Source organism: Drosophila montana, unplaced genomic scaffold (genome assembly GCF_035044405.1).
Source record: "Drosophila montana isolate Dmon_TW-CO22-7 unplaced genomic scaffold, ASM3504440v1 contig_2632_1, whole genome shotgun sequence".
In the NCBI taxonomy this organism is placed as follows: domain Eukaryota; kingdom Metazoa; phylum Arthropoda; class Insecta; order Diptera; family Drosophilidae; genus Drosophila; species Drosophila montana.
In genome coordinates this window covers 1-126,364 of record NW_026997497.1, presented here as the reverse complement: position 1 = coordinate 126,364, position 126,364 = coordinate 1, and the positions used below count along the sequence as shown (strand labels likewise).

At 38.2% G+C, this 126,364-nt stretch overlaps 1 protein-coding gene across 1 annotated transcript; it reads right to left on the bottom strand.

The window, feature by feature from the left end:
* Positions 1 to 31,929: 31,929 nt before the first annotated feature.
* LOC135429318 (acetylcholine receptor subunit alpha-like) lies at positions 31,930 to 117,430 on the bottom strand. Its single transcript, XM_064683585.1, has 6 exons — positions 117,419 to 117,430; positions 116,527 to 116,663; positions 116,322 to 116,465; positions 92,443 to 92,568; positions 32,351 to 32,597; positions 31,930 to 32,288 (listed from the first exon to the last, which is right to left on the bottom strand). The coding sequence occupies exons 1-6, from the start codon at positions 117,428 to 117,430 to the stop codon at positions 32,091 to 32,093; spliced, it is 864 nt and encodes a 287-aa protein (XP_064539655.1). The 3' UTR covers positions 31,930 to 32,090.
* Between the last annotated feature and the right edge of the window lie 8,934 nt (positions 117,431 to 126,364).

Below are 126,364 nucleotides of genomic sequence, written 5' to 3'. Positions count from 1 at the left end.
TGGACATGTGACTAGATCGTTGTGACTGCCAAACATCGAGGATTGGCCTTCCCTGAAGCTGAGGTTAGTAGCAGAATACAAGCCACAGACGCTAAACTATAAATTATTAGAGAATTTCCGTGAAACACCCTACAAGGGAAATCTGCGAGCATTCTGCAATGAGGCAGAGAAACGACGTCAAATATTAATATCTAAGTTACATCTAGAAGGTAACAATAGTAATCTTAAAATTTATCTGCAGGCAATTAAAGATTCTATTAGAACACTAATTTGAAAATTACCACCTACACTATTCGCAATATTGGTGCATCATGATATTCCAGACTTGAGATCTTTAGTTAACATAGCACAAAATGAGGGCATCTATGAAGAACATGCAAGCTTCGGTGTAAGCAAATGTAATGAAGATAAAATTAAATGTAAAGATAAAGATAAATGTAAGATAAATCAAACTAATCAAGCTAGCTACCAACCAAGATATCTACAATATTCTCAACCATTACAGCTCAATTTTAACCCACAGCAGTACTCACCCAGACCGACTTATGGACCACAAATGATTAACAAACAACCTTTGGAATACGGACAAAACCAATTTGGTCCCAATAGAATTGTGAACTCACAGCCTGCGTTTAATAGAAATTCATTTCCCCAAACACCACAACAAGCCCACATGCCCAACAACCCCAACTTTCAACCAACTAAAAGACTTAGACGATCGGACAGTGAACAAACTAAAATGTCTATTGACGATGTTAGAATACAGGATGCTCAAGAATACAACCACAACGAAGAGAACTACGACCAACAGTTGTACGAACAGGAGTACTATGACTACAATCAGCACCAAGACCAAAATCAATACGAGGCACCAGGTGAACAAAATCCAAATGACTTAGTATTCTACGAAAATTTTCCATTAATAGCCTCGGACAATAAGTACCTAGAAATAGGACACAAAGGTTACAAATACAAATGCCTAATTGATACAGGGTCAACAATTAACATGATGCGGGAAAATATTTTTTCCCTTCCAATTCAGCATACAAAATGAGATGTTCTTCCATCAAATGGTCCCATAACAATAAATAAATCAGTTATCTACCCAGTAATAACATAATCAAAACCCCTCAACGATTCTATTTGCATGATTTCTCTAACAATTACGACATGTTAATTGGCAGAAGATTGCTCAATACTGCACAAACTATTATAAATTAAAAAAATCGCACAGTTACACTTTTTGACAGAACATACCAATTGATTAATTCAGGTCCAGAAGACGATCAATCTTTTTATATATATAAAAAATTCAAATCAAATAAAAAATCAGTTTCCCTACAAAGCTAAAATTTAAATTTTGAACAATTTCGATTGGATCATCTCAACCAAGAGGAAAGCTCTAATCTAAAACAATTATTAAATAAATTCAAGAATCTTCAATATCTTGAAGGAGATCATTTAACATTTACAATCACAGTGAAACACGTACTAAATACAACACACAATTGCTTCAGGTAAAATAAAATACAGAGTAGTTATTGATTACAGAAAGCTAAATGAAGTTACCATACTGGAAAGATATCCCATTCATTCCCAACATGGAAGAAATACTCGGTAAATTAGGAAGATGTCAATATTTTACAACAATCGATTTGGCAAAAGGCCAATAAAATGATTCACACGAGTACGTCAGTGCGGGTTTGCATAGGACTTTAGAATGATTTTATTCATTGTCAATGGATTGTACTTAGCCTCTGGATACATGTATATACTTATGCTGTTATTGGTTAACAGCTACAAAGAGAGGGAGAGTGAGTAGCTAGCATATGCCTGTATTAGTGAGCATATATATTGCTCATGGAATGCGCTCAGACGGAGCGCGAGATATGCAGCGTAAGCATAAACGGTCAGCTAATGAGGCTAGTGAACCGCGCTGAGTAATATGAGCCAGAGCCAATACATAAAGTGGATCTGGGCTTGTTTACTGTATAATTGTTATTGTATGCAAGAAAGTGCCGCATACTTTATATTTAAATATAGGGTGTTTGGTTAGGGCATATACACACTACACCTTTCTTTTTAGAGGAATAACGTAATATAATGTAGCTATTTTTAATTTATTATAAGTTTTTTTTAAGTTTTTTTTAAAGTGGAGTGATTTAAAAGTATACATTGTTGGTATATATTATTAATGTTATTATTTTTTTTTGTGTTTCTAATGTAGAGTATATACAAATTGTTTTTTTATTTATTATTTTTTTTGTGCATTCTTATATATATATTAGTTGTCTAGGAAAAATATTATGTCTCTTTTCTTTTTCTTATCATATTTCGTTCATTTTATTAAGTTTAGTATTTTTTTTTTTCAAAAGAAATTCATTCCTTTCTCTTTTATATCTTGTTGTTATTTATTAAATTATGTCAGTATCGTTTCCTAATAATACCTTATCTTCTTCTTTTAATTTAAAGTTGATAATCATATTATCATAATATTCTTTATTTTTTGTCTTATGTCTTATGTTTTTCTAACAATATCCCAGCTCTTTTATATGCCTGTTCTAGTCTAAACTTTGTTTCCTTAGCGTAATCATCTATATTGTATATAGGGTTAATATTATCTTTTTTATTAAAATATTTTGGCAAGTTGCTATGTTTGCCGAAAACTAACTCATAAGGACAATAATTGTGTGCCATAAAGGGGGTCGTGTTGAAACAGTAAACAAAATATTTGAGCCATACATGCCAATCAGTTTTATCAACCGATATGTAAGAACGTATGTACTCGTTGAAAGTTCTACGACTTCTCTCTATTGCTCCAACTGTCTGGTGGTGGTGTGCCGTAGACGTTAAATTGTCTATCTTTAAGTATTTGCACAGGTCGTTAATGACACAATTTTTGTATTCAGTTCCCATATCCGAAATGAACGTCTTCATTGGACCGAACTTCAGTATAAAATATACAAATATTGCTTTTGCAACTGTCTTAGCTGATTTGTTTGGTTTTAGAATAGCTACAAGATATTTAGTTAAATTGCATATCAATGTAATTACATATTCGTTACCATTTTCGGATTTTGGTAGTGGACCTATAGTATCCACTATCACTCTGTCGAACGCATTTATCGGCGTTTCGGTAAGGGTCAAAGGTGTTTTTGTGAGGGTCGTCGTTTTTGACTTTTGGCATTTAGTACATCTACGTATATATTTGGTTATATGACATGTCATATTTTTCCAGTAGTAGTGTCTCTTTATTTTAGCTAGCGTTCTTGAAATGCCAGTATGACCTCCTTGTATAGGATCGTCATGATATTTAAACAGTATCACTTCTTGATATTTTTCATTTTCTATTATGGTCACCGGCTTGAGTAGCGCTACTCGTAATGATTTTAATATTTTGCTGCCCATATTTTTAAAAGATTCAATAGAAATTAATTCAAATATCTTTTCGCTCGGTGCCAGTTTAAGTTGGCTGATCTCATGTATACCGGCTTCTTTTTCAAGCCTTTGGAAAAACCGACCTAAGTCAAATGTTCCATTGATGTACAGATCGCTAACATTAATTCTTGCTTTAATTTTTTTTCCATGTTTGAAGAAAAATATTATTTTTAATATCAGCAAGCCACTACTTTTCATACTTCATCATTACAAATGACTTCATATACGTTGGGCTTAGAAGCGTTGTCAAGAGTTTGCATAGGCAAATCTACTTGATCTTTTCCTGCGCAGGAGTTTTTCTGTTTACTTTGCTGCCTGGTAGTGACTTTCAGGACTTTAACTTGTAAATCTTTTAATTCTTTGATGGTTATTCTTGATAACGCATCAGTTGTGCTCTTGTTACTTTCACCTTTTGTAAATGATCTAGATGCGTATGCAACTGGAAGTTGGTGGCCATTGTGGTTTTGAGTTAAAACAGCACCACACGCTTGCTTACTCGCCTGTTGTTATGCAAAATTCTTTGCTGAAGTCTGGATATTGTAACAGAGTTGGTTCTATAAGCTGAGATTTTAAGTGTAAAAATGTCATCGGTCCATTCGAATGGAATATTTTTCTTACATAATCTAGTTATGTGCCTTGAATAGTCTGCAAAATTTTTAATAAATCGTCTGTAGTAATTACAGAATGCAATGAAACGTCTTGCGCTGTCCGCATCAGGGGGAACTGGATAATTTTGAATGACATCGTATTTTTTGTCATCCGGCAAGATTCCTTCATCTGTGCATTTGTGTCCCAAAAATGTGACTTCATGCATAAAAAATTAAATTTTTCAGGATGTAGTTTCAGGTTGTATTTCCTGCATTTGTCAAAAACATCAGTAAGGTTTTTAAGCATATGCTTTTCGGAACAACCAATGACTATTATATCATCCATATAAAGGAATGCTTGAGACGGTTTTAGTCCAGAAAATGCTATAGTTATCATTCTCTGGAAATAATTAGGCGCTATCTTTAAACCAAATGGTAGTCGCGTGAAGCGATGCTCGTTGAAAAGGACGTTATATCTCTTGAACTTTTTTCAAGTTCAATTTGATGAAAAACCGACATTAAGTCGAGGCATTAAAAATATTTTGCTCTACCTAGTTGATCTAAAATATCATCAATTCTAGGGAGTGGAAACTTATCAGATAACAGCTTTTTATTAATCTGACGATAGTCAATTACTAATCGCCATTTTTTCTTTTCGGAATCTGAAAGAGATTTTTTCGGAACTAGCAAAAGTGGGCCTGATACAGGAGGTTCGACTACTTTGTCGTCAATTAACTTTTGTACTTTCTTGAATTTGGCTGAAGATTTCTATAATTTTTTATGTAAGCTGGGTCATCATCCTTCAGTCTCAATTTTTGTTTGTAAAAATTATTTGTTGATATAGATTCGGTTTTAAGTCCGAATATGTCCGTATATTTATTGCACAACTTTGATAGCTGTAATTTGAATTGTGGTGGAAAATTTTTATATAATTGGGATATGACAGTTTGTTCTCTGGTTTTCGTGTTTGTTTGAACCACATTGTAGTTCGAAAGTGATTCATATTCTAAGTCATTTATATCGACTAATTGATCAGTATTGGTTGTATTTAGAACAAATGTGTTTTGAGAAGTAATAATATTGAGTTATTACCAGAACTGTATGTTATCGGAACGTAAATCGGAAAATTTAAGTTATTAGGTCTAATTATATGCAGATCTACTACATGGAAATTGTGTGGAATTATGTATTGATCTGTCTGTATCTCATTTGAGGTTAAGCCTTTAGATTTTTTAACTTCTTGGCTTATGCCTTGAATATTGATTCTGTTATCATTTTGAATGTCAATGAAAAAATCAGAATTTTCTTTTAAAATTGAAATGTTTGCACCTGTATCTATTAAAAAAACGAGCTTTTTTTCCTGTTGCCACATGATTAAATGATACAAATATATTAAGATTGAGATTGATGGCGTGAACCTTGTTGTTCTCTAGTGTTGCGTATCTAAAGGTCGTTCGGAGTTTTCCGAAGTGTGTTGCGTAACCCGGACGTTATTGTTATGGCCTCGATTCGAGTTGCCACGGCCTCTAGAGTTTCCTCTATTTTGGCCTTGTGCGCTATTATAATTTCTGTTATAACTTTGATTATTTATTTCTGGAACCGTTGTTCTGATAATTACCTCTGCCACGATAATTACCTCGGTTTCCTCTATTATTTCCATATTGTCGCTGATGGAAGTACAATACAGAACTTGTCTGGCCTGTTGCTTCCCTAAAACTGTTGACAAATTTTGAAATGGCATCATTCATAGTGTTGAATGTGCCTGCTTTCATGTTAAGTTTTACCTTATTAATTGCGCAATTTTGCGTCATGGCCTTTACAGCCAATGTCAAGCTGTATTTGTTGGCTAGATCCGGGCTTAAACTATCACTGATATACGCACCTTCAAGAGACTGGGTCAATTTTTCCACCTCTTGGGTGTACTGATTAGCCGTTTTGCTTTTTTGCTGCAGATTAAGGAGTTTTGCAGATATGACGTCTACAGATTCTCCTTTTACAGCTTTGGATAATTGATTAATATTGGCTAGAATTGTCTGCTCATTACTTATCAAATTTCTAGCGTAGCCTTTAAGTTTTGTCTTGATAATCCTTACAGCAGTTAGTTCATGAGTGCCTTTTAAGGAATCTATTAGATTCAATGCATCCAAAAAACGTTGTAGGTTTTCGGCCTTTCCATCGAACTCTGGTAAGAGTGACGAGGCTAATTTTAAAAACTCTACAACTGTCTGAGCCATGTTTACTAATTTTATGTCTTCTATTTGGTCGTTTTCCGTTGAGTTTGTCAAGAGTGACTTATCAAACGTTACCGGCGTGTTTAATGCCGATGGTAAATAAAGCTTGAGATTGTACTTTTCATTTAAGCTTACCAGATTATCCCTTAGACGTTGTAAAATGTCTGAAGTCTGGACTTTCTTTTTTCAGCTATTTGGTGACATTCCATGTGGCACTTCTTTATTTTTATATTATTTATGCAATCGGACCATTACTATTGCTGCTGGTCCCACAATTGGGTGTTCTTCAGTGATTATTTTGACTGAGACATATGGCAACGTACTAAGTACTATTCCCTTTTCTTTTTTCTGGCAATGTCTTAACGGACTTGTGTTAGTGCCGTAAGTTTCTAAATATTCTTGTACGAATTTATAGACTGTAATGAATTCGCTATGAATTCGCAGTACGCTTAGGGCGCGAATACGAAAATCTGGCTCATCTCTATATGTGAGCCTAATAATGGTTTCTATATCTGTCGTAGTTTTAATAAAATGTAATAAAATGTTCGAAATATTATTTTTTGTTCTAAATCATTAGCCCTACTCATCTAGCGTTCCTCAGTGATTTTTTATGCAGAAGATATATCTTCAGAAGGAGGGTCACCGATGCTATTACAATGAGTATAATTAACAGTATGTTTGTTAATTGTAAATGGGGCGTGGTATCTACAACTTCTACCACGTTTACTACATTGGCAGTGTTATCATCTGCCTTGGGTTCATTTCCACCCATTTTAACAATGACTCTTGACTTTGACTAGGGTAATGTTTGCAAGACTATTCCCTTCTCTATTTCAGAACATGAAAAAAGTTTTCATGAATAATGGTTGGTTTGTATTTTTATTCGGAGAATAACAAAACATACTTTTTTTTGCGAAAAGTTACATTGTTATATTTTTTTTTCTTGATTTCGTTTTTTTTTTTTGATTTGGATTTTTCCTTTTTGTTGGTTTTTTTTTAATATTAACTATTTTGTTGATGGCTCTGGCGACCTTTCCATATTTAAAATATTTGTTGGCTGGCTCGAGGTCCGTGTTTGTAAAGACAAACAATGAAAACAATTTTATTTAATACTTTGCTTCCGATATATTTCGGTTGCACATCGGCAAACCGTCTTCAGGGCACTAACACCAAGATACAAAAAACAATTAACAATTAGAATACAATAAATGTCTGTATAAGTGAGCGCAATTTTCTGTGTCTGTCTTGTAGTTTAGTCGTTTGTTGGTTCCAATGTGTGTCGCTTGTTGTAGTGTTGTTCTTGTTGTAAGATTGTTGTTTCATCAAAATTTGGTGTGTGGTTGCTTTTCATACAATGGGTCAAAGGTGCTGTTTTCTGTATATAATTTTGATGTCTTAATTTAAAGTCCGATTTATGTTGACTAATCCTTGTTTTTAGCTTCGATTTTGTTGTACCTATGTAGACACTATTGCACTTGTTGTTGTGTTCCCCGCCATATGGTATTTGGTAAACGACGTTGCTTTTGTCGATCATCGGGATTTTCGACTTTATCTTTTTGTAATGTATTCGTCGGTTTGTGTGCTACTTTTATATCTTGTTTGTTATAACAGTCTGAGTTTGTGAGGCGTTCTGATGGTCCTGGTACATATATTAGGGATTCATATGTTTTGATTATATTTTGTGGGAAGCCATTTTTTGTCGAGTTTTTTGATTTCATGTTCAATTTCTTTGTGGTATATTGTGTCCGATATGTTAATCATTCTATTCATACAACCAAGTGCTGGGAGGTACCGCTGTTGTTATAGTCATCTTATTTCTTTCGTCCTTTGAAATAAGACCCATCCTGAATAATTGTGCCACGAAGTTGTTATTCTTTGTCTGTAGTCTTGATGTCGGATCCTGTCTCAGTGTTCTATACGCGCATAAGTCGTCTAAAATATTTTTCATTTTATTTTTATAATCATCCACATCCATTGCTACTGTTTTGTTGCCCTTATCCGACAATAGAATTTTAATATTTATATTTTCTTTCAATAATTTTCGTGTCTGTTCCACTGTGTCCAGTATTGCTCGATCCCTAGTGTTTTGGTTGTTCTTGGTTTTATGCTCTTTGACTAACAAAGAGAATTTTGTGCGCGCCGATTTGCTGATTGGGAGAGCGAACTTCGGGCCTTTTGCGAGTAACGCTTTTACGTTTGGCGGGAATTCTATTTTTGTTTTGTTTACGAACCACTCTTTATGAGTGTTGTTGTCCGCTAAGGCTAGGTTCCGTTGATCTCGTAACTTATCGTGTTTCGTTTCTTGTCTTTCCTTAAGTGTTGTTGTTATTTTGTTTTCTATATTTCTCTCGCTCTCAAAAAACGCTTTTGCGTCATCTGTGGTCATCAGTTGTTCTATGTTTGTTTTTGCTTTTTCCATATGTTTTGTTTGTTCTTGTAATAGGTTGTGTTTGTGTTTTATAATTAAGTTTAATATTTTGGTATGGTAAAAATGTGTGTGTCTAGTCAATGCTCTTGTTATGTCAGGGTGGGTTTTATTGTCAGTGGTCTGTATGGTCAAATGCTGTGTCAAGTTTTTGATTAAGTTAGGTATTAAATTTGATTTTCTACATTTTAACAAAAATTTTAAACTAGATTTAAGTTTAGTTAATTTTACCAGTGTTAGTTGGAATTTATTAATTGTTCTTTTGGAATCCTTGTATTTAGTTTTTATTTTTGCGTAGCTCATGTTGGCTGCTATGCATACGGCGTGCCTTACGTTGATATTTATTGATGGCTCTGGCGACCTTTCCATATTTAAAATATTTGTTGGCTGGCTCGAGGTCCGTGTTTGTAAAGACAAACAATGAAAGCAATTTTATTTAATACTTTGCTTCCGATATATTTCGGTTGCACATCGGCAAACCGTCTTCTGGGCACTAACACAACGCGCAATTTTCTGTGTCTGTCTTGTAGTTTAGTCGTTTGTTGGTTGGTTGGTTGGTTGGTGTGTTAATTATGTGTAGCATTTCCAATGTGTGTCGCTTGTTGTAGTGTTGTTCTTGTTGTAAGATTGTTGTTTCATCAAAATTTGGTGTGTGGTTGCTTTTCATACAATGGGTCATAAGTGCTGTTTTCTGTATATTATTTTGATGTCTTAATTTAAAGTCCGATTTATGTTGACTAATCCTTGTCTTTAGCTTCGATTTTGTTGTACCTATGTAGACACTATTGCACTTGTTGTTGTTTTCCCCGCCACATGGTAAACGACGTTGCTTTTGTCGATCACCGGGATTTTCGACTTTATCTTGTTGAAGAATTTTTGTAATGTATTCGTCGGTTTGTGTGCTACTTTTATATCTTGTTTGTTATAACAGTCTGAGTTTGTGAGGCGTTCTGATGGTCGTGGTACATATATTAGGGATTTATATATTTTAGCAGGTTCTGTTGGCTTTTTTCTTTCGATTTGTCGTCTTTTTAATAATGTTTTGATTATATTTTGTGGGAAGTCATTTTTGGTCAAGAGTTTTTTGATTTCATGTTCTTTGTGTGTCTTTGTGGTATATAGTGTCCGATATGTTAATCATTCTATTCATACAGCCTAGTGCTGTATTGATTATCATACTCTTTGGGTGGTTTGAAATGAGGTTGAGTATTCGTCCGGAGGCTATGGGTTTCTTTGTTAGTCAAAGAGCATAAAACCAAAAACAACCAAAACACTAGGGCAATACTGGACACAGTGGAACAGACACGAAAATTATTGAAAGAAAATATAAATATTAAAATTCTATCGTCGGATAAGGATGATGAGGATGAGGATGATTATAAAAATAAAATGACAAATATTTTAGACGACTTATGCGCGTATAGAACACTGAGACAGGATCCGACATCAAGACTACAGACAAAGAATAACAACTTCGTGGCACAATTATTCAGGATGGGTCTTATTTCAAAGGGCGAAAGAAATAAGATGACTACAACAACAGCGGTACCTCCAAGGATATATGGACTACCAAAAATACACAAGGAAGGAACACCACTGACCCCAATATGTTCCTCCATCGGATCTCCATCTTACGGGCTGTGCAAATACATAATACAAATATTAAAAAATCTGACAATGGACTCTAGGTACAACATGAAGAACGCGGTAGATTTTAATGACAGAGTTAACAATTCCCATATTAGAGAAGAAGAAACATTAGTATCATTTGACACAATAAGACAAAAATCGACCAAATTAGAAGAGCACACGAGTATACCAAAACAACTATTTATGGACATAGTTAGATTCTGCATTCAAGAAAACAGATATTTTAAATACGAAGACAAAATAGACACTTAACTAAAAGGAATGCCAATGGGATCACCGGGCTCCCCAGTAATCGCAGATATAGTAATGGAGGAACTGTTAGACAAGATTACAGAAAAATTAAAAATAAAACCAAGACTCTTGACCAAAAGAATTGAATTCTTTTCACATGCAGATCAAATTTACCATGGCATTAGAAAAGGACGGGAAATTACCATTTTTAGACCCTATTGTAAGCAGAATGGACAAAATACTCAAAATAAAGTGGTATAAGAAACCCATAGCCTCCGGACGAATACTCTACTTCAATTCAAACCACCCAAAGAGTATGATGATCAATACAGCACTAGGCTGTATGAATAGAATGATTAACATATCGGACACAATATACCACAAAGACACACAAAGAACATGAAATCAAGAAACACTTGACAAAAAATGACTTCCCACAAAATATAATCAAAACATTATTAAAAAGACGACAAACTGAAAGAAAAAAGCCAACAAAACCTGCTAAAATATATAAACCCCTAATATATGTACCACGACTATCAGAACGCCTCACAAACTCAGCTTGTTATAACAAACAAGATATAAAAGTAGCACACAAACCGACGAATACATTACGAAAATTCTTCAACAAGATAAAGTCGAAAATCCCGAAGTTCCACCGCCGTGTTAATTCCATCGACGTAAGTTGCTGCCGCTGTTGTTGTTGACGTTCTTGTTCTTCCGCTCCGTTGTAGAATTTATATTGTTGTTAATTAATAATTTTAGTTCCACCGCCGTGTTAATTATGTATATGTTATCCTTTGTTCTACTTCCTCCAGGCAGGGAATCATGACCATGTCACCGTCGCCATGTAATAAAATGATTCACACGAGCACGTCAGTGCGGGTTTGCATAGGACTTAAGAATGATTTTATTCATTGTCAATGGATTGTACTTAGCCTATGGATACTTATGCTGTTATTGGATAACAGCTACAAAGAGAGGGAGAGTGAGTAGCTAGCATATGCCTGTATTAGTGAGCATATATATTGCTCATGGAATGCGCTCAGACGGAGCGTGGGATATGCAGCGTAAGCATAAACAGTCAGCTAGTGTGGCTAGTGAACCGCGCTGCGTAATATGAGCCAGAGCCAATACATAAAGTGGCTCTGGGCTTGTTTACTGTATAATTGTTATTGTATGCAACAAAGTGCCGCATACTTTATATTTAAATACAGGGTTTTTGGTTAGGGCATATACACACTACACCATACCAAAAACTGTATTTTCTACCAAGAATGGTCACTACGAATACGTTCGTATGCCATATGGTTTGAGAAACGCACCCGCTACATTTCAAAGATGTATGAACAATATACTTCGACCACTGCTTAATAAACATCGCCTAGTTTACCTAGACGATATAATTATTTCTTCTACATCTCTCGATGAACACTTAAACTCATTACAATTAGTTTTAAAAAAATTATCCGAAGAAAATTTAAAATTGCAATTAGACAAGTGCGAGATCTTAAAAAGGGAAGCAAACTTCCTTGGTCATATCGTGACTCCCGATGGAATTAAACCAAATCCTCTCAAAGTTAAAGCGATAGTTTCTTACCCAATTTCAACAAAATTAAAAGAAATAAGAGCATTCCTTCGATTAACAGGTTACTACCGTAAATTCATCCCAAACTACGCTGATGTGTCAAAACCCATGACATGTTATTTGAAAAAAGGAGCTAAATTAGACACAAAAAACTACGATTATGTACAGGCACTCGAGAAACTTAAGGCTTTAATAACAAGTGAACCAATTTTAAAATTCCCTGATTTCGGAAAAAAGTTTGTATTAACCACAGATGCTAGTAATTTGGCACTTGGGGCCGTCCTTTCTCAAAATGGTCATCCTGTATCATTCATTAGCAGAACACTGAATGATCATGAATTAAATTACAGTGCTATCGAAAAAGAATTACTCTCTATAGTTTGGGCCACTAAAACGTTCCGTCATTACTTACTTGGAAGACATTTCCAGATAGCCAGTGACCATCAAAACCTCAGGTGGTTGCATACTTTAAAAGAACCGAATGCTAAATTACAAAGGTGGAGAATTAAATTGGCCCAATTTGATTTTGAAATTGAATATATTAAAGGCAAACAAAATTCATTTGCTGATGCGTTGTCCAGAATTAAACTGGAAGAAAATCATTTCGGTGGAGACATAGTGCAGACGAAGACAGTATTGACCTCATTCAATTAACAGAAAAGCCAATAAATAACTACATTTATCCAAAAAACAAATAATATTTATTAAATCAGGTCAAGACAGGATAGAACAATCGACCATTTTCGGCAATTCAATAACTACAATCCATTAGGATAAAATGACCCCGGAAAAGGCTAAACAGTTCTTGTTTGATTATTTCATTCATAAAAAGATCACCATGTACATCGCGAGTGATGCAGACTTTAAAGTTATCCAAACAGCTCACAAAGTAATTATGAATACCTCTTACACTAAAGTGACCCGTAGTCTCATCCTATTAAAAAACGTAAGCTCATATGCCGAATTCACAGAAATTATACTCCAAAAACTTCTACACCCTGGCATCCAAAAGATGACCAAATTATTTAAAGAAAATCATTATTTTCCAAAAAGCCAACTGTTAATCCAAAATATAATAAATGAGTGCAATGTGTGTAACCTAGCTAAAACAGAGCACAGAGTCACAAAAACGCCTTTTAAAATTACACCCAAACCTGAACCATGTCGAGATAAATTCGTGGTGGATATCTATTCATCTGAAGGTAAACACTACGTCAGTTGCATAGACATCTATTCAAAATTTGCCACACTTGAACAAATAAAAATGTTAAAACGCACTTATGCGTATTTTTAATCAGCTTGGTAAACCCATACTCTTAAAGACAGACAGAGATGGCGCATTCTCCAGTTTGGCTCTCAAGCAATGGCTTGAGAGTGAAAGAATTGAGTTACAGCTCAATACGGCTAGAACATGCATAGCAGACATAGAAAGACTACATAAAACAATAAATGAAAAAATTCGCATAATCAAATCATCAGATGATGACGAAATTGAATTAGGCAAGATAGAAACAATTCTTTACATTTACAACCACAAAACCAAACATGACACCACTGGACAGACACCTGCACACATATTTCTTTATGATGGACAGCCAACGCTAGATACTCAAACAAAAAAAGAGAAAAAAATGGACAAAATAAATAATAACCGACAAGAATACAACATTAACACTAGATACAGAAGGGGTCCCATTCAGAAAGGAAAATTGGATAACCCGTTTAAAGCAAACAAAAACGTAGAACAGACAGATTCTGATCATTGTAAAATAACTAATAGAAATAGAGTCACCCACTACTACAACACACAGTTTAAGAAACGAAAGAAATTTAGTCAAATCTCAATACCACAGGTCTATTAAATACAATAGTGATGTTAGTTCTATTAATCCCCACAAATTAAAATAATTAATTTGACAACAATTAACAGTACAACTAACTGCAATAGAATACCGGAATAACCCTACACTAAGAAAATAGACAGAAACAAGGACTGTTTAACATAATAGGCTCAGCATAAAAATATCTTTTTGGCACACTCGACGAAAATCATCGAGTGGAATTCCAAAAAAATTTAGAGACCGTTGCACAAAATTCGATTCGATTCATGAGCTAAATGACGTAATAACTTTATACCAATACAAACAACAGAAATGATTGTAACTAGAAACTTAAGTCAAATTGTCAAAAAAAAAAATAAATAGATTTCACACCTCTATACGCACCTCTTGAATTAACAAAAATAAATATCACAACATCATTGTTCATATAATTTTCCAAAATAACTAATTATATTATACTTATACCAACCATATGTAAAATTAAATCCAATTAAACTTTTGTAAAATGATGCAAACCAAGGTGCAAAACCACAAAATGTAATGTTAACCAAACAACACTACCTGTATTGTACCAATAAGTCCCTGCTTAGGCATAGACTTCCCTATAAGGGAAGGGGAGTGGCATATTCGCACGTATGCACAGGTATAGTGAGAAATATAAGAAGGCAGCATAATTGCATCTGCGAATCTGCAAGCGCTTATCGCTTGCAAAACCATAAATACAGTTAAGCAAAGCAATAAAACATTATTCAGATAATTGCAGCTGCATCCATACAGATAAGCAAAGCAATTAACAACTTACTTAGATAATTGCAGCTGCACTTGTACAGTTACACAAAGCAATAGACACCTCACTCAGATAATTGCAGCTGCGCGTCTTTACGTAGTAATAAGCTTCTCAAAATAAAATAAGTTCTACTGAATTTTTAGTCTTAAGCTGATCATCAATAAAACACCACGCCCAAAATTTTCTCGCATTGTTATTTAAAGAATTATTTCGGCGTTGGCCTTAGTGATAATATCACGGGTCATTTATTCGACTCAAACAAACGATTTCACTATATATATATCGATAGTAGCTTAAATTAAAGTCAAACATAACATTTCTTCCCCTTCTAAGGCACTGGTGAGAATATCATTCTTCATTTATATACTCGAGTCGAGCGACGTACACTTTGCTCTGTTCGCATTGGTGTTTCTATAGGGTTTGACGATCCCCGTAAAATTGTCGATCCCCTTGGTGCTGACATCAGTACATCTTGATTTAGTGAACTATTATTTTCAGTTGTGCACGAAGCTTTCGGTGTTCTGAAGCTATCATTTTCGACGGCCTGACTGCCCTGTCTATTGTCAGTCGTTAAATCTGATCCAATGCTGTACTACCTCGGTCTCTGATCTGCTATGTTATAAGCAAGTGGTGAATTTCTAGTTTTGCTGATGTTCACTGCTGTGTAGTAAGGTATATTTTCTGGATTCTTGATTACGCATCATTTGCACAGAAATCGCATGCTCTTGCCTTCTAAATAGAATTTGTTTGATTCTGTTGTAAGCTAATTCCGTCTCTTCTGACCATTAGAATTGCCGTCCTTTGAGTATATAGCGCAGCGGTATTTCCAAAGTTGACAGATTTGGTATGAAATTTGAGTAGTAGCTTTCCCAAGAAACAGCTGCACGTGTTCGATTGTAGATGGTTTCGGTGCTTTTAAGATGGCATCAATATGCTTAGTTGATTTATGTAAGTTATCACCCAGCCCGCAAGGCAATTCTTATTGCAATCATAAACAACATTTCACTATAAGTCGCTATCCCAATTACTTAGCCCTTTCAGACTTATTAGACCCGTTTCAATCACTACGTCCACTTAACGCGCAGCTGCGGCTCTGCTAACATAAATATCCAGATTCCCGGCTCTAACATAAACATAACAGCGCAACCACTTAACATAAAGATTCATATTCTCATGCGCAATTCATAACGTAAACTAAAGATTCATATTCTCATGCGCAATTCATAACGTAAACTAAAGACCCAGTCTCTAGAGCGCAATTGCTAACGTAAACATGACTCAAAGCGTCTAGCTTACGCAAGCCGCCCCCGCGAGCTTTTAAACTTTAAGGAAAGAAGCTTTAGCATAAACACAGCTGATTCGCAGCATAAGATCACCGCGAGCTTTTGAGCTTTAAGAGAATAAGCTTTATCATAACCATAGCTGACTTGCAGCATAAGTTCACAATTGTACTTTAGTTCTAATCTTGGATTCAAATAAATCGGAAGCCTTCAGCCTCCCACTTAAAAAAATATTTTTTCCAATTAGTAGCCACTAATCGGTTAATTGGCGCCCAACGTGGGGCTCGCGATTATAAACACAAAAAAAGGATAATTAAAAGAAACAAAATCCTTAGTGATTCGCGAGTGAGCAAAAGTGCCGATTTACCAGTCCAAGATTGTCTCAAAAGAGCATTAAAAATTTTCTAAGAACGAAAATATCGAGTGCCTCTAAAAGAAACATTAAAAATTTCCGACGAACGGAAATACCCTGTTTCTGAAAACTTGAAGAGTAGTGAAAATACCCTGAGCTGGAAATATTGATTGTTCACAAGACTTAAAAGTGAAACCAAATTTTCCCATTCAAGTTAAATGAAAACATTCCAAAAAATTAATCGATCAAAGAAGCGAAACAAATATTTTCGCCAACAAAAATTTTTTTCACCAATCAAAAACTTTTAACCAAATAAAAAATATCACGTCAACCTGAGACCCCCATAAAAGAAGACCCTAAAACCCAGAAGGAAGGAAGGAAGAAGGAAGACTTGAACGATATATGTATAATCACCCATAAAGAAAGACCTTTTACGTGAGCCATCATCATTTACTTTAAAAAGAAAATTTTTTACTTAAGTAATGAGAGTTTAAATTTGTGTAAGCATTTGTTAGAATAATAAGTGTTATAAACTGGATAACCATATAGAAAGTTTAATTGAAGATTTTCAAAATTTAAAAATGGCTAATAATAATAACTTGACAGCTGATTTGGTAGCTCAGTTGATTGCAACTCAGACCAGAGCGCTTCAAGAGCAAATTGCAGAATTGAAGTTACAAATCACTCTCTCATCTAATAATGAACAAGAATATAAGATTACTGAAATAAATGACCTAATTCGTTGCGATGAATCTTTTGATGTTATCAAGTCCATACCAGAATTCTCAGGCAGCTATAATGCATATGTTAGTTGGCGCGAAGCCGCTTGCTGTGCCATGCGAATGTATAAAGAAGGAAGTAGAAAGTACGTAGGTGCTTTAACAATATTAAGAAATAAAATAACAGGTAAAGCTAAATGACACCTTGACTAATCACGGTACCGTTCTTAATTTTGAAGCTATACTTGCAAGGTTGGATTTCGCCTACAGTGATAGACGACCAATCTATATAATAGAACAGGAGTTAAGTATTTTACGACAGGGTAACTTATCCGTTCTCGAATACTACAATTTAGTTAATAAAAAACTAACCCTTTTGATAAACAAAACTATTATGACGTATGGTGACAAAGCCCACATCATTACAGAAATGAATAAGAAAAACAGAGACAACGCTTTAAGAATTTTCATCACAGGTCTTAACGGTTCTTTATCAGAAGTTTTGTTCTCCCTTAAACCTGAAAATTTGCCTAATGCTTTGGCAAAAGCCCAGGAACTGGAAGCGAATTACCAAAGGGCTAACTTCGCTTACCACCATTTCGCAAATACCCATCAACGTAACAATCTAAACCCAGGGCATAACAATCAGCAAAAGAAAGCTGAATCCCCAAAACAACCTAATAAAAGATATGACAATCACTTAAGGTTTAATCAAGTTCCACAAAATCAAATTTTTGCGCAAAGCAACAAGACTCCTCAACCTCCACCGGAGCCCATGGATGTAGACAAATCCATACAACTACAGAATACACCTTATCCGTATCCCCAAAATCGAAATTCGGCTCAACCAAAGAAACGGGAATACGCCCTCCCCCTTCGGTTCAGCAACCTAACAAACTCATGCGTATCAATAACCTCGAGGAAGACCATTTTTTAGAAGAAGAGGGGGAGAACTCCCCTACATTTTCAGAATAGACAAAAAAATAAATAAAATTTTAAAAATATTAATTGACACCGGTGCCACCGCTTGTTATATAAAAGAGGGTATATACGATAACGCAGAAGAATTAGTTATAAAAAAAAGAATTAAAACTGTAAATGGCTACAGTATCATAACTCATTTTCATAACATAAACATATTTGGCAAACGCCACAGATTTTATGAAATTAATAATCTAGACGCAGATCTATTAGTCGGTTATAATCTACTGAAGGAGATTAAGGCAGTAATCGACTTGTCAAAGGGAACTTTGTTTTATAATAACAAAAAGGAAAATATTAATTTTACAAAACATGTCCAAGAAACGGTTGGCCATTTAAAAAGTTTAGACGAAGCCTATAACGTTGCTTCGTATTTGAACTACCAAAGTGGGAAATGTAAATCATTTTCTTTATTTAATGTATCCGATACAGAATCATCGTCTTTAAGTGACGCTGATAGTCCACGCATCGAAAAAACTAAAGTTGACGATATTCTTAATGAAGGAAAGCTAAAGAAATTAAAACTCAAAAAGAGCAGACGTCGAAAGATGTCGGCATCCTCTACAACAAGTTCTTCTTTATGCAAAATAAATCATTCCATTAATGAAATGGATGATTTGAATATCCTTGAGCAACAAGTCGTTCAACAAATAGAAACAAAGCATTCTCAGATTCAAACATGTCTCCCTTTTAGAACAGATATTAGAGGAGAGATAAGAACATTAAACGAAAATGCAATTTACAGTAAACAATATCCTTATCCTCATTCAGCTAACAATTTTGTTAGTCAGGAAATAAACAGGATGTTAAATGAAAATATAATAAGGCCCAGCAGAAGTCCTTATAATGCCCCGGTATGGGTAGTAGGGAAAAAAGGTTTTAATGAAGATGGAACGCCTAAGAATCGATTGGTAATAGATTTTAAGAAACTGAATAACGATACAATCCCCGATAGGTATCCAATGCCTGATCCTTCAGTCATTCTATCCAACCTAGGCAAAGCCAAAATGTTTTCGACAATTGACTTAGAATCGGGATTTCATCAGATTCTAATGAAAGAAGAAGACATCGAAAAAACAGCTTTTTCCATTAACAATGGAAAATATGAATTTCTTCGTTTGCCATTTGGGCTTGCGAACGCGCCAAGCATCTTTCAGAGAGCAATGGACAATATATTACGTGAAAAAATCGGAAAAACTTGTCACATTTATATGGACGACATAATAGTTTTTTCAAATACTCCGGAACAACATTTTGATGATTTACAAGAAATCATTGAAATTCTATTCAAAGCAAACATGAAAATATCCTTGGAAAAATCAAAATTCTTTAGAAAAGAAATAGAATTTTTAGGATACATAGTATCATACAATATCATTAAAACTGATCCGAAAAAAATAGAATCAATCATGAAATACCCTCCTCCTAATAATTTAAGGGAATTACGAGGTTTTCTTGGCTTAACAGGCTACTACAGGAAGTTTGTAAAAAACTACGCGACTATAGCAAAACCACTCACTAAATTGTTACAGGGACATAACGGTATGGTTTCAAAACATATGTCCAAAAAAACAGAAATATCTCTAGACGAAGAAGCAATCTCTGCGTTTGAAAACTTAAAGTCACACTTGATTGCAAACATCGAACTAACTCAGCCAGATTATACAAAAAAGTTCGTCCTCACCACAGACGCTTCCGACATCGCCATAGGCGCCGTCCTTTCACAGGAAAACAAACCAATCACCTTTGTTTCAAAAACCTTAAACAAAACAGAAAGAAATTACGCCACAAATGAAAGGGAACTATACGCCATTGTATGGGCATTAAAAAACCTTAGGAACTACTTGTATGGTGTTACAAATTTAGAAATCCAAACAGACCATCAACCACTTTCTTTTGCAGTTTCTGCACGAAACCCTAACTCAAAAATGAAAAGATGGCATGCTTTCATAGAAGAATTTTCCCCTAAAATATTTTACAAACCAGGATCTACCAATGTCGTCGCTGACGCGTTATCAAGGGTAATGATCAATCATATTTCCAATGAAAGTAATCTCGTGTCCGAAGAAGAACCGTCGTCCGATAATGAAACTATCCATTCAGCCGACAGTAGTTATAAAAACGTAATTGAAGAAACACACAAACCATTGAACCAATTTAAACAACAATTACTTGTTTCAAAAAACAACATAACAATTCATGAAAAATATGAAGTTTTCAACAAAACAAGACATATTATAGAATACGACACAGTACACAATTTAATAATCATACTTAAAGAATTTCTTCAACCAAACCTGACTACAGGAATTCATTGCAGTCTCGAAGATTTATACGAAATCCAAAACTCATTAAAAAACACTTTTAACAACAAATTTTTATTTACTAAAAAGTTTGTCCTAGACATCGAAAACAAAAATGACCAAGAAATTATAATAGAAGAAACACATGCTCGTGCTCATAGAGGTTTGGACGAAAATCTTAAGCAAATTCTCAAATACTATTATTGGCCAACACTATATAAAACCCTTAAGCAACACATACGCTACTGCGAAATTTGTAATAAAAATAAATATAACAGAAACCCTAAGCAAATTCCTATTTCTAAAGCCCCTATTCCGGAGAGAGAAGGTGAACAATTACATATTGACATTTTTTATGCTCAAAAATTAACATTCTTGACATGCCTAGACGCATATTCTAAATTTTTAGTGATTAAGGAAATCAATGACAAATCAGATATGGCAAACAAAGTGTTGGAACTTATCCAAACTTTTCCTTTCGCTAAATCCATAATGATGGACAACGAACCTACGTTTTCCTCGACACAATTCAAATCGTCAATGTCTCGTTCAGGTATAGCGATTTATCATGCAGACCCCAGACACAGTTTAAGCAACGGTCAGGTAGAAAGAGTTCATTCAACAATTATCGAAATTTCTCGTTGTATTCAAGAAGAATACAATATAATGGATCATTCCGAAGTCGTATACCGAGCAGTTAAAGAGTATAACAACACAATTCAATCGACAACTCAACAAAAACCATGTGACATATTATTTAACAAAATAGAACACCCAAAATTGTCAGAAAAATTAAAATCAGCCCAAGCCAAAATGTTAGAGTACCATAACAAAAAGAGGTCACCAAAAAATTACCAAGTAGGTGAAATAATTTATGAAAAAAAACATGGCGAACGAAACAAACTACAACCTAGATTTAAAAAAGCAGGTAGTTAAAGAAGACTTAGGAAATAAAGTCAAAATAAACAATAGGGATCGTATTATTCACAAAGACAATATCAAATTCTAACCTATTTTATGTTTTTTTTAATGTATTTTTAGAATGCACATTTTATGTATCTTATCTGTTTTACTGCCGTTTTGCGGTGCAGACATTATTAATTATTCAAATGATGACTATGTCCTACTTGAGGATACAGATAATCTTTTTTTATACGAAGCATACGGAGAAGTTTTTCACGTTACTAATCTAAGTTTTTATAACGATATTTTTGAAAAAGAATTAAATTTTTTTAAAAACAAAAACAATACAATTGATTGGGAAGTAACCTTGGAATTGAATTTAATCAAAACACTCCTTTCTGAACTTACACCTCACAAAATTGCCAAACGTAGTATCAATGAACTAGGTACAATTTTTAAATGGATCACAGGAACACCAGACCATGATGACATGATAACTATTCAAACTAAAATCAATGAACTTGTTCAAAACAATAATAAGCAAAATCAAATCAATTCTGCAATTTTCAAAGAAGTCACTAAAATCACAAATCTTTTAAGAGATATTAAATTTAATCAGGAATTATTTATGAAAAAATATCGACTTAAGTTGTTATCACTTGACCTACAAAATCTGCTGGATACTATTCACATTTTCCAAAGCCAGAATATTGAATCCAAAAATCTTAAATAAACAAGACATGATAAATATATTTAATCACGAAACACTCAATATCACTCTAATCGATCTTTTAGACATTTCCTCTTTTTCGATCGTTTCATACCAAGGTTTAATCATAGTTTTTATAAAATACCCTACAATTAATTACAATTGTAAGTTATACCACGCTAAAGCCATATCCCAAACAGATGGAAAATTTTTCGTTAACGACAAAATTGCTAAATGTAATAACACGTTTTACCTCATTGATAACTTTAAAAGAGAAATTTATAATAGTTTTGCCCACATTAATTTTGAACCAAACTGTTTTGTAAATCTCCTTAATAAAAAATTTACAAGTTGTATAAAATTATCCGAAAAAAATAAACCAATAGAATTTATAACAGACGGCGCTATTTTAGTATCAGGCACAAACTGTATTAACGAAACCTGGCTTACAGGCATTTACCTTGTTACATTTAAAACCATAGTAACCATAAACAATGTTACCTACACCAATGTAAAAGAAAAAATTCTTAATTATGTAAAACACAATAAATTCACAAACTACTTAGTTAGTGAATATCAAGTTACTAATAATACTGAACTTCAATTAGAAAATACAAATATACTATCAAAAATTGTTATAAAATTAGAAAGTAATCATTCAAAAATAACCTTTTTATTATTTATACTAATTTTTATTTTTACTATGGTAAAGCTTCTTAAACGCTGCCCTTTAATAAATTTAAATCCCCTCAAAATACTGAAATTGAAATCGTCAAGTAATCAAAAGTACCATAACACTCAAACTACAGAAACAGAGCTTGACATATTAAACCAATTAAACGAACAAATTGAATCTTTAAAAAGAAATCATTAAGAATCGGGGACGATTCTTTTTAAGAAAGGGAGGAGTTATCACCCAGCCCGCAAGGCAATTCTTATTGCAATCATAAACAACATTTCAGTATAAGTCGCTATCCCAATTACTTAGCCCTTTCAGACTTATTAGACCCGTTTCAATCACTACGTCCACTTAACGCGCAGCTGCGGCTCTGCTAACATAAATATCCAGATTCCCGGCTCTAACATAAACATAACAGCGCAACCACTTAACATAAAGATTCATATTCTCATGCGCAATTCATAACGTAAACTAAAGATTCATATTCTCATGCGCAATTCATAACGTAAACTAAAGACCCAGTCTCTAGAGCGCAATTGCTAACGTAAACATGACTCAAAGCGTCTAGCTTACGCAAGCCGCCCCCGCGAGCTTTTAAACTTTAAGGAAAGAAGCTTTAGCATAAACACAGCTGATTCGCAGCATAAGATCACCGCGAGCTTTTGAGCTTTAAGAGAATAAGCTTTATCATAACCATAGCTGACTTGCAGCATAAGTTCACAATTGTACTTTAGTTCTAATCTTGGATTCAAATAAATCGGAAGCCTTCAGCCTCCCACTTAAAAAAATATTTTTTCCAATTAGTAGCCACTAATCGGTTAATTTGTATGCCTTCTGCGTCAATCTTGTGTCCCAGAAACCCAACCGAAGATGCGGCGAATACACATTTTGATTGGTGCAATTTAATCCCAGGCTCTGTAATTTTTCTAATGTTGCTTCTAAGGTTCTTAGCAACTCATCAACATCTTTTGCAAATATTAGAATATCGTCAAAGAAGTTACGTACGTTAGGAATATTTTTCAATGTGGCCTCCATTGTTCTCTGCCAAATTGTGTGTTGCCGTATTTAATGTCAGTACGTGTGCGAATTCGTCATCAATGCACAAATGTGAATATGCATCAGTCAAATCCAAGTGTGCGAACAATGTGCATACTTTCATTTGGTTGAATATATCCTCTGTCCTCGGAATCGGATGCTCATCAATGATCATTTGAGCATTTACAGTCGGTTTGTAATTGCCTGTGATTCATATACCTCCCGTTTTCTTCGTTACCACATGTGTTGTGGATGCCCATTCTGAGTAATCAACTCGTTTGTAGAAGCCTGCAGCAATTTTTGCGTCGATCTCCTTGGGATAAGCAACACACAGAGCGAATGGTACATCTCTTGCGCGAGCAAAAATTGGTTTCGCGTCCGACTTTAGGTGCACCTGAATAGCTGGTCCTTTGAAGGCTCCTGCTGCAGAGTCAAATATCGAATCAAATTTTGTTAGAATTTGCTCTAGTTGTGCCCTCTTACTCGTAGTCAGTCCCGCCGCTTGTACTGCTATTGTATTCACCGCGCTTCCTTTTGTCGAGTCACTTTTCTTTAATCGTATTAAAGGTTTAATATTCCGAAGGGTCTTTTCAGTTATTATGCTGCACGGGGCACCTGTGTCCAGTTCTATTGGTATTTTTATTCCATCAATCTTCATTGTTATGATTGTTGGTTGGTATTAGATTGTTCTATAAATTATATTTCTTCCGGGGCGTCTGGATCGGTTGACTCGGAGATCTGTTTCGTATTGGCTTTATTGCAATATGCAGCCTCGTATGCGTCTGCAAAGGTTGTTGGCTGTTTTGCGATTACCTCATCGCAAGTGCTGCGATTTTGCATGCCAAAAAGCATTTGTTCTGTTGGCATTCTGTCTAAAAACGAGATGTACTTGCAAAATGATACTGCCTGTTTTAAGCGTAGAACAAGCGCTGCTAGTGACTCCTCTGGTTCCTGGCGTAGTTGGCGGAATTCGAAAGTCTCTGCGTAAATGTTTCGATTGCCATCAAAGTGATTAATTAGCACTTCCTTAATCTCGCAGAATTGTAGTGTCTCTGGTTGCCTCGGACTTATCAGGATAAGTAGCGCTTAATTCAGTTCAGCTCCCATAAGCACCCTTGCATAATGGCGGTGGTCAGCATCAGGAATTTTACTGAGTTGCAATGCCCATTCGAATCGTTGGAAGTAGTCTTGCACTGTAGAGTGTTCTCCGTCCTTGAAGTTTGGCATTGCAAACGGCGGTACTTTCGTAGAGATTGCTGCCCCACTTGCATTTTGACCCGCTTGATGCACTGCTGACTGAATGGCTCTAGTCAGTGAACTGATTACGTCTCGTAGTTGGTCGTTAATAATGCTTATTTTGACCACTTCTGACACCACTTTTGTGTTCTTAGTTCATCTTTATTTAACTTAGGTAATTTGCAATAGTTGTGTGTTAAGCTATTTCATCATAAAGAGATGATAGAGATCACAATTCAATCGGGCGAAAACTTACATGCCAAGAAGTTATATATATATATCGATAGTAGCTTAAATTAAAGTCAAACATAACAAGAAGAAATGAGCATGTTTCTATTGACCTTAGACAGTTTCCAGTTATACCTTCAGTAGGCATAACTATTTACAAAAGTCAGGCAGCAATGTGTATCAAAGTTCTGGTATGCAGCCTGCTGCAATACTTCCGGGTTGTTTATTACAGGATTTTATTTCTAATAAACTTTCCAAATTTGATGAAAATATCTAAAATGAGATAGAGAAATTGCGGAGTGCGATTGCATCTTGATTGCGAAGTGATACCCAATGCCTAAGAGGTGAATCGTCATTTATATAAAATATGCAATTTCAAAAAAACTTTATTTCTAATTGCTTAAATGGTTGGAAAATATCTGGGTCAGTCATTTTTGAGTATGCCATATTTCGTTCTAAGTCTGCATTTCTGTATAAGAGACCGTTATATCTGCATAGTATGTTCAAAATGGAATTTGGGGATCTATTTCAGGGAAAGTTGCATTATTTTAGGTGAATTTTTTATGCTTGAGCAAAATCGATCGATGTAAAGGCCTTTATGATGAATTGCTCAGGAAGAAATTTAGTTGTCTAATAGATTTAAAACCGGCCCCTACCAATTGTGACTCGCACATTGTCTCGTGTATACAGGAGGACACCCGAGACAGTGTATAGTTACCACAGTGGTGTCTCTCTAAGTGTTCAAGATAGGTTAAATTAAGTTTCAATATATAGGTCTATTTAATTAAAGTCTGCTTAATTTAAATTATGGAATTATTTTATGAAGATTAGTCGGGAACACCCGACTAGAGCCTCTTACTTTTTTAATATTATCCTTCAAAAACAGCTCGCGCTACGTGTAACAGCTCTACTCGACAGTTATTCCAACAATTCATTTTTATACCCTTGCAGAGGGTATTATAATTTTGTCGTGAAATGTGTAACGCATAGAAGGAGACATCTCCGACCCCATAAAGTATATATATTCTTGATCAGTATCAACAGCCGAGTTGATATAGCCATGTCCGTCTGTCTGTTTCTATGCGAACTAGTCTCTCAGTTTTAAAGCTATCTTTATGAAACTTTGCAGAATTCCCTCGCAGTTCATATGTCAAAACCAGCTGGATCGGACCACTATATCATATAGCTGCCATAGGAACGATCGGTCGAAAAGTAGGTTCTTGTATGAAAAACATTTTTGTTTATAAAGTTATCGTGACTAAACTTGGTATTTATTAGTTTTACTACGCTCCCCATATATATGCAAAATCCTATTAGGATCGGACAACTATATCACATAGCTGCCATAGAAACGATCGGTCGAAAATTAAGTTTTTGTATGGAAAATTTTTAATTTTTTTCAAGATATCTTGACCAAACTCGGTATTTATTAGTTTTACTAAGCTCCCCATAAATATGCAAAATTCTTTTAAGATCGGGCAACTATATCATATAGCTGCCATAGGAACGATCGGTCGAAAATTAAGTTTTTGTATGGTAAATTTTATGTTTTTCAAGATATCTTGACCGAACTCGGTATTTATTAGTTTTACTACGCTCCACATATATATGCAAAATCCTATTAAGATCGGATAACTATATCATATAGCTGCCATAGGAAAGATCAATCGAAAATTAAGTTTTTGTATGGAAAATTTGTATGTGTTTCAAGATATCTTGACCAAACTCGGTATTTATTAGTTTTACTACGTTCCCCATATATATGCAAAATCCTATTAAGATCGGACAACTATATCATATAGCTGCCATAGGAACGATCGGTCGAAAGTTATGCTGTTGTATGGAATTTTTTTTGTTTTCCAAGATATCTTGACCAAACTCGGCATTTATTAGTTTTACTATGCTCCCTCCACTTATTCAAAATCTTATTCACATCGGGCTACTATATCACTATATAGCTGCCATAGGAACGATCGGTCGAAAATTAAGTTGTTGTATGGAAACCTGTTTTGTTTTTCAAGATATCTTAACCATACTCGGAATTAACTATTTTCCCTGTGCTTCTTAGATACGGGCAAAGCACTATGAGCATTTTGAAAAGGTTGGGTCTGCAAGGGTATCAAATCTTCGGTGTGCCGAAGATAGCACATCTTTCTCGTTGATGATAGAATAAGTTAGAGGCTTTTGTTGGAAGTTCCCCACTAGAGGATACCCTGAACCCTATTCTACCTTCACCTAATTCAGCTTGTGCTACGAGTTCGTTTGCTTTAGCAGTGAAAAAAAAATTAAAAACAAATTGGTCCCTCAATAGGACTCGAACCCGTAATACACCTCACAAATTACAATCGCCTCTACTCGACAACTACACAAACGTTCTGCCTACGAACCAATCTCTTTCCGTGTTGTTGTCCGCTAGATTAGGATTCCGTTTGGCTCGTAGCTTTTAATGTTTCGTTTCTTGCCTTTTCTTGAGTGTCGTTGTTACTTTGTGTTCTATGTTTCTCTTGCTCTCAAGAAACGCTTTTGAGTCATCTGTGGTCATCAGTTGATCTATGTTTGTTTTTGCTATTTCCATATGTTTGGTTTGCTTTTGTAATAAGTGGTGTTTGTGTTTTATAAATAAGTTCAATACCTTGGTATGGGAAAAAGTGTGTGTCTAGCTAATAGTCTGTTTAGGACAGGGTGGATTTCGTTGTCAGCAGATAGTATAGACAATTGCAGTACTTCTTGCATTTTAACAAAAATATTGATGTAAATTTAAGTTTAACTAATTTTAACAATGTTACCTGGAATTTGTTAATTGTTTTTCTGGAGTCTTTATACTTAGTTCCTATTGTTGCATTACTTGTTTTCACTGTCATGCTTACGGCGTGCCCTCCGTTGGTATTTAATAAGTTTTATTAAAGCCGGCTCGAGGTCTGGGGTTTATTAAAAACAAAAATGAAACACAATTTTGTTTTAATTATTATTTTGCGATGTATTTCGGAAGCACATCGCCAACCGTTTTCAAGCCACTGACATAAAAAAAAACATTTCTCATTAAAAAAAAATAAATTAAACAATTTATAAAACATCTAACGTACAATATGTAACACGTCTGTGCTTTTTGACGTGGAGATTGAAACGATTTGTCGTTTCAATAAGTGTCTATACAAGTGAGTTCTGTCTCTTTTATAGTTTAGTAGTTTTTTTGTTTTTTTTGAAATAGAAGTACATAACATTCTGAAGTGAAAACTGAAATCTTTTCACAAACACACTAAATTTACAACGGAACTAAAAAGACGGAAAATGCCAATTTTAGACTCTATAGTATAACTTGACAATTCACTAAAAATTAAGTGGTATAAGAAACTTATAGCCTGTGGAAGAATACTCATCTTTAACTCAAACCACCTAAGAAGTATGATAATAAATATAGCACTAAGCTGTATGTCAACGTATCAAACACAATATACCACAAAGAAAGGACAAGAAATTTAAACTCTTCAACTCATTATCAAAAATGACTCTCCACAGAATGTAATTAAAAATGTATTAACAAGACAACAAATCAGAATACAAAAGCCTGCAGAACCTACCAAATTTTAAAAATCTCTAGCATATGTACCACGATACCAATACTTTGGTGTAAGTGTCCTGAAGACGGTTACCAATGTGCAGCCGAAATATATCGGAATATAAAAATTAAAACAAAATTGTGTTTAATTTTAGTTTTTAATAAGCCCCGGACCTCGAGACAGCTTAACTAAAATTTAATAAATAAATAAAATAAACAAAAAATTAATAAATAAATAAATAATTAAAGCATGGTCAGCTTAGATTGTGTAGGTTATATTAGAATAAAAGCGCTATTGCGCTGGTCTACATTGTCCGAGTAAAGTTCCAGCATACTCAAAATCTTTCTGCTCAATTATGGAAATCCGATAATCTTACAATGTTAGCGCTTTCCAGCTGTACCCGCCAGAGGAGCTAATGTAAAAATCCATAGATAGCTAACCAGCACCATTGCGACATATTTCTAACCTTCTTGAATCTTTTATATTAAACTAGCGGAAATTTACCTTTTCCGTGGAACATATTGTGTTAAAAAATATAAAATGGAAAATTGTGGAAAATTGAAATCTATCCATCTTGATATCTACTTCAATTTATAATTATGTTTTAAATGCATCGAATAAAGAACCAAGTGTTGGAATGAACGGTTTCCGCCCATGTTAGTCTTGCGGTGACAATCTTGAAGCTGAAGACTAAACTAGCATTTGCCACCCAAAAACGTATTATATAAATTCTCACAAAGATCTTTGAAAATGATTTCGACGCCGATCATTTGCTAAGCAAAAAGCTTACAACCGTATTTCGCTAACTTCCCACTCTTGTGGGTGGAATTTCCTGAATCGTGGACACACGTATTCATTAAGTTCTTATATAGAGGTTTGAAAATAAGTTTGAAGCAAATCGGAAAAAACTTATAACTCAGCCCAAAATATCTTTAAATCGCATTATCCACCGAGGAAGCTTGGATTCTATAAAAAGGGCGAAATACGCCTCAAATGATTAAATTCATTGTTTATTGTTCAGATTCAATTGAGGGGGGTTTGACACTTGACAAAAAAATGCATTCGTCCTTGGTGAAGGTGGGGGTCCAAGATTTGGCGGGTGACGTTTGGTGTTAAAATTTATTACCAAATATCTACACGAAAAATCATTTAAGACGTGTTTCACACTTTTTGCAGACTCCAAGCTTCTTTTGTAAAAATGCGTATACTTAATATTTTAATATCTTAAATTTTAAGCACAAAATGTTCCACGGGCACGGACGTGCAATACCCACTAGTATATTTATATAAGTGCTTAATCATTAAAAAAAAAAATAAAGTCACAACATTCGAATAATTTTAATTTTCAACTTTATTAAGTAACAAATACGTACTTTAAACTAATATTTTACCTTATATATTTTAATGTTAACTTTCTATTTCACATTTTGTATTTTAATCTACAGTATACAACCCATGCATACATTGCGCATGTATTATAGAATTATATATACTGTAGTATAAATTAGGTCTTGGTTACAGTTTGCTGTAAGGATTTGAAAAAAATCTTTTATCTAACTAACAGTGCTATGATTAGATGCTGTATATATTAGTACTTATTATTTTTATTTTAGTTTGGGGAAATAGGTACGAACATAACTCCATATGTACCAATGAATAGTTATAATATATACTGACTAATAATTATATATTCTGTGCCTAAAGGGATTCACAAAAGTTTTAATTGCCTGACATATGTGTGCATGTACTTATAAAATATAAATGGTTAAAAATTGTAAAATGAAGTTGTGAACATGTATACAACAGCCATAAGGGGACATATACATATACACATATGCACAAAATTCAATGACTTATGCAAGCCCTAAAATTATAAATGTGTATTTATAACTATTGAACTACATACAATTGTTACACAATGCACATAAAAGTTACTCAAAATGTATTTTACAAAGTATTGGGCCAAAATATAATATCCCTTACTGGACCTTACATGTGCAGCGCACAAGGTGCGGTTTCTTTGTATTTATTAGAGCCCTGCAGAAATACATTATACATGCAGATGAATGCCAGCAGCGGCTTCAAAAATACTCAACGAAGTTATTCATTTGATACCAAACATGTTTGTCCAAACAAGTAAAACTAATCGCGAAGCTTTAACCATGCTCGTTAGCCTCGTATAATAAACAAGATTAACAAAATGAGATTATGTTAATAGCAAATCATCTAAAAAATGACCATTCTTTCGAAATATCATGCCAATTGCAAGTATAGTCATTGCTTCCAAATTTAAAGCAGTAATTGTCTTCATTGGTCTCCCCTTAGTTATTGCTTGTCTTGTCTGTACTGTTTATTAAAGTTTAATCATGTGTACGGTTCTAGCAAGGATCATGAATCTTAGTAATATTCGGTCAAGTAAGTTAACACGAAAAAACACAATGTCTCGATTGCTATTTCTTATGGATTTACGCTGGGCCCTAGGTATGCTATATAAATATTTATATTGACCTTATTGCACCCAAAAATTATTTATGAATGCACATCCCACAGTGTATGAAAATCTTCATCTTTCTAGTCATCAATCCCACCATCTGAAATTATTATAATCTATATCTTCTACAGTTAATAAACAAGAGTTAAAAAATTTAGAATAATGACGACTGATGCTAAAGATCGTTTCAAAAGGTGTGTGAAAAATCATATATCTTAATAGTTTGGCGCGTTTGGACTGAAAACGGACTACTACATATAAGTACAAGCAAAATAATGATGGTTCTAAAGTGGATGCAGTGGATTAATTTATATACGAGCTAGAACAAATTAGAATAAGTAAAAAGACTAAATAGTTAATAATATTAAAAAAGAAGACTTATTTTTGCTGTCCCATTTGGCATGGACGATGTCGTTAATGGTGGCGCGTGCATTAGTACTGAAAATAACTTTGTCGTCAATTTCCTTTAAACTTAAATCAAAGGGAGGTACTTGCAATGTTGAAAGAGTTGAAACTAGTTCTAAACAATATTTTTTATCTATTTTTTGGCTTACATTTTGACATTGACTTATTCATCATATTCTCTGTATGAAGCAAACGTTTAAAAACTGTACAATAATGTAAATAAAGTACGATCATATTGAAAAAAAAAAATTAAATAACGATTCTCTGTTTTTCTTTTATGGCTTGATGCGATATTTTAGCTATTACGGAATGAAAGAAAAAAATTAAATATATTTAATTTTGCTATTAAGATGATGAAACTTTTGCAAAAAACTTAATAAACCATGTAAATACGGTCAGGTCAAGATTATGTAGGTTATATTAGCATAAAAACGCTATTGCGCTGGTCTACATCGTCCGGCTGAAGTTCCTGCAAATTCCAAATCTTTCTGTTCGATTATAGGAATCCGATCATCGTACAAAGTTGGCGCTTGTAAAATTATTCCAGCTGTGCCTGCCAGAACAGCTAATGTAAAAATCCATAGAAAGAGTCTATCCAGCACCATTGCGACATATTTCCAATCCTCTTTAACCTTTTAAATAAAATTAATATAAGTTTTACAATAAAAAATATATTTATTATTTAATTACTTACTTTTGTAGAGTCCTCCTGCATTTTGGTATGCTCTGCTATAAATCGTACACAGAAGCAGCTCCGATGAACTCGAGGTGGGCATTTCGAATGAGAAAAGGCGGGGTTGTTTAATATTGGGCTCTTCATTCCTGAATTTCCAGAATCTACATCAGGAACAGCTGTTAAATCGTCTGAACTAGAATGCGTAATTTGTGGCAATGGTCCATGAACTTGACAGCTGCCACCAAAAGGTCCCGTGCTGGTTAAACTATATTTTTTTTTAAATAAAATAAAAAAAGATATTTTTATAATTACGATCAATAAAGGCTTTGGGTAGGAATTTTTCATCGACAATAATTTAGCTTAAGTTTCATCAACATGTTTTAGATTAGTTTATTTTCCAGTTTTTTACCCAAATTGACGAATACGGAAAATTTCCTTATTTAAGATATTGTGAAAGCGTATGTTTTTTAAAATCTGAACTACAATACAACAATTAAATAAAACCAAACTAAAAAAAATTTTCATTTTCTTATTTCTGTTCGAACTTTGATGGAACTTAACTATATTGCGTATTTTATTTAATATAAGCAATTAAAAGTTGCCGATAAGGTAGCGACAGCACAATTGAAAATTGTCGTGTAGCAACCATATGTGCGTCAAATTGGCGCGGTCACTTAGCGTCGATTTTTGGTATGTATAAAAAGAGCGACCGATATTTTAATTATTCACTTATTTTCACAGATTGTCAGTTTCGTTCGTTTGTATGCTAGATTTGTAATAGGTTGGCAGGGTCTAATATAACGGCACTTTTCTGTATCCAAGAAAACGGAGCAAATTCCATACGGCGCCAACTAGCTTTTATATTATTTTTTCAGAAATTTTGAATAAAATAGAGAGTTGATTTTAAGGTTTATTATTATTATTTATTGTTAACAAATTTAAATATATATATACATATATGTTTATTAAACATCGTCTTCATATATATAATATGTCATGCTTTGTGTGGATTGCTGCTGTATACAGGGCTGCTGCGGCTGCATCCACGTCTGCTGCGGCTGTATCCATACCTGCTGCGGCTGAGGCATATGCGGCTGTGGCATCTGCGGCAGCTGAGGTACACGCCACTGCTTTTTTTATTACATTTATTTGCCTTTGTTGCGCCCTTATCAATTTCTGTTGCTGCTCTACTTTATTAGTGAGAGCAGCAATGTCAAGGGCTGCCAATGCTTATAAATTTTTATTTTTAGGCGGATCGGCCATTATAAAGCCCTCACTGTTGTAACTCATTTTGTAGTTACAATTTCAAATATTGCCACCATTTGAAATATGTTGAAATATTGCCACCATAACACCATAACTTAACATAGGGTATAATTACCGTGCATTTGAGGCCATTATCGGATAAATTGATAAATATAGGTTGAAATATTGACGCCATTTTACATTATGAAATATAATATTGCCAGCCAGTTCTTTTGCATTAACATAGGGTATAATGAGAAAAATACAAAAATGCGATTGTCTAAACAACTGTACCGACGATTTAATGAAATAAAAGGCAAAATGATTGATAAATCGTGCTCTATATGCACAACTACCGTGCATTTGAGGCCATTATCGGAGAAATCGATAAATATAGGTTGAAATATTGACGCCATTTTACATTATGAAATATAATATTGCCAGCTAGTTTTTTTTGCATTAACATAGGGTATAATGAGAAAAATACAAAAATGCGATTGTCTAAGTAACTGTACCGACGATTTTAATGAAATAAAAGGCAAAATGATTGATAAATCGTGCTCTATTAAGTATAACCACAGCCACTAACCAAATGACATATAGACTGGACAAACCGTACATTTGGTGGTGACAAGCGTTTTATTTCCGGCTGGTCCAAAGTCGCCTTCGTTTTTGTTCGGGTTCGAGACATGCCCGCATGCTCTCACAGCAAGAGAGTAAGAATACATATGACCTGTGACGTAGAACGGCATCGCTGTCTTTTTACTCGCTCACTCTACAGGAAACTGCTTTGGTTTACTCTCATCCATATGATTTGTGCGATAGAACGGCATCGCTGTTTTTTATCTCGCTCCCACTACAGGAAACTGCTTTGGCTTACTCTCAGTGCTCTTTCAATTAGTCTATGTACCGTTTAAATGTTTGTGTGTGTATGTGTCCGCACAAGCAAAAATGCCCACAAATTTAATTTTTGTCAAAAGCCGGTGGCATTTCTTCCTTTTTGAGGGGACGAGTAATATGAAATAATGAAAGGGTTTGCCAAGTCGATGCGAAATTCTTTTATTTTAGCTCGTTTTTGTTCGAAATGGTACCTAAGCGTTGGCATGTGTGCATTTAAAAGTTTTTGGACTTGCTATTCACACATACTTGCATATTTTGTATATGAATAGAAGCATTTATGCGCATGTGTGCCTGTTCTTGCCTGCCTGTCCGATGAAAATTTGATAATATTTTGGAGTTTCTGAATTTCGAGCTCTACACACACACACACAGAAATAAATATGTGTGAATGGGCAGATCATGGGCACAAAAGAAAATATAATTTTTGGCACGCGCACCCTTCTTTTTATGATATTGGGTTTGAATTGATGAATAAATGTTGACTCCTCATTACCTGCAGATCAAATTCATATATAAAAAAGATAAATATTTTAAGACAATAAAATTATTAATAATACCATAAATATATAAACGCTCCTTTTATGTATTTGGTATATATGAAAATTTTTAAAATGTTATTTTGTGCACAAATTTCCGCTGGTCATAAAATTATTTAAGTGATCAGTCCGGTGCAGGTGCTTGCCGAAAGTTTACCATTTCGACCTAACGGGCTGCTGCAGGGTACGCGCCAGACGCGGACACATACACACACATGTGACGCGGGGTCACAATAGACCCACCGACATTATAAAATAGAAACACATAATAATCATAGGCCAAGAGCAAATAATGGAGTATAACAAAATCTGAATAAAAATTACTTATCATTTAAGAGTACGTGCATTAAATTCAGAGGCCGATTGCAAATGAAATCAAATCACTTGCAACTCTGATTGTTAACGTCGTTAGGAGTAGAAGAGAGCGAATTGTAGAGTATGAAAAAGTAGTATGAAAAAAGGGCGAAAAAGGGTCGTGAGCTGCTGAAGCTGATTAGTAAGATCACTTGGAATTCAGCGAAAGTAAGTATGAGGCGTGCGAGTGCGACGACGGACGACAAGACTTAGGGGAAACGCGAAGGTTAGGAAAAAAAAGAAGTGACACATTGTTTTGTACAAGTTGGCGGCATAGGCCGTATAGCGATTGTGTGTGTTTTGCAGGCTTTTTATTCTGCGGCGGAGTGATCCCAGCAGCACCCATCAAGCTGACCTACCCTAACATAACTGCAGCGGAGTGAGCCCGGCTGTTCCCTTCCCTCTTCCCAAAGTTATAAATCCCTCTGTGGCGGAGTCTTCCCGACAGTTCTCTTGCGCTGTAAGTGAGCGCAGCGTGGAAAGTGTGTAAAGTGCGAAGTGACAACCGCGTCAGCATAAGTGAACGTTGCCTTATGAAAGGTGGAGTTTTTCTTTTAAATGCAACAACAACCAAAAAAAAAGAGAAAACAGAAAAAATAAATTAACAAGCTAAAAGCTAGATTAACAACCTTTTTTGTTTTTTTTTGATGTTCAAAAAAAAAGGGATAAAGTGAGAGTGGCCAATGAGAGTGAACATGGTACCACGGTGAAAGAGTAAATGAGTGCAGCGAAAAGGTACTGTAGAGTGAGGCTAGTACGCAGCGTCACTTTTTAGGGTGGTCAACTAAAGTGCGCAGTGACTTTTGTTTTGCGGCTCGGTACGAAATAAAATCAAATAAAAATAATAAAAATAAAATTAATAAAAATAAAAATATAATTAATTTAAAATAAAAAAATAAAATTAATTAAAAATATAGATAATAAAAATAAAATAAATTAAAAATAAAATTAATTAAAAATAAAGATAAAAAAAATAAAAAATAATAAAATAAAATAAATTAAGAATAAAAATAAAATAAAAATAAAAGGGTAGCTTACGGAGACAGAAATACAACCCAGATAAGGAAACGAAACTCGGACCTCTGTCATAAGTTCAACAAAGATAGAGGTGACGTACGAAAGGATGGATACGATACGAAAGTGTCAGAATCCAGGGGTGGGCGTGCGTTGGGTCTACTGCGGGTTGAGCGACCTAGGGCGGGTCGAAGACTTGCGTCGCCGGCAGCGAGCTTCGTTGCTGGAGGTTCGTACTCGGCCAAAGTATGGGCTCGGCTAGTAGAGTTAGAAGCCAAATACACCCGGACCCCCGAGCAGAAAGCCCAGCCCGAACCCGACACCGTCCAATGGGATCGGCGGTCGAAATCCGAATCGGATTCCGGCCCACGTCTGTGCATTCCTGGCCTGCTCGAAGTCCCGGTGATCCCGAGCCATAAGATCCGTGATGCGGGTGATAGGTTAAAAGAATCGGTGAAATCTCGTGTTGCTGAGGCTGCCCAATCAACACCAACGCGCTTACCATTGGAATTGAGGGGGCACTGCATCGTACCCGAACAAGTCAGGAAGTGGGGTATACGATTCGATGACTGATCCATTGTCCTTCGTGGAGGCCATCGAGGATCGAGCCCTGTCATACGACATCGACCCAGACAGGTTACCCAGGGCGATGAATGAGGTCATGATCGGCGAAGCAGCTCGCTGGTTCATGACGAGCGGGCTAAGGGGCGTGTCATGGGATAAATTCAAGGAGGGATTCCTAGATTTCTTTTTGCCCCCGCGATACTTTGAATTGTTAGAAGACGAAATCCGGGTTCCTCGTCAACGAGATGGCGATGGATTCAAACAGTATGTGGTGGACATAAGGGTATTGATGCACCACGCTGGCTACAGCCCGGAGAGGGAACTAAGTAGGATATACGAAAACGCAGCCCCAGTTTATAAATTGTATGTGTGGAGACACGATTTCTCATCGTTGTACATACAGCTAGCCGTCGAATACGAAGGGATAAAACAGCAGGGTCAACAGTACCCATCTTGTTCGCGTTCTCGACTGGGGAATAGCATGAGCACGTATCTAGGCGACGGGCAAACGCAGACAACGACCGGCATAAACAACCCGTTCAGGGTAGCCTCATCGCCAGTCGGCGGGGTGGCTCTCAGCGGGGCGGTTCCAGGGGCACTACCGGCACCCAGAGAAGAGGCTACCAACAGGATGATTGGTCAGGAATCTGGAGGGACAGCCAGGCGACGCCCGATATGCTTTCGATGTGGGCGAGAGGGGCATTTTAGGAGGGAATGTCCCAACCCTCAGGCGGTCTTTTGTATGCAATGTGGCACCATAGGGGTGAGCAGCCATGAATGCGGTAGACGACCGGCTCAGGGAAACGGGCCTCGGCACCATTCGGACTGGATGCGCCGATGCAGCGATGTCAACGGAGCCCGGAACCAGTAAAGATCTTGCGAGTCGAGGGGGTCGTGTCGTCGCGACGGTCAGAATCCGCGAGGAAGAATTCGCGGCGACAATCGACACCGGTGCTACCTGGTGGACGTGGAGATTATGGAGGTGCAAACTAGGATACGGCTAGCGGACGGATCAGGGCTAGATGTCGCAAGGATTGTGCACGCGAAGATCAGCTTAGCGGGGCGTACGATCGGCGTTTCTCTACTAATAATAGCATCGATGCTAGATTAAGTGATTCTAGGTATAGATTCTCTCCGTACGATAGGCACAACCATACATTGTGGGGACGGTGAGATGACGCTAGGAACGACGGAAAGACTGGGAATCAGGGAAGGGGCGACTGGTTGCCCTGCGGAGCTGATCCCGGCGGCAAGGTTAAGGATAAGGCAGGGGGCAGCAGTCCGTCCCGCGGAGAGAATCCCGGAGGCGCGGTCGAGTAATCAGGGTGTGTCCAGGGTGCCAGTGATGGCGCGGTCGGACGATAAGAGAGTGTCCAGGGCGCCAGTAGAGGCGCGGCCGGACGGCAAGGTGTTCAGGGTGCCGTTAGACGCGCGGTCAGACAACCCGGGGCCGTCTAGAGTTCCGGTAAAGGATTGGAAACAGGAGCGTAAGGAGGACTTGTCAAGGGTTAGGGTGAACGGGCAGGCGACGGCGGAGGTCAGTAGAGGCAGGGATTCGGTGCCTATGCGTGGATCAGCATCTAAAAGCGCGAAGCTGGGAAGGGTGGCTGGGCAAGAGGATCAACCTCACACCTCAGACGGAGTCGTGCTAGCAGGTAAGCTAGTCGCGGGAAAAAACCAGGCCGCGAGAACTAGTCACGAGGCTAGTCGCGGTGAAGGGTGTGAAAAGGAGAGTCCAAGTAGCGAGGACATCTGGCAAGCAGATCTGGAGCCCAGCCTACAGGTGCATCTGCAGGCGGAGTTGGCGCGACTCAAGGGATTGAAGGGCGTGTCCCACATAGCCAGCCATCGTATTGTAATGAAGGACAACGAGCCCATCAAGCAGAGGTACTACCCAAGGAACCCGGCGATGCAGCAAGTCATCGACAAGCAAGTAGAGGAATTGCTCCATCGAGCCGTTTTGAAGCCCGTACAGTGCGCCGATTATGCTGGTGAAAAAGAAGACGGGGGAATGGCGAATGTGCATCGATTATTGGCAGCTAATTTTGCGTCGGTGGTGCAGCCGATGACCACTTTCTTGAAGTAGGGGAAGGCATGGTCGTGGGGCGTAGAGCAACAGTATGCATTGGAGCATCTCAAGGAGCGGCTCACAACCGCGACAATCCTCGCCTGCCCGGATTTCAGTGAGAAATTCGTGCTGCAAACGGACGCGAGCGATCACGGCCTCGGCGCCGGCCTTACACAATCCATCGACGGGGAGGAGCGATTCATTGCATACGCCAGTAGGAAGCTCCTAAAGGCGGAGATCAACTATTCAACCACGGAGAAAGAATGTCTGGCTATAGTTTGGTCTATCCGCAAGTTTAGGTGCTATTTGGAGGGTTATAGGTTTGACGTCATTACAGACCACATGGTCTGCACTCAATTGGCTAAATTCAATAGAGAGTCCATCTGGAAAAATCGCTCGATGGTCCTTAGAATTACAGCAGTTCCAGTTCGACGTGCAGTACCGGCGAGGGAAGTTGAACGAAGTAGCTGACGCACTATCCAGACAGCCACTAGAGACATGTTGTCAGGCCCTGGAATGGGCCATCCCTGCGGATGGACCAAACGCATGCTGGGAAAACTCACTAAGGAGCCAGAGAAGTACCCGGACTACGCTGTCGAGAACGGCCAAATCTACCGTCACCTAGGACACCGAACCGAGTCGTCGGCAATCAGATGCAGAGAGTCTTGCAGGAGTGCCACAATGCCCCGACGGCGGGTCATCAAGGTGTAAGGAAGACGATATCTCGAATAGCGCAGAGGTATTACTGGTCAGGAATGTTCCGGGACGCCGCACGACATGTGAGGTGCTGCGAGGTGTGCCAAAAATTCAAAGTGGTGAGGCCGGCTGGACGAATGCTGACGCGCCAGGTGACTTCGTGGGCCACCTACCACGCTCGAAGTATGGGAACACTTGCAGAGGGCGTTCCGAGAACGGATACTCTGTCGATTCGGAGTCTTCGGAAATTTGTATGCGACAACGGAGTGCAGTTTACAAGTCGGACATTTAAGGCTTTCCTGATGTCGATCGGCGTAGAGATGCAATACACGGCACCGTATTGCCCTCAGGAAAACCCCATTGAGCGAACGAACCGGACGGTGAAGACAATGATCGGTCAGTTCATCGAAGAACATCAGAGCTCGTGGGACGAGATGCTACCCGAAATAGCGTGAACACTAGCGTGGCTGACTCAACCGGATTTTCACCCGCCTTCTTTGTGCAAGGTCGCGAATTTCGTCTCCCCGCTGCCTTATACGACGAGGTTACGCCCGGGTCCGCCACTGTTCAGCAAACGTCAGGGGAAAAGGCCGGTCGGGTGAAGAGAATGGCTACCAAAGATCAACGGGCCGCCGGCGGATTCGCGGCGAAGTTAGCGCCGAAGTTTGACGGTCCCTTCCGGGTCGTAAAATTCGTCTCTCCCAATATCGTGCGCTTGGCGCGTGACGGCGAGCGGAAGAGGCGAGTAGCCAACGTTGCCCAACTAAAGATATCCCACAGACCAGGCCAAGAAGACCCCAGCGAAGATGGAGGGCCGAGAGACGAGCAGCTAAATGAAAAATTGATTAAGAACAATTTGTAATAACCCCTATGTTTAACTATTTATAAGAAAAGTCGTTGTGAGCTGCACCATAAAAACGTATTAGAGTAATGTAGGCCGAAGTCGATTTTAGGGGGAGGTGAACGGAATGGTAGAGGAGTTAAGTAGATGGCTTAGAATATTTCGTATCTCCACAGGTAAAAATGGAACGCGACCTTAGTTTCGAACTTGAGTGGGAACGGAACAGCGACAAGAGTGACGACCCGTGGCAATAGGCTGTCAATTTCGAGTCGGGAGACTCGTCGCCGTCACCATCCCCAAAAGCCGGCGACCCGGAGTGGCGCGACTCGTCGCCGTCACCATTTCCAAAAGCCGACGACCCAGAGTGGCGCGACTAGCCGACGCCACTTATACCCAGGACATGCAACGTGGAGTAGCGGGACTCGCCACCACCATTGGTACCAAGACCACCGTCCATCGCAGGGGTCATCCCGGATTTGAGGCGAGACCCTTCTCCCCAACCTCAGTTGTTCTGGGAGGCGCTGGAAGACGCATTCTAGGGGGTCGAGGGGTGGGAAACCGGCCTCGAGGATGTGTTAGCGTCATCCGAAAGCGACGTGGATGAGTGGCGACCGTTGTTCCCGAAGGACGTTTTCCCACCTTCAGGTTGGACGGTCCGCACCGCGGACGGTAAGCTACCGCCCAATGAACGCGACCGAGTCGTCGCCGAAATGGAGGGTTGGCTTCCCCGGATACGCCGGAACCGATTCTGCGTAAAGGACGGCCACCAGTTCTTTAGAGTGACCATCACCGACGGCCGCAAGGTGACGATCACACGCTGTCAAGAAAGGGGGGGGGGGGGTGTGCGCGGAGTCACAATAGACCCACCAACATTATAAAATAGAAACACATAATAATCATAGGCCAAGAGCAAATAATGGAGTATAACAAAATCTGAATAAAAATTACTTATCATTTAAGAGTACGTGCATTAAATTAGGAGGCTGATTGCAAATGAAATCGAATCACTTGCAACTCTGACTGTTAACGTCGTTAGGAGTAGAAGAGAGCGAATTGTAGAGAGAGAGTATTTTCGCCGCAGTATTTATTTTTTTTGGTTTATTTATGTATTTATTAGTGGTCGACAAAACCAGCGTCTTCCTAATTATTCATTACATTATATAGACAATTATTCAAATTAAATGCTGAAAGCCTAGTTAGAGAACACAAATAGCATCACCGACCGATGGAGGTGGTTTATTTGCCAGTCCGGCCAGCTGTGCCCCTTTTCACAGCTAATATTGGCGTCACTGACAATTAGATTATTAGAGCCTACATCTAAGAACAAGGGTGTAAGTAGGAAAAAGTGTTCTTAAGTAAAATTTAAAATCATCTTAATTTGCTATATTATTTGAGAATATACCATTAATAGGAGAAAAGAAAGTAAGAAGATTTTTAATAAAGTAAAGAGCTGTATGCTAGATATACAGAGTGTTAAGCAGATATGATAAAGAGATAGTATTGGGAAAGTGGAAAGTAAAATTACCGACCCGGTGGGGGAAAATTTACAGCCTGTCCGGCAAGCTATGCTCCTGCTCATAGCTGGGAATGGTCAGTGACTTCCCGAAGGTATCCTGAAAGCAACGATTTTATTAGGGGTAGAGAAAGTTCGGTAGAGAAAACGTGATGCAAACTATTACAATTTTTACATAGCACGCGAAATGGAATGTGCATAGCGTAGTCTGTTGTGCACGTCGATAGGAATAAGGGGCTGTAATTTCTGGTTGGTCTAGCCGGAAGAGAGAATTGAAGACGCCCTAGCAGAAAAGGAGAATCTATATCGCCAACAACCAACTTCTGTAGAAAGACAACACCGAGAATTGTCCTACGGTTGGTTAACGATGGAAGATTAAGAAGAAGCAGCCTGCTGAAAAAAGGGCGAACAAGTCGTGAGCTGCTGAAGCTGATTAGTAAGATCACTTGGAATTCAGCGACAGTAAGTACGAGACGTGCGCGTGCGATGACGGACGACAAGACTTGGGGGAAACGCGAGGTAGCCGCGAGATTAGGAAAAAATAAGAAATGGAGATTAGGAAAAAATAAGAAGTGACGGTACAGCAAGGAAAGTCGAATAAAAATAAAGTGCGAATTATAATACACAAAGTTGGTCGGTGTTCACATTGTTTTGTACAAGCTGGCGGTATAGGCCGTATAGCGATTGTGTGCGGCGGAGTGATCCCAGCAGCACCTATCACGCTGACCTACCCTAACCTAACTGCAGTTCCCGGCGGTTCCCTTCCCTCTTCCCAAAGATATAAGTCCCTCTGTGGCGGAGTCTTCCCGACAGTTCTCTAAACCCGCCCTTTTCACCTTTACGTCTCCGCAAACTACAAATTTCTTGCAGAGTGAACATGGTAAGATTAAATTTTACCACCCCGTCTAAGTTACTTCTTTACACACAAACATTTAAACGGTACCTAGACATAAAGAGAGCATTGAGAGCACTGAGAGTAAGTGCGAGCGAGATAAAAATAAACAGCGATGCCGTTCTATCGCACAAATCATATGGAAGAGAGTAAGCCAACGCAGTTTCCTGTAGTGTAAGCGATCAAAAGATATCATATGTATATCTTACTCGCTCGTTGGACCAGATGCCCACTTTGGATACACGGCATGTCCCATCAATATGCTGTTTGGTTAACGATATGACTGAGTGCTTCTCATATAATTTACTTTACCTTATTAATTTAATTATTTATAGGTCCTTTCCGGTTTTTCATGAATACGTATAATTCAAATTGATTTGTTTCCGCCCAATACTTTATAGGATTGTTCAACACTGTATTCAAGCTTAATGAATGAACTATATGAGGTTGGTAAACAACTAAATTATTTTCTCAAATCTGTACCGTCCATTTGCCTTAAATTAGTGCCAAAAGCTTCTTAAAATATGTTTCTACAAAACGGTATAGCGTGCATTGAAGGCCATTGTCCCTGAGCTAAGAAATTAGGGTTCAAGAACAAGGTTTGCGGTCATTTTGTATGGGGCCGACAACGGGGTGGCTGCACTCTTTACCATATATTTAAGAAACGGTACCGACGATTTTCATAAAATTCACAGTTGGCTAGGTGAAATTATAGGCTTTAATCGAGTATATGCGGTTTTCAAGGTCATTGTCCCTGAATTAAGATATATAGAGAATGGTGGACACCTAATTTTTCAGCCCTTTGGTTTACCCATATTATAAAATAAAATTCAAAAACAAATGAATGTGGACAATAAATAATTTAAATTTTTGTAATTCTGCTCTTAAATTTATTTGGTTTTCGGCTTAAAAACATAAATAAATGCATTTAAAAGTGACCCATTCCTTTTCCGATACAAAGTACCTACAATCGACGCTAAGTCACCGCCGCTAATTTGACGCACATAGCAATCATACTAGTTGACGATGAGTTTACGATAGATTTGAGCTACTATCAACTCTTCGAGATAACAGAATGGGAGCTACTAACCATCGATGACGAGTCATTGTAAATATCAAATTTTTATTTTGGCTATTAGCACTAACCAAAAAACATATAGACTGGACATGCCGTGTACAATAGGTGGTCTCCAAAAATTGGTTTGCATCTGGTCCAACGAGCGAGTAAGATATACATATGACATCTTTTGATCGCTCACACTACAGAAAACTCCTTTGGCTTACTCTCTTCCATATGATTTGTGCGATAGAACGGCATCGCTGTTTTTTATCTCGCTCCCACTACAGGAAACTGCTTTGGCTTACTCTCTTCCATATGATTTGTGCGATAGAACGGCATCGCTGTTTATTTTTATCTCGCTCGCACTTACTCTCAGTGCTCTCAATGCTCTCTTCATGTCTAGCTACCGTTTAAATGTTTTTGTGTGCATGTGGCCGCACAAGCAAAAATGCCCACAAATTCAATTTTTGTCAAAAGTCGGTGGCATTTCTTCCCTTTTGAGGGGACGAGTATTATTGACGATTATATCGTTATTGTTGGAAAGGGTACCTAAGCGTTGGCATGTGTGCATTTAAAAGTTTTTGGACTTGCTATTCACGCATACTAACATATTTTGTATATGAATAGAAGCATTTATGCGCATGTGTGCCTCTTGGTCCCTGCCTGCCTCTCCGATGCAAATTTGACAATATTTTGTGATTTCTGAATTTCGAGCTCTGCGCACACACACACACAGACACAAATGTGTGTGAATGGGCAGATCATGGGCGCAAAAGAAAATATCATTTTTGGCCCGCGGTTGTCGCGCACCCTTCTTTTTATGATTTTGGGGTTGAACCCCTGCAGCAGCCCGTTGGGTGGAAAGGGTAAAATTTTGCCAAGCACCTGTACCTGTATATTTAGGTCAAGTGACTGATCACTTAACTAGTTTTAGGAAAATTGTGTAAAAAATAAAATCTTTAAAATATTCAAATATACCAAATACAAAATAGGAGCAATTATATATTTATAGTATTCATAATTTTATTGTCTTTAAATATTTAGCTTTTTCATATATGAATTGGATCTGCAGGTATTGAGGGGTCAAAATTTTTTCATCGATTCAACCCCAAAATCATAAAAAGAAGGGTGCGCGACAACCGCGGGCCAAAAATGATATTTTCTTTTGCGCCCATGATCTGCCCATTCACACACATTTGTGTCTGTGTGTGTGTATGCGCAGAGCTCGAAATTCAGAAGTCCAAAAATATTGTTCAATTTGGATCGGACAGGCAGGCAGGGACCAACAGGCACACATGCGCATAAATGTTTCTATTCATATACAAAATATGCAAGTATGCGTGAATAGCAAGTCCAAAAACTTTTAAATGCACACATGCCAACGCTTAGGTACCCTTTCCTGCAATACCGAGCTAAAATGAAAGAATTTCGCATCGACTTGGCAACCCCTTTAATGATTTCATATTACTCGTCCCCTCAAAAGGGAAGAAATGCCACCGACTTTTGACAAAAATTGAATTTGTGGGCATTTTTGCTTGTGCGGCCACATGCACACAAAAACATTTAAACGGTACCTAGACATGAAGAGAGCATTGAGAGCACTGAGAGTAAGTGCGAGCGAGATAAAAATAAACAGCGATGCCGTTCTATCGCACAAATCATATGGAAGAGAGTAAGCCAAAGCAGTTTCCTGTAGTGGGAGCGAGATAAAAAACAGCGATGCCGTTCTATCGCACAAATCATATGGAAGAGAGTAAGCCAAAGGAGTTTTCTGTAGTGTGAGCGATCAAAAGATGTCATATGTATATCTTACTCGCTCGTTGGACCAGATGCAAACCAATTTTTGGAGACCACCTATTGTACACGGCATGTCCAGTCTATATGTTTTTTGGTTAGTGCTATTAGCTACTATCACTAACCATGCAATGCATAGAAATGTCAAACATAAAAATAATCGTAACCCGATAAATCGTCAACGAGGGAATTGTGTGCCCTTTGTGCCTGTGGTAGCAAAAGGCACACACATTCAAATGCTCTATCATGTATTTCTTCGACCAGTCAGGCATAATGAGAAGAATCTGCTCTTCTTTTATTTAATAATAACTAAAATGACCCAAATTAAATATTTATATTTTATATGCTAATATTTTTGTTTACTGTGGGGACCTACTTTGCTGAAAATCAAAAAAATAGCTAAGTCGTATTTCTGCTAGGGTAAATCGTCGTCGGCTTGTCGAAGAATTCTAATAAATGACCAAAAAAGGAACATTTTCAAATTTTGTGACTTGCTACTTGTGCACACGCACACTCTTCCGAGGCAAAAGTCGTGTGATATTATAAAAGTCAAGATATTATATAGTCAAGAGAGAGAGTTCTCAGTCGAGAGTGATTGACGTGTTTTACTTGTGCTCCAAGATTTTTATATATTTTTGCGCTTAAATCCTGCTTTTTATTTCCAAATTTTGCATTTTTTGTGCTTTATTTAAAAAGCTTTTATAAATTGTGCAAAGTATTATATGTTGTGCAGCGTAAGTCTGTTAATTATTGCATTTATTAAACAGGGCGTCAGTTCCGTATTATTGTTATTGCCTCTTTTGATTATTTTGCTTTGGTGCTCCCCTGTGCAAACACTTGTTTGTGCGTGTGTTCGCTGCTGCAAATTTATTCTTGTGCATCGCGCTCTCGCAAATTTTTGCTGTTGCTTTTCGCTCCAAACAATTTGTTTGTATACGAATAGTTATTTTTTGAGCGTTTACTTGCTCTATTCTTGTGCACCGTGTTTCGTTTTGCTCTGCGCTCTCGCAACTTTTGCTTATTCTTTTAACGCTGGTAGTAATTATGTCGTGCTGTAAGAAACCTTGCACGTTCAAGCAGGCTGATGATTCTGCATTGCCGCAATTTGTTAATTGCTGGCTGTGTGAGAATATAATGCATGCTAAATGTGCAGGTCTCACTGCGCGTGATTGCGACAAGATCGCTGTAATGGCCAAGAAGGGCTGCGGCGGCTTGCGTTGGTCGTGCCCAGAATGCATCGACAAGCAAATTGATTTCTCCAGAATGTATAATTCTGTGAGAAATAAATTCTTAAAACTAAATAACGTGGGTACGCAGCTCTCGAGTAGTTTTGATTCGAGCTGTGAGTTGCTTAGCAAATATAAATTCGAGTCTCCAACCAGTCGCCGGTTGGAGCCTCAATTTTTACAGTTGCCCTCTCCGTCTGTCCAGACACCTTTGCCTCTGTTGTCCCTGCCGAGCAACTTGGATTCATCTCCAATGTTGTCATTATCGCCTTCTCCGAGCGACTGCCCAAATATTACCCCAGTTTTATCCCCTGTAATAGTCCCGTTAGACCCCGTACCTGAACCTGTCCCAGTTAGCCAAACTGCCTCAGCCTCCACAGCTCCTGGCCGCAAAGGTAGACCTGCGCGCAATCTTGCCCAGATTGTTAAAAACAATCATGGTGCCTCTTTGGCCCCACCAAATCCTGTTCTCCCTCCAGCCCCATCAGCTCCTACGTTAACTGTTGTTGCCGCTCGTAGGCAAGTTTTTGTGTCTCGACTTTCGTCTGACACCACCTCTGAGTCATTGGCAGCCTATATTGCTAGCAAATCTTCTGCTAGCGTGTCAATTACCAAATTTAATTTCTCAACTCCTCGTGAAATATCATCTTTCAAAATAAATTTTTCACATGATATGTTCCCAATCATTTGTGATCCCGAATTTTGGCCTCCACATATAATTGTCCACGAGTTCAAGCCAAAAAAGCGTAACCAGCCTGTCACCCTTCCAGTCCCTTCATGTATTGAACCATTTCTGCCCCAAAAAATTAACTTCTTCTTCTGACCAAGTCTTTATTCACTATCAGAATGTCAGAGGCCTTATTTCAAAACTTAAAAATCTTTTCATGGCCAGCATTTTTTTCGATTCGGATATAATCGCATTTCCAGAAACATGGTTAAACTCAACCATATCTGATTTTGAGGTTTTTTCGAATAATTTTATTTTGCATAGCAATGATCGGCCGAGTCGGGGTGGTGGGGTATTATTTGCCGTTAAAGCCACTCTCCAGTCAGAACTTTTCTGTTTTAGTACGCCTACTGACGCTGAGATTGTCTCAGTCAAGGTGTCTTTTCCTACACGGAATATTTATATTTCATGCTCTTATGTTCCTCCTTCTTCTGATAATCAAGTTTATATGAAACATATTTCTTGTATTAACGAAGTTTCTTCACACGTGTGTGATAATGACCTATTTATTGTGTTGGGTGATTTTAATTTGCCGAACATCACTTGGTCACTTTTCACTGCCGAAAATTATCTAGTGCCCTCAGCACAGCATGACTTTATAGATTGCATGCTTGATCTTTCGTTGTTTCAAAACAATTCAATTTCTAATCATTTGAATAGAACACTTGATCTTGTATTTGTTAACGACTACCTTATTTCTAATGTGTCTAGGTCCCCTCCTTTATCTCTTCCTGAGGATGTATATCATCCTACTTTAGAGGTTGCAATGTTCAATTGTAATCCTCTCATTTCGTGCTCATCAGCCAATAAGCCCCGCCGTTGCTTTCGCAAAGGAAATTATTCATTGCTGAATCAGCTTATTTATGCAACCGATTGGTCTTTCTTACTGCTATTAACTTTTTTTATAACACCCTAAACTCCCTCTTAGATATGTGTATTCCCAAGTCAATTCCTTCGACTACCTCTTCAAAGCCACCTTGGTTTACTCCCAGATTAACGAATCTAAAAAATATAAAATCAAAATATTTTAAAAAGTTTAATAAGTCTGGATCGTGTACAGACTTGGCTAAATATTCCATAGCCAAGTCGAACTTCTTTCTTCTGAATTCTCAATGCTATGAGAATTATCTAACTCGTTGCAAAAGGCGATTTGCCCTAAATCCAAGACAGTTTTCCAATTTTGTAAACTCGAAGCGTAAACCTTCAAGTTTGCCATCTTCTTTTTCTTTCGGGATGGATAAAGCTAGCAATGACTCTGATTCTGCTAACCTATTTGCAAATTTTTTTCAATCAACTTACTCTTCAGTCTGTCCTAATAATAATTCTTACCCTTATACTATTACTTCCTCTAGTTCTATACCTCCCCCTATTATTTCGCATTCCTCTCTCCTTTTAGCTTTAAATTCTTTAAAATCTTCTTTCTCTCCTGGCCTGACAATATCCCTAGTTGTCTACTCAAGGAGTGTAGTTCTTCCCTTGTTTATCCATTGCTAAAGCTTTTTAATCTATCCCTTGAATCATCTGTCTTTCCATCTCTTTGGAAAGAATCTTATATCATTCCTCTCCACAAGAAAGGTGGAAAGTCTGATATACTAAATTACAGGGGCATTGCAAAACTGTACGCTATTCCTAAATTATTTGAAAAAATAATCACTTCGAATTTGCAGCATTTCTGTAAATCAGTTGTTTCCCCTGTTCAACATGGATTTGTAAAGAATCGGTCAACTACGACCAATCTGCTTGAGTTTACTTCCTTGGTAAATGATGCTTTCCTTTCGAAAATGCAAACTGATGTCATTTACACTGACTTCAGTAAGGCGTTTGACTCCGTGCACCATGACATTTTACTTTTTAAACTTGACCGAATAGGTTTCCCTCCGTTTCTTTTGTTTTGGATTAGTTCTTATTTAAAAGGTAGGACCCAAAGAGTAATTCTGAGGCTGACTACCTCTAAACAGGTTCACGTTACTTCTGGTGTTCCTCAAGGTAGTCATCTTTGACCTTCACTCTTTACTCTTTTTATAAATGATCTTCCCTCTGTTATATCCCATGCCCGTGTACTCATGTATGCGGACGACGTGAAACTTATTCTATCATACACCAATCCCCTACATCATTCTCGTCTTCAAGACGATTTGAACGCTATGCAACTTTGGTGCTCGGCCAATCAATTGCATCTGAATTGTTCAAAGTGTGTGTTTATGACATTTAATCGTAGTACACCTTATCTGGTCAGTTATACAATCGACAATACCCCATTGCAACGTATACTTACAGTTAAGGATCTAGGCGTTCTTTTTGATTCTAAACTCTGTTTCAATCTTCACATAGATACCATCGTTAATGAGGCAAAAGGTGTATTCATTAAACGATGGTCTAAAGAGTTTTATGATCCTTTTATAACGAAACTTCTGTACATCTCTCTTGTTCGCCCTATCCTTAAATACTGCTCTTGCAATAGCCAGGATCGTATTGAATCTGTTCAGAAGCAATTTCTGCTTTTTGCCTTACGAGGTTTAAATTGGGACCCTAATCTTCGGTTGCCATCCTATTCCAGCAGGCTTCTTCTTCTTAACCTTCCGTCGTTGACCAACCGTAGGACAATTCTCGGTGTTGTCTTTCTACATAAGTTGGTTGTTGGCGATACAGATTCTCCTTTTCTGCTAGGGCGTCTTCAATTCTCTGTTCCGGCTAGACCAATCAGAAATTACCGCCCCTTATTCCTATCGACGTGCACAACAGACTACGCTATGCACAATTCTTTTCGCGTGCTATGTAAAAATTACAATAGTTTGCATCACGTTTTCTCTGCCGAACTTTCTCTACCCCTAATAAAATGATTGCTTTCAGGATACCTTTGGAACTCACTGACCATTCAGAGCTATAAGCAGGGGCATAGTTTGCCGGACAGGCTATAAATTTTCCCCCACCGGGTCGGTGATTTCCCATTACTTTCCCAATATTATCTCTTTATTCTATCTACTTAACACTCTGTATATCTAGCATACAGTTCTATACTTTACTAACAATCTTCCTCCTTTCTTTTCTCCTATTTATGGTATATTCTTAAATATTATAGCAAATTAACATTTTTTTGAATTTTACTTAAGAACACTTTTTCCTACTTACACCCTTCTTCTTAGATGTAGGCTCTAATAGCGTCACTGACAAAATTAGCTGTGAAAAGGGGCACACCTGGCCGGACTGGCAAATAAAACACCTCCATCGGTCGGTGATGCTATTTGAAATTTGTGTTCTCTGTCTAGGCTTTTAGCATTTAATTTTTCTAATTGTATTTATAATGTGTTGAATAATTGGAAGACACTGGTTTTGTCGACCACATATAAAAAATAAATAAATAAATAAATAAAAGGATTTGACCTGTTCATATGTAAAACTGCTATTGTCCATGCTTGTTGTAAAGGTAAGGGTACCTGAACGTTGGCATGAGTGCCCAAGCACACACACTTTTCTATATGGATGGAAGCATTTATGATTATGTGTGCGTGTTGGTTGCCTGCCCGATGCAAATTTGACAAGATTTGAAGTTTTTGGCATTTTTGAATTTCAAGCTCTACGCACACATTCACACAAATGTGTGCGAATTAGCCGATCAAGAGAGCCATCTGCATTGACGCATCGAGTGATTCAGCGAGGCGGAGGAGTGCCTCCAAGTTTTCAGCAAACGGATTCGCCTTCTCCTCGTTAAATCGAAGCCAGAGTCCAAAGTAATCCTTGATCGGAGAAGTCAAAATAGTTTGCTTTTTAATGTATCTAGAGAGTTTCCACACAGAAAAGGTGCTGTTGCCGTCATCTTTTGTCCGCAAGGAGACTACTTACTTCAGGGCTTAGTAGGGAGCTGCTTAAGGTGTAAGTGCGAGGCGGAGTTTGTTGTGCTGCACGTCTGGCAACTTCTGCTATTTTCCCTGTGAGGTGGTCGACATAGCTCTTCAGTTCACTTGCCGTATTTATTGCGATATTGAGCTATTAGGTGTCCTCCAGGCAGGTCTGGTAGACGTCTAAATTAGAGCGCGGCGGAAGCAGTTTTGGATGCCAACGACTCACTTAGGAGTCTCCTCTAGCATGAACAATGGTGAAATGTGATCAGACGTCAGGTCCAGAAGGTTTCTCATTCACAGCTGTTCTTGTCTAAATCCCTTGTAGATCTCAAAGTCGAGCTCACTTCGTATTGCAGTAGTTCTATATGGGTAGCACGTTGCCTCTCCAGTGGCTATGACTCCCATGCCTTCGGTTTTGATGACAGAGAAGAGCGTTTTACCTCGGGGCACATCCGGTAATTCCCCCACAAGCGATGTTTGACCTTCCAGTGACCCCCTGCCAAGAAAAGGGAGCTTGAAAGTGCGCGTCAGTCACTCTGAAAGCCGGTGGGCAGTATACTGATGCGAAGTTGAAGTCGCCTTTGTCGGATAACAGCAGCTTGCATTAGTCAGTGACTGGACGACTCAAGCGGATGGTGGGACAAGGACGACCTGATCAGTATTGCTGATCCTCCATGTTGGCTGTTGTCTGGGTGGTCGGCGGTGTGGAGAGTATAGTCTGGCGCTCTGAGGGTGATACGGGAGCAAAAGTGAGTCGCCGTGAAAAGAAACACATGGATGTGGTGGAGCTCGATGAAGGCAGAGATCTCATTCGCCTTCGAAAAGACTCCTTTAGCGTTCCACCGTGCTACGTAATTTTTTGTTTTTGCGCTAGCATTTACTAGCGCTTGCGTTAGGGTCTCTACGATAGACATCATTCTATCCAACCTGGCGAACAGTTGATCCAACCTGAGATCGAGAGCTGAGTTGGGACTTTTGTCAGCAACTGGATGGGATCGATTGGGAATGTCTCCTGTGCTCCTACTGCGAGAGGAGGAGCGAGCTCTATGTTCGGTGGGCTGGCTAGCTGCATAATACGCTTATTGAATTAATTGAGTTGTTATTGTCCGCCTTCCTCAGGTCAAAAAATCTTATGTTGACTGGCTCGTTATTGACTCTCTTACGCGGGGTGTATATACGGAAGAAGTGGTGCGCTTTATCTGACAATTGAGCAGAAATATCTTCGGATGAGACCTCGCGGTTGATATTTCCCAGCACTATGCGGTATGGCGAGTCCACTGTCAGTTGGTGGTGATGGAACACGCAACTGTTCTTGCGAAGGTTTTTTGATACCGCTTAGTAATCGTCTGAGTTGCGACACTGGATGATGCAGTCGCCAGAGTTGAGCGACCTTCTATGTTATCCAGTTCCTTGCAGAACGTAGCGAAGCGGACGATGCCTGACACAGTTATTCTGAGCACCTTGGGGGAAGGGCGCCCCTTGAGGGGTATCTGGGTTTGTTGCAGGTGCTTTGCTGATTTGCCGCATGCAGGCAAGTTGCTGATTTGGCGCTTGTTGCCTGCAGGCCCTTGCGCGTGTTGCACGCGAGGTAGATGGTCACGATCATCATCTACGTCTTTATCTACACCTTCAGCGCCTTTGTTGTTGGCAGCTGGTTCTTCCTCCTTGCCCATATGGCTCTCCTCTGTGTCCCAGAGCGCCGAGAACTGGTCTAGGCTGCCGTTTTGGCTTTGGTGGTGCTCTCCTTCTTACGAGAAATACTGGGCGAGAGAACACCACTTTTTTTTTTGGCGGCCCTCTTTGGGCTTGAACGTTGCCTTTACCAGCTGGCTGTTGGCTTGGGAGGGTATTTGCTCAGAAAAGCATGGAGGTCCAGGTTTATAGCAAGGTTCGGTCTAGGGAAAACCGGGGTAGTGGGGCTCTGGAAGCTGATTCCATATGCGAGGGACGATGTTACCGTAGTCGTTCCTAGGGAGAAGTTGGTGTTGCATAACGTAGTGGGGTGCGTAGTGCCCCCGCACAGCGTAATGTAGGTCGGTAGAGCATGTTCCGGTGGGTGATATATTGGAGACGCAGGATAGTCGCGATAAGGATGAATCGGACTGTTGGCGCCATTAGAATTAGTTATTTTCCGAAAATAATACCGTACAGTGAATTAAAAAAATCACCGATATATTTTTAAAAAGTGACTTTGGTGAACAGGAAGCGAAACGGTAGCTGGAAAGTGTCAGCACTGTCATTGACTGGCTTCACAGCACTGGCTGTGCTGTGGTTCGTGGTTCGTGCTTTGCTAGTGTTAGTGAGACTTGGCAAAAGCTCCCTCTCGAAAGCTCTGCCCACTCATATACACTTACACACACTACGGCTGTTTATGGGCGGTCAGCTGAGCGCAGTTTGAGCTTAGCTTGCTCTATTTCACTCGCACGACGCTGGCACGCGGTGGCAATTTTGTAAAAATCAAAATTGTTGTATATTTAATTGTTTTAATCTCGGCACTTTTTGTATTTTTAATTGTTTTAAATTTGGCAGTTTGGTTGCCAGAGGCAGCAGTTCTGATTTTTCGGGCTCTACAGGTGCGATTTGTTTGTTAGGCCCTAGGTCGGGCGAATACTATAAGTATTCGCTTTCGCCTGAACATACACACACGGGAATGCACAAACACACGACCGATCTCCGCGAAAGCTTAAGGTGTAAGTGCGAGGCGGAGTTTGTTGTGCTGCACGTCTGGCAACTTCTGCTATTTTCCCTGTGAGGTGGTCGACATAGCTCTCCAGTTCACTTGCCGTATTTATTGCGATATTGAGCTATTAGGTGTCCTCGAGGCAGGTCTGGTAGACGTCTAAATTAGAGCGCGGCGGAAGCAGTTTTGGATGCCAACGACTCACTTAGGAGTCTCCTCTAGCATGAACAATGGTGAAATGTGATCAGACGTCAGCTCCAGAAGGTTTCTCATTCACAGCTGTTCTTGTCTGAATCCCTTGTAGATCTCAAAGTCGAGCTCACTTCGTATTGCAGGATCTCTATATGGGTGGCACGTTGCCTCTCCAGTGGCTATGACTCCCATGCCTTAGGTTTCGATGACAGAGAAGAAAGTTTTACCTCGGGGCACATCCGGTAATTCCCCCACAAGCGATGTTTGGCCTTCCAGTGACTCCCTGCCAAGAAGAGAGAGCTTGAAAGTGCGCGTCAGTCACTCTGAAAGCCGGTGGGCAGTATACTGATGCGAAGTTAAAGTCGCCTTTGTCGGATCCGAGTGGATAACAGCAGCTTGCATTAGCCAGTGGCTGGACGACTCAAGCAGATGGTGGGACAAGGACGACCTGATCAGTATTGCTGATCCTCCATGTTGGCTGTTGTCTGGGTGAAAATAATAATACCGTACAGTGAACTAAAAAAATCACCGGTATTTTTTTAAAAAGTGACTTTGGTGAACAGGAAGCGAAACGGTAGCTGGAAAGTGTCAGCACTGTCATTGACTGGCTTCACAGCACTGGCTGTGCTGTGGTTCGTGGTTCGTGCTTTGCTAGTGTTAGTGAGACTTGGCAAAAGCTCCCTCTTGAAAGCTCTGCTCACTCATATACACTCACACACACTACGGCTGTTTATGGGCGGTCAGCTGAGCGCAGTTTGAGCTTAGCTTGCTCTATTTCACTCGCACGACGCTGGCACGCGGTGGCACTTTTGTAAAAATCAAAATTGTTGTATATTTAATTGTTTTAATCTCGGCACTTTTTGTATTTTTAATTGTTTTAAATTTGGCAGTTTGGTTGCCAGAGGCAGCAGTTCTGATTTTTCGGGCTCTACAGGTGCGATTTGTTTGTTAGGCCCTAGGTCGGGCGAATACTATAAGTATTCGCTTTCGCCTGAACATACACACACGGGAATGCACAAACACACGACCGATCTCCGCGAAAGCTTAAGGTGTAAGTGCAAGGCGGAGTTTGTTGTCCTGCACGTCTGGCAACTTCTGCTATTTTCCCTGTGAGGTGGTCGACATAGCTCTCCAGTTCACTTGCCGTATTTATTGCGATATTGAGCTATAAGGTGTCCTCGAGGCAGGTCTGGTAGACGTCTAAATTAGAGCGCGGCGGAAGCATTTTTGGATGCCAACGACTCACTTAGGAGTCTCCTCTAGCATGAACAATGGTGAAATGTGATCAGACGTCAGGTCCAGAAGGTTTCTCATTCACAGCTGTTCTTGGCTGAATCCCTTGTTGATCTCAAAGTCGAGCTCACTTCGTATTGCAGTAGCTTTATATGGGTAGCACGTTGCCTCGCCAGTGGCTATGACTCCCATGCCTTCGGTTTCGATGACAGAGACGAGCGATTTACCTCGGGGCACATCCGGTAATTCCCCCACAAGCGATGTTTGGCCTTCCAGTGACTCCCTGCCACTCTGAAAGCCGGTGGGCAGTATACTGATGCGAAGTTGAAGTCGCCTTTGTCGGATCCGAGTGGATAACAGCAGCTTGCATTAGCCAGTGGCTGGACGACTCAAGCGGATGGTGGGACAAGGACGACCTGATCAGTATTGCTGATCCTCCATGTTGGCTGTTGTCTGGGTGGTCGGCGGTGTGGAGAGAATAGTCTGGCACTCTGAGGGTGATACGCGAGCAGAACTGAGTCGCCGTGAAAAGAAACACATCGATGTGGTGGAGCTCGATGAAGGCAGAGATCTCATTCGCCTTCGAAAAGACTCCTTTAGCGTTCCACCGTGCTACGTAATTTTTTGTTTTTGCGCTAGCATTTACTAGCGCTTGCGTTAGGGTCTCTACGATAGACATCATTCTATCCAACCTGGCGAACAGTTGATCCAACCTGAGATCGAGAGCTGAGTTGGGACTTTTGTCAGCAACTGGATGGGCTCGATTGGGAATACCTACTGTGCTCCTACTGCGAGAGGAGGAGCGAGCTCTATGTTCGGCGGGCAGGCTAGCTGCATAATACGCTTATTGAATTAATTGAGTTGTTGTTGTCCGCCTTCCTCAGGTCAAAAAATCTCATGTTGAGTGGCTCGTTATTGAGTCTGCTATGCGGGGTGTATATACGGAAGAAGTGGTGCCCCTTATCTGACAATTGAGCAGAAATATCTTCGGATGAGACCTTGCGGTGGATATTTCCCAGCACTCTGCGTTATGGCGTCTCCACTGTCAGTTGGTGGTGATGGAACACGCAACTGTTCTCGCGAAGGTTTTTTGATACCGCTCAATAGTGTCCGAGTTGCGACACTGGATGGTGCAGTCGCCAGAGTTGAGCGACCTATTATGTTATCCAGTTCCTTGCAGAACGTAGCGAAGCGGACGATGCGTGACTCAGTTTTTCTGGGCACCTTGGGTGCATCTGGGTTTGTTGCAGGTGCTTTGCTGATTTGTCGCATGCAGGCAAGTTGCTGATTTGGCACTTGTTGCCTGCAGGCCCTTGCGTGTGTTGCACGCGAGGTGGATGGTCACGATCATCATCTACGTCTTTATCTACACCTTCAGCGCCTTTGTTGTTGGCAGCTGGTTCTTCCTCCTTGCCCATATGGCATTCCTCTGTGTCCCAGAGCGCCGAAAACCGGTCCAGGCTGCCGTTTTGGCTTTGGTGGTGCTCTGCTTCTTACGAGAAATACTGCGCGAGAGAACACCACTTTTTTTTTTGGCGGCCCTCTTTGGGCTTGAAAGTTGCCTTTTACCAGCTGGCTGTTGGCTTGGTATGGTATTTGCTCAGAAAAGCATGGAGGTCCGGCCTTATAGCAAAGCTCGGTCTAGGGAAAACCGGGGTAGTGGGGCTGTGGAAGCTGATTCCATGTGCGAGGGAAAATGTTACCGTAGTCGTTCCTAGGGAGAAGTTGGTGTTGCATAACGTAGTGGGGTGCGTAGTGCCCCCGCACAGCGTAATGTAGGTCGGTCGAGCATGTTCCGGTGGGTGATATATTGGAGACGCAAGATAGTCGCGATAAGGATGAATCGGACTGTTGGCGCCATTAGAATTAGTTATTTTCCAAAAATAATACCGTACAGTGAATTAAAAAAATCACCGGTATATTTTTAAAAAGTGACTTTGGTGAACAAGAAGCGAAACGGTAGCTGAAAAGAGTCAGCACTGTCAAGGGCATTGACTGGCTTCACAGCACTGGCTGTGCTCCTATTGGTTCGTGCTTTGCTAGTGTTAGTGAGACTTGGCAAAAGCTCCCTCTTGAAAGCTCTGCTCACTCATGTACACTCACACACACTACGGCTGTTTATGGGCCGTCAGCTGAGCGCAGTTTGAGCTTAGCTTGCTCTATTTCACTCGCACGACGCTGGCACGCGGTGGCATTTTTGTAAAAAACAAAAATGTTGTATATTTAATTGTTTTAATCTCGGCACTTTTTGTATTTTTAATTGTCTTAAAATTGGCAGTTTGGTAGCCAGAGGCAGCAGTTCTGATTTTTCGGGCTCTACAGGTGCGATTTGTTTGTTAGGCCCTAGGTCGGGCGAATACTATAAGTATTCGCTTTCGCCTGAACATACACACACGGGAATGCACAAACACACGACCGATCTCCGCGAAAGCTTAAGGTGTAAGTGCAAGGCGGAGTTTGTTGTCCTGCACGTCTGGCAACTTCTGCTATTTTCCCTGTGAGGTGGTCGACATAGCTCTCCAGTTCACTTGCCGTATTTATTGCGATATTGAGCTATTAGGTGTCCTCGAGGCAGGTCTGGTAGACGTCTAAATTAGAGCGCGGCGGAAGCAGTTTTGGATGCCAACGACTCACTTAGGAGTCTCCTCTAGCATGAACAATGGTGAAATGTGATCAGACGTCAGCTCCAGAAGGTTTCTCATTCACAGCTGTTCTTGTCTGAATCCCTTGTAGATCTCAAAGTCGAGCTCACTTCGTATTGCAGGATCTCTATATGGGTGGCACGTTGCCTCTCCAGTGGCTATGACTCCCATGCCTTAGGTTTCGATGACAGAGAAGAAAGTTTTACCTCGGGGCACATCCGGTAATTCCCCCACAAGCGATGTTTGGCCTTCCAGTGACTCCCTGCCAAGAAGAGAGAGCTTGAAAGTGCGCGTCAGTCACTCTGAAAGCCGGTGGGCAGTATACTGATGCGAAGTTAAAGTCGCCTTTGTCGGATCCGAGTGGATAACAGCAGCTTGCATTAGCCAGTGGCTGGACGACTGGACGACTGAGTGGCTCGTTATTGACTCTGCTACGCGGGGTGTATATACGGAAGACCTGGTGCCCCTTATCTGACAATTGAGCAGAAATATCTTCGGATGAGACCTCGTAGTGGATATTTCCCAGCACTATGCGGTATGGCGTGACCACTGTCAGTTGGTGATGATGGAACACGCAACTGTTCTCGCGAAGGTTTTTTGATACCGCTTAGTAATCGTCCGAGTTGCGACACTGGATGATGCAGTCGCCAGAGTTGACTGACCTTTTATGTTATCCAGTTCCTTGCAGAACGTAGCGTAGCGGACGATGCGTGACACAGTTTTTCTGGGCACCTTGGGTGCATCTGGGTTTGTTGCAGGTGCTTTGCTGATTTGTCGCATGCAGGCATGTTGCTGATTTGGCGCTTGTTGCATGCAGGCCCTTGCGTGTGTTGCACGCGAGGTGGATGGTCACGATCATCATCTACGTCTTTATCTACACCTTCAGCGCCTTTGTTGTTGGCAGCTGGTTCTTCCTCCTTGCCCATATGGCATTCCTCTGTGTCCCAGAGCGCCGAAAACCGGTCCAGGCTGCCGTTTTGGCTTTGGTGGTGCTCTCCTTCTTACGAGAAATACTGCGCGAGAGAACACCACTTTTTTTTTTGGCGGCCCTCTTTGGGCTTGAAAGTTGCCTTTTACCAGCTGGCTGTTGGCTTGGGAGGGTATTTGCTCAGAAAAGCATGGAGGTCCGGGCTTATAGCAAGGCTCGGTCTAGGGAAAACCGGGGTAGTGGGGCTGTGGAAGCTGATTCCATGTGCGAGGGAAAATGTTACCGTAGTCGTTCCTAGGGAGAAGTTGGTGTTGCATAACGTAGTGGTGTGCGTAGTGCCCCCGCACAGCGTAATGTAGGTCGGTAGAGCATGTTCCGGTGGGTGATATATTGGAGACGCAAGATAGTCGCGATAAGGATGAATCGGACTGTTGGCGCCATTAGAATTAGTTATTTTCCAAAAATAATACCGTACAGTGAATTAAAAAAATCACCGGTATATTTTTAAAAAGTGACTTTGGTGAACAAGAAGCGAAACGGTAGCTGAAAAGAGTCAGCACTGTCAAGGGCATTGACTGGCTTCACAGCACTGGCTGTGCTCCTATTGGTTCGTGCTTTGCTAGTGTTAGTGAGACTTGGCAAAAGCTCGCTCTCGAAAGCTTTGCTCACTCATATACACTCACACACACTACGGCTATTTATGGGCGGTCAGCTGAGCGCAGTTTGAGCTTAGCTTGCTCTATTTCACTCGCACGACGCTGGCACTCGGTGGCACTTTTGTAAAAAACAAAAATGTTGTATATTTAATTGTTTTAAACTCGGCACTTTTTGTATTTTTAATTGTTTTAAATTTGGCAGTTTGGCTGCCAGAGGCATCAGTTCTTATTTTTCGGGCTCTACAGGTGCGATTTGTTTGTTAGGCCCTGGGTCGGGCGAATACTATAAGTATTCGCTTTCGGCTGAACATACTCACACGGGAATGCACAAAAACACGACCGATCTCCACGAAAGCTCAAGGCGATTGTGACTAAATAATGCCACTAACCAAAAAACATATAGACCGGACATGCAGAGTAAAATAGGTGGTCTCCAAAAATTGGTTTGCATCTGGTCCAACGAGCGAGTAAAATATACATATGACATCTTTTGATCGCTCACACTACAGGAAACTCCTTTGGCTTACTCTCTTCCATATGATTTGTGCGATAGAACGGCATCGCTGTTTTTTATCTCGCTCCCACTACAGGAAACTGCTTTGGCTTACTCTCTTCCATATGATTTGTGCGATAGAACGGCATCGCTGTTTATTTTTATCTCGCTCGCACTTACTCTCAGTGCTCTCAATGCTCTCTTCATGTCTAGGTACCGTTTAAATGTTTGTGTGTGCATGTGGCCGCACAAGCAAAAATGCCCACAAATTCAATTTTTGTGAAAAGTCGGTGGCATTTCTTCCCTTTTGAGGGGACGAGTAATATGAAATCATGAAAGGGTTTGCCAAGTCGATGCGAAATTCTTTCATTTTAGCTCGGTATTGCTGGAAAGGGTACCTAAGCGTTGGCATGTGTGCATTTAAAAGTTTTTGGACTTGCTATTCACGCATACTTGCATATTTTGTATATGAATAGAAGCATTTATGCGCATGTGTGCCTGTTGGTCCCTGCCTGCCTGTCCGATGCAAATTTGACAATATTTTTGGACTTCTGAATTTCGAGCTCTACACACACACACAGAGACACAAATGTGTGTGAATGGACTGATCATGGGCGCAAAAGAAAATATCATTTTTGGCCCGCGGTTGTCGCGCGCCCTTCTTTTTATGATTTAGGGCTTGAATTGATGAATGAATATTGACCCCTTATTAATTGCAGCAGCCCGTTGGGCCGAAAGGGTCAACTTTTGGCAAACACCTGCACCTGCATATGTAGGTCAAGTGACTGATCACTTAAATAATTTTAGGAAATTTGTGTAAAAAATAAACTCTTTAAAATATTCAAATATACCAAATAGAAAAAAGGAGCAATTATATATTTATAGTATTAATAATTTTATTGTCTTTAAATATTTAGCTTTTTCATACATGAATTGGATCTGCAGGTATTGAAGGGTCAACATTTTTTCATCGATTCAACCCCAAAATCATAAAAAGAAGGGTGCGCGACAACCGCGGGCCAAAAATGATATTTTCTTTTGCGCCCATGATCAGTCCATTCACACACATTTGTGTCTCTGTGTGTGTGTGTAGAGCTCGAAATTCAGAAGTCCAAAAATATTGTCAAATTTGCATCGGACAGGCAGGCAGGGACCAACAGGCACACATGCGCATAAATGCTTCTATTCATATACAAAATATGCAAGTATGCGTGAATAGCAAGTCCAAAAACTTTTAAATGCACACATGCCAACGCTTAGGTACCCTTTCCAGCAATACCGAGCTAAAATGAAAGAATTTCGCATCGACTTGGCAAACCCTTTCATGATTTCATATTACTCGTCCCCTCAAAAGGGAAGAAATGCCACCGACTTTTGACAAAAATTGAATTTGTGGGCATTTTTGCTTGTGCGGCCACATGCACACACAAACATTTAAACGGTACCTAGACATGAAGAGAGCATTGAGAGCACTGAGAGTAAGTGCGAGCGAGATAAAAATAAACAGCGATGCCGTTCTATCGCACAAATCATATGGAAGAGAGTAAGCCAAAGCAGTTTCCTGTAGTGGGAGCGAGATAAAAAACAGCGATGCCGTTCTATCGCACAAATCATATGGAAGAGAGTAAGCCAAAGGAGTTTCCTGTAGTGTGAGCGATCAAAAGATGTCATATGTATATTTTACTCGCTCGTTGGACCAGATGCAAACCAATTTTTGGAGACCACCTATTTTACTCTGCATGTCCGGTCTATATGTTTTTTGGTTAGTGATAATGCTTAATCCGATTCGTATCATTATGCCTGGCCGGACGAAGACATACATGATACAGCATTTTAATAAATGTGTGTGCCGTTTGCTGCCACAACGCCGGATAATGCTGAGATTGCGCCTCGTGCAAGAATCATATTACGCTTCTGCAACGATCGCGCCCACATAATCAGTGGCCAAAGACAGAATATGTTAGCTAATTTCCCTTTCAAAAAACCACCGTTCTCGGTTATGTCCAGATGCGTAAGCAACGTGCGTGCAGCGCTCCCGTGTTTGTGGCATACCAGGAATATGATACCGGTCACCACAGCGAATATTGCCAGACATACAGTCGATGTCACTGGTCTCGAGTTTAATTCTTCTCTTAACTTCTCGATGTAACATAGGTTTTCTCCGCTCAACTTGTGTAGAAATCATAGGCCCAAAGTTATCTGATTTTTTATGATGTCGAGTGACGGCGATGCAGCTGATTCAGAACTCTTTTTAGGGGCACCGTTGAAATTTATGTACTTGGTGTTGTTTATGTGGGCGACGCGGTCGAATGTCACGAAGTACTTGCCGCCGATGTTGTTGTCAGGTCCGTTGTCATGCTATGTTTAAGTTTAGGTTATTTATGATAAAGTGGGTTATATTATTACCCAAACGCTAGCTATATTCATTAATTGGGTTAGTCTAATACCTGTGAAAATCTTATCCATTATTACTTTTTAATCACCGTCGTCAATTATTGTCGGATTTACTTCATTTAAATTGGCAAGCGTGATCGCTACCATTAGATTCTCTATCTGCAGTGTCTGTATTCTCTTTCTTGCCAAAAGTGTTTCTTTAAAATGGGAAGTATCGATTTCCTCTATATACGGGATTTTTAAAATTTATTTACAATGCTGATCAAATTTGATTTGATCTTGTGTTTTTGTGTTTATAACTATTTGTACATTTATTTCGATAAAGCTTCTTGAAGGTCGTCATAATCATATTTGTGCTCCTCGCGTGCCTATGTTCAGCATTCATTTTTAACAACAGCGTTTCTAAGTGTCGTCGGTCTGCTTCCAGTAGTTTTCTCATGTGTGATTGCGGAAATATGTCTTACATACCTATTGTCTCTGGTACAAACCTGTCATACTCCGTCAGATTTGTCTAGTGTCTTAGATAATTAGTTTCTACTACTGCGGCGCCATCAAATATGTGGACGTATTCTGGGTAGTGCGTAAACTTTGCATTCAATAGTGGAACTCATAATAAAAGAATCTAAAGATACCTGCACCAAAGAAGAAGTTTAATAAAATAACCGAGTTAAAGTACTTTTTGATAAGAATATACAAAAACAAGTAAGAGGTTCTAGTCGGGAGCTCCCGGCTAGGGGATACCCTGAACTCTCTTCTTCCAACACCAAATGCAGCCCGCGCTACGCGCTCGTTTGATTTAGTAGTAATAAAGAAAAATGAAAATAAAAAAAAAAAATTGTTCCCTTGGCAGGGTTCGAACTCGCAACTAACCGCACCACTTACCGCTGCCTCTACTCAAGGACCACACCAATAATTGAGCTTTAATGAGAAAAAACAATTAAAATAGCAACACAGAAAACAATACAATCGCAATTGCAATGCCGTTGATAGAATTTAAAGCAGATGCGCATGAATGTGCGTGTATGTACATGTATACAGAAATGCTTGGAAATTGCGCAGCAGCTATGCTGCTAACACGTGCACACATAACTTTTGTTTTACAGTACATCTTATTGTAGAATAGAATAAAGAATATTTGTGTATTCTCAAAAATTTAATTGCATATAAATTGTGGCTTAAATTGATGGGCAATACAAGTTGGATAATTAACTTGGTTTATAGCTTTGCGGTGGTAGCGGGGAGGTGGCGATAGGTATAAAATGAAAGATACTTGATATATATATACTATTCTAGAAGCTACATGTCAAGTTTGGTGACTCTAGCTCATATTATTATTATAAAAGGAGTTCGATATCGATTTTTATCGATTACTTGGAAACGGTACAAGTTATCGAATATCGGAAACAAACTCGATCTGCGCGGGCATTAGGAGGACCTACAGCTAAAATTGCAAGTCTCTAGCTCTTATAGGTTCTGATATCCTTCCGTTCATACATACGGACAGACGGACAGACGGACGGACGGACAGACGGACAGACAGACAGACGGACATGGGTAGATCGACTCGGCTATTGATGTTGATCAAGAATGTATATACTTTATGTGGTCGGAGATGCTTCGTTCTGCCTGTTACATACATTTGCACAAATACATAATACTCCTTTTACCCACTTATAATGCGTTCAGAATATTAAAAATAAAATATTAAATAATTGAACACAACTCCATCAAGCTCTGCAGAAAAGAAGCCGTGAAATCTAATGACACAGCGCTTTTCATGTTGATCATGTAAGTTAAACTTAATAAACACATACGAGAATATATAATTTCTTGAAATTTTGAACGTAGGTCCTCCTAGTACCCGAGGAGTACAATTTTCCGATAATTTCCTTATTTCCAAGCAATCGACAGAAATCGATATCGACGTGCTCTTTCTTGAGCAAATCTCATAGGTTTTAGGAACTAGACTAGCCAAAATTGACATTTAGCTTCTATATCAGTATATACCGATCAAGTATCGTTTATTTCAAAGCTATTCAAAGCGGAAGCATTTATGTATACATGTGCATTCCTGGGCATCTTTATTGTTGTCTCTTTGGTGTATGTTGGCTAGTCACCACCAGAGTTATATGGGCTAGTGTGGGTAACAATTGAAGCGATAAAGCTGATCTTGCGCCATGTGAATGGTATAAGGTTACAACTGCGAAGCGTTGCATGTAGAGTGTTTGTTCATGTACCTTATATATATGTTAACCACATACTGCCCTATGTACCTATGTACCTATATATGAAAGCAAGGATCTCAGAACATATAAGAGCTAGAGGCTTAAAATTGGAACGTAAGTCCTCCTAGTACCCGCGCAGTACGAGTTTGTTTTCGATAATCGATAACTTAATCCGTGTCCAAGTAATCGATAAAAATCGATATCGAAATACTGTTTTTTAAGCAAATTTGGTAAATAATAAAAAATAGAGTCACCAAACTTGACATGTAGCTTATAGATTAGTAAATATATATTAAGTATCTTTCATTTTATAGCTCCCTGCTACCACCACATACCTATAAATCAAGTAAATGAACCAATTTAATCCACAATAATGCAATAGATGTTTTGAGAATATACAAATATTCTTTAGCACAATAGGATCTACTGTTGAAAATTCAATATTGGTTAAGAATCACAATACTTATTAAAGAAAACGTGTGGTTATATATATATTGGTAGCCCACGTGTCAGCGGCAGCTAGCGCAAATTGCAAGAATTTTTCTATACGTTAACACAAGTTAACGCGACCGGATGTCTTTGCATAGCAGGCAATGCACGAGGCGCAATCTAAGCGTTTCTGCAGCCGCTATGAAATTGCTATGAAATGAGCGGGAGCATGTAGTGAACGTTTAAATATATGCATATACTTAAGGCATATACATCGAACATATACATACATAACATAAGGCAAAGGCATGGTATGTGACAGAATATGCGGACGTTGCATATCCCATGCTTTGGTCAGGCCACTCAAAAGTGGACGATCATATTTCGAACGTACTTTGAGTTGTTGTTATGTTACAACAACAACAACAAAGTGTCACTATATGTATTATTGTTTGCAATACCCTTACATCGGTTGGGTATGTTGTATATTGATGTTGCTCATACTACACCTCCCTTTTTAAAGAAATAACGTAATATATTTAGTTATTTAAAAGTTATGATTATTTAAAAAAATTTTGTAAATATATTTTTATATTATAATAATTGATTAAAGAATATAAAATTTGAATAAATGAATAAAAAAAAAAATTTTTTTTAAGTATAATTTTAAAGTTGAAATTATAATAATTGAATAGTTGATTAAAAAATATATAATTTTAATAAATAAATCTTTAATTATATTTATTTTTTTTTTGATGGTGGCCAACCATTCTTTCATGAAAGATTTTTCCTTTTAGTTTTACTTATTAAACAATATTAACCTATCCTTATGCACTTTTTGTTTTTTATTCTTCTTATTCTTTATAACTATGTTATTGTTGGGTTCTATTTCTATGACCTCAAATGGTCCTATGTATTCTGGATCTAACTCATGACCTGTTTCATTTCTTAATAATACGTTATCTCGTTTGCTTATCTCTATATCGTTTACTTTGCTGTCATATATAAGATTATTTTTCTCCTTGTTTTGTTCAAACATTATTCTAGCTCTTTTTTTTATGCTACTTCTATATTTTGAATCCTTAGCGTAATTGTCATTGAGTAATAAAGAGACAGAGCTGAAGGCTCACTCCGAGCTTTTTTTACCGTTTTAAAAATCCCGAGAGGTAGATCGAGTTGGTCCGCAAACGCAAAATCCAACTCAAAAATAAAGCTCATTTACTATAGGAAGCAACAAGAAATCACTTGCAAAACAACAACAGTGCGCACGAAAACCCATTTTTTTTTCGTCTTCCGTCTTGATCTTCAAAAGTTTCTGCGCGATGATGAGGACATAGGAAACTCAGTGCAAATAATGCCACTGTGTTTGTTGCTGGTTTCTCTGTCGTTCCAACAAGGCGGCGCGTAGAAACAACAACAACACTATTTGGGTTCTAATGTTGTTGTTGCAAAGCCGAGTCTCGGTACAAGTAGGTAGAAAATTTGAATGCCATGCCATTCAAATCAAAGGGTTACGCATACGGCGCGTCAACTTCATATACTATTACGTCACGTTTTAAAGAATTTCATTTCTTGTGATGCTTGGAATAGATTTCTATCTTTATAACGTACAATAAAGTAATATATTAATAGGGTCTTTTATAATAATAAATGCTTTTAATAATGTATTACTTTATTGTACGCCACGATCGCATACAAAAAGCCTTAGCCTGTGACGTCATGTGAGAAACAGAATGTTGCAATCTTCTCAAATTCATATACTTCCCTTGGCTTGGAAAACACATGCATGCATATTTTTTTGCCAAGGTGTGTGAGATGAGACACACACACCAACAACTATTTGGCGCGTCAAAGCATTGATACCCTTATACATAGAAATGGTATAGAATGTTTAAGGAAAACAATTATTATTGATTGCACTAATAGTTGCACACTAAATACGATATTATATATTTCTCAGAGATTAGATAATAATGTGTATATGAGAAGGTTAGTGGTATTTGGTAACAGAACTTATGAATAGTTAAAATACCCTATTTGAGAAAGGGTGCCTTGCTGATCGAAAAATGAAAAATTATAAAATCTGCCGTGCTGCTTGCAAGTTGAAAGCGAGTGGAGAAGAAGAAGACATAACTTTGCGAATTAAAGGCATAGCAGTGCTTAGAAACCACAACAATGAGTTAGAAGAGTGTAGAAGCTTAGATCATAGGCTGTAGCTTCAATCCAAAAAGGGATAGCAAGGACAGAATTTGGGGTGTGCTTTTTTCATTGTCGAGTCGTTTGTTTTGATTATGGTTGTTGTTGGTTCATATGGGAAATGTTCTGAAGTTGTCTTTGATTTTTGGGCAACGGCAGAAGTAGCTGTAGACAGCCGGGTGTTGTGTTTGCAATTTTTCATTGAGTAATACTCAATTGTGTTTGCAACCTCGCTATCGCTCGTGAAGTGTTTCGAAAAAGAGCTTTTGATCCAAAAGCCTCCTCTGTCTCTTTATTACTCAATGGCGTAATGTGTTCATTTTCACTATTAAATGCCTTATTATTGTTTAGGTTAAAATTACTAAAAATAAGTTCGTATGGACAGTAGTTATGCGTTGTGGATGGGGTTGTATTAAAACAATATACGAAGTATTGTAGCCAAATATCCCAATCAGTTTAATCAAATGATATATAGGAACGAATGAATTCGTTGAATGTTCTATGGCTCTTCAGTATAAAATCTTCAAATATAGCTTTAGCTATAGGTTTTGCACTTTTGTTTGGCACAGGTATGGCTACAAGGTATTTTGTTAAGTCAAATATCAGTGTAACTGCGTATTCATTACCTTGCTCGGACTGATCGTATTACTCTATCAAAGGCCACACACTATATATGCAAGGTCTTCATTTCGAATGATGTTATATATTTTGGGCATCGAAGTGCCCACTTGCTTTTGCAATGCGGATTCTGTTCCTGCACAGGATTTATATCTCTACTCTTACTTCTTGTAGGGACTTTTAGTATATTAGCTGAGATATTTTTTAATTCTTTTATTGTGATGCGGGATAATGCATCAGCAACGAAGTTGTCTTTGCCCTTGAGATATTCTTCATTAAAGTCATGCTCTTCTAAGTCTAGTCTCATTCTCGTTAATTTTGAACTTGGATTTACCATTGAAAACAGATATGTCAACGGTCTATGGTCTGTTTTAATTTTGAAATGTTGACCATATATATGTGGTCGAAAATGCGTTGTTGCCCAGTGGATTGCTGCCAACTCGGTTGTTGTCTGGTTGTACTTTTATTGCTTTCTCTTTTTGTAAATGAACGAGAGGCATATGCTATGGACAATTTTTTATCTCCATAAGTTTGAGTTAAAACTCCGCAGGCTAGTTTACTGGCATCTGTTATGATGCAAAATTCTTTCCTAAAATCTGGGTATTTTAGTAAAGTAGGCTTTATAAGAGGGCATCCATCGGACCACTCAAACTTTACAGTCTTTTTACATAATCTTGTTTTGTGACGTGAATAATCTGCAAATTTTGTATAAAACGTCTGTAATAATTGCAAAATGCAACGAATCTTTTAGCGCTATCAGCGTCCGTAGGTACTGGACATTTTTCAATGACATCATATTTTTTGTCACCTGGTAAAATACCTTGATCAGTTCACGTGTGACCTAGAAAAGTCATTTCGTGCATGAAAAATGAACATTTTTCTGGATGTAATTTAAGGTTGTGTTTCCTACCCAAGTCAAAAACGTTTGTTAAGTTTTTGATCATGTGGTTTTCGAAACAACCGATGACGATTAAGTCATCCATGTACAAGAAAGCTTGTGAAGGATCTAATCCAGAAAAAGCGCTGGTCATCATTCTTTGAAAAGAATAAGGCGCTATTTTTAGACCATATGGTAATCGTGTAAAACGGAGCCATTGCTCGTTAAAAATGACGTTATGTTTCTAGAATTTTCCGGACATTAAATCTAAGCATGAGAAATATTTTGCTCTGCCCAGTTGGTCAAGAATATCATCTATTCTTGGAAGTGGAAATTTATCGGAGAGTAGTTTTTCGACTTGATTATTAACTTCTTCTTTATGAGTATGAGGAATTCTGTAATTATTAATGTACACTGGCTCAGTATCTTTTAGTCTTAGTTCCTGTTTATAAAAATTTTTGATCGTTATGGATTCGGTTTCGAGTCCGAATATGTCTGTATACTTGGTGCAGAGATCTTTTAATTGTGTTTTAAATAGTGGGGGAAAGTTCTTTTTTAGTTTTTCCATCACCCTTTCTAATTTCATGGACTGTTTCATAGTCACATAGTTTTTCTATTTTAATCTGATTAAGGTTTATTATTTTTACTGAACTTGAGGTGTTTAGTATTCTGACAAAAGTTTGTTGATTATTGGAAATTGTATTTCCGATGAAGATTCCTTTATCAATTTCTTGATTTGGGATGAAAATATTGATCATGGTGAAGAAATTTTAATCTGACGGACTACTTGAGAACGAGCTGGAAGTATTGTGGCATTATTATCACAAGTGTGAATTATTGGTAAATTTATTGGGTAATATAAATTATTAGTCCGAAGTATAAGAGAATCACATGTTTGTGTGAAATCTAATTGGCAATTGTACTTTTTGATGAAGTCTATACCAATAATGCCATCGCTAGGTATTGGGAAATCTTGACCGACTATGTGAAAGTCGTGTGGAATGACATATTTTCCGGTAGATAATTCTACGAATGCCTTTAGAAAGAACTGAACCTTCACCGATTCCAGATATTTGAGTTGATATGTTTGAATTAATGTTTTCAAATGTATCAACATGTCCTTTTAATAGGAATATGTCTGCACCAGTATCTAGCAATAGAGTAAAGGCCTTACCTGTTTTTTCACTATTTATTTTAATAAAGATACTGTGGTTTAGATTGACAGTGTGTACTTTGCAAGTTTTCCGAGTTAGTCTGAGTAACTCGAACGTTATTATTGCCATTGTTATTGTTTTGGTTGTTACCTCGGTTGGAATTATTCCTTCCTCGGTTATGACACGGGCACTACCTCCATAATGTTCTCTATTGTTGTTGTTATGGTAACTTTGGTTATAGTTACCGCGACCATTTGGTCTACCTCTTTGGGTATTTTGGTAACTATTACCTCTGCCTCTGGTACATTACTGTACTGGCACTTCCAGTCATTTCAGTGCTGCAATGAATATATTCACCCATGACATCCTTGAAAGTGACGAAGTTTCCTGCTTCTAAGATAATTCGAAGCTTACCATGTTCGCAATTTTTGGTCATAGCAGAAATTGATTCTTTGGTTGAGAATTTTTCTGCGTTGTCAGGGTCTATGCCATCATCAATTTATGCTGCCTCAAGTTGCTTTCGCAAGTTGTCAATTTCAACAGTATATTGTGAAGCTGTTTTTCCTTTTTGTTTGATATTAAACAGTTTCGCCTTTAGTAAGTCAGGCGATTCACCTTTGACGTTACCCTTCAATTTCTGGATTATAGCACTTTATACAAAATGGGACCAGTTTTCTTTGATTTGATAACTTCGACGGCTAGGTCTTCTTGGTCACCTTTTGTTCGTTCAACTGCGCTGTTAAAAAACGATTTAGTGACTGTTTTGAACCGTCAAATTTAGGAATTGATGATGAAACTTGTTTCACATGTTTCCTGTCCAAGGCTACCTGTTCTGCCATTTTTGTGTCAGAATGGGGTTATTCTTCCAATGTCTTGGTGGTTCACTGTCAGATTCTGTGTCGATTATTGGCTTTGATTCATTCAATTCTTCAAGTTGACTTTCATTAAACTCAGCATGATGTTTTAAATCATCGTGAATGTTTATCACAATGTTTCTTCTGATGCCAATATTTTTCAGTCTTGTATTTAGGGATTGTAAAAGTTTTTGACACTGCTTGCCGTGTTCTGTTGTAAGTTTATCGTTATATGTGTTAACAATATCAACAATATTGTTGTATTGGGTTATTAACGTATTAATATGGTATATTAACGTATCTACTTTGATTGTTGTATCTTTGTTAATATATTTGTATGACTTTTCGAAATTGTCTTTAAAGGTATTTATTTTATTAGCTTATATACTCCATTCCATATTATGAGTGAAATGGATTAACGGTGCAGACGGACCTGAACAATTGTTGCTAACCTTAGTATTGGATTCTCTTCGCTAATAGCCTTATTATACCCTTGCAGAGGGTATTATAATTTTGTCGTGAAATGTGTAACGCATAGAAGGAGACATCTCCGACCCCATAAAGTATATATATTCTTGATCAGTATCAACAGCCGAGTTGATATAGCCATATCCGTCTGTCCGTCTGTCTGTTTCTATGCGAACTAGTCTGTCAGTTTTAAAGCTATCTTTATGAAACTTTGCAGAAGTCCCTCTTTCTGTTGCACACAGTTCATATGTCAAAACCAGCTGGATCGGACCACTATATCATATAGCTGGCATGGGAACGATCGGTCGAAAAGTAGGTTCTTGTATGAAAAACATTTTTGTTTATAAAGTTATCTTTACTAAACTTGGTATTTATTAGTTTTACTACGTTCCCCATATATATGCAAAATCCTATTAAGATCGGACAACTATATCATATAGCTGCCATAGGAACGATCGGTCGAAAATTAAGTTTTTGTATGAAAATTTTTTATGTTTTTCAAGATATCTTGACCAAACTTGGTACTTATTAGTTTTACTAAGCTCCCCATATACATGCAAAATTCTATTCAGATCGGGCAACTATATCATATAGCTGCCATAGGAACGATCGGTCGAAAATTAAGTTTTTGTATGGAAAATTTTTATGTGTTTCAAGATATCTTGACCAAACTCGGTATTTATTAGTTTTACTACGCTCCTTATATATATGTAAAATCCTATTAAGATCGGACAACTATATCATATAGCTGCCATAGGAAAGATCGGTCGAAAATTAAGTTTTTGTATTGAAAATTTTTATGTTTTTCAAGATATCTTGACCAAACTCGGTATTTATTAGTTTTACTACGCTCCCCATATATATGCAAAATTCTATTAAGATCGGACAACTATATCATATAGCTGCCATAGGAACGATCGGTCGAAAATTATGCTGTTGTATGGAATTTTTTTTGTTTTTCAAGATATCTTGAGCAAACTCGGCATTTATTAGTTTTACTATGCTTCCCCCACTTATGCAAAATCTTATTCACATCGGGCTACTATATCATATAGCTGCCTTAGGAACGATCGGTCGAAAATAAAGTTTTTATATGGAAAATTTTTATGTGTTTCAAGATATCTTGACCAAACTCGGTGTTTATTAGTTTCACTACGCTCCCCATATATATGCAAAATCCTATTAAGATCGGACAACTATATCATATAGCTGCCATAGGAACGATCGGTCGAAAATTAAGTTGTTGTACGGAAACCTGTTTTGTTTTTCATGATATCTTAACCATACTCGGCATTAACTATTTTCCCTGTGCTTCTTAGATACGGGCAAAGCAGTATAAGCATTTTGAAAAGGTTCGGTTTGCAAGGGTATTAAATCTTCGGTGTGCCGAAGATAGCACTTCTTTCTCGTTTTCATTTTCATTTTAATTTTTTTTTTTGTTTTTTAAACTTTATCTAGATGATTCGCACGACTTTGGTAGCGTTTCCTCAATGTCCGCTTGTATATAAGATACGGTTTTAACAACAAATTCAAAGCTGTACGACCTACTAGTAAATACAAAACTACTATCTGTATTTCTAAGTGAGGCGTGGTGTCCATGACTTCTACAATATTTAACACATTTGCAGTGTTAACCTTAACTTTTGAAGTCATACCGCCCATTGTTCTAGTTGGAGTCTGAGTATTTGTGAGTGAAAAATATTTAAGGTGTATATCAAAATTTCATGAAAAGTATAATATTCCTAATAAACGGTTAACAAGAAGTTATAAGAAAATCTTTCATGTGCCTTCTTTTTATACCCTTGCAGAGGGTATTATAATTTTGTCGTGAAATATGTAACGGATAGAAGGAGACATCTCCGACCCCATAAAGTATATATATTCTTGATCACTATCAACAGCCGAGTTGATATAGCCATGTCCGTCTGTCCGTCTGTCTGTTTCTATGCGAACTAGTCTCTCAGTTTTAAAGCTATCTTTATGAAACTTTGCAGAATTCTCTCTTTCTGTTGCACGCAGTTCATATGTCAAAACCAGCTGGATCGGACCACTATATCATATAGCTGGCATAGGAACGATCGGTCGAAAAGTAGGTTCTTGTATGAAAAACATTTTTGTTTATAAAGATATCTTGACTAAACTCGGTATTTATTAGTTTTACTACGCTCTCCATATATATGCAAAATCCTATTAAGGTCGGACAACTATATCATATAGCTGCCATAGGAACGATCGGTCAAAAATTAAGTTTTTGTAAGGAACATTTTTATGTTTTTCAAGATATCTTGACCAAACTCGGTATTTATTAGTTTTACTACGCTCCCCATATATATGCAAAATCCTATTAAGGTCGGACAACTATATCATATAGCTGCCATAGGAACGATCGGTCAAAAATTAAGTTTTTGTAAGGAACATTTTTATGTTTTTCAAGATATCTTGACCAAACTCGGTATTTATTAGTTTTACTACGCTCCCCATTTACTTGCAAAATCCTATAAAGATCGGACAACCATATCATATAGCTGCCATAGGAACGATCGGTCAAAAATTAAGTTTTTGTATGGAAAATTTTTATGTTTTACAAGATATCTTGACCAAACTCATTATTTATTAGTTTTACTACGCTCCCCATATATATGCAAAATCCTATTAAGATCGGACAACTATATCATATAGCTGCCATAGGAACGATCGGTCAAAAATTAAGTTTTTGTAAGGAAAATTGGTATGTTTTTCAAGATATCTTGACCAAACTCGGTATTTATTAGTTTTACTACGCTCCCCATATATCTGCAAAATCCTATTCAGATCGGACAACTATATCATATAGCTGCCATAGGAACGATCGGTCGGAAATTAAGTTGTTGTATGAAAACCTTTTTTGTTTTTAAAGTTTTTTTGTCTGTGCTTCTTAGATATGAGCATTATGAGTCACCAGTGGCATGATAATTAACATCGGAGTAATATATGTAAGTTATTTTTGTTTTTGGTACAAGTGGTTGATATTGAATGTGTTCAGAAAAGAGGCTAAAAATGATACGTTTTTCAGCAACCAAGGTGCGTTTAAGTTAAATATTCGCAAACGTTTGTGAAAATTCAGATTTTGTAGTTATATTACAGCAGAATAATTTAATTGCAATACAAAATATCGGTATTAATTATGTTTCTTAAGCATTTCAAATATAAATAGTTACGCGCGCACTATTCAGTGTTAGAATGAACTTTTTCAAAAGGCAGTACTCAGAGAGACGGCGAAATGAAAAATTGAGAGTGCATGCTTTGCAACATATTTTAAGTAATCGATTTTCGATTGTCGCTGTAAAAAGTTCCGCTGAGATGCCCTAAAAATAATTGTCTTATGGAATTAAATTTTAAAATGGTAATCAAGAAAGGAGTCGGTTTTGACCCCATAAAGTATATATATTCTTGACTAGGACGGCAAGCTGAATCGACTGAGTTATATCCGCCTACCTGTTTTACTGTCTGGTTGATTTTTTTTTATTAATTTTAATATTATTTTATTTATTATTATTTACTTTTATGACCGAAGCGCAAATACTTTAAGTTGCATAATATTGTATTATTGATTCGTTCAATGATCTTTTGCATTCAAATGTCGCTGAAAGTGCGCGCAATGTAAATATTCAGTGAACTTTCAAAGAGAGCTTTTGAAAGAGCGAATTCGCCTAATGTAAGGCGAGACAAAGGCAATTGCCATTCACTCTTCAACCAGCCATCGATTTGTGCGGTCGTCGATTCTCGATTACGATTACGATTCTAAGAATTTGCGTTTTTCTTAGATTTAAAACAAATAAAAACTTAACATTCGTTATAATAAGATTCAGTGCAACTCAAATTAAACAGTTCTTCGGTTATATCAGTGCTTTAAAGAATATTTAATAATTCAATCTGTAATCGGTTTTGCCGCGTAATACCGGCAATTATTCCCCGCCGGTGCTGGTGAACATTTGTGTGTGTATGTGTGCGTTGACGCGTCGGTAGACCTCACCTCCCCCTTAGACTATCAAACTGTGTGTGTGCGTGTGTGAACATTAAGTGCAAGAGTGTGAGGCGCACTTGCTAGCGGTGGACCAATAATACGTGAGTCCAAGTGTTCGTGTAACCGCATTGACTCTGGCATTGCTTTCAAATATATTTTCTGGATGTTTGCACTGCACCTGTTGTACTGGATTTTGTCTAACTGGAAAAATCGCAAGTTTATTCCAAAAGCTTAAATAGTTTTTTTAAAGACTTATTGATTTATAATAGTAACTAACAATTAAATTAACAAATAAGTTAATATTATAATTATTTTCTTTTTCAGTATCTATCTTTAGTTTCAATTCATATATAATTATTCTTTATTATCTTAACATAACTTTAATATTCGAAATATTTTGGAATAATTTCTTTAGTTTATTAAAAATGCCGCGCGCGTCTAAAAAATACGCTAATCAAAGGCGACAAGATGCCATTAATCGTAGTCGTGTCTACTACATAGAGAATACTGCAGGCGTTTGCCTTCGAAATTCTCAACGTTTAGCTGACACTCGTGAGTGCAACGCTGATATTCGCGAAGTAGAGCGTAATAGTGCGCCCTGGCTCGATCTAAAAGAAGAAGGAGTGCTCGATTTCGACAGGATGAAAGGGATCTTGATGCTGTAGCTCGCGCAACGCAAAGACAGGATGAGGATATGCGAGCTCTGGAGCAGACACAAAATACAGCAGACCATGCTGTTCGGCGACAAAATCTGCAGTACCGTACCTTAGAGCGCGAGCGAGATGCAGACGCCCATGCTACAAGGAGGCAGGACTTAGAATTTAGACTGCAAGAGCAGGAATTAAACACAGAGGAACACATTGCTCGTCGCCAAAACGTGGAGTACCGAGAATTAGAACGCTAGCGAGATGCAGCAGCCCACGTGACAAGACGACAGGATTTAGAAGTCCGACTGCAAGAGGAATTAAACACAGTGGAACACACTGTTAGTCGCCAAAACGTGGAGTACCGAGGATCAGAACGCCAGCGAGATGCAGCAGCCCACGTTACAAGATGACAGGACTTAGAAGTTAGAGTGCAAGAGCAGGAAATTAACACACTGGAACACACTGTTCGTCGACAAAATGAAGAATATCGTGCATGTGAGCGTATACGTGATGCTTCTGCACATGTAGCGCGAAGACTGAATGTTAATGTTAGAGAGCTAGAGCAGGAAGCTAATACAGCTCAACATACCATTCGTCGACAAAATGATGCATATCGCACTGGAGAGCGTGAAAGAGACGTCTTAAATCGGCGAAATGCTCGTCAAAATATTATCGCAAGACGCAGAGAGCAAGTCGTCAATTCCTCTCAACGACGAGTTACTAGAAACCAGGCTCGCATAAGAGAGAACGAATTGCGAAATATGGCTGAAGCTCGAGTTATAAACTTTAGAAATAGTTTTCAAAATCGTGCCATACAGTCAGCTTAGCAATCTCAGAGAAATAGAGATGCTAGAGAAGAAATGTCACCTGAAGAGCGTGACCAACAGCGTGACTTGCAAAGACAGCGTAGAGTTTTTTCTGCCAGAGATAAATACCTGGAAAATATTAAGAGAGGCCCTACAGAAATTTGCATATCTTGCGGAGGAACTTGGTTTCCTTTCCAAGTTACGCTTTTAAATAAAATAACTTTATCGGCAAAGTTTCCAAACATGAATATTTCAAAAGCATTTTTTCTATCCAATAAGTTCCCAAGTCCATCTGAAGACTATTTGTTTTGCTCAACTTGTCGTCGACACATATCGTCCGGCAAGATTCCGAGCCTCTGTCTGTCCGAGGGGTTAAACTTTCCTGAGATTCCAGACTGTCTTAAAGACTTAACGTGTCTTGAAGAGCGTTTAATTTCGCCAAGAATCCCATTTATGCGGATAATTTCTCTTGGCTATGAGCGGCAATGTGCAGTTAGAGGAGCTGTGGTCAACGTACCAATTTCTGTTTCGGAAACTGTGACAGCTCTTCCGCGCACCTTTGAAAATAGTCATGTAGTACAAATTCATTTGAAGCGCAAGCTCGAATATGCGCATAATTTCATGACTGAGACAATTAGGCCGGCTCGTGTGCTATAATTGGTCATATTGCAATGGCTCCAGGTGAGGGTCGACGACCAATTGATATGACGACAGATGAGGATGCTGAAGAATTATCGTTCCCAACCATTTCATGTGGCGAAATTTTTAAAAGCAAAATTACTTATTGTCGAAAGGCCAAATCACAGAGTCGGTATTACGATCGTCGTTGCGCGAAAGTACCAAAAATTCTATATATGTATAAGTGTTATGAGCTCACGCGCATAAAAAGTTATATTTCTATCTGCCTTCGGAAAAAATCAAGAAACGCCAATATCACCGTTGGTAACTTGAGAGATGACGGTTTTGTCAGCAATCGTGTGCAGCATGATGACGGATATCATGTTCTTAAGGGCCTGCGATCTTCTCCGGCACATTGGGAGGCTGAGAAGAAAAAAGTGCTGGCAATGATTCGTCAGTTTGGGCTGCCAACTTTTTTCATTCCGCTTTCTGCTGCTGAATCCAAATGGAGTGACCTGTTGGTCATTCTATCTCTCATTTTGGATAATAGTGTCCTTAGTGAGGAAGAAGCAGCGAATCTTTCAAGTTCCGAACAAGCTCGACTAATTCGGTCTGATACTGTGACTTGCTCAAGATATGTTGATTATAGGTTTAGGCAGCTATTGAAATTATTTAAAACAGACATTTTTGGAGAATATCAACTCTCTCACTTTTTTTGGAGAATTGAATTCCAACATAGGGGATCGCCACATTGACATGGCATGTATTGGCTAACCAGCGCCCCTAAACTGAATGAGAATAGTTCCCAAAGTAACCGTCAAGTTATCGACAGATTCGTAACAACAAACGGAGATAATCCAGATTTGGATTAAGTATCAACAGTACCAACAGCACAGACATAGCTTTTCATGCCAAAGGGAAATTAATAGGCATAAAATTTGTCGTTTTAACATGCCATACCCTCCCATGCCTCAGACTGAAATACTATATCCCCTAGAAGAGGGAGATTCCAATCTTAGAAGGCATCAAGATATGTGGAAGAAAATAAAAGACCTATTAAATAGTTCAGTTTCGGACGCTGAAGCTTTAAGCTTTAATAATTTTGAGAGTTTTCTTACACATATAAATACGGATTATATTGGATATAAATTTGCACTTAGATCGAGTCTTAAAAAGCCGCGAATATTTTTGCGTAGAAAATACTGTGACAAAATGTTGAATGCATATAATGAAGATATATTGAAGCTATATAGGGCCAACCTGGATATTCAATACATATTAGATGCGTTTGCTTGTTGTAGTAATATTGTAATATTGTTATTACAATTTATAAAGAAGAGTTCATTTTTGCACGTCAGTGCTGGTTAGGTTGTAGTATAAGAATGAATTTATTCAAAGTCAATGTCTTATGCTGTTATTGGTTAACAGCTACAAAGAGAGGGAGAGTGAGTAGCTTGCATATGCCTGTGTTAGTGAGCATATATGTTGCTCATGCAATGTGCTCAGACGGAGCGTGGGATATGCAGCGTAAACATAAATGGTCAGCGTGCGGGGCTAGTGACCCGCGCTGCGTAATATGAGCCAGAGCCAATACATAGAGTGGCTCTGGGTTTGTTTAATTTATATTTGTTATTGTATGCAACAAAAAAATTATTTAGGATTTATAAAAATGTAAAAATTTCAAAATATAAAAATATAAAAATGTAAAATATAAAAATGTAAAATTCATTATAACAATTTGTTTTTCTTAAGGATTGATATTTTTTTTTTTTTTTTTTATAAAGAAAATTTATATGTTTTATTCGTTAAAAATTTTTAGTCTATTCTTATGAACTTTTTGTTTTTTACCTTTTGTATCTTTTATTATAGCATTGTCTTTACCTTTTATGCTTACTACCGTATATGGTCCTAAGTATTTATTTTCTAATTTATGACCTACTTCATTTTTTAAAAGTACTTTGTCTCCTATATTCAAATTTAAGTCTAGTGTTTTCCTATCATATAGGATGATTTGGATTTGATGATAGATTTGGATTCCTTAGCATAGTCTTCTACATTATAAAGTGGGTCTATTTGATCTATGCTATTAAAATGTTTTGGTATATTTGAATTTTTACTGAAAATTAGCTCATATGGACAATAATCATGTGCCATTGATGGGGTTGTATTGTAACAATAAACGAAGTATTGAAGCCATGTGTCCCAGTCAGTTTTGTCAACTGATATGTAGGAACGTATGTACTCATTAAACGTTCTGTGACTTCTTTCAACAGTACCAACTGTTTGGTGATGGTGTGCTGTTGATGTTATATTATCTATTTTTAGGTATTTACATATGTCCGTTATTATTGAATTCTTATATTCTGTACCCATGTCCGTTATGAACGTCTTCATTGGACCGTACTTCAGAATAAAAGATTCGAATATTGCTTTAGCGACAGTTTTTGCATTTTTATTTGGGATCGGAATGGCAACTAGGTATTTTGTTAAATCACAAATTAGTGTAACTGCATACTCGTTACCATTGTCTGATCTTGGTAATGGACCTATAGTGTCAACAATTACCCTGTCGAAAGCGTTTGTTGCTGTTTCAGTTATAATCATAGGTGTCTTAGTGTGCTTTGTTGTTTTGGCTTTTTGACATTTCGGACAATTACGTATGTACTTTGTTATATGACGTGTCATATTTTTCCAATAGTAATGTCTTTTTATTTTTGCTAGCGTTTTTGAAGTGCCTGTGTGGCCACCTTGAATAGGATCATCATGGAATGTAGACATTATTGCTTCTTTTTCTGTTTCTTTAGTTATTAGGGTTACCGGCTTGAGTAGCGCTACTCTTAAGTTTTTTAAATATATATTGCCCATATTTTTGAAAGTATCTATTGAAATGTTTTCCAAGATCTTTTCGCTCGGTACCACTTTGAGTTGGCTGATTCCTAATATACCGGCTTCTTTTTCAAGCCTTTGGAAAAATTGACCTAAATCGATAGTTCCATTAGTATAAAGGTCGCTAATCTCAATTCTTGCAACAACCTTTTTACCATGTTTTAAAATACATAGCATATTTGTTATGTGCAAGGTCACTATTTTTCGCATATCGACTTTTTTTATGACGTCGTATACGTTGGGCTTAGAAGCTTAATCAAGATTTTGCCTTGGCAAAATTTCTTGTTCTTTTCCTGTGCAGGATTTATTTTGTCTACTTTGTTGTCTTGTAGTGACTTTCAAGACATTTGTATTAGTACTTTTTAATTCTTTGATGGTTATTCTTGATAACGCATCTGCAACAAAATTATCTTTTCCCTTAAGGTATTCTACAGTGAACTTATACTCTTCTAAATCTAGTCTCATTCTCGTTAATTTTGAACTTGGATTTACCATTGAAAACAGATATGTCAAAGGTCTATGGTCTGTTTTAATAGTGAAATGTTGACCATATATGTATGGTCGAAAATGGGTTATTGCCCAGTGGATTGCTGCCAACTCTTTTTCGGTTGTACTTTTATTGCTTTCTCCTTTTGTAAATGAACGAGAAGCATATGCTACGGGCAATTGTTTATCTCCATACGTTTGAGTCAAAACTGCTCCGCAGGCTAGTTTACTGGCTTCTGTTATGATGCAAAATTCTTTCCTAAAATCTGGGTATTTCAGTAAAGTGGGCTTCATAAGAGCTTTTTTTTAAATATTCGAACGCTTTTTGGCATTCATCGGACCACTCAAAGTGGACAATCTTTTTACATAATCTTGTTATGTGACGTGAATAATCTGCAATGTTTTTTTATGAAACGTCTGTAATAATTGCAAAATGCAACGAATCTTTTAGCGCTATCAGCGTCCGTGGGGACTGGATATTTTTCAATGACATCATATTTTTTGTCATCTGGCAAAATACCTTGATCAGTATGACCTAGAAAAGTCAATTCGTGCATGAAAAATGAACATTTTTCTGGATGTAATTTAAGGTTGTGTTACCTACACAAGTCAAAAACGTTTGTTAATTTTTTGATCATGTGGTTTCCGGAACAACCGATGACGATTAAGTCGTCCATGTACAAGAAAGCTTGTGAAGGGTCTAATCCGGAAAAAGCGATGCTCATCATTCTTTGAAAAGAATTAGGCGCTATTTTTAGACCATATGGTTCTCATGTAAAACAATAGGAGCCATTGCTCGTTGAAAAAGACGTAATATTTCTAGAATTTTCTTCTAATTCTATTTGGTGAAAACCGGACATTAAATCTAAGCATGAGAAATATTTTGCTCTGCCTAGTTGGTCAAGAATATCATCTATTCTTGGGAGTGGAAATTTGTCAGACAAGAGTTTTTTGTTAATTTGACGATAGTCTATAACTAATCGCCATCTCTTGGTATCGGAACCAGGTATCCCCTTTTTTGGGACAAGAAGTATAGGACTGTTATATTCCGATACAGAAGGTTCTACAATATTATCCGAGATAAGTTTTTCGACTTGATTATTAACTTCTTCTTTTTGGGTATGAGGAATTCTGTAGTTTTTAATGTACACTGGCTCAGTATCTTTTAGTCTTAGTTTTTGTTTATAAAAATTATTGGTTGTTATGGATTCGGTTTCGAGTCCGAATATGTCTGTATACTTGGTGCAGAGATCTTTTAATTGTGTCTTAAATAATGGGGGAAAGTTCTTTTTTAGTTTTTTCATCACCGTTTCTTGGCGACCTTTGCTAATTTCGTGGACTGTTTCATAGTCACTTAGCTTTTCTATTTTAATGTCGTTAAGATTTACTATTTCTATTGAATTTGTTGTATTTAAAATTCGGACAAATGTTTGTTGATTATTGGAAATAGTATTTATCAATTTCTTGATTTGGAATGAAAATATTGCTTTCTGGCGAAACAATATTGATTTGACGGACTACTTCAGAACGAGCTGGAAGTATTGTGGCATTATTATCACAAGTGTGAGTTATTGGTAGTTTTATAGGATAGTTTAAATTATTTGGTCGAAGTATTAGAGAATCACATGTTTGTGTGAAATCTAATTGGCAATTATACTTTTTAAAGAAGTCTATACCAATAATGCCATCGCTGGGTATTGGGAAATCGTGTCCGACTATGTGAAAGTCGTGTGGAATGACATATTTTCCGGTAGATAATTCTACGAATGCTAAACCTTTGGAAAAAACTGAACCTTCACCGATTCCAGATATTTGAGTTGATATGTTTGAATTAATGTTTTCAAATGTATCAACATGTTCTTTTAATAGTGATGTGTCTGCACCAGTATCTAGCTATAGGGTAAATGCTTTACCTGTCTTTTCGTTATTTATGTTAATGAAGATACTGAGGTTTAGATTGACTGTGTGTACTTTGGTGTTTCTTGGTGCATATCTTAAGGGTTTTGTTGGTTTTCCGAGTTAGTCTGTGTAACTCAAACATTATTATTACCATTATAGTTGCCATTGTTATTGTTTTGGTTGTTACCTCGGTTGGAATTATTCCTTCCTCGGTTATTACCACGGGCATTACCTCTATAATGTCCTCTGCCATTTCTATTGTTAGTATAGTTTGCGTTATGATTACCGCGGCCATTGCCTCTACCCCTTTGGTAATTGCGATAATCATTGCCTCTATTATGTCTGCCTCGCTGATATAATACTGTGCTGGCACTTCCAGTCATTTCAGTGCTGCAATGAATGTATTTACTCATTGCATCATTAAATGTGCTGAAGTTTCCAGCTTCTAGTATTATACGAAGTTTTTCATATTCACAATTTTTGGTCATTGCAGATATTGACTCTTTAGTAGAGAATTTCTCTGCATTATCCGAGTCTAGGCCATCGTCAATATAAGCTGCCTCGAGTTGCTTACGCAAGTTATCGATTTCAGCTGTATATTGAGCTGCTGTTTTGCCTTTTTGTTGGGCGTTTAACAGCTTTGCCTTAATCACGTCAATGGATTCTCCTTTGACGCAACTTTTTAATTTATTAATAATGCCATAGATCGTAGTCTCGTCTTGGCATTTGTATAGTATTGTGCCAATTAGTTTCGATTTTATGACTTCTACAGCCAAATCCTCTTGGTTGCCCTTTGTTCGTTCAACAAGCCTTAAGGCTGTTAAAAAACGATTTAATGACAGTTTTTTACCGTCAAATTCAGGGACTGTAGACGAAATTTGTCTTACATATTCCCTATCTAAGGCTACCTGGTCTGGCATGTTGGATTCTGTATTGTCCAGTGTCTCAATGTCGATATCGATATTTATATCAGTAATTGGCTTCGACTCATTAAGATCTTGTAGCTGGTTTGGATCAAACTTTGCTGGTAAAAATAGATCTTCTGGAACATTTATTATAATGTTCTGTCTAATGCCAATGTTTTTCAATCTGGTATTTAAAGATTGTATGAATTTAAGGCACTGCCTGGTATGCTCCTGTGTTAGTTTATTTTTAATGGAATTTACTGCATGTACTATATCGTTATATTGTTTTATCAATATTTGTACATGGTATATTAGTGTTTCTACCTTTATAGGTATGCCTTTATTAATGCATTTATATGACTTGTCAAATTTGTCTGTGTGGTCACTGATATTTTTCACCAATATACTCCATTCCATACTAATATAATAGATATTTATTGATGCAGTCGCACCATTAGTATCGTTGCTGGTCCCAAAATTGGGTGTTCTTCAGTTACTAGTTTTACTGAGACATATGGCAACGTACTTAGTATGATTCCTCTGACATATTCAAATATGTTCAAACCTTGTCTAGTCCGTCTGCTCTACTGATATATCGTTTCTTAATTTTCTTTGTATGCATTGCATACACCTTCAATGCTAGCGATACAACAGATACTACGGTGATTATAATTAGCAAAAGTGTAATATTCTCTAAATTTTCTTTATGATCGATTACTTTAACAGTATTGATTACATTTTCGGCGGATTTTTTAACCTTGGACTCGTTTGAGCCCATTTTAATTTAAATTAATATTGTAATATTGTTGAAAATTTTAAATGAACATCATATTTCATATTTGAAAATTGTTACAAATGAATATTATATTTTCATTATTGTGTCTGTAGTATATCTTTTGTGTATTATTTTTTTTTTAAATGAAAATTTTTTTTTTGTTTAGTATTTTTAATATTATATTTAGGCATAAGGCCTTTCTTTTCGTGTCTATTTTAAAACCCTATTTCGATCAACGCAGTGATCTCCTCTCTAATTTAGCGTACAATTTTTTTTTGTTGTACTTTACCTTGACGTACACAGCAAAGTCTGCTGCTTCTATTGGTGTGGTGCTATTTATTCCTTATTTGGCTGCCTTGGAGCGGTCAGCGTTGCCGGTGCAGGTCATCGCATAGGCCGGGGTGTAAAAGGGTCCAGGACAGTCGTCAGGACATCTTTTCTTCATCTTAGGTAGCGGCTTTTCTTCTGTTGGTTTATTGGATTTTAATAAATTTCTTATAGGGTGAGGAGCAGGTGTATTGGCTTGTGCTTTGTGCTTGCGCTCTTCCGCCGCTAAGAAATCTAGCTCATCGGCTAGTTTCTTGGCGTTTTCCCAAGTCGGGGGCTTTGTGTTATTATATAACACTTTAACAATTTCGGCTTTGCGCTTCTTAATGCGCAGCCGTAAGTCGCCACGATTTCTTGGTTTCTTTTGTTTTATTTCAACTTCTTTGTTAGCCGTTTCTCTGGCTAGAAGTTGGCGCGCCCTGTACTCATCAAGAGTGATGCGTATGGACATAATATGCACAAAAGCCACACCATACTCACTGTTGTTGTCGTTTATTTATTTTTCCCACGTTGCGTGACACTTGTCACGGTCGCCATGTAATATTGTTATTACAATTTATAAAGAAGAGTTCATTTTTGCACGTCAGTGCTGGTTAGGTTGTAGTATGAGAAAGAATTTATTCAAAGTCAATGTTATGCGCTTAGCCTATGGATACATACATATATGTTCTTATGCTGTTATTGGTTAACAGCTACAAAGAGAGGGAGAGTGAGTAGCTTGCATATGCCTGTGTTAGTGAGCATATATGTTGCTCATGCAATGTGCTCAGACGGAGCGTGGGATATGCAGCGTAAACATAAATGGTCAGCGTGCGGGGCTAGTGACTCGCGCTGCGTAATATGAGCCAGAGCCAATACATAGAGTGGCTCTGGGTTTGTTTAATTTATATTTGTTATTGTATGCAACAAAGTGCCACATACTTTATATATATGAATACTGGGTGTTACTTTTAGGCATATACACACTACAATATAATAAACTACATAAACAAATCGAATAGTGGAGTTTCTCAATTATTGCGTGAAGCCATGAACGAGATAAGTAGTAATAACTTTTCAGTTAAGCAAAAACTACAACATCTAGGTAATAAGTTCATCAATGGAACAGAAATATCTGCGCAAGAGGCTTCATACAATATCCTTGGACTCCATATATCAGGATGTAGCTATGGCGAGATTTTTGTAAACACTTCGCATCCTGATCAAAGAGTTGGTATGGTGAAAGCCAAGAAAGATTTAGAAACACTCCCTTCAGATTCAAAAGATTATTTTTTACCAAACTTGCTAGATCATTATGTTCAAAGACCGGACGAATTAAATAATTTGTGCCTAGCTGACTTTGCTGCCAAATACAAATATTCTAAGACGCTCAATGCCCGTTCAACAGCAGAAGACTACGAGGAAAATAATGATCAAGAGCGGGAGGACAATGCCAATGACGGCCGTCCCATGGTCCTCAAAAATAGGTCAGGAATTTTGAGAGAACGTAGGCACTCTCTTATCCTTCGGTGGAGAAGGTACAGCATAAATGTATCCCGATCTGATTATTTTCGAGAACTTGTAATGCTCTTTTTCCCTTGGCGAAATGAGCAAGTAGATATTCTTAGCACTGATAATGAGCAAACGTTCAATGCACAATTTGAAATCATCGAAGCAAATAGAAGACGATATCAATATTTGGATGAGGCTCAGTTTCAACAAGTCTTAGATGAGATACAAGAAGACAACAATGACAATGACAGTTGCTTGATGAAGAGTTCAGGGGATTTGCAGTGCCAGAAGTTGCTCGAAACATTAACGTATTTGAAGATAATATGCATGAAGGCAACTCTGACGAAAATGCAATCCGAATGATTAAATTACCTGCACAAGTTCCAGAAAATGAGCTTAATTTAATGGTGCGATCACTCAACAGTAAACAACGGCAATATTACGCTCACGTTATGCATAATATGAATGTTATGCAAACATTATATGATTACGTTGGAGGTGGGGCGGGTGTTGGAAAAAGTAGGCTGATATCAACTATATATCAGTCACTAACTTTAAGATTTAACACCAGAGTTGGTTGTAACTCTGATTCTGCAAAGGTATTGCTGTGTGCCCCAACCGGCAAAGCAGCCTATGGAATTGGTGGACTCACTACCCATCCGGTTTCTCTCTGCCTGTAAACCAATATTCAATGGAATTAAGGCCCCTTAGTAACGACGCAATCAACACTATGCATTCAAAGCTTATAGATTTAAAGCTTATTATTATGATGATGATGAAATTTCAATGGTGGGTCCAAAAATGTTGTCGTATTTGGATCTCCGTCTAAAGCAAATTTTTAGAACTAATACATACTTTGGCGGAATTTCAATATTGGCATTTGGTGATCTAAAGCAGCTTCCACCAGTTGGCGATAGTTGGATTTTTGCTCCAAACTCGAGAGACCCATATAGCATAATTTTGGGAGCACCACTTTGGAATTTATTCCAATATTTTGAATTGACTGAAATAATGCGGCAACGTGAGGATTGTGCCTTTGCCATCGCATTAAATAATATGTCAGAAGGAAAAATGACTGACACGGACAAGATGCTTATTCAACAGAGAATTGTTCTGCCTTCCGAAATAAATAATATTCCCAACGATGCTATAAGGTTGTTCTAGTCAAATCAGAAAGCGAGCGATTACAATAATATCCGACTAAGCCAAATTATTACAGAAGAATATACTTTAAAATCTAAAGATATGCTGAAGGCCAAATCAATATCTGAAAGGAACAAGCTAAATATTTTAGAAAATATTAAGGCTTTCAAGACTTCCGAAACCCAAGGCCTTCCCTATCTGCTTAAGCTCAAAACCACAGCTAAATATATGATTACAGTCAATATTAATACCAATGATGGTTTGGTCAATGGAGCGAGTGGACAGCTTATGCATATTGACTATACAGCCAGCGGATCTGGTGTGTTAGTTTCGAAGCTTTGGCTTAAATTTACTGAAGCAACTGTCGGAGCGCAAGCAAGAGCAAAAAAATCAAATCGTTTGCACTCTGATTGGACACCAATTGATAGAGTTTTAAGAACATTTCAATATAGGAAAAATGACCAAGTAACAATTGAACGCTTGCAATTTCCAGTGGTTCCTGCTGAAGCAATAACCATCCACAAGAGTCAGGGAGCAACCTACAAAAAAGTGCAAATTGCAGTGCATTTGCAAGACGGCATGAACCGTGCTGCTCTATACGTAGCTTGTAGCAGGGCAACTAGTGCATCTGGGCTTTTCCTCATAGGAAAGTTTAATCCGCCTAGAGAAATACAAGCTACCGATCCCGTCCATATTGAGTTGGAAAAACTCCGGGGCGAGAAAAAATTGACCACCCACCATCAGATATATTTTGAGAGAGTAGAAGGAAATATTTTAACATATTTCCATAATATTGAGGGCTTACTTAACCATAGTTTAGACATTTCAAATGATTTTTTAATAAACACAGCAGATATTTTATGTTTTGTAGAGTCTTGGAGTAGAGAAGGCCAAGTATATAATATAGACGGCTTTGACATACTCGGTCGAATCGATGGTAGCATGTGTACAGGTAGTACTAGACCACCTGGTGGTATAATTGTTTATGCAAAGTCGTACATTGCACAAAGTGCTAAAATATTGTCTGTGGTTAGTATTAATCTGGAACATAATAAAGTTTGCCAGATCCTTATATTTCAACACTTAGATACCAAATATGTAGTTGTTTATAGAAACCTGTCCTTCTCCATTTCCGAATTTCGTCAATTATTTTTAGAACACTTAGAGCAGGAGCTTAATAATCACAGTAAAATAGTTATTTTGGGAGATTTCAATTCATGTCGAGCTAGAGTTAGAGACCAGTTAGAAATTAGATTAAACGAGCTTGGTATATCGTCTCTTTTGCGTGGGGTACCTACAACAAAACAGCTAACTGAAATAGATTGGGTATTTTCGACTAACGGACTGGACAATAAAGCCCAGGTGTATGAAACGGCATATAGCTACCACGATGGTATTTTCGTTTTCCATAGTTAGGCAACTTTTGATAAATTTATCTTTTGTGTGATGGATCAAAAACATATATATATATATATATATATATATATTAATATTCTTCGACTGTTCGCTTTCGATCACATCTTTTTTTTTGACAAGGACATGGACATTTTCATATTTTTATTATAATTTTGTCGTGAAATGTGTAACGGATAGAAGGAGACATCTCCGACCCCATAAAGTATATATATTCTTGATCAGTATCAACAGCCGAGTTGATATAGCCATGTCCGTCTGTCCGTCTGTCTGTTTCTATGCGAACTAGTCTCTCAGTTTTAAAGCTATCTTTATGAAACTTTGCAGAATTCCCTCTTTCTGTTGCACGCAGTTCATATGTCAAAACCTGAATCGGACCACTATATCATATAGCTGGCATAGGAACGATCGGTCAAAAAGTAGGTTCTTGTATGAAAAACATTTTTGTTTATAAAGATATCTTGACTTAACTCGGTATTTATTAGTTTTACTACGCTCCCCATATATATGCAAAATCCTATTAAGATCGGCCAACTATATCATATAGCTGCCATAGGAAAGATCGGTCGAAAATTAAGTTTTTATATGGAAAATTTTTATGTTTTTCAAGATATCTTGACCAAACTCGGTATTTATTAGTTTTACTACGCTCCCCATATATATATGCAAAATCCTATTAAGATCGGACAACTATATCATATAGCTGCCATAGGAACGATAGGTCGAAAATTATGCTGTTGTATGGAATTTTTTTTGTTTTTCAAGATATCTTGACCAAACTCGGCATTTATTAGTTTTACTATGCTCCCTCCACTTATGCATAATCTTATTCACATCGGGCTACTATATCATATAGCTGCCATAGAAACGATCGGTCGAAAATTAAGTTGTTGTATGGAAACCTGTTTTGTTTTTCAAGATATCTTAACCATACTCGGCATTAACTATTTTCCCTGTGCTTCTTAGATACCGGCAAAGCACTATGAGCATTTTGAAAAGGTTGGGTCTGCAAGGGTATTAAATCTTCGGCGTGCCGAAGATAGCACTTCTTTCTCGTTTAATATATCTTTATTACTACTAAAGCCAACGAACGCGTATCTCGAACTGCATTTGGTGTTGGAATAAAAGGGTTCACCGTATCCCCTAGTCGGGAGCGCCCCACTAGAACCTCTTACTTGTTTAATATATTTTTATTACTGCTGAAGCAAACGAGCGTGAAGCGCGGCTGCATTTGATGTTGGTAGATTAGAGTTCACGGTATTCCCTAGTCCGGAGCTCCTGACTAGAACCTCTTACTTCTTTGGTTTTGTCGCGGCGCAGGTTTACCGACTTTTTAGTTAGTAATTCTTGCACATTTGATTTAAATCCGCTGATAAATTGAGCTTTATAATCGATTTTCTATTCGCTGGGCGCCAATTAACGAATTGAGTTAGCTATAGAATTTAATTGCCAAATTATTGCTGTCAACTTCTCCATACAAATTTATCTGAACATGAACATGAACATGAACATCGCACCTCTCCGCCTCCGATATATTGATTCGAGCTACCAACCAACTTATCCCAACTTTAGCCTAATTATCTTATTATTATTATTTTTGCGAATTCAACAGCTCAATAAGATCGACTACAGAAAATTTCATCAAGATCGGTTGGGAAACACAGAAGATATTATAGAAAACGTGCGGTTATATTTACAGGCTATTTATGTATACATTTGCACACATACATTCATTTGTGTGTCGTTTTTGAATTATTCAAAACTAGCGGGTATAACCCGGCCTTGCCCGTGGCACGTATGTTATAAAATCAACAAACTTAAAATTCACCAAAAAAAACTTTGAAATGTATTTTCCACCGAAGGGGTTTCGATTTTGCGAAAAATGTGAAACACGTCTCAAATGATTTTTCTTATAGATCTTTGGAAATAAATTTGAACACAAAACGTCATCCACCAAATCTTCGACCCCCATTTTCACCAAGGAGGGATAGATTTTTCAAAAAGTGTGAAACACCCCTCAAATGTATTTGAACAAAGATCTTTGAAAATAAGTTTGGGTCCGATCGGATCGTAAACAAAAAACTTTCATACAACCGTTTTCCGCCAAGTTACCACTGTTACGGGTGGAATTCCCCAAATCGCTAAAATACGTATTTATTAAGTTCTTATGTAGAGCTTTGAAAATAAGTTTGAAGCAAATTGGACACAACTTAAAACATCGCCCAAAAAATCTTTAAATCGCATTCCCCCCGAAGAAGTTTGAATTCTGCGATAAGTGTGAAACACGTCTCAAATGATTTTTCTTATAGCTCTCTGGAAATGAATTTGAGCGTGAAACGTCACCCACAAAATATTTGACCTCCACTTCCACCAAGGAGGAATGGATTTTCCTTAAAGTGTGAAACACCCCTCAAATGAATTTGAGAAAAGATCTTTGGAAATAAGTTTGAGTCCGATCGGATGGTAAAAAAAAAGTTTCATACAAACGTTTTTCGCGATTTTTCCACACTTGCGGGTGGAATTGCCCAAATCGCTGAAATACGTATTTATTAAGTTCTTATGTAGAGCTTTGAAAATGAGTTTGAAGCAAATCGGACACAACTTAAAACTTCGCCCAAAAAATCTTTGAATCGCATTCCCCCCGAAGAAGTTTGAAATCTGCGAAAAGTGAAAAACACGTCTCAAATGAATTTTCATATAGATACTTGGAAATGAATTTGAGGGCGAAACGTCACCCACCAAATTTTTTACCCCCATTTCCACCAAGGAGGGATGCATTTTCCAAAAAGTGCGAAACACCCCTCAAATGAATTTGAACAAAGACCTTTGCAAATAAATTTGAGGCCGATCGGATGGTAAACAAAAAAGTTACATACAAACGTTTTTCGCGATTTTTCCACACTTGCGGGTGGAATTTCCCGAAACCCCGTCTTAACGTGCACCTACATTACATAAGGTAACTACAGTGAAAATTTCAGCTTCCTAGCTCTTACGGTTTGAGCTGTGCGTTGATCACCAATCAGTCAGTCAGTCAGTCAGTCAGTCAGTCAGTCAGTCAGTCAGTCAGTCAGTCAGGACAAACAGTTTTATATATAGAGATGAACTGCAATTACGATTGAAATGTATGCTGTATATGTTAATTTACGTTTTGGGCTGTGGGTTGGTCACCAATCAGTCACTCCTCATATGTACATATATAAATATGTATAAAAGATTGCCCTGACTTACAAATGACTTATGGGTGATCAACGTACAGCTCAAAATAAAAATGATAGGAAGCTGAAAATGTAACTAAGGATTCCATTTGGGTCAGAAGTGGGCACTTCAAGTTTGGAAAACGCGACCGAGAATGACAGTTATAAGTAATAAATAATTAATTGTAAGTCGTATAACTTTATCCTACCTTTGTGTTGTTAATTCTTCTTTCGAGGCTGTATGGTTATAGTACCCTGCTGATGGGAGGCGATCAATATTAGTCGAAGAGTAGTACGGATAGAAACATGCGTGAGCATCCTTTAAAAGAAATTTGCTGAAATTTAAAAATGATTTTAACAGGAATTAATATTAGTAGTCTAATAATACAATGTAACCAAGAAATTATTATTCAAAATTCCGGTTACTTAGACACGTTTTGAGGGGTGATTTGGGTAATTTAAAGCACCTCCAAAAAAAAGAGCTGATATTTATTGCTCTTCTATCGATCATTAGAGAAGTAATTGAACGTATCACCGCTCTTTAAGATCATAATTTATCATTTATCTTCTTATTACGAACAAGTATCTCTTGTCGGGAGTGCTCGACCTGTGAATACCCACTACCCTAAACCGACCAAATTACTTGCTATTGCTTCAAACTTCCATATCAAAAATCCAGTTTCAAGAAGAAACAAGTAAGAGGTTCTAGTCGGGAGCTCCCGACTAGGGGATACCCTGAACCCTCTTCTTCCAACACCAAATGCAGCTCGCGCTACGCGCTCGTTTGATTTAGTAGTAATAAAGAAAAATGAAAATAAAAAATAATTGTTCCCTTGGCAGGGTTCGAACTCGCAACTAACCGCACCACTTACCGCTACCTCTACTCAAGGGCCACACCAATAATTGAGCTTTAATGAAAAAAACCAAATAAAAAAGCAGCACAGAAAACAATACAATCGCAATTGCAATGCTGTTGATAGAATTCAAAGCAAACACGCATGAATGTGTGTGTGTGTACATGTATACAGAAATTCTTGGAATTTGCGCAGCAGCTTTGCTGCTAACACGTGCGCACATAACTTTTGTAATTTATAACCGATCTTAATGAAATTTTCGATAGTACATCTTATTGTAGACTAGAAAAAACAATATTTGTGTATTCTCAAATAAATTGATGGGCAATACAAGTTGGATAATTAACTTGATTTATAGCTTTGAGGTGGTAGCGGAGAGGTGGCGATAGGTATAAAATGAAAGATACTTGATATATATATACTATTCTAGAAGCTACATGTCAAGTTTGGTGATTCTAGCTCATATTATTTGCCGAAATTGCTCAAAAAACAGGATTTCGATATCGATTACTTGGAAACGGGGCAAGTTATCGAATATCGGAAACAAACTCGATCTGCGCGGGCATTAGGAGGACCTACAGCTAAAATTTCAAGTCTCTAGCTCTTATAGGTTCTGATATCCTTCCGTTCATACATACGGACAGACGGACAGACGTACGGACAGACAGATGGACATGGCTAGATCGACTCGGCTATTGATGCTGATCAAGAATATATATACTTTATGGGGTCGGAGATGCTTCCTTCTGCCTGTTACATACATTTGCACAAATACAATATACCCTGTTTACCCATTTGTAATGAGTTCAGGGTATAAAAACAGCAGCACATACGCACAGCTTACAATATCGCAGTTGCAATTCTATTTATTGAATTAAAAAACGCTATGCATATGAATATGTGTGAATATGAATGTAACAGAAATGCATGCGCATTGCGCTTGCTGCCATGTGGCTTGCCAATATAACCACAAGAATTGTTTATTAACCAATCCTGATGAAATTTAATTTTCACAAAATTACAAGAAACTTAACTTAAGGTTAACTGGAAACGGCTCTAATTTGATATCAAACAGCTGTCTTTCTATTAAGCTGCCAAAGGAATATGAATATCGTCTCATTAAATTTTAAAATATACAGCTCGTTCCCGAACGTACTTCATGATAATATTTTTTTATCTTGGTGATCATGTTTTTAAGATACCTGCAAGATTATGTGAACTAAATAATATCAGTGATGTTAAATTAAAGAATACGAATGAAATGGGGCCAACCAAAGTAAGGCATCCGATTATCGAGCGCAACAAGAACACGCTTTACCTAAGAAAACTCCGGTAATATTACAGCAAATTAATTGAATTAGTCAATTATTTGAATTATATAAATGGGAACTTAAACCGAATACTCTGCACCTGTCAGATTAACTTCCAGACATTTTGAGTAATTGCAATTCACTTGGATTGTAAACATCTGAGCGGTTCAAATGTAAATGAAGAATCAAGTTAAGATTGCCCTCAATGTATCGTAGTATTAATGAGAAAAAAAACAACGAATTAAAATAGCAGCACCGAAAACAATACAATCGTGGCACAATAAATTGGTGTATTTACTTGATTTATAGCTATTAGGTAGTAGAGGGGAGGTGGCGAGAGGTAAAAAATTAAAGAGTTTGATATATACATACTATTCTAGAAGCTGCATGTCAAGTTTGGCGACTCTACCTCTCATTATTTACCGAAATTGCTTAAAAAACAGGATTTCGATATCGATTTTTATCGATTACTTGGAAACGGGGCAAGTTATCGAATATCGGAACTAGGAGGACCTACAGCTAAAGTTTCAAGTCTCTAGCTCTTATAGGTTCTGAGATCCTTGCGTTCATACATACGGACGGACGGACAGACGGACATAAAAAAGGTATTATGTATTTGTGCAAATATATGTAACTGGCAGAAGGAAGCATCTCCGACCCCATAATTTATACATATTCTTGACCAGCATCAACAGGGTATACAAAGAAAACTGTACCCCAATTGCAGCATATACACACAACGCAGCCACACCACAATTGCAATTCCGTGTATAACATTCAAAAACGGCACGCACATAAATTTTGCATATTAATATGTACATCTATTGGAAATTCTTGTGATTTGCGCTGGCATACAAGTTAACGAGTGCATCTCGCGCGCAACAGTTTGACACTTTGTTGTCGACCAGAACATTGGCCAACAGTTGCGCGCATGATGCTGTCAAAGCGGATTCTTGGTGGCCAGTGCTCTGATCAAAACGGTCACCGCCGGTAACCTGAGCCCTTGCCTGTATCGCAAGAGCAGCGTTATCGCTTATGCTTAGTCGGCTTGCCGACTGCTGTTGCAAAAGCTACATTATAATTGTTTTTATGCACCAGCCGCCGTGGCTTCTAGTTCTTAAGTTCAGTTCTGTTCGCACATTCAACAACCGCACTGCTTCTGAAATACATTACTCCGGCTTTGCCGCATTTTATATCATATTCTTTTATTGCTGAGCCACAAGGCCAGCGATTAGGAGCTTCAAGCCACCAACTTATACTCTAGTAATCCTGCAATTGGAATGACACTGGAGGATTAAATCTTCAGAGACTCGGCCACTGGACTGTCTCTGAACTCTTGCAATCTCGCCAGCGACGACAACACACAGCAAGTGTGTTTTGTGGCATGTTTCTGGGTTTTGTATTTTATATTGTTTTCCTTTTCATGCCGACTATGTGTTTATAATCGGCCATTGCAAAAACACGAGTACTTGAAGTGTTTAACAGATTGTTTTTTTTTTTTTGCCTTCTTTGCCAACAAACTGATGAACTTCTCAGCTTAAAGTTAAATTAAAAGAGAATTAGACAGTGACGAAGAGTGGGATACTCAGGTACAAAGTCAGCAGCAATATAAAGAAGATTTGGCAGACATGGATGCCACCCAGCTTCAAGCGCTTATTGCGCAGTTCGCCAGGCCTTGGCCCAACAAGAAGAAAGATTTCGAACTCAGCTCAGTGCTGTGGAAGCCCAGATAAGCAGTCTGCTTGTAGAATATCAGTGAACTCGGACATAAGATGCGACATACCACTAGGTATTATAAGTCTGACCCCGACTTTGACGGCACCCAAGACGAATACGTAGCGTGGCAGCAGTCAGCCAACGACGCATACGAAGTCTTCAGGCCATTTAACTGCAGCAGTACACATTATTAGGCGGTAACTGTCATCAGGAACAAAGTCAGTTAGGCAGGGCGACTTAGGTCGAATGCAGTACTACGATGAGCTCGAACGAAAGATGACCATCATAACTAAACGCTGAGTTACTCAATAAAGAGGTTATACCCGATGCATTGCATGCATTCATCTCAGGCCTCAGAAGCCATCCGCAGTAGCTCTAGCTAGAGAAGCTGAAGCGATCATTGAAGGAAGCATGTTTTCGACTTCGTACGCCAGAGCCATCGAGGAAAGAGCTCAGGCTACTGAACACAACAATAATCGCCGAGAAAATTCGCAGGGAAAAAACAACAGGGAGGAAAGAGTTCATGAAAGAAACCATCATTTCGTCAAGCGTCAGCATAACAATGCTAACCAAGAACAAACAATGTCCGGCCCCGGAACCTATGGAAGTAGATTCCTCATCAAAATTCAAGCAACGCACAGAGTTCGGGAAACCCCAAACCAATTGTGCGCCGGCGCAAAAACGACAAAACACGTCTGAACGTATGACAGGCCCAAGGCGGCAGCGCCTTAACAACGTCGTTTACAACGCTTCTGACAGTCAAGAAGTGAATTATGAAAAGGCAGCTACATCCGCAGTTAACGACACAGAGGATGATAGCGATTCGCCATGTGGCAACGAGTGGTAAATTTTTTTAGTGAACGCTCCCAGCTACCGGTCATCGAACGACAGCTGGCTGGGAAAACTTTAAAAATCCTAATAGACACAGGGGTGGCAAGGAATTATGTAAATCCCGTTAAGGAGATAAAAACATAATTCCTGTCGAAAACCCGTTCACTGTGAGTTCAATACATGGCTCCAGTAAAATCCAAAGCAAATGCCTAATGAAAATTTTCGGGCAAGTTTCTCCATTTTTTCCTTTATAATTAGGCCATCAAGGTCCCCTTATAACAGCCCAGCTGGCTTGTAGACAGAAAAGGCTCTGAAGCCAACGGCAGTAAAAATAAACGTTTGGTAATCGACTTAAGGAAGCTAAATGAGCGAACTCTAACCGATCGATATCTAATGCCATGCATCCCCATGATTTTAGCCAACCTGGGAAATGCTGTGGACGAAGTTTTCACAACCCTAGATTTAAAATCAGGGTACCATCAAATTTATTCTAGCGATATAAGACCGCCAAAATACGTCATTTTCGGTGAACGTCGGAAAATATAAATTCTGTGGCTTGCCATTGTGTCTCAAAAATGCCGGAAGCATTTTTCAAAGGGCCATAGACGTCGTGCTAAGAGAGCAGATCGGTAAAATATGTTACGTCTATGTAGACGACGTAATAATTTTCTCTGAAAACGAAACCGATCACGTTAAGCACATCGACACAGTACTCAAGTGTTTAAGCGACGCCAACATGATAGTCTCACAGGAAAAGACCAAGTTTTTCAAAGAGAGTGTTGAGTACTTGAGATTTATATTAAACAGGGGCCGTGTAAAAATTGAACCTGAAAAACTTAACCATACAGAGTACATACATATAACCAAAAAACTTGTACAGCTTAAGATCATTCCTGGGTTTAGCCAGTTACTATGGGAGGTTTGTTAAAGATTTTGCAGCCATAGCAAGACCATAAACAGACATACTGAAGCAAGCAAAGGTCCCGAAAAAATGCATTTAAGTTTAATGAAATTCAACGTGATGCATTTGAACGCCTACGAAATATTTTGGCCTCAGAAGCTGACATTCTCATGTACCCAGATTACAAACCATGATTTCCCGAACTCTTAAACAATGCGAGCTAAAATAAGCCACAAATGAAAAAGAACTACTAGCCATAGTTAGGGCTCTGGGTAAGCTACATAATTTCTTGTACGGTACGAAAGAAATAAAGATCTTTTCTGACCATTAACCCCTCACCTTTGCAGTCTCGGACAGAAACACAAACGCCAAAATAAAGAGGTGGAAATTGCTTCAGCAACAAATAATCCTAGAAGAGGCACGCTATCGGTTAAAACGTACGCTCATACTCTTTGGTAGCAAGACTCGATATTCAATCAGTTTCACTGACAAAAACACTGTTTTGACACTCTTAAAGAGGTTATTAACCCAGACGTTGTGAACGCAATACATTGCGATTTACCAACTCTAGCTAGTTTTCAACACAGTTAAGTGTTAAGCTTCCCAACCACCAAATTTTGCCACTGCAAGAATGTCGTACCAGACAGAAACGAGCAGTTGGAAACAATAACTGTCGAATACAACCGTGCACATCTTGCCGCTCAAGAGAACGTCAAACAAGTCGTCAAGACTTCTAATTTCCAAAAATGTACAAGTTGGTCGTTGTAAACTGCAGCTTTGGCTTTGGTGCAGAGTTTGCACCAAAGCCAAATATAAAAGGCTTCCAAAAAAACAGTAACTTGGGATTACACCAGTTCAGTATGCAGGCGAAATGCTGCACATTGATATATTTTTACTGACAGGAAGCAATTTCTAACATGCATCGACAAATTTTCAAAATTTGCGGTCGTGCAACCAGTGGAGGCATGAACAATAATTGATTTAAAAATGCCCAGAATCCAACAAGTGAATTTAACGAAGCCGCATTCAACTCGGAGACTATCACTTCGCTCCTAAGAACAATTATGGTATAGATGTTGTCAATGCGCCTCCCCTCCACAGCACCTCAAACGGACAGGTGGAGCGTTTCTACAGCACATTGACAGAAATCGCAAAGTTCCTAAAAATCGACAAAAAAATTGAAGACAATTTATTTGATCATGAGAGTGACAGTAGAGTACAACAGGACACTACACTCGGTCACAAACCAAAGTCCCATCGAGGTCATACATTCAGCAACCAAAGAATTCCAGCAAATCATAAAAGATAAAATAGCAAAAGCACAATTAACTAACATTAACAGATGCAACCCGGACAGACAAAACAGGGTGTTCGAAGTAGGCGAAATGGTGTTCTTAAAGTAGAAAAGAAGGCCATGCAACAAACTGACCTCACTATGCTCAGAAGAAAAAATTCAGGCAGACATGGGAACGTCTTTTCTAGTTAATGGTAGGGTGGTCCAAAAGAACAACCTCAAGTGAAGCTTGCCTTTCGAAATATCAATTGAAATAGTTTAACGTTAGAACTAAGATGCACAAGAGCCTCACCTCCCATTTCTTTCCGTTACAGGTTTGGGGGAACGATCCTCTTCATAATAGGAATAGCGAAGGCTAGAATTACCGACTTATCTCACTCCAGGTACATACCGATAGTTGAAGGTAATGTACTTGTATGGGAGCAGACAGGCTACGTTAGACATTGCAGTAATCTAACGGAGTTCGCCGCAATAATAGACGAAACAGGCAAACTGTCCGAGACTTTTCCGCAATCCTACATGCGTATATTAATAGACGTGGATTTAGACCATGCTAGGAGTCTGTTGTCCGTCGAATCGCAAGTTGTTTAGATTTTCTGAGCACGGCACTCAAGGTTGTAGCCGGCACACCAGATGCCGCAGATGTAAATATGATTAGGATGACGAAATCAAAGTTGATCGAGTCAAATAATATGCAGGTAGTAATAAATACGGAAACCCAGAAACAAATAAACCTGCTTACGAATACCGTAAACAAAATAATAAAGGCATAATAGAGCGAGTTGTTTGACACTCCACATCTCTATGAAGCGCTGTTAGCAAGAAACAGAATGCTGATAACTGAGATTCAGAACCTGATGCTTACTATTACACTTGCAAAGTCCATCATTATAAATCCTACGATCCCAAATTTCCATGACTTAGACGCCGTATTATCTGAGCCTCCCACAGAGATACCCATAGTTAGCCGATTGCAGGCCTCCTCTATAAAGGTCCTTCAATCAGAAAGTATTACTCATATTATAATCAATTATCCAAAAATTAAGTCCGTCTGTAGAAAACTGACCATTTTGCCTGTGTCACATGGACACGGAGTACTTTAACTACAGGACGACATTGTTGCCGAGTGCAACAGCGAAATTCTGGCAGTCACCAACTGTGATGCAACCACCTACGCATCAATCTGCAATTGTCTCATCGCGACACTTGCACACGCGGCCTACATTCCGGTGGGACGGATCACTGTTATAGATGATGGTATCATAGTGGTAAATGGTAGCCCCGCAAGGGTTAGTACAGTATCAACACGCGGATCTTATCTGATAACATTCGAGCGTACGGGCATGGTCAACAGCGTCAAGTACATCAACCGAGGCCTTAACTAAGAGGCTGGGTATTGCGGCTTTCCCTTTACTCAACATCATAAGCCATGAGCCGATCCTTAGTTTGCCACTCCTGCACAGGGTGAATTTTGAAAACCTTAATACTATCCGAGGTTTGCAAGAAAAGATGGACGCCGTGGGATCGCCCAAGACGTGGTGCGCTGCGGGACTTGGACTCAGCCTTGTGTTCAGTGCCCTCATCTTCTTCGTTCAACGACTTAGGAGAAAGCGAGCTTCGAAGGAGATTCCGAAGGTCGTCGAGAGCTTTTAGATGGATGAGGACGCCCATGTTTCAAAAGGGGGAGTAGTTAATGAGTGATGCTGACAAAGCGTATTCTTGGTGGCAATTGCTCTGATCGAAACGGTTAGCGTCGGTAACCTGAGCCCTTGCTGTTTCGCAAGAGCAGCGTTATCGCTTATGCTAAGTCGGCTTGCCGACTGCTGTTGCAAAAGCTACATTATAATTTTTTTTATGCACCAGCCGCCGTGGCTTCTAGTTTTTAAGGTCATTTCTGTTCACACATTCAACAACCGCACTGCTTCTGAAATACATTACTCCGGCTTTGCCGCATTTCATATCATATTCTTTTATTGCTGAGCCACAAGGCCAGCGATTAGGAGCTTCAAGTCACCAACTTATACTCTTGTTATCCTGCAATTGGAATAACCCTGGAGGATTAAATCTTCAGAGACTCGGCCACTGGACTGTCTCTGAACACTGGCAATCTCGCCAGCGACGACGACACATTGAGGAAGCGACGACACGCATGATGATTGTTCAAATGTCAAGTCTCCAGCTCTTATAAGTTGCGAGTTTGTCGCGTTCATACATACGGAAAGACGGACAGATGGTTGGGCGCACAGACAAATGGATATGGCTATATCAACCATCGATGCTGACCAAGAATAGACATACTTTATTGTGTTCGGAGATGCTTCCATCTGCCTTCCAAAACCATGATATTTGACGACAAATACATTTGTTTGCAAAAGTATTCAGTTTCGAATAGACCCATTTGATATTCAACTAAAAGGAACTCAGTAGCAGAAAGTCTTAAATTATAGACAAAGTTTGAACGAATAACTATACTTGTTAAAATATGTGCTACATACAGCTTAGGTATTTCGGGTAAAAGCCATCTGTGGCTGTGGGAAGAGCTCTTATAAATTTACCTACAACCCTTTGTACAAACACATATGTATATGTTACATACACACCTCCGCAAGATTACCCAGCTCTATTCTTAAAGTTCAGCAGATTTATTGAACTGTCAAAGTACATTCACATAATGTTGTGTAAGTTAACAATAGTCGGGCAAAGACCGCTAATAGGTCATCGAACTAAAATATCCGGTATTGCCCAACTGAAAACAAGTAAACTGAAACATTGTTTGCAATTTGTTGAAGCAACAACATGAGTGAATTATGAGCGACTGCATGCGCGGATTGGATGGCAAAACTCGAGGTGCAGCGTCAGCATCATAGCGACACAGTTTCTGCTTATTTATAGATAGTGATAATTAGAGTAGTTTAGTTTGAGACTTACAATTATTGATTTTACAAAATCTTTTTCAAACGCCACTAAGGTTAAATGAACCACAATATAAACAAGTAAGACGTTCTAGTCGGGACCTCCCGACTATGGGATACCCTGAACCCTCTTCTTCCAACACCAAATGCAGATCACGCTACGCGCTCGTTTGCTTTAGTAGCAATAAAGATAAATTTAAAAAAAAAACCCTTTCCTTTGCAGGGTTTGAACTCGCAACTGAACGCATTACTTGATGCCGCCTCTACTCAACAGCAGCCAAATATAGTTTCCTCAGTAGGGTTCGAACTCGCTACAAACTGCACTTCAGAAGCCGGAGTACATAAAATGGTTAGCTTACAGTTGTCACCAAATGAACAAATTTTCGAATTTGTAACATTCAATGAATTTAAAAAATATGGGCAATAAATATTTAAATACTAAATACACAATCGGTCCATTACCTCGAATAGAAAATGGCAACGAGTACGCAGTTACTACAATATGTGATCTCACTAAATATCTAGTTACAATACCAATAACAGATAAATTTGCAAAAGCAGTAGCTAAAGCAATATTTGAATCTTTTGTACTGACGTTCGGTCCAATGAAGACAAAAATTCGCTAATAAATGATTTGTGCAACTATATGAATATAAGTAATATACAAACAACAGCCCATCATCACCAGACATTAGGAACAGTAGAAAGAAGTCATCGAACATTTAACGAATTTTTTCGTTCATATATTTCGATTGACAAAGACGATTGGGACATATTATTTCACGTATTGTTTCAACACTACACCATCGACAGTACATGAATACTGTCCATACGAACTTGTTTCTGGTAGATTACCAAGACAGTTCAAAGAATTTAATAATATAATTAAAATAGACCCTATATATAACATAGATGACTACGCAAATAAATTTAAGTTTAGGTAAGAAATAGCTTATAAAAGAGTAAAAATTCTGCTAGATTTAGAAAATTAAAAAAAAAGGAAAGAATACGATATAAAACTAAATGACATAGAACTAGAGACAGGAAATTTAGTTCTACTAAAGAACGACACAGCGCATAAGTTCGAAAGTAAATATTTAGGTCCTTATAAAGTTATAAGCATAAAAGATAGGAACAACATAAAAGTAGATGTAGGAAAAAAGAAACCCCAAGTAGTAAATAAGAACAGGTTAACATTATTCAAAAATTAGTTTAGCTTGAGCATAGAAGTCACAATGTAATTATCAATATATAATTACAAAAATATATAAAGTAAAAAACAAAAAGTTCTCGTTACAAAAATTATATTTTATAATACATTCTTTGTCCAATCGGGAAAAAAGGATATATACACATATATTAAAAATATATTATATAAAGTAAAAATCTAAGATTTATCCTATTAAAAAAAAATTTTTGAATATAAAAAAAAAAATTTTTTTTTCTACATCAACTCACTCATCACTGATCAAGACCCCATTAAGTTTATCAATACAACATTATATATATAAGTTAATTGAACAACTACATTATATTATGTTATTCTTCTAAAAGGGGAGGTGTAGTGTGTATATGCATTAAATAACACCCTGTATTTAAATACAGAGGTATGCGTCACTTTGTTGTATACAATAACAAACATAAAGTCAAAAGCGCAGAGCCCCTTGAGTTTATTGACTCTAGCTGGCCGTTTAGCTGACGGCGCATATCCCACGCGACGCTTATGTAGCGCTTACCAAGTGTACCATAAATGTACTTTCCAATGCATGCACATACCACACTCTTTGTAACTGTTAACCGATAACAGCATAAGTATATGCATGTAGCCCTAGGCTAAGCTAACATTTAATAACGATATAAAGAACATTCGAATAAACTCATGACAACGCAATAGGCGTGTTTCTTGTTATTTAAACAGAATTAATTAAACACAACTTCGGACACTTCATCTAATTCCACAGCATAGTAAAAGTAATAAATGCCGAGTTTGGTTATGATATCAACAACAAGTTGTTCATAGAAGAACCTACTCGAAGAACCGAATCGGCTGTTGCGCCTGATCAAGTATAAATATACTTTATAGGGGCGGAGATGTCTCCTTCTTTGCGTTACACATTTCAAATCAAAATTATAATACCTTCTGCAAGGGTATAAAAATAGTTCCCTCAATAGGATTCGAAATCGTAACAGACCGCATTGCCTGCAACTGCCTCTACTTAACATCCACACCAACAATTGAGCCTTAATGAGAAAAAACGGATTAAAATAGCAGCACAGAATATAATACAATCGCAATTGCAATCCTGTTGATAGAACTCAATAAACACGCGTATGTGTGTGCAGAAATTCTTGCAATTTACGCTAGCTGCCGAAAACACGAGGCGAGCCAAAACACATTTGCTATAATAACTTTTGTGTTTATGAACCGATCGCAATGAAATTTTAAACAGTAGCAAACAGTTAATCGCATTAAAATTGTAGCTTAAACTGGTGGGCGGTACAAATGTGTTTATTTACTTGATTTATAGTTATGTGGTGGTAGCGGGGAGGTGGCGATAGCTAAATAATGAAAGATACTAGATATATTTATATGCTCTTCCATAAGCTAAATGTCAAGTTTGGGGACTCCATCTCTTATAACTACGAGATTTCCTCACAACAGAGGAGGACCTACAGCTAAAGTTTCAGCTCTTATAGGTTCTGAGATCCTTGCGTTCATACATACGGACAGACGGACGGACAGACAGACGGACATGGCTAGATCGACTCTGCTATTGATGCTGATCAAGAATATATATACTTTATGGGGTCGGAGATGCTTCCTTCTGCCTGTTACATACATTTGCACAAAAGCATTATTACCTTTTTCCCCATTTTCAATGGGTTCAGGGCATAAAAATACAGAATCCACAAGTAAAGTTCGAATCAATGTAGATTACGAAATTAAAACCCAAATAGATTACGATTACGAAATTAAAACCCAAATCGCATACAACAGCAAAAGAAATAATGAAGTCCTGAAAAAATTAAAATTCCCTGAACAATTTAAAAATAAGCTTACTGATCTATGAACTAAATACAGTGACATATTTGGTTTAGAAACAGAAGCAATTTCAAGTAATAATTTTTATAAAGAAAAATTAAGATTAGCAGACAAAACACCCGTATATATTAAAAACAACAGAAATGCAGAAACAGAAAAGCCAGAAATTAACAGACAGGTCGAAAAACTAATAAAAAATGTTATAGTAGAACCATCTATCTCAGAATATAATAGCCCAGATCTCATGGTCCCCAGGAAATCTCTCCCAAATTTCATGGAGAAAAAATGGCGTTTAGTAGTTGATTATCGCCAAACAAACAAAAAACTTTTAGCAGACAAATATTCACTGCCAAGAATTGAGGAAATACTGGACCAATTAGGACGAGCTAAATACTTTTCATTTCATCTTACGTCTGGATTACATCAAATAGAACTAGATAAGTAATCTAGAATCATAACATCATTTTCCACGAGCACTGACTCTTATCGCTTCACGCGGTTACCATATGGTTTTAAGGTAGCACCAAATTCATTTATGCGAATGATGACACTCGCATTTTCAGGACTAGAGCCATACCAAGCATTTATCTATATGGATGACCTAGTAGTTTTCGGCTGCTCAGAGCAGCACATGTTCAAAAACTTGACAAGCATATTTGACCTTTGTCGAAACATAATAAAAAATTAAACACAGAGAAATGTGCGTTTTTCATGCACGGTAACATTTCTTGGGCATAAGTGCACAGACCTCTGCATCCTTCCAGATGGTAAAAAGTACGATGTTATAAAAAATTATCCAACCCATACTGTTCGTCGCGTTCTGTAATTACTACAGAAGATTTGTACACAAATTCGCACAACACTCACGTCATTTGACTAGATTGTGCAGAAAGAATGTCCAATTCGAATGGACAAAAGAATGCGAAGATGCATTTAAATATTTAAAAAAGGCATTCTTGAAACCAACATTATTGCAATACCTTGACTTCAGCAAAGAATTTTTCATATTCACAGATGCAAGTAAACATGCATGTGGTGCCGTACTTTCTCAAGAGTACAACGGTATGCAATTACCAATTGCATATGCGTCACGAGCTATCACACAGGGAGAAAGCAATAGATCAACTACAAAGCAGGAATTAGCTGCTATTCACCGGCCAATAAAACACTTCAGACCATATGTTTATAGAAGGCATTTCTTAGATAAAATAGACCATAGACCCCTAACTTATTTGTTTTCAATGAAAAATTCCACATCAAAATTAACCATGATGAGACTAGACTTAGAAGAATACCAATTTACGGTAGAATACCTGAAGGGGAAAGATAACCATGTAGCGGATGCACTATGCCGCATAAAAATAGATGATCATCAAAAAGACAGGAAAACACCTGCGTAGATGATATTATAAAATTGCAAAAAGATACAGAAGATCTAAAATAGCCCAATGTCTATGAAGTCGTTAGCAATTACGACGTAAAGAAATTTGTAAAACTAAAATTCAGTAAATTCAACTGTTTATATAAAAGATGAAAACGAATCATTTCACAATGTTCAGTTAATGATTTGTACTCCAATGGAAAATTCGACTTAGGTTAATTTTTTTAAAGGCTTCATTCAGAAGCCGGATTAAATGAAATTGTTAATATTCAATTGTCACTAAATGAACGAATTTTCAAATTTGTATCATTCAATGAATTTAAAAATATGGGAAATAAATATTTAAATACATTAAAAGTAGCGGTACTAACAAAAGTGACAAAAATAGACAAAATTGACGAAAGACAAATTAAAACAAGTAAGAGTGGTCTAGTCGGGGGTGCCCGACTAGAAAAAACCCTGAACCCAAGTACAAGGCCACAAAACAATTTTTTAATATATAAATGTAGGTAACATATTAATTTATTTATATTCATAAAATAATTTTTAAGTTTAAATTATACATATTTTAATTATAAAGGCCTATATAACTTAATATACGCTATCCTGAATACTTAGAGAGATACTACTGTGGTAACTATATACTTTAACAATACACAGATTTGAAAAAGCCCAATCAATGTGAGAGTCACAATTGGTAGTTTTTATTATTATTAAATCTAAGAGACACCTAAATCCCTTCCTGAGCAATTCATCGTAAAGGGTCCTACATCTACCATTTTTTCTCAAGCTCAAATTAAAATCTCATAAAATTGTGCGACTGTCCCTTAAAAATTAATTTTGCTGAAATAACTCCTCAAATTCTGTTTTAAACAAACCAAGCGGATATGACGGACTTTTGTAAATAATTAAAAAACATATAACAAAATATTGCATACTTCAAAACAACTGATCCTGATATTTTCCTACCGCTTAAGCAATCAGATTGTTTAAAATTGCATTCCTAATAAAAATGACGATTCCCCTCTTAGGTCGCAGTGCATTAGGTATTACCTCGCAATCAAGACGGACAACAACAGTAAGCCCTGGAATTTCAATATTTTCATTTGAGTATGTCGAGGCCTCAACGAGACATAGAACAGACGACTGAAACATTAACTTATCTGATCGAATATCTTCAATATGACAGCGAATGTTTTCAGTATTATGAAAGAAAATGTCTAGGGCGGAACTGTTATTGCTGTATATTGTATATTGCAGCAAGTGTGAACCACTACTTTGCTATATGTAGCTCCCTGACTTTTGTGAATAGTTATACCTTCTGCGGGTACAACTTGAAACTGCCTGCGGTCAATATAAACTTCTTCTATATTGAACACTTTTAACTATTTTTTGAATTGGTGTCCAGAAAGGTTATGTACGATGTGTACACTTTGAGCGAGAAAGTACTCCTACGGTATCATCAGAAAATTTCATCCATAAAGTTATTGGAGTACTGGATGCATCAAAATCTATTTGCATTAACATGCCCGTTGCCTCATTAACTAATCCATCCCCAGTATCTACATTGACCGTAACCATATATTTGGTAGTGGTTTTAGGAGAAGAGATATACACAATCCCTGTGTTTCGGACGACCTAAAGCTACTAACGGCTTGTAAGATTCTCTGTCTACAAGCCACAGTTAAATGTGCTGCTTTAATTATATTATCAGCGGTAGAAATAAATTGATCAGTCGGAATTGAGTTTAGCTTTATCGTGTTATAACTATCTGTCGCCGCATTTGTACTAAATAGATGAATGGCATTATCGGGCACATCCGATAGCTGACAAATGCGGGATCGGACAAGACTAATATCATCGGCTGTCATGTTTCCCGATGCCATATTATTTAAAGCAGAAGCAAACGATTAGTCGTCCCGTTGTCGCATTATTTCTGTGAGCTCAAAATACTTAAAAAGGTTCAACAGCAATGAAGCATAAATTGCACTGTAGGGATCATTTGAATTGGATTCGAAAATCCAACTGTCACCTACTGGTGATAACTGTCGTAGATCCTCGAAAGTTATGACCGAAATACCACCGAATGGAGAAGTATTTTTAAAAATTTGTTTTAGACGGGAGTCAAACTGGGAAAACATTTTGGAGCCTACCAAATTCGTAGAAGACGGATTTATTTTTGGCATTGTACAAAACATGTGCTTTAAATTAAGTGACCTGACTATATCTGCTAAACTTTCAGCTGAAACTATAGCTGAAAGTTTTAATAATCGGACATTATTATCTTCAGAATCTAGATTCTCGTCATTTCCATTAATGTTTAAAACATTTAAATGAAGATTTATTTCTGGCAATCCTAATACGCGAAATCTATCATCTAATACTTCTTGATTTTCAACATTTTCTGCCTGCACTGCTTTTTCAAGAGCATGCTGAAGCTCACTGTCATCTAAGCAATTATATTCCCTGCGATTGCTCTCGATTAACTCCTGATTCTGACTGCAAAACGATTCGCAGTCTATTGCTACTAGTTCTACATTTTCATCCCTCCATGGGACATACAACATAACTAATTCTCGAAAATAATTGTTCCTATCAGTATTAATATTGAATCTCCTATACCAAATTCTAATAGGAGTGTTCCTCTTCTTTACGAAGACACTACAATCACGAAGTGCGTAAACTAAGTGCTGGGAAGCCCTGGGTGTTTCGATGTCATCAGCAACATCTATAATTTGGCGAGTTCCACTATTGATAAAGACCACTACGTTACTGCTTTCCGTACCCGAAACAAACTAATGCCCTATATGCTGTAACCTTTGCTTTATAGTTACATTGCCCCTGCTTATCTCACTTACAGCTTCACGCATTAGCTTTGAAATTCCTCTCTGGGACTTATTATAATTAACGACGTAGCTGCAGCAAGCATAGGGATCAAATATATAAACTGGATATTTATATTTATATTCGCTCGCTGCAGTAGAAGAAGATGAGTATTATAAGCGTTTAGCTTAATTGCTGCGAGTGATCGCTTTAAATATATTTTGGGCTTCTTTATACTCGACCTGAGTGCATTTATATAGCACACTTAAGTTAAGTTGATCGTCGGACAAAAAGTTATTGTAATCACTAAGGTAATCTATGGTTTCACGATCAAATGGATATTCTAAAACGCCCTGAATCTTTGTTGTTGTTATAAACTGATCAATAAAGGACTTTGCGGACGGAGTATTTGACTCATCAGCCAAGTCAACCTTCGGGGCATCTTTCATCCAAAAATGCCATGAATGTGGGGCCTCTTTGCTGAAACTCAACTCGCCAATAATACTTAATAACTCGGTGACTGCCAAAAACACCGCCTTCCCCTTTTCATTAATTTTAAAACCTACCTATAACGAAAATCAAAATACCTAGCGCAAGTAACAGGGTTAGCTCTAATTAGTCGGGCTTTATTGTCAAAAGTTAATTAAGCTGCCAATTCTATTGAAATTTCTAACTTATCTATATTCTTAGAAAGTAAATCAAACAGCTCTGCCCATCTAGTCTCTGCTGCCGAAAAGATTATAAAAAAGGTCGGAAGACCAATCTGCCTAATCATCGCCATGACCTTCTTCTTTTCTGCTTCCCAATGAGCAGGTGAAGTGCGAACATTTTACAAAACCCTATAGCAATCATCGGGTCGTATTAGATTGTCTAAATACTCCTCATTAAGGGCTTGTGCTGCCGTAATGCCTCGTGTGGCGCTGTGCTTACGCAAGCAAATTGAAGTACTGTTTCTCATATTAATCATTTACAATTTTTTATAATTGAGAAATAATTTATCTGTTCTACAAGCTCTCCTATCAAAGTTTCTAAGTTCTGACTTAACTATCGACAGACGAACACTTTCATTTGGCATGTTTTGCCGAGAAATTGAGCCAATAATGCAGCTCCCCAGAGTTACATCTTTCTACAATGATGGTTTTCACGACACGCGACTTGGAGCACAATAGACGTATGCTGGTGTTGCCATGGCACTTTGAGACTGTATAGACGCATGCTCCATAAGCGCCCAGGCTTGCATTACAAAATCCGTGAATCTCCACTGTACTGTCTGATGACGGGGATACTGGAGTATGCTTAAAATAAGCGCAAACGTTGACCCAGGCTGGCTTAAGTGTAGAGGTAGGCTCTCATTCCAGTCAAGTTTTTCACTCGAGAGATCCTGCATTAATTTTGGCTTTTGTTATTATAGGACCAACAAGACCAAGGGGGTCGTAAAAGCGAGCAATTGCGGACAGGATTGAATTTTTGTGTCAGTCTAAAAGGCAGCTTAAGTGAAGAGAACGAAAAAAAAAACAGTCTTAGGCGGGATCACAAACGAGGCCTAACGTTTTCGTTATGTCCCTGCCATCGTCGAACTCAAGCAACGATTCTCTATGCTCTTCCGGTATGTTTTGGAGTACAGTTGTGTCGCTCGAACACAATTTTCGCAGCTTAAAGTTGCCCTAGGCGAGTAGTCCAGACGTTTGCTTCAGTATCTCAACTTGAGCTTCTTGAGCAAAGCTACCGCCAGAGATGAGATCATCCTCGTAGAAGTCTTTCAACAATGGCAGCGCCAATAGGGAATGTTTTCTGCTTATCCATGGCCAGTTGGCTAGGGGCGAAGTGAAAGGGATATTTTAGTGAACATACTTATGTAAGTTTGTACCGTTCGTGCATGCGTATATTTAAGATTTTATTTTTACTCGGCTGTGGCAATAGCTCTTTGTTCGTAAATTATTTAGCCCTTTTAAATATAACTATACGTATAGAAAAAGACATACTATAATAAACCTAAATCTTATGATACAAATTATGCGTTGCAGGAAAGGAAAATCGCGTTAAGTATCGGACAACTATTCGGGTTCTCCGGCCTCTGCCTGGGGTGGGAAAACGCTTCTCAGAACGGACTCACTCGGTCTTGAAATTTTCGCTGTAGGAGTCCCGCTTTTTGCCGCTCGTTGGAGATCCCTTCTCGCCTGGGTTAAGAGCAGCAGCTGGACGGGAGTCTTTGGAAATTCGACTCGCATGTGTACAAAAATCGCGAAAAACGTTCGTATGAAACTTTTCAGTTTACAATCTGATCCGTCTCAAAATCATTTTCAAAGATCATTGTTTAAATTAATTTGAGAGGTGTTTCCACTTTTTGTAAAATCCATCCCTCCTTGGTGGCAATGGGGTCAAAGATATAGTGTGTGACGTTTCGTGCTCAAATTTATTAATACGCAAAATAAATAAATCGCAGAATACAAGCTTCCTTGGTAGAAAATAGATTCAAAGATTTTTTCGGCGAAGTTTTAAGTTTTGTCCGATTTGCTTCAAACTTATTTTCAAAGCTCTTGGGAAAATCCACCCACTACGGTGGCTAATTAGCGAACAACGGTTGTATGAAAGTTTTTTGATTACAACTGCGGGTCAAAGGTTTAATAAAAGTTTATTCTTCAGCTTCAAAATTCTCACCACAAGACTAACATGGGCGGATATCGTTCATTCCAACACTTGGTTCTTTATTCGATACAATTAAAGCATAAACATAAATGGATATCAAGATGGGTAGATTTTAATTTTCGACGGGCGTGTGCCGAGTGGAGAGCTAATATCTAAAATTTGTAACAAAAAACGTTCCATGGGCAGGCCGGGCAATACCCGCTAGTATTTGATGATCCGACTTGTCACATTCCTTTTATCGATTTGCCGGCTAGACAGAGATAAACCAGGGGTGAGTAAGACCTCGATAAATGGAAGAGTCGGTTAACATAACAATTTATATTTAAAATTGGACTAACGAATTTCGGTTATTTTTCGAACACACAATCGGACAACCTGCAAACATGCATATGGTGAACAGTTGTTAAGGTCACCCACCATTAACTGTCTACTCGGACACGTAAGATGTCACTTATATGTATTATATATGTAAAAGGATACATTTAATAAATTAATACTAACAATCATAATTAAAAAAAAATTTTTCTTGCAGGGCAAACGCGAAAACAGCTTGACGACACTAACACTGATGAAAAATTAATACATTTAATTTTTTCATATATAACAAACATGACAAATAAATTGTTTTATGTCATTGCCGCCTGCGGGTGGCCACTACCAATAAATAATAGCGATCGAGTAATAATTTATCTAATATAACATTATGTGTAATTAAAATTAATTATATGAATGCTATTTTTATTTTGATATTTCTTTAATTCTACGAAAAACCGCTCCTCTGGTGACCTGATCTTCCCCTGTCTTCTCCGGAATCAAATAAATATCAATATCAAATTTAATTGAATAGCTATATATATATTTTTTTATTATATGCACTATCCTTTTCAATTCCTTTTTTTGTTCACCTTTTATTTTATTTATATATATTTTTAACTGTCACAATTTTGCCTTTAATAATTTTATATATTTGTTCTTGGCATGAGGGCGGCTTGCACTTGGCTCTGAGTTTTTTCTTTTTAAAACTTCTCGCAACAATATAAGCCTCTGTCCCTTCCAAAAATGTCTAGTCATGCTGAGGAACTGGTGGCTCCGATAGTCGCTCACCCCTCGAATCTATCGGTATCTTTCTTTATCTTTTAATCGGCAATCCAAAACACAGCATATTGTTTTTTTGTGGTATTTATTTTTGAGCTGTATCGCTGCCCTTAACAAATATATATATCTTTGTAAATATGTTTATACGTTAATTGCGGATTTCAAAGAAAAATGTTACGCGTTATTTTCTTTGCGTGCGGGTATTTTATTCTCTTAATTTTTAAAGTTTTGGGAGGTCCGTCCCAGAGCGTTTGCGCACAGAACGCCCGCTGTTAACAGCTGACAAAATCGAACTACTCGCTCGCTGTTCATCTGGTCAGCAACATGAACAACAAGGGCACACGCATAAACTCAAAAGTGTTCACCGTTGCTTCCCATATGCACAGGGTCAACGGCCCGGTTGAAAGCCAAGGGAATTACAAAGGGCACCCGTTTCGCTCCCCTCCTACTCTCTCTGAGGGAATCTAAATATAGATAAGAACAAGCCTGTCCAAACAGTTACTTAGCGATTCCCGAAAAAGTAAAATATGGAAACGTTTTAAGCCATTGAATAATTATTATAGTCTGTCTTATATATCTCTATATATAAAACTGTTAGTCCACAGCCGTAAGAGCTAGGAAGCGGAATTTTTCAATGTAGTTGCCTTGTATGATGAAGGTGCACGTTAAGACGGGGCTTCGCGAAATTAAACCCGCAAGTATAGAAAAATCGCGAAAACGTTTGTATGAAACTTTTTTGTTTACCATCCTTTCGGCCTCAAGCTCAATTTCAATTATCTTTGTTCAAATTCATTTGAGGGGTGTTTCACATTTCGAAAAATCCATTCCTCCTTGGTGGAAATGAGGTCAAAGATTTAGTGGGTGTCGTTTCGCGCTCAAATTCATTTTCAAGGATCTATATGAAAATTCATTTGAGACGTGTTTCACACTTTTCGCAGAAATGCGATTCTAAGATTTTTTGTGCGAAGTGTTAAGTTTTGTCCGATTTGCTTTAAACTTCAGAGTTCTACATAAGAATATAATGAATACGTATTTCAGCGATTTGGAAAATCCATTAGCAACACTAGTAAATTGGCGAAAAGCGTTTGTATGAATGTTTTTTGATCAGTTCGATCAGTTTCAAAATCATTTTCAAAGCTTTTTGAGAACATTGATTTTATAACATACGTTCCACGGGCGAGGCCGGGTTATACCCGCTAGTATATATATTACCTTGAAGCCTTTATATATGGTTCCTGATGATGTTCAGCATGATGAGGATAATTTTGTCACACTCTATTCGCTTTCTCACTCAAAATTCATCCATGGTGCGAGCTGAATGATTATTAAATAGCTTTTTGATAGTCATTGGAGTTGTTTAAATATATTGTTCAGAATGACGTGATTTTTCTGAGTTCATAATCTACATAATTAACAAATTTTATGTATTCTTCGAAAATTTCAAAATTTGGATAGGCAAAGATATGTTGGTAAAACATTTTGGAATGAAAACATTTCCGGATCAAGAACTTGATATGGCCTTTTTTAAAGCTTAATGTGCTTTTTTCATCTCAAAGCCTCCTGCATAAGATTTACTTGATAAATACCTTTTCTTTTTTTAATATACCCCAAAAGAAGATAATTTTAAGTGCAGTGTTTGCATAGCACACACAATGCGGAAGAGTTGGTGTTGAAGTCATTATGGTTAAAGTTGGTGTTGCTGGTGCTGCATTTGTTATGCAAACAACGTTGTGGAAGCTGTTGTAAATTACGTTTTACGCGGTGAACTGATACGCACAAAATTTATTTATTCCATATATTAATCAAAATATCAGTCCATTGCATCGATAATAGTCAATTTTAAGAATTAGATTAAGACCTAGGATAGAAACTTTTAAAAGATAGTTCAACCAAATTTGGTATGCACAGACACACACAAAAGTGTTGACAAAGCAGACATTTTATACTTTGCACCTATTTTGCGTGCCATTTCGGTAACAAAAATCTATCTACAAAACTCAGTAAACCTATTCTAACAATAACATTATAGTAATTTTATTAAATTATTTAAATAAAAATTGGCACATTTTTCATAGATATTTATTCAATTAGAATTGCATTTTCTGTCCTACACAATAGATAAAGTCAAATGTAAGTCCAAAGCAAATCGAAACCACTCAATCCCATGCCAATTGTTTGTTTTGGCAGAATCAAGGTAAATCATATGCTAAGATCTGTGAAATTATGGTAAGATGCCGTTTACGATTCGCAGCATAATAAGTCGCTTTAAAGGATCGCATAGCCTCAAAAACTGCGTGACAAGGTAGCCCCCGGAAGATTGAAGGGAATCCAAAAACAGCATCTACTTAAGTACCCAATGACTATCAGAATGGTGCTGCATGAGAACAAATATAATGCAAGTGTAGCTAAATGTAAGCCTCTCGTTTCCTCTGTCAATCAAATAAAACATTTGGAGTATACAAATCAGTATAAGACTCAGCCATCTGTTTTTGTTTTTTTTGGAAGAAGTGCTGTTTTCTGACGAAAGCAAATTTAATAATTTTTATTCAGATCGCAAACTACTGTAACTAACGAAAAACAGAACCTTGCAGCAACAGTTAAACATGGCGGCGGGGAAGAGATGGGGCTGCATGTCTGCTGCAGACATGCAGACATGGGCAGACATGGGCGAACTTGTATTTATTGAGGGGATAATGGACAACACAGTATTTGTTTAATCATTTTTAAAAACAACTTTAAAAAAAAACATGTAAAACCTAAACTTCCTATCACATTTTACATTTCAACAAAGCACGACCTACGATGTTAAATTGTGACTGGAATACTTTCGACACAATCTTCATATCTAAGCCCAATTGAACAGTTATGGAAGGATCTGGATAGGTGGAAACAACCAGAAAATTGGTTTATTCCATGCGTTTGGAGGCAGTTATACAACAGAAGGGCTTGCCCACAAAGTATTAGTAAATCGGAGGCAAAATGTGTGCTTAGTAAAAAATGCTTGCTGTGCCATTACTTATATGTGTGTCTGCAGGTCGTCTCAATTTAAATACGTAAAGATTAAGAATATTTTATTTTTTAAATCGAAACATGGATGCACCGATGTTCATGAAAGCTATTTTCACCGAGTTAGCTCGATGCTTAATTTTTGACAATATTTGATGTTATACGCTTGATTATGATAAAAATGTTAGCCAGCTAATAAAATATTTCAAAATGCAAAGGTCTCCAAAATCAGCATAAAATATTTGATGATATAATATAATATCTATATAAACTTACCTTGTTTCAAAGTTATAAGTTGGTCTTTTTATAAAAAGAAATTTGGGCAAAAAGTTTATGAAAAGACGTTTTACCCAGGGTGCCATTCTGTGTGTTTGTGGAGAACGAAAATGAACGTTCAGTACGACAACAGTCACACAAATGCTAAACAAATATACAAACAATTTAATATTATGAGTAAAATATTAACAAACCAATAACTTACCTTATAGAAACCAATATCATAGCAAATATTAGGTATTTACCCAACAGTGGTACGACTAACGATGTTGGAGGAATAATTTCCACGACCAAAAGAAAAAACACATGAAGACTAATGAGAATCGAGATGGATAGAGTAACCTGTAATGAAATGCATTTCAAAAATTCTATATTCCAATAAAATAAACCAAATTTCTTATTTATTAAGGATAATAACTAGTTGTTCAGATCGTATAAAATGTAATCAAAATAATATATATTTAGACATATTTTACCTCAAATTGTGTATAGGGACTTGTCTACGAACTTATCTACCACTATATTTTCTCCAAAGCACTTAAGCTTTTAACATAAGTTAACAATTAAAGATCGAATATTATGCAATTATGCGCTGACTAAAACAAAAAATAACTAAATGTAAACATTAAATTCCATCTCAATGGCACGCATACATATGAAACATGAAATCTAACATGTAAGCAGAAAACCAAAGATGTAAACATTAAAAACCATCTCAAGCGCGCATGTACATATTTGCGTATCGAAATAAAATATATAAACATAAAATCATAGGCTTTGTTATAAACCAATTACAAAGTGTTATGATTCAACTTGGCGTTCACATTCCTTTTATCTTTTTGCCGGCAAGACAGAGATCAACCAGGGGTGAGTAAGACCTCGATAAATGGAAGGGTCGGTTGACAAAATAATTTATATTTAAAATTGGACTAACGAATTTCGGTTACTTTTCGATCACACAATCGGACAACCTGAAAACATGCGTACGGTGGACAGCTGTTAAGGTCCACCCTTACAAAGCCCTCCCCACCATGAGTTGGTCATAATTGCACTTGCCAAATCACAAATCCTGACGGGCACTCGCCTTACGCCCTTACATCACCCACCATTAACTTCGTACTCAAACATTTTTAATCTTACTTACACAAATATATTGAATAAATTAACACTTAACATTATTCACAATTTTAAAACATATTTTTTTGCAGGGCGAACGCGAAAACGGCTTAGCGGCACTAACACGAATAAATGAATTTAATTTTATCATAAGTGATTTATGTGGCTAATAAATAATTCTACGTCATTGCCGCCTACGCCTAAAATGATGTTAATTTACTATAAATTATATGGCTGCTATTTTCTAAATTTTTGAAATTTTTAAATTATTTAAAGCTACAAAAAACCTGAGGCCACCCAGAGTTGGTGGCCAATCCCTACCTCTGTTGACCTGATCCTCGCCTGCGGCACATCCCGTATTGTGGCACTTCAGATTCGGCAGCACGAAAATTCGCCGTTTAATAATTTTAATTTTTTTGTATGCGGCCGGCTTGCACTTGGATCTGGATCTTTTTCTTTTCTAAATCTAATTTCTCCCAACATCAAAAACCGCTCTTCCTTTCAAAATTGTCCAAAGTCCTGCTGAGGAACTAGTGGCTCCGATAATTGCGCACCCCTCAAATCTATCGATAATCCTACAACACGGTATATTGTTTTGTGTGGTATATAAATATACCCTGAACCTATTAAAAATGGGTAAACAGGGTATATTGTATTTGTGCAAATGTATGTAACAGGCAGAAGGAAGCATCTCCGACCTCATAAAGTATATATATTCTTGATCAGCATCAAAGGCCTAGTCGATCTAGCCATGTCCGTCTGTCTGTCTGTCCGTATGTATGAACGCAAGCATATCAGAACCTATAAGAGCTAGAGACTTGAAATTTTAGCTGTAGGTCCTCCTAATGCCGCGCAGATCGAGTTTGTTTCCGATATTCGATAACTTGCCCCGTTTCCAAGTAAACGATAAAAATCGATATCGAAATCCTGTTTTTTAAGCAATTTCGGCAATTATATGAGCTAGAGTGACGAAACTTGTATCTTCTAGAATAGTATATATATATCAAGTTTCTTTCATTTTATACCTATCGCCACCTCCCCGCTACCACCGCAAAGCTATAAATCAAGTTAATTATCCAACTTGTATTGCCCATCAATTTAGTTGAGAATACACAAATATTCTTTATTCTATTCTACAATAAGATGTACTATCGAAAATTTCATTAAGATCGGTTATAAATTACAAAAGTTATGTGCGCACGTGTTAGCAGCAAAGCTGCTGCGCAAATTCCAAGGTTTTCTGTATACATGTACACACACACACATTCATGCGTGTTTGCTTTGAATTCTATCAACAGCATTGCAATTGCGATTGTATTGTTTTCTGTGCTGCTTTTTTATTTGGTTTTTTTTCATTAAAGCTCAATTAGTGGTGTGGCCCTTGAGTATAGGCAGCGGTAAGTGGTGCGGTTAGTTGCGAGTTCGAACCCTGCCAAGGGAACAATTTTTTTTTATTTTCATTTTTCTTTATTACTACTAAATCAAACGAGCGCGTAGCGCGAGCTGCATTTGGTGTTGAGAGAAGAGGGTTCAGGGTATCCCCTAGTCGGGAGCTCCCGACTAGAACCTCTTACTTGTTTTTAGTTGTATTGCTGCCCGTAGCACCACACTCCGGTTTGGATGCTTGCCCTTTAAACAGGAGTGGAAATCGGGCTTTATCGCTGTAGCAGTTGTCGTGTTTCGCCGGCGCTAACGCTAATGCGTAAAAAGTGCTATTCAAAGATTTTTTGGGCTAAGTTTAAAGTTTTTTCCGACTTGTTTCAAACTTATTTTCAAAGCTCTACATAAGAAATTGAGGAATACGTGTTTCAGCGATTTTGGAAATACCACCCGCAACAGTGGTAAATTGGCAAAAAACAGTTATATGAAACTTTTTTGTTTACCATTAGATCGGCCTCAAACACATTTTCAAAGATCTTTGTTCAAATTCATCTGATTGTTATTTCACATTTTTTGGAAAATCCATTCCTCCTTGGTGGAAATGGGGGTCAAAGATTTGGTGGGTGGCGTTTCGCCCGTGAATTCATTTCCATGGATCTACATGACAACTCATTTGAGACGTGTTTCACATTTTTGGCAAAATCATGGCTTTCACGGTGCAAAGCGCAATTCAACATTTTAATTGGCCAAGTTTTAAGTTTTGTCCGATTTGCTTCAAACTTATTTTAAAAGCTCTACATAGGAGCTTAACGAAAGCCTGTTTCAGCGAATTGCGAAATTACACCCGCAACAGTGATCAGTGTCAAAATCATTTTTAAAGTTTTTTTGCGAAAACTTATTTTATACGTGACACGGATAAGGCCGGGCTATACCCGCTAGTTTTTTATATTTACAGAGACCAACTTGCTTATAACCAAAATGGGTGAGATGGGTTTGGTTTTAGGCGGCTGCTTATCGATAAGTCTTTTTCTACTAAAGTAAAATATAAACATTTCATTGCCGTATATTACAAAGAATTGTAGCTAGAACAATACTGGACGATTGCTTGTGGCGTCTTTGAATGCACCTACCCGGACCACAGCCTATGTTCTGGCAGATATAAACTGTAAATTGAAATTTTGTCTCATTATAATGTATGCACAAAAAATACTAATAGATACTCTTGTCATCCTAGGCAGAGCAGTAAACGGCAGCGCAGTACTGCATTTATTGCCTCCACTCTGGGACCAGTTTTGGGGTTTCCACTTCGCATTCTTCGAATTTTGGAAATATACCCGTGACTTTTTGATGTCCTGACTTGACGTTTCAGCCGTGGCAGCAACAGGTGAGGGTTAAGGATCCTCCCCGCGGTACAAGAAGCTGACTATCAACGGACCGACTTGACAAAAATGTAAGTCTATTGTAATTTAAAATGGATAATTGTTTTTTGCTCGATGTCACACGAAATCCCTATTTCCATTGGGCGCCATTTGTTATGATCTGACTTGTCGTTCACATTCCTTTTATCGATTTGCCGGCTAGACCGAGATCAACTAGAGGTGAGTAAGACCTTGATAAATGGATCGGTCGGTTGACAAAATAATTTATATTTAAAATTGGAATAAGGAATTTCGGTTACTTTTCAAACACACCCTTACGAAGCTGAGTTGGCCTTCCGCCCTTATATTACCCACCATTAACTTCCTACTCAAACATTTTTAATCTTCCTTACACAAATACATTTAATAAATTAACACTTAACATTATTCACAATTTTATTTAATGGATTACAGGAAATTGCAATAAATGACAAGTTTCCAATTGCAAGTATAGAAAAAATATTAGAAAAACGAGATAGATGGGCTATCTTCGGCACGCCGATGATTTAATGCCCCTGCAGACCCAACCTTTTCATAATGCTGATAGTGCTTTGCTCATATCTAAGAAGCAGAGGCAGAATAGTTAATGCCGAGTATGGCTAAGATATCTTGAAAAACAAATCATTTTTCCATACAGCAAATTACTTTTCGTACGATCGTTCCTGTGGCAGCTATATGATATAGTAGTCGAGTTTGGTCAAGATATTGTGATATATATTACCGGTTCCGGACCCAGCGTGCCCGCCCTACCTGAGACGATTACCTGATCTCGTCTCCCTCATTTTGGCCTGCATCAGACCGTGTCGGCTTTCATGCCCCCTTTCTTCATCAATTGATATTTAGCTGGATATTGTTTACCTTTAATATGTGCGTATAATTGGTTGCATTTCCTTAAAATTATTAACAATTAATATTATTTCTTATCGCAATTTATCTTTGCCGCTATTTACAAGACCATGCAAGCGGACATTGCCCCTGCCTTTAGCCTGGGGTGGGATAGCGTTCATGGAACGGACTCACGTGAATATCGACGCCCTTCCCGATGCTGTCTACGCATAATCTATACTGTGGGCAACATTTAAGCATTCGTCAAATTGCTCAGTTCGTCATTTTGACTGAAGAACGGCATTCAAGGAACGCTATCTTGAAGTCTATTTGGCTTCTGTCACACTTCTGGGCACTTTTGAGGCATGCTGTGTCACAGGTGCGGCGCAGGATCGAATCTATACGTCCTGGATCACCTGTCTCCGAAGCTCATATAACTACGGCCAGCACACACCAAGCGTAAACACATAGTGAGACAAAACAAATAGTAAACATTTAACAAACTCTAACCAAAACCTATCCTAATATCCCATTTTATCACAGGTTAATTTGTCATGGCGGCTACCACCAGGCTATGATGGACAGTCGCAAACGCTTCACCAACATGCGAACGTGTGACACTGCCATCAACCGTGACAAAAAAACTTGCAAATTAGGCGTTAAAAGCTTTCCAAAAATCGTTAGTACAAAGTTGCGTCGGTAGACTTCTTGGCCGCCTGGAACACTCGGGCTCGAGTGTTGTACTGCCGATGATTTCATTCGTAAGCCTGGTGTAACTGGCTTTGGACTCCCTGTCTAATCAGGTGTATTTCGTCTGCTGAGTGCAAATGAGAAATCTCATGATCACCCAGAGACACTTACCTATGAGCCAATTTGTAGCATGCCCCGTTTAGGAACATATGATGTCCGAAAACGGCAAAGAGTGGAGTCACCCCTGTCGCTGTGTTTATGGCATTGTTCTATTTCTTTTTCTGGAAGGTAGAGGTCCCACTCGCGGTGATCTTGCTCTAGGTACGCCCTGATCGCCGACAACACGGTACGATTTACTCGCTCGCTTGCATTGCTCTGTGGCGTATAGACTGCAGTGCGCATATGCGAGATGCCGAAAGCTGAGATCATGTTTTGGAACGTACCTGATATGAACTGTCGTCCGTTGTCAGAGTGAATGACCTCGGGTACTCCAAATTTATAGAAAACCTCGCTAACCAAAAAGAGTTAAGAGCCGTAGCATCCCGCATCGCTTTTAAGAAAGGGAATTATAAAAATGGTCGACTACCACGAAGATCCAAGCGTGCCCTTGCTTCGAATATAAGTACTTTCCCAGAAAGTCGATGTACAGTTTTTGGATTGGTCGCTCGGTCAGTACCTCTTGTCCTATACCCACTTGCATACGGAAGTTCGGTGCCTTGGTTTCCTTGCATGTCACGCACTGCCTAACTCAATCCCTTACCTGACTAGACATGCCGGCAAACTGCCGACGCAAGGTCTCCAGTGTTTAAACGATGCCCCCATGACCAGCCGCCTCATCTAAATGAGCCGTCTCAATTACGCAAAATTCGGTGCCTTGATTTCCTTGCATGTCACGCACTGTCTTACCCAATCCCTTACCTGACTAGCCATGCCGGGCCAGTAAAACTGCCGACGTAAGGTCTCTAGTGTTTTCACGACACCCCCATCACCAGCTGTCTCATCTACATGAGCCTTCGCAATTAAGCCAGCTGTCAAAGAGCTTGGCACCCACAACTTCCACACGGTGCCCTCTAACACGTCTTCTAAGTGAACGAACCCCATGCGCTTAAAAAGCAAGCCCCCTCAACCTTCAAGTCTGGTGGTTTGTCTTGATTCGAGCGTACCTGTTCGCGCAACGCATAGTATTCCGCTTACTCGAACTCGGGGGTCTCAAATTCAAGAAGACCTTCTGGAACCTTGCTCACTGCTTTGACAGTGCGCGATAGAGTGTCGGCTAGCACGTTCTCACTGCCTTTACTGTGCTCGATGGTAAAGTCACAGCCTTGCAACTGCAATGACCAACGATCTGGTCTCCCGCTTAGATCCTTCATGGACATCAGCCATTTTAAGCTGGCGTGGTCAGTGATGCATTGAAAAGGCATATATACGGTTCTGAACTTTTTTATGGTCAGTAGCGACACTAAGCACCCCTTTTCAGTGACGAAAGAGTTCCGTTGGTGCTTGTTAAACTTGGCTGAAGAGAAGGCTATAGGTCGTTCCTGGTCATCGGTGTCTTTTTGGAACCACCCCGCCCCCACTCCGAACTGAGACGCATCGCACTGCACGAAGAAGGGCTTGGAAAAATCCGCGTGCACGAGCACTGGGGCCGTGGTCAGGGCGGTCTTCAATTGTTCAAAGGCTTGTGTTACCTCGTCACTCAATACAAACATTCCGTTATCTTTTTTTTACATTTCGGTCAGTGGTGCGGCCATGGTCGCGAAATCTCGCATAAAGCGCGGCTACCAACCTGCCGTACACAAAAACGAGCGAACTAGTTTGCGCCACCGAGGCCCCGGTATCCGTTTAATAGCTATAACCCGTTCGGGGTCCATCCGAAGCGTGCCACCCCCAATAATGAGTCCTAGGTATTTTAATGCCTTGAAATAAAATTTGGATTTGTGCAGTCCGATTGAGAGGTTCGCTTCCCTTAAGCTTTCGCCCACTTGTCGCAGATCTTAAGTGCGTTTGAAAATCTGGGATAGATCGGCCAAATACACAAATACGTTGGACGTTGGACGCTCGATGGGAATCACCTTGTCCATCAGACGAACTAGACGTTGGGCTGCATTGCATAGACCAAATGGCCGACCCGAAACTGGTAAAATGGACTACCTGGTACGTTAAATGCGGTATAGTGCTTGCTTTTGTCGTCAAGTACGACTTGCCAATAAGCGAACTTCTGATCCACACTGGCGATGTAGTAGGTTTGGTCTATCCTAGATAGGAAGTTTTCTATGCAGGGTAGTGGATACGCGTCTTTCACCGTCAAATTGTTGAGCTTGCGTGCATCAAGGCAAAAACGGTTTTTACCCGGCCTACGCACCAGTGTTTTGCGGTTACTTCTTGGGAAGTTGCACTCTTCTATAACCCCCAAACTCAACATTTTGTCCACTTCATCATCCACTACTTTCTGCAACGCTGGCGATAACTGGTAGGGACTATCCTTCCACAAAATCGATGGAGTGCTTCTCTACGTCTGTCGTTCCTAATCCGCTATGTTCAAAAGACAAAAACTCCCGTTTGACTGCCTCCAACTCCATCCTTTTTTCTCTAGACAACTCCCATGAACCCGGCTCATTTTCGAGTTCTTCCTCTTCTTCCGCATAGTGCGTCATCGACACGGCCAAGAGCTCTACCCCTTGGTGTTGCGTGGAGATTATCTTCTCGGGGCCCAAAATGACTGTGGCTAGGTTAAGTGCTCGCCAGAAATTTAACCCAAAATAGGCTTGATGTTTCAGGTAGGGGCAGATAAAATACGTTATTTTTTATGCTGATCCCTGTACGAGATTGGGAGTTCTACCCTACCTATAATCGATTTATCCTCTCCTCCAGCGGTGGTGACTACCAAACGTAAAGTTGCATCGTAACCCTTAATTCATCGACTAATTCTTGAATTCCTTTTTCCAGCAGACTGACGGAGGCTTAAATGTTCTTTCTTTACTTATATCCTTATACATAGCCTTATCCTGGTCCTTATGGTCTATATTCTTCTCCTTTTCAACTACTATTGGCTTTGGTAGGTATTTTTCTCCTGCCTTTCCGCGGCCGCCGCCACCGAGCGCGTCTGTCCCGTCATCATCGTGCTCCCTCTGGAGTTTCCCGTACAATTTTCGCGCTGTGGGCAGAGTGTGTCTGGCTTTTCGCAGCTATAGCAGATTATCTTCCACTCTTTGGACATGTAGTCTCTAAAAACATGGTTGAACTGCCTACAGTTCCAGCACACTAGGCGCGATGCTGTCCTGCCTCACACGAAGGCCTCCTACAGTTTTCTAGGCGGCGTTTCCGCACGATGTGGACATACTTCAACCTCGGAAATTGTCGGGTTTGATCCTTGCGAGTACCGCGACGGCTGCCCGTACCCGGACCGGCTTCTGCGACCAATGTGCCTCTCCACTTCTATGCACTCTTGGCGCAGCTTATCCACGATGAGTACATCCAAAGCATATATGAATTTTGACTGACTCTCCTTCAAACGTTTAATAATTTTCTCCAGTTCGCGGTCTCTTAGCGGCTTCTGGAATCGCGCGGCGAGCTGACGATTGTCATGGATGTAATCATCCACCGCTTCGCTGGTCTGTTGCTCTCTCTGTAGTATCTCCTGCATCACATCATGCTCCGTCTGATAGCCCCGGAACCTATCTAAGAGAGCGTGCCGCAGTGGCATTCAGCTGTCGACCCTTGAATGCCGCACGTGCATCCAATACCACTAGCGGGCACGGTCGGTCAGGAGCAGGTGAAAACCGCGCAGGACCTCCTTCCACGGGCATTGAAATTACCTCTGCAGGAACTCCAGACGGAACCCGAAGTCCTCGATACGCTTCAGATACGCCGTTTCTCGTACGCTGGCGTACGCTTCCTTTGGCTGAAAGTCATCCGTTCTCCGGTCCTCTACTCGGAAGTGGCGATTATTTGGATTCCGTCAGTTCTGTAGCATATCTACCCTACCATTTTCATAAATCAAAGGGTATAACAATCCGTTAATACATTGTGACACTTTGTCATAATGAATACAAATATACAAACGCCCAAAGTACATTAAAAGACCGCTTAGAATTACATAAACATTCCAGCGCACAACCAATACGATCCATCGCTTATATACAAGCCGATCGCGGCGCGTGGGAATGCTGAGCATGCACTTTGCAGCTCAAGTGGTCAAATCATACACAACATATGAATGCCTTCTGCATACATACGTATATACCAACATACTTATACATACATATAAACACATAGATATAAGCATTGCATGTTTCGGGTTAGCTGAACTTATTACTTATTACATGGCGACCGTGACAGGATAATAAGCCGAAACGACAATATTAAAGGGAGCTGCAGCTACAACAACAAAAACAATAACAGCATATTACATGGCTGAAACAACAAAAGCTGCAAATAATTGATGGCAGAAGAGCCCAATTTCGAGACAGCTGCTCCTATTGAGCAAAGGGATTTGCCGACGTTGCAACAAAATTTTGAATAGAAAACCTTACTTTTACTTTCATGAACGCTTGAAAAAATAAAATTTTTTTTTCATTGAATATATATATATAAAACAGTAAAATTACAAAATTG

Bases quoted from the DNA above. Each gene is read 5' to 3' on its own strand.
- LOC135429318 (XM_064683585.1), bottom strand. The intron at 116,466-116,526 runs GTAAGTTATTGG...ATATTTGTTTAG, and splicing joins ATGATATTGGTTTCTATAAG to CATTTGTGTGACTGTTGTCG. The intron at 32,598-92,442 runs GTAGGATAAAGT...AAAAAAATATAG, and splicing joins GAAGAATTAACAACACAAAG to TTTAACCAGCACGGGACCTT.